Source organism: Oryctolagus cuniculus, chromosome 16 (genome assembly GCF_051225735.1).
Source record: "Oryctolagus cuniculus isolate XC-2025 breed Fujian yellow rabbit chromosome 16, ASM5122573v1, whole genome shotgun sequence".
NCBI classification, from domain to species: Eukaryota; Metazoa; Chordata; class Mammalia; order Lagomorpha; family Leporidae; genus Oryctolagus; species Oryctolagus cuniculus.
This window is the reverse complement of record NC_142882.1, coordinates 16,495,086-16,620,870: the sequence shown is the minus strand read 5'-3', so window position 1 is coordinate 16,620,870 and position 125,785 is coordinate 16,495,086. Positions and strand designations below refer to the sequence as shown.

At 42.7% G+C, this 125,785-nt stretch overlaps 5 protein-coding genes and 1 pseudogene across 14 annotated transcripts; 1 reads left to right on the top strand and 5 right to left on the bottom strand.

The window, feature by feature from the left end:
• Window positions 1–5,853: 5,853 nt before the first annotated feature.
• LOC149121536 (olfactory receptor 7E24-like) lies at window positions 5,854–9,062 on the bottom strand. Its single transcript, XM_089315575.1, has 2 exons — window positions 9,013–9,062; window positions 5,854–6,355 (listed from the first exon to the last, which is right to left on the bottom strand). The coding sequence occupies exons 1-2, from the start codon at window positions 9,060–9,062 to the stop codon at window positions 5,854–5,856; spliced, it is 552 nt and encodes a 183-aa protein (XP_089171701.1).
• A 5,610-nt stretch (window positions 9,063–14,672) lies between these two features.
• On the bottom strand, window positions 14,673–15,620 carry LOC149121535 (olfactory receptor 7E178-like). Its single transcript, XM_089315574.1, has one exon. The coding sequence runs from the start codon at window positions 15,618–15,620 to the stop codon at window positions 14,673–14,675; it is 948 nt and encodes a 315-aa protein (XP_089171700.1).
• Window positions 15,621–19,828: 4,208 nt separating this feature from the next.
• On the bottom strand, window positions 19,829–102,821 carry LOC100350705 (olfactory receptor 7D4). 10 transcript variants are annotated; one of them, XR_016223309.1, is made up of 5 exons: window positions 102,693–102,821; window positions 99,827–99,934; window positions 92,869–93,133; window positions 90,181–90,306; window positions 69,799–70,148 (listed from the first exon to the last, which is right to left on the bottom strand). XR_016223309.1 is itself a non-coding variant. In XM_089316345.1 (3 exons), exon 3 carries the CDS (start codon window positions 95,406–95,408, stop codon window positions 94,467–94,469), a length of 942 nt encoding a protein of 313 aa, XP_089172471.1. In that variant the 5' UTR covers window positions 95,409–95,420; window positions 99,827–99,934; window positions 102,693–102,821; the 3' UTR covers window positions 93,554–94,466. The 10 variants fall into 10 exon arrangements, 2 of the variants coding, with proteins under 2 accessions (XP_089172471.1, XP_089172472.1); XR_016223308.1 differs by lacking the exons at window positions 69,799–70,148; window positions 92,869–93,133 and adding an exon at window positions 19,829–20,293; XR_016223307.1 differs by lacking the exons at window positions 69,799–70,148; window positions 92,869–93,133 and adding an exon at window positions 30,905–31,308.
• LOC127488539 (olfactory receptor 7A5-like) lies at window positions 35,919–36,828 on the bottom strand (annotated as a pseudogene).
• LOC138843031 (olfactory receptor 7D4-like) lies at window positions 83,967–86,510 on the bottom strand. Its single transcript, XM_070059532.2, has one exon. The coding sequence runs from the start codon at window positions 86,214–86,216 to the stop codon at window positions 85,278–85,280; it is 939 nt and encodes a 312-aa protein (XP_069915633.2). The 5' UTR covers window positions 86,217–86,510; the 3' UTR covers window positions 83,967–85,277.
• Window positions 102,822–120,122: 17,301 nt separating the features above from the next.
• Window positions 120,123–121,440, top strand: LOC100351210 (olfactory receptor 7D4-like). The gene has a single exon (XM_008250873.5). It carries the CDS (start codon window positions 120,315–120,317, stop codon window positions 121,251–121,253), a length of 939 nt encoding a protein of 312 aa, XP_008249095.3. The 5' UTR covers window positions 120,123–120,314; the 3' UTR covers window positions 121,254–121,440.
• The last annotated feature ends 4,345 nt before the right edge of the window (window positions 121,441–125,785 follow it).

Genomic DNA, 125,785 nt, shown 5'->3' with positions numbered 1-125,785 from the left:
ATAAACAGGATCTTAGCTCCAAACACATAGTGATGAAATCAACACCTACAAATATAGCATTACTATGTTCTGCATTTTCAATGATTGGAAATAAGGACCTTTTAAGTTAACATTATTCTCCAAAGACAGGTCCCTGTTTTCAGTTCCTAAGCTCTTGCTTTAGTTGCTATTTTATGGGTTGGAGATTTATGGGCATTTTCTATAGGTTTGTTTTTGGCTCAGTAGGCTCAATAGGCTAATCCTCCACCTGCGGCACCGGTACTCCAGGTTCTAGACCTGCACGGGGCACCAGATTCTGTCCTGGTTGCCCCTCTTCCAGGCCAGCTCTCTGCTATGGCCCAAAAGTGCAGTGGAGGATGGCCCAAGTGCTTGGGCCCTGCACCCGCATGGGAGACCAGGAGAAGCACCTGGCTCCTGGCTTCAGATCAGCACAATGTGCCGGCCACAGCGGACCAGCCGTGGTGGCCATTGGAGGGTGAACCAATGACAAAGGAAGACCTTTCTCTCTGTCTCTCTCGCACTGTCCACTCTGCCTGTCAAAAAAAAATAGGTTTGTTTTTCATTTTAATAGATTTATTTATTTACTTTGGAAGGCAGAGTGACAAAGAGAGCAAGAGACAAAGAGCGATCGATCTTTCATCCATTGGTTCAGCCCCAAAATGGCCACAATGGTTGGGGCTGGGCCAAGCCAAAGCCAGGAACCAGGAGCTTCTTCTGTATCCTAGTGTCTGGGCCATAACTGGTGCTTCCCCAGGTGCCTTAGCAAGGAGCTGGCTCAGAAATGGAGCAGATGGGACTCAGTCTCCCATGTGGGATGCTGGTATCACAGGGGGCAGTTTAACCCACTGTGCTAGAATGTCAGCCCCACTTATTGGTATTTTAATCTTTTAAATGAGTCTTCTTCTAAATTGTGTCTTTACTGAATTATTTTTTTTGACAGGCAGAGTTAGTGAGAAAGAGAGAGACAGAGAGAAAGGTCTTCCTTCCATTGGTTCACCCCCAAAATGGCTGCTATGGCCGGTACACTGTGCCAATCTGAAGCCAGGAGCCAGGTGCTTCCTCCTGGTTTCCCATGTGGGTGCAAGGGCCCAAACACTTGGGCCATCCTCCACTGCCTTCCCCGGGCCACAGCAGAGAGCTGGACTGAAAGAAGAGCAACAGGGACAGAACCAGTGCCTCAACCAGGACTAGAACCCAGAGTGCCATCACCACAGGCTGAGGATTAGCTTAGGGAGCTGTGGTGCCGGCCTTGAATTATTTTTATATATTATAAGACTATTAGGTATTACTTATTTATTTAGCACCTTATGATTAGTTACTTAGGAACAGCTGAAAGAAAGCCAAGGAATAATTTTTAAAAGTTCATAGGAAATAGAATTGAAAGAAAGATTCAAAATAGGCATTTCCTTGTACTTTTGAAGGACCCCATACATGTAAACATATCTGCATTTAACCTTGTGATGCAGTAAATAGTTATGTAAACATGATGAGTTACTCTTGAAAGAAGCACTATAAAAGGAAAGCAGAATTCCCACTGATAGTTCAGAATGCTACCCATGAACCAAGCTTTTAAAATTTGGGTCTTTGCACTGACACTTTTCTTGGGGGCTAGTCAGTCTAATTATCGCAAATACCCTGCTAGTCCTGTACATAAGGAAACCATGCTTCCAATAGTCCCTTTTGCAAGCTCTCTGTCTTACAGAACTCACAGTATGGGCTCCTTTGCTGTGGGGCATGAGTAGAGGGTGAGTGTCCATTTCCCATTCCTGCCCAGTGAGCATGGAGGGCTGAGGCTCTCTCCTCAGGACTGTTGGATGAGGTGTAGCCCTGCCACCTCTAACACACATGATTCTGGAAGGAGGACACACAGGTACACAGGTACAGTCTTCACTGTGCTGAGACCAGCAGTCTTTTTATTTATTTGAACCATTTGAAATGCAGAGAGGATGAGACAAAGACAACCAGAGAAAGATAAATCCCATTGCTGGGTCACTGCACAAATGCCCACAACAAATGTTCCCAGTGATTTCTTTTTTCTGATTACCAAGGTAGTACTCATTTCACTCCATAATGCATTTTCTTTAGATTTTTTTAATGAGTGTTGTCAGCTCATTAAGATTGAAAAATATGCATTTGGCCACAGTGATATCAGTGACAGACAGAATAGGAAGCCCAGGTCTTCATTTCCCACGTGATGGCACGACTTAATATACAGGGACAAAATGCCTGTGTCAGGTCTCTAACAAACTGCCTAAGAGACTGTATCACCCTCGGTGTGCACAAAACCTGCCACAGCTGTTTCCAAGTGCATTAGAGATCTCACTGCATGTGTACAACAAGGCCCTTCCTGCCCAGAGGCAGTAAGGCAGAGAGAAAATCCTCAACTCCTAACATCTCTTGTGGAAGAGAAAGAGCAGGTGGAGTGTTCAAAGTTCTGTCTTCTCAGAAAGGCCTGAGGAAGGAGTTGATACCTGGCCTGACTTGAACACTTATGGTAATGGCATTGCTATGTGGGGCACAGAGAATAAGGGAGGGCAGCTAGGAACAACCCCCAGAGGAACTGCAGTGCCACAGGCAGACACCAAGTGGAAGAGAAGATGATGCTCTCTTGAGGACAATGGCAAAGCTCTCTAACTGCAAAACCACACACACAAGCCCTGAGACAAAGCCTCCCCAGAAAGGCTTGAGGGTTCCCCAGAATGTCCAATATGACTACCAGTAGAGGTCTTTCCCTTCATGAAGCCAATCCATAAGGACTGGGAGAGCCTGATTTATCTTTTTTTTTAAAAAATGATTTATTTGATTTAACGAGTGACAGAGAGAGAGGAGACCCAGAGGAAGAGAGAGGTCTTCCATTCACTGGTTCACTCCCCAATTGGCAGCACTTCCCAGAGCTGCGCCGAGCCAATGCCAGGAGCTGGAAGCTTCTTCCAGATCTCCCACAGACATGACTTGGGCCATCTACTGTTTTTCCAAGCCATAGCAGAAAGCTGGATCAGAAGTGGAGCAGCCAGGACTTGAACCAGCACCCATATGGGATGCTGGCACTGCAGGCAGTGGCTTTACCCATTGTGCCACAGAACCAGCCCCTCCTGATTTTTCTAAGACTCCAATCTCAGCAGAGAACACAAGCAATGCATAGAAACAAATAAGGCATGAAGGAACAAATTTTATCTGCAGAAATAAACCACCTGCAGAGAAATGGAGATATTTGATTATCCCACAGCAAGTTCAAAATAACCATCTTAAAAATTGTCAATATATTAACAGGTAACACAGACAAATCATGAAAACTATGTATGAACAAAATGATAATAAAATAAAGAGATGTAAACTATAAAAGAAACAAATACTGGAGATAAAGCATAAAATAACTAAATTGGAATAAAAATACAGTGTTCAAAAGCAGACTGTATCAAGAAGAGAGACTCAGCCATTTTCTTAACCATCCAAATTATTTTTACTGACTGTTGTACCTTTAAACTTTTATATCAGAATAGATTTAAACATATAAAACAAATTATGAGGTAGTATTACAGGGCATGCCCATTTGCCACTCACACCTTTTCCTTTATTAATATCTCATATTAATTTCTTTGTCACATTAGTGAGTCATACCCAGCTTCCCCTGTTTTTAACTCAAAACGTGTTTAGACTTTACAATCACCGCTAGACTCAACTAATCAAAACTTTGTCTTCAGATTGAGTTGTTCTTTTTTTCAACTATTAAGTCAAAAGAACAGAGGGAAAAAGAATGAAAAGAAGTAAAAGAGTCAGATTTAAGGGATACTATAAGAGGACCAACATATGCATTCTGGGAGTTCCACAATAAGTAGAGAGAGAGCATGCAGCAGAGAACCAACATGATGAAATAATGACTAAAATTTAAAACTTCCCAAATTTGAAGAAGGAAGTAGACATAGACATTCAAGAAGCTCAATGATCTCCAATTATAATAAATCCAAAAGACTAACACCAAAACAAATTATAATCAAACTGTGCAAATTCACACAAAGAAGGAAAATCCTGAAACAGAGAAAAGTAGCTCATCACCTACAATGAAGCTCCTAAAAAAATTGTCGGTTTTCATCATACACTTAGGGTGCCTTAGAAATTCTCTTCTCAGTCTTCATACACTTGAAGAAATCAGAATCTCTGGTGGAGAGGCCCAGTCCTGAGTATAGCTAAAGCTCCCTGGTGTTCCCTAAAAATGAGCAGCACTACATATTCTCACAGATAGCGAAGGGTGACACACATATGTGTAAGATACATATGAATTTTGGAAAACATGGAAACTTTAAAAACACAAAAGGAGGGGCAGGCATTGTGGCATAGCAGGTCAAGCCAGTGCTTGCAGTGCCAGCATCCCATATGGGCACCAGTTCAAGTCCCAGCTGCTCCACTTCCAATTCAGCTCTCTGCTGTGGCCTGGGAAAGCAATGGAAGATGGCTCAAATCCTTGGGACACTGCACCCCTCTCCCTCTCCCTCTCCTTCTGTAACTCTTTCAAGTAAATAAATCTTAAAAAAAAAAGAGCATGGTGCTGCCATTCTGTATGGGCGTCACTTCTAGTCCATGTTGCTCCTCTTCCAGTCCAGCTCTCTGCTATAGCCTGGGAAAACAGTGGGGGATGGCCCAAGTGCTTGGGCCCTGCAATCACATGGGAGACCAGGAAGAAGCACCTGGCTCCTGGCTTCGGATCGGTGCATCTCTGACCGTAACGGCCATTTGGGGAGTGAACCAATGGAAGGAAAACCTTTCTCTCTGTCTCTCTCTGTCTCACTGTCTGTAATTCTGACTGTCAAATAAATTTAAAAAAAGAGAGTTGTTCACCTGTCTAGGATGTCTGCATCAGCAACAGTAATCTACAGAAAGCGCCATAGTGTCAAAGGATTAAGACATGCGGTGGTTGGCCAGTTGCATGGCTCACTTGGCTAATCTTCCGTCTGTGGAGCCGGCACCCTGGGTTCTAGTCCCAGTTGCTCCTCTTCAAGTCCAGCTTTCTACTCTAGCCTGGAGGTGCAGTGGAGGATGGCCCAGGTCCTTGGGCCCTGCACCTACATGGGAGACCAGGAGGAAGTGCCTGGCTCCTGGCTTTGGATTACCACAGCCCACCGGCCATAGTGGCCATTTGAGGGGGTGAACCAACAGAAAAGGAAGACCTTTCTCTCTGTCTCTCTCTCTCACTAACTCTGCCTATCCAAAAAAAAAAAAAATACATGCGGTGGTTAACATGAACAAATATTCTATAATGCTCCCCACCAAAAAGACCAAAAGAGGCCAATTTAACACGCAATATATGGAGAGAACAAGAGCCTCAAACACCATGGAATGTGAGAGGTGAGATTTGTAGTTATAGACACTCAGTTTAGCTACTTTTCAACTAGTACCCCAAATGGATGGCACAGAGACTGTGTTGCTGAGGAGCCTCCAGATGGCCCTCTTGATGTCCCTGTTCTTCAGGCTGTAGATAAAGGGGTTGAGCATGGGGGTGACCACACTGTACACCACTGAAGCCCAGGCACCCTCCCCCAGAGAAAGTGAGAAATTTGAACTGAGATAGACCTCAAGGCCTGTTCCATAAAATAAGCAAACAACTGTCAGATGAGAGCCACAGGTAGAGAAGGCTTTGCACTTCCCACCTGGTGATGGGACCCTCAGAATGGAGGAAACTATTTTATAATAAGAGAAGAGGAGTGCTGACATAGGGAGAAAAGCATATACGACACCAACAAAACAAACAAATATGTCATGGGTGATCGTGTCAAGGCAGGTGAGGTTGAGAAGCTGAGAAGGATCACAGATGAAACTGGAAATTTCAACATCCTTGAAGCAGGTAACTTGCAAGACCATTCAACTGTGCAACAGGGAATCCAAAAGACTTCCCACAACTGTCACTGAAACTAAGAAACCACAGTGGTGGGGGTTCATGATGACCTGGTAATGAAGAGGGTGACAGATGGCGACAAACCTGTCATAGGCCATCACTGTCAGAAGCAAATCATCCATGCATCCAAAGGTGATGGAAAAAGACAACTGTGTCAGGCAGCCCACATAGGAGATGACTGTGCTGTGAGTGTAGACGTCCACAATCACCTTGGGAACTGTGGTAGAGGTGAGACCCATGTCAGCCAAGGACAGATTGCAGAGGAAGAAGTACATGGAGGTGTGCAGGTGGGAGCCTAAGGTGACAGCCAGGATGATGAGCAGATTCCCAAGCACTGTGACCAAGTACATGGACAGGAACAGCACAAAAATGAGGGGCTGTAGATCTGGATCCTCCGAGAATCCCAAGATATGGAATTCTGAGACACGTGTAAGATTTTGTGTTTCAATACAATAACCTGCATTTCTTCTGGAAAAGAAAATAGTGTTGGTAAAAGTAAACAGATAACAGTCACCCAGCACTCTGTATATGTTTTCAACTCAACTAGTCACAGTTGTAGTTCACGAGTAACTCTAAGCTTTATACAATAAACGGATTTAAAAGAAAATGTTACATGGTATTATACCGTTTAGAAATTTATAATTTTTATGATGTGTTTTCCCACTGGAAGAAGAAGACTTCTTCCAGTCTTCTCAAGCATGACACACTCAGGCTTCTGAGGGTGCTTTCATGATTGGTTTCCATGTTACTCACCTCCTTCTATGCACATCCACTTTAGAGACACTCAAATGAAAATTTTAGAAGACCATAAACATTAGAAGGACTAAGTCCATGATAACAATCAATTATAACCTATTCTTTGAAATTATTTTTAGTTTTTTTAGTTTTAGTGGATGTAATTTTGTTCACAGATACAATATAATGATATTCACTCTTCATTCCCTCCCTCGCTCACTTTCTTTCCTTTTTGAGATAATATATTTTTAATCTACATTATGTTATACTACTATACTCTTAATGATCAGTGATTACTTTAACATTTACTATCTATGGGTGAAATGGTCATCTTTCTATTCAATAACTATAACACTTGCTTATATTTCTGTTAAGCTAGGGTCTTTTGCTTTTCTGCTTGCTAAATTTTCTTTTGGTGAAGCACCTTTTACTTTCAAAAAGGAAGGATATAAAGTGTCTTTCCTTGTTTAGAAAAACATTCTTGCTAACAGTGTGCTATATACGTTATTTTATTGTAATCAACAGTATAATTTACATGACTTAAACAAAGTATAATACCCTGAAGAGCTAGAACTGCATTATCTAACCACCAAATTAAAGTTGGGTATTCACAATCAGGAAATATTGCTGAGTATCAGTTGCCCTCTAGGGTTTTATCATTCTTAGCTCTTCTGATTGCCCTCCATGGTAGATGGAAGTAGTCACTCAAGCATTGTGTATCTGCTTGTTTTGAGAGGCAGAGACACAGATGGATAGACATTTGAGAGTTTTCCTCCACTGGTTCACTTCCCCAAATGACTACCATGGCTGTGACTTCTCCCATGTGGAAGCTTTGGGAGATGGAATTCAATCCAGGTCTTCCACATGTGTTGGAGGAACCCCAATATTTGATCATCACCACTACTTCCTATCATCTGCAGTAGCAGGAATCTGGAGTGAGGAGCCAGATCCGGGAATCCAACCCAGGCATGCCAGTGTGGGAGGCGGACATCTTAACCACAATGCTATATGCCCACTCCCATTTGTCTTTTAGCATCCTTTAATATATAACTCCTTTCATTTGTTTTGTGGACTTCAAATCTTGATAAAAAGTTTATCTGTGTACATATAATCATGTAATATCAGTGACCACATATGTAACACTGATACACTAGGCACCTGACAACGACATAAAATAATGAACTTTAAGAGCCACCTGAATTTTTCAAATATTTTAATATACACCCCTTATAACCTCAGTTTTTTTTTTTTTTAGAAAAACTGCTATATAAGAGATGGTTGCTTTAAATTTCTTTAAAGCTTTTATTCTGTTTCCTTTCATGGCCTGGTCATTCTGCTTTATGGTTTTTCTGATCATAAACTTTCTTGCCTGTAGTTGAAGTGAGGGAGATCAGGGAAGACCCAGCTTTGAGTTCCCATCATCGTATATAGAATTCAAAGATTGTCATGACACACCTTCCTGATAGTTGGATTACAGTTCTCTAACTTCAGCTGCCTAAAGGCAATGCTAATTCATTCCTTGGTCTTGGAACCCAAGACCCAAACTGCATGCCTCTTTCTCAGATTAAGTGAGTGATTTCAAGAGTTGGGGACAAAGTAGATGGCTGAGTTGAAATCTTGAAATGAGAACAAGATCGAGATTGAGATCAAGAGAGAATATCCCGAGAATGACCCTGTGATCTTTCTGTGATCTTTGCCTTTGAACTCAGCCAGATCAGACTGCTGCCCAAGAAACCCCAAGGTAAGATGACAATGAACTGGGGTCCCTTCCTGGAGTGACAGGAAAGAGAAAGAGATGGCTGCTATATCAGAGGGGAATACTAGACATGCTCCTCATGTCTACAGTCAGACTACTCACCTGTCTCAAACATGACTTCACCCATTTCTACCCCACAGCTTTGCAAGAGTTACACAAAAACTCAGGGCTCCTCATTTCTTTTGTAAGACAAAAATAAATGTGGGCAACAGAACATGATTTTATGTTGATGCAATGAAACAAGCTACTTAGAATCTAGGGTTCAGAGCCTGGCACTTAGGAAGCCCTCAATAAAGCTATGTGATGTTAGGGACATGGCATCCTCCCCCTCCTCCTCACCATCACCTTCATGACATTGCTGAGTGCTCAGGGGACAGTTTAGAGGTATGCGCAGGCTGCTGTCATGAAGGGGCTGCCAGAGGGACTGAGAACTACTGTGGGAGGGAAAAATTCAAAATGAGAAATCTCAGACCCTAATAAGAACCAAGAACATAAACTGGCACAGGCCTCTGAGCTGAAACTGTCTATGGTTTTCCTCCCAGCTGTCTACCCCAGCTGTCCTGCTTGTCCTAATAATGAGAAAACAGTGTTCCTGACAGCCCTATCAACTTCCACTGTTTCCCTTGGCACTTACTGGGCTGTGCTGAGTCTCAGCAGAGGCATGACCAAGGATGATGGCTCCATTGCTGCTCTTCTGCCTGGAATTCAAGGGAGCCTCAGGCTTTCGACTCAGGACAGGGAAGGAGACAGACTCAGTCTGGGGCTTCCTGATGCAGACACTCACGTGGAGAGGAGTGACCATTATATTTCCAGTGCAATGTCATGGTCTGGAGGCTCTGCTCATTGTTTGTGCTGAGAGGACCTCAGGGGCTCAATGCAAAGAGCTCCTAATTAGCCTGTAGGCCCATGTAGCCCAGTCTCTGATGACTTGCTGATGCAAATAGGAGAAAAATAGGAGAAAAGTAAGTGCACCTGGAATGTTCTCCAAGGACCGCTCACCTCTGCTTCTTGCTGCTGAATACCAAGATGCAGGATCTTTACATAAAATTCAGACTTCTGTTCTCCATGTTCACAAATCCCAATGTGATTCTTTGAGTTCATTGCAGCAATATGAAAAGCATGGAGAATTCCATTTTCTATGCCAAGCATCTGAGACTATCTGCATTTTCTCAGTTAGCAAGAGTCTCTAAAGAAACTTCCTATATTCATTTCCTAAGTCCTTGCTTGAGCTGGCATTTAATGTGTTAAAGTTTATGGGCATTTTAATCATTTACCTGGCTTTTCTCAATTGTTTCTAGGATTGAATATATATTACCAAGTTATTGATAATTACACATTTATTTGATACTTTATGCTTAGTGCAGCAGTAAGAAAGGCTGGGAATACTTCAAGAAGTTTGTGGAAATGCAGGATGAAAACAAATTTCAAAGTTTGTTTCCCTCATATTTTTGAAGGATCGCATAAATATATAAATATCTTCATTTAACCTTGTGATACAGAAAATAGACATGAAAACATTCAGACTAAGAAACATTGTAGGGGCCAGTGCTGTGGCATAGCAGGTCAAGTCACAGCCTGCAGCACCAGCATCCCATAGGAGCACCTGTTGAAGTTCTGGCTGCTCCACTTGTGATCCAGCTCTCTGCTAATGCACCTGGAAAAGCAGTAGAGTATGGCCTAAGTGATTGAACCCCTTTGACCATGTGGGAAACCCAGAAGAAGCTCCTAGCCATTTGGAGAATGAACAAGCATATGGAAGATATTCTGTATGTCTCTCCCTCTCCCTCCCCCTCCCTCCCTCTCCCTCCCACCTCCTCCCTCCCCCTTGCCCTCACTCTCTCTTTCACTCCCTCTCTCCCTGTAACTCTGTCTTCAAATAATCTTTTTTTAAAAAAAGAAACATTGGAAAAGGAATGCACAGTTCTTACTGTTAGTTCCTGAATGCTACTCATGAGCCAGGATTTAGAATTCAGGTGTTTGTACTGACACTTTTCTTTTGGGTGACTAGTCAAATTATCCCAACTGCCCTGCCAGTCCTGCCCATGAGGAAACCTTGCTTCCTACAGTACCTCTTGCACCCACTGTGTCCCACAGAACTCACTGGGCTTGGACCCCTGCTGTAGGACATGTCTGAGGAATGAGGGTCCATTGCCTCATCTTGTCTAGTGAGCAATGAGGGCTGAGCTGTCTCCTCAGGACAGTTAGGAAGACAGCAAGGTCTGGGCATCCTAATACAGATGACTCTGGAAAGAGAAGACACAGGCACAGTTTTTCCTAGTCTGGAACCAGTATTCTTATTTAAAAATTCATCCTTTGTATTTGAATGACAAAAAGAGACAAGGACAAAAAGACAAAGGGAGAGAACTTTTGTTGACTGATTCACTCCCAAAAGCCCACAAGACCCAGTGCTGAGTCAGGCAAAGCCAGGAACTGAGGATTCAACCTGGGTCTCCCATGTAGGTGGCAGAGCCAAAAATACTTGAGCCATCATCTGCATCCCCAGGAGAACAGTAACCAGAAGTAAAGACTGGAAGCAGAGCAAAGACTCAAACATAGGCACTCAAAAATAAGATGCCTGCATCGGCCAGCGCCGCGGCTCACTAGGCTAATTCTTTGCCTTGCAGCACCAGCACACCTGGTTCTAGTCCCGGTTGGGACGCCGGATTCTGTCCCAGTTGCCCCTCTTCCAGGCCAGCTCTCTGCTGTGGCCAGGGAGTGCAGTGGAGGATGGCCCAAGTACTTGGTCCCTGCACCCCATGGGAGACCAGGAGAAGTGCCTGGCTCCTGCCATCGGATCAGCACAGTGCGCTGGCTGCAGCGTGCTGGCCGCGGTGGCCATTGGAGGGTGAACCAATGGCAAAGGAAGACCTTTCTCTCTGTCTCTCTCTCACTGTCCACTCTGCCTGTCAAAAAAAAAAAAAAAGATGCCTGCATCCCAAGTGGCATCTTAACTGCCATGCCAAATGCTTGCCCCTTGGACTAGCATTAAAGACTGCATAGGCTGGCCAGTGCTGCAGCTCACTAGGCTAATCCTCCACCTGCGGCACCGGTACTCCAGGTTCTAGTCCCAGTTGCTCATTTTCCATCCAGTTCTCTGCTGTGGCCCTGGAGGGCAATGGAGGATGGCCCAAGTCCTTGGGCCCTGCTCCTGCATGGGAGACCAGGAGGAAGCACCTAGCTCCTGGCTTCAGGTCATCACAGCACACCAGCCATAGCAACCATTTGGGGAGTGAACCAATGGAAGGAAGAACTTTCTCTCTGTATCTCTCTCTCTCACTGTCTACCTCTGCCTGTTAAAAAAAAAAAGACTGCACAGGCTATTTTCTATGAATTTCTTGAACACTTTAGGTACTGAAGAGTGGGTCTCTGACATTGGTGTGTAAGCACTACAAGATTGTGCATATATCAGTCTTCTCCCCAGCATGTTACACAACCCATAAAATGATCTGCTCTCAGCCACATTTTCCTGCAGAACTCTCAGTTGGGTGGGTGTATCTCTGCATTGTGTAGTTATACAGTTTCTACCACACTGCTCCATGGTGTATCATCGGTCATGTAGTCCAAAGAAATAACCATGATTTCTCTTCTACCAGCAGAATCTCCCTATGATGTCACAAACAGCTGTGAGCATTCAACAAATGCTGCCAGTACAGTGGCCTCTGATGTTTGCTCTCCAAGTAAGTGATCACTGTACACCAGAATGTATTTTCCTTAGGTATTTTAATGTGTGTTACCATGTCATTAAGTCTTTAATGCAGTATAGTTTGAAGATAAGTGATATCAAGAAGGTGATGGAATAGGAAACTCTACGGCTCATTTCTCCCATTGAGATTGGATTTACCAACATTTTGGACCAAATTACCTTTGTTAGAACTCTACAAACTAGTTAAGAGATTATATCACCCTAGCTGAGTGCAAAGCCAGGGAGAAGTGTATCAAAATACCTTTGTTGCATTTTCCCACTACAGAGCTCCCTGTCCCAGAAACAGCGTACCAGAATGAAGAGAAAACTTCCTCCTACTGGAAGGGAGTTCTAATCCCTCAGGGAAAGGAAAGAGAAGGTGGAGTGTTCTTCCAAAGTTCTGTCTTCTCAGGGCTGCCTGAGGAACTGGTTCATACCTTTCCAGCGTTGGAGCTGGAATGGTAATGGCATTGAATGGTACTGGCTGAAGAGAACAAAGGAAGGCACCTCCTTACAGCCCTCAGAGGAAATGCAGTACCACAAACAGACACTAGGGGGAGGAAGAGATGCTGAGCTCTGGAGAACAAAGGCTAACCTCTAACTGCACAAATCACACACACAGAAACCCAGGGAAGTTTTGGGTGTCACCCACAATCCCTAGACATTCTGTTGTGAAGATATTTCCATGTTGGAAGCCCATCCATAAGGACTGGGAGATGCTTTTTTCCCCATTGCTCCAATATCCATGGAGAGTAAGAATGCATGGAAACAGGGAAATATCACCTAATAAAATTAGCAAACTGCATCTCCAGAGATAAAGTACTACATCTTTCTAAAGGAATAAAGATATTTGATCATCCCACAGTAAACTCAAAATACTTAAAGATTATCAGTATTGTTAGGAAACTGGTGCAGTTTTATCCATGGCACGATCTATACCCTGATTTACATCCCAAGCTCTAGCTCCCGAAGCCATTGCTGGAAGCCAGGTGGCCACATGGCCCAACCTCTGTTGTCAAGCTGCACCCCCATACTAATGGGATTCACTGCTCCTGCTTCCCTGCCCTCCTTCAGGCAAAGTTTTAAAAGGACCTGTTCTGTCTTCAAAGAAGGAGGTACCTTTCTCTGAAGGAAGGAGAGAACCTCCACTTTGACTATGACCTTGTCTAAACAAGATAAGAGTCGGAGAACTCAGAGGGCTTCCATAGCCTTGGAAACTCATGACTGGAGCATAGGGAGACTACTGATGCCATAGACAGGAGTGTCAATTGGTAAAGTCAACAACAGGAGTCACTGTGCACTTACTCCTCATGTAGGATCTCTGTCCTTAATGTGCTGTGTATTGAGATTTAATGCTATAACGAGTACTCAAACAATATATTTCACTTTGTGTTTTTATGGGGGTGCAAACTGTTGAAATCTTTACTTAATGCACACTAAACTGATTCTCTGTAAAAAAAAAAAAAAAAAGAAATTATCAACTCCCAACTTGACTCTCACTGGGATTAAACATGACAATAGGTCTGATTTCATCATCATTTAAAAAAAATCACCTATTATTTCTCACTTTATGTTTCTGTGTGAGAGCAAACTGTTGAAATCCTTACTTAATGTATACTAAGCTGATCTTCTGTATATTAAGATAATCGAAAATGAATCTTGATGTGAATGGAGGGGGAGAGGGAGTGGGAGGGGGAGGGTGGTGGGTGGGAGGGACGGTATGTGGGGGAAGCCATTGTAATCCATAAATCGTACTTTGGAAATTTATATTCATTAAATAAAAGTTAAAAAAAAATAAAAGGACCTGTTCTTGAACACGTGGCTCTCTTGGCTGCTCTCTCTTGGCTCTCCTCTCCTGCTCTCTGCTCTCCTCTCGTCTCTCTTCTCTCTGCTCTATCTTCTCTCCTCACTAACTCCTCTCCACTATCTCTCTCTCTCTCTCATACTCTCTCTCTCTCATCCTTCTTTCTCCCTTCCCTCCAGTCTACTGAGTTTTCCCCAATAAACCCTTTCCCTTATTCCAGTGTTCAGTGTGTTTTGTGACAGCTAACAAGTATGTTAACAGATAACACAGATAGAAACAAAGCAATCAGGAAAATAATGAATTAGCAAAATGGTAATAAAAATACAGAGACATAAACTCTAAAAGAAAAAAAATGAGCAGAAATATAGAAGTTGAAGAATACAATAACTTTATTAGGATATTCAGTGGAGTGTTCAGCAGCAGAGTATCAAGAAGAATCAGTGGCTTTTTTAACTTTTCAAATAAGTTTTATTGACAGTTGTATATTTTCAACATCTTTTTTCAGAATAGGTTTAAATTTATACAACATAAATTGTGAGGTAGTCATACGAAGAATTCCCCTACACCCAATTCATCATTTCCTGTATTAAAGCTCATTCATTAATAACTTTGTCATAATTATTCATCCACAACCAAATTCTCTTATTTTTATCCAAAAATATCCCTTCATCTCTCCAAGCCTCTGGTAATGTATAAAAAATCTATAATATGCCTCATTAAAAAGACCAAAAGAAACAATAACCAGACACAAAATCTGGAGAGCACTAGCCTCACACATCATGTACAGAGAAAAGTGAGATTTGGAGGTCTAGATGCTTCGTTTTGCTGCAGTTCCCACCAAGAGTCCAGAAGCATGGCACAGGGACTGAGATAAGCCTGTTTTCCTGAGGAGCCTCCACAAGGCCCTCTTGATGCCCCTGTTCCTCAGGCTGTAGATAAAGGGGTTGAGCATGGGGGTGACCACAGTGTACACCACTGAGGCCAAGGCACCCTTTCCAGGAGACACTGAGAAAGCTGAACTGAAATACACCCCAATGGAGCTTCCATAAAATAAGCATTTGACTGACAGGTGAGAGCCACAGGTGGAGAAGGCTCTGTACATCCCACCTGGTGATGGGACGCTCAGAATGGAAGAAATGATTTTATAGTAAGAGAAGAGGATCCCTGAGATAGGGAAAAAACCATATATGATGCCAACAAGATACTTGACTATGTCACTGGTGAAGGAGTCAGAGCAGGCAAAACTGAGTTGAGAAGGGTCACAGAAGAAATTAGAAATTTCAACATCCATGAAGCAGGTAACTTTCAAGACCATCAAACTGTGCAGCAGGGAATCCAAAAGGCTGAACACAAGAGACACTGAAACCCAGAAGCCACAGCGGCAGGGGATCATGATGACCTGGTAATGCAGGGGGTGACAGATGGCAACAAACCGGTCATAGGCCATCATGGTCAGAAGCAAATCATCCATGCATCCACAGATAATCGAGAGAGACATCTGTGTCAGGCATCCCACGTAGGAGATGACTGTGCTGTGAGTGTGGATGTCCACAATCATCTTGGGAACCGTGGTGGAAGTGAAACCCACATCAGCAAAGGAGAGGTTGCAGAGGAAGAAGTACATGGGCATGTGGAGGTGGGCGTCTGAGATGATGACCAGGGTGATGAGCAGGTTCCTAAGCACCATGACCAGGTACATGGACAGGACCAGCACAAAGAGGAAGGGCTGCCCTTCTGGATCCTCTGAGAAGCCCATGAGATAGAATTCTGTGACACGTGTGATATTTTGTGTTTCAATATACCCTAATCCTACTAAAAAAAAAAACAGTGTTGGTAAAAGGAAGCACACAAACAGGCAATCAGCACATGCACATATTTTCAGTTCAACCAGTTACGTGTATAACACATGCTTTTACTCTAATGTTCTTAGAATAATTGAACTAAAGAGAAAAATTTTGGTGCAAGACAATTTTTTAAAAGATTTATTGTTTATTTGGAAGGCAAAGTTATAGAGAGGCAGAGGCAGAGAGAGAGAAAAAAAAAGAGAGAGGTCTTCCATCCACCAGTTCCTCCCCAGATGTCTACAAGGGCCGGAGCTGTCTCGATCCAAAGCCAGGAGCCTAGAGCTTTTTCTGGGTCTCTTGTGTGGGTGCAAGGGCCCAAGCACTTAGGCCATCTTCTACTGCATTCCCAGGCCATAGCAGAGAGCTAGATCAGAAGTGGAACAGCCTGAACTCAAACCAGCTCACATATGGGATTCCAGAACTGCAGGCAGTGGCTTTTACCTGCTACACTGCAGTGCTATCCCCCATAATAAATTCTTGACAGTGGTGAATTCAATCTTATGGCTTTTTCATGATTCATTTTTAAATTTTTTATTTGAAAGACAGATTTTGTGAGCCAAGGGAGGCTCTACTCAATACGAAACAGAGATTTTTGGGGGTGAGGGGTGGCGCTGCAGCTCACTTGGTTAATCCTTTGCCTGTGGAGCCAGCATCCCATATGAGCGCCGGTTTCTAGTCCAGCTGCTCCTCTTCCAGTTCAGCTCTCAGCTGTGGCCCAGGAGGGCAGTGGAGGATGGCCCAAGTGCTTTTGCCCTGCACCCACATGGGAGACCAGGAAGAAGCACCTGGCTCCTGGCTTCGGATCAGTGCAGCGCTGGCCGTGGCAGCCATTTGGGGGGTGAACCAATAGAAGGAAGACCTTTCTCTCTGTCTCTAACTCTACCTGTCAAATAAAAAATTAAATTAAAAGGAAACAGATTTTCTATGCCTCTTCTGTGCCAAGCAAATAATAGGGTCTGAAGAATCAAAAAAAAAAAAAAGGAATGCCATTATTCCCAAAATACACTGCTTATATGTTTGCGAGGGTATATTTGTACTCTAAAAGGTTTTGTAGGAATGGAATTATTAAAAGTATCAATTAATTTTAATAAATTAACTTTGGGATATAAAAATCTTGTCATAATATGTGGAAAATGTATATTATGAAAAAATTGTCATGATTTTTAAAAAATTGGGGCCAAATTCAAATTTTTTATTCCATTTTTCCATGAATGTTTTGAAGTTCTCATACAAGGAAAGCAGTAACAAGTCCTGGCACAGAAATAGGAATGAACAGGGTCAAGCAGCTTATATTTTAGTGAGTGAAATGAAGATCAATCTTAAAATGGTAATAACAATATCTAAAATTTCTTTTGTCCACTTTTGATTCATCTATTGCATATACATCATGTATGAAGCTTGTATAAACCCATTCATTACTTAATGAGGTATCAACACAGATGACAATGCCCGTGTCAAAGATCCTGGAAACATCCTCTATGCATAGGAATAATCAGTGGATTGGACAGGATTCAAAACTGCCTGGACTCTAGATCTGACGCATCTCCATTAACTCCTTATCATCAGAATGTATTAAGCAGAGTTCCCTAAGTTACAACATCAGGTACCTTTGAAGTTGGTTGTCAATCTCTTCACAGATTCTGCAGGAGAAATGGGACCTAACTGCTCATCTTAATGTCTCATAATGACATTAAGTGGCAAGATTAATGAGAACTGGAGGAAATTGAAAGCTGAAGTGAGCTCTCTCAAGAGGGAGATCTTCCCTGAGTTACCCTGTGCCTGTTCATCTGTGATCTTTTTTTAAATTTTGACAGGTAGAGTTATAGACAGTGTAAGTGAGAGACAGAGGGAAAGGGCTTCCTTCCATTGGTTCACTACCCAAATAGCTGCTGCAGCTGGCACTGTGCTGATCCAAAACCAAGAGCCAGGTGCTTCTCCCTGGTCTCCCAATTGGGTGCAGGAGCCCAAGCACTTGGGCCATCCTCCACTGCCCTCCCGGGCCACAGCAGAGAGCTGGACTGGAAGAGGAGCAAACAGGACTAGGACCCAGTGCACATATGGGATGCTGGCCCCACAGGTGGAGGATTAACCAAGTGAGCGATGGCACTGGCCCCATTTGTGATCTTTGCCTTTGAACTCAGCACCCTTCCCTGGCTGCTGCCCACCATGGTCTACAAAGAAACCCCAAAGGAAGAGCACAGCAAACAGGAGGTCTCTCCCTGGAAAGACAGAAAAGGGAAATGACTGCTTGGGTCGTCAAAGGGGAATACAGGCCACGTTCCTTGCATCTGAAATCAGACCATCTGATTTAGAATTGCCCGCTGCTTCTACCTGACAACCTGATGTGAATTCCATGAGAGCCTAGCCCCTCTCCTCCTCTATAAAATAAAAATGTGGGCTATGTGATGAAATGAAACAAGCTACTAAGGATGTAGAGTTCAGACAGTGGCACTTAAGGCCTGTGATGCTTTGGTTACTGATATCCTCATCCTGAAACTCATGTTCATGTTGGGGTGTTCAGGGATAACTTCTACAGACTCATTTGCTGCCATCATGAAGGAGATGCTGGTGGCAAGAACAGTCAGTGTGAGAGAAAAAAAAACAGTCTGAGTCCCTTGAGAACCAAGAACATAAACCTCACAACTTCCTGAGTTGAAACATAGCCTGTCGGTTGCTTCCCGTCTGTCTTTCACAGCAATCACTTCATCCTAATGATGAGGAAACAATGGTCCCGACATTCCCAGATCCTTTCACTGTGACCCTGAGCACTTGCCGGGCTGCGCTGAGTCTCTGAAGCATGACCAAGGGTGATGGCTCCTCTGCTCCTCTTCTGCAGGGAGTGCATGGAGACTTGCATCCTTTACTTGGGACTGGAAAGGGGACAGTCAGGCCGTGCCCTCCTGATGCTGATGCTCTCCGTGGTAGGAATCAGCATGGAGCTACTAGAATTCCCCTGGCAAAGTCAAGGTCTAAAGGTGCTGGCTCATTATTTATACTTGGAAGAACCTGGGGGCTCAGTGCACAGAGCTCCTCATTAGCCATGGCCCATGTCATCCCAGTCTCTGAGGCCTTGCTGATATTAATGGAAGAGGAAAAGTTAAGTGTACCTGGAAACTTTTCAGAGCAAAAGCTTGCCTGTGCTCCTTGCTGCTGATAAGTTACATGATCTTTATGTAAATTTCAGACTTCTATTTTGAATTCCACAACTCAGTGCATGATTGTTATGTCTGTAAATTCATTGTATTAAGGGTGGTATCTAAGGAGAATTCACTCTTCTTTGCCAAGAATCTGATTCTAGGTCCTCATTAGTCTCTATAGACAAGCTTCCTATGTTCATTTCCTAAGCACTTGCTTGGGTTGGTATTTTGTGTCTTGGCAACTTATGGCTTCTTACTAATTTGAATGAGTGTGTCTAAGAGTGTCTCCTATCAAATTACATTGACATAAATTATTGATGTGTCCATGTTTATTTGGTAGCACACCTCAGTACTTTAGAAGTAGCAAAAAAAAAAAATACAAAGGCTATTTCAAAAATTTTTTAGAAAAAAATGTAATCAAGGGGCCAGCACTGTGGCGTAGTGGGTAAAACTGCCACCTGCAGTGCCAGCATCCCAAATGGCACTGGTTCAAGTCCTGGCTGCTCCACTTCCCATCCAGCTCTCTGCTAATGCCTGGGAAAGCAGTGGAAGATGGCCCAAGTGCCTGGGCCCCTGTACCCACATCGGAGACCCAGAGGAAGCTCCTGGCTCCTGGCTTCGGATCAGCACAACTCTGGCCATTGCAGCCATTTGGAGAGTGACCTCTCTCTGCCTCTGCCTCTCTGTAACTCTGCCTTTCATATAAATAAATAAATCTGGGGAAAAAAAGAAAAAATGCAATTAAAAGAAATGTTCATAATACTTAAGGTATACTAAGCTGATCTTCTGTATATTAAGATAATCGAAAATGAATCTTGATGTGAATGGAAGGGGAGAGGGAGTGGGAAAGGGGAGGGTTGTGGGTGGGAGGGACGGTATGGGGGGGGAAGCCATTGTAACCCATGAGTCGTACTTTGGAAATTTATATTCATTAAATAAAAGATAAAAAAATATATACATTTCCATGAAATTTAAAAGATTGCATATGTATAAAATATCTTCTATTGTTCCTGTTGTATGGTAAATAGTTGTGTAAATGCACTGAGTCACTCTGTAAGGAACCAGGGTAAAAAGAAAGCAGAATTTCCACTGGTTCTTGTCACCTGGATTATAAAATTTGGAACTCATCCATCTAGCTATCCAAACTACCCTGCTGGCCCACATATGAGGGAACAATGATCCCAGCAATCCCTCCTGCAGCCTCTGTGTCCCACAAAATTCACTGGGTAGGGCTCTCTTGCTGCAGCCCATGACAGGCAAGTGAGAATGCATTTCCGTTCCATGCCCAGTGAGTAGTGAGGGCTGAGGCTGTCTCCTCAGGACTGTTCAGGACACAGTTGGGCCTTGACCTCCCAAAACAGATGAGTCTGGTAATGGATACACATCTATGATTTTTCCTGGACTGGGACCAGCAGTCCTTTTAAAATTTTTCATTCCGTTTTATTTATCTGCAAGGCAGAGAGAGACAAAGGTAAGATAATGATAAATTATCAGACAATGATAAAACCCATCTTGTAGTCTACTCCCCAGGTTCCCCCAATAGCTAGGGCAGGGCCAGGACTAACCCAAGGCATAGAAGTTAGTATGGGTCTCCCACATAAGTAGAAGGAACCCAAATACTTGAGCCATCATCTGCTGCCTCCCATCAAGTGCATTTGCAGGAAGTGGATTGAAGAAGCAGAGCTGGAACACAAATCTAGTACCTCAGTACAGGATTCAGGCATCGCTGTGCTAAATGCCCACCCCTGGCAGCAGAATTCTGAAAGTCTAAAAGCACAGGCTGATACTGATGCTCATGTGATCTTGAACACTTTAAGTGCTAACATCTGTATGCACCAAGGTTATGCAATGACCCAGCTGCCTTTCAGCTGAACCCCCATCAAATCATCATGCTCTCAGATTATCCTGCAGGACAACTGTCTCTGTTTGTACTGATAAAGTTTCCACCCATACTGCTTCGTGATGTATCACCAGCCAACTAGTCCATAGAGGTGATCCTGGTTTCTCTTTATCCACCAGAATCTCCCAACATCACATTTTGTGGCAAAATTCACAAGTGATTCCAGTAGTGTATGATTTTTGTGCATCATGTAGTGTTCATTTTGCTCCAGAATGTATTTTCTTTAGATTTTTTAATGAGTATCATCAATTCATTAGTGGTTAATAAAATACAAGGTTGGCCATGCTGATATCAGTAAGACAAAGGAATAGGAAGTCAGTCCAAGGTCTTCATTTCACCCACAGAGTCCTGACTTAACAACATCCATGGACTAAATTCTCTGTAAGAGCTCCACAAGCCAGTTAAGGCTTTACATCATGCCCAGAGGAGCACAAAGCCAAAAGGAACTACCTCACAGTGCATGACAGCATTCTTTGTGTTTGTCAGCTAAGGCCCTGCCAGTGCCAGAAACACCATCTCAGGATAAGCAGAAACCCCACAACTCCTAGCATCTGTCTTGGAAGGGAAAGAGAAAATGTGTTGTCCTCTCAGGGGCTACCTGAGGAAATGCATTATACCTTGCCTGACTTGGAGTTCTAATGGAAATGGCAGTGGCCTATGGGTACCAGATTAGGAGCCACTGAGAACTATGGAAAACACCTAGTTATCCTCCCAGAGCAACTTCAGTACCAGAAGCAAGACTCCAGGCAGAGACAATGATGTGCTCTTGACAACAACTATAAACTCACACACAGCCCAGAGAAGATGCCTCCCAGCAAAGGTTTGAGAATCCCCAACAATCTCCATGAAGGTCTTTCCCTGTAGGAATCCAGTCCAGAAAACTTGGGGCAGATGTTTTCCCCAATGATCACATCTAACCAGAGAACAAAAAGAATGCATAGAAACTGGGAAATGTAACCCAAAGGAACAAATTGCTTCACCAGAAATAAGTTACTAAACCCTCTTTAAAGATACGGAGAGGGGCCAGCATCGTGGTGCACTAGGTTAGTCCTCCACGTGTGGTGCTGGCATCCCATATGGGCACCGGTTCTTGTTCCGGTTGCCCCTCTTCGGATCTAGCTCTCGGCTGTGGCCTTGGATAGCAGTAGAAAATGGCCCAAGTGCTTGGGCCCCTGCACCCACATGGGAGACCGGGAAGAAGCACCTGGCTCCTGGAGTCAGATTGGTTCAGCTCCAGCACTTGCAGCCATCAGGGGAGTGAACCAACAGAAGGAAGACCTGTCTCTTTCTCTCTCACTGTCTGTAACTCTACTTGTCAAATAAATAAAATCTTAAAAAAAAAAAAAAAACTAAAGATTGGAGGTATTTGATTTTTAAACAACAAATTCAAAATAATCATCTCAAAGATTGTAAGCTAGCTAAAAGATGACACAAAGAGATCAACTGTGCAACCAGAAAAAAAGGAATAAATGAAAATAAAAGTAAGAAACTATAAAAAAGAAATTGTGGGGATAAAGAATACAATAACTAAGTTGGAACATTCTATACAGTGTTCAACAGCAGGTTCAAGTACAACAAAGAATCAGTGAACTTTTGGACTTTTCAAATAATTTATTTACTAACAGTTATATCATTTTTAACACGTTGTGTCAGAATAGTTTTAAACATACAAAAAATTGTGAGGTAGTAATACATAGAGTTCGCATATACCCCTCATCCTATGTCCCCTATTACATCACATAGTAATGTCTTTGTTACAGTGAACCACACCCATCTTCCCCAATTATTATAAAGACTATTTATTTGAAAGAGTTAACATAAAGAGGAAGAAAGAGAGAGACAGAGACAGAGAGAGAGAGAGATCTTCCATTCACTGGTTGGCTTCCCAAATGGCTACAATGGCTGGAGCTGGGTCAGGCCAAAGCAGGATTCAGGAGCTTCTTTCAGATCTCCCATATGGGCACAGGGGCCCAAGCACATGGGCCCACCTCCACTGCTTTCCCAGGTGCATTAGGAGGGGGCTGGACTGGAAGTGGAGCAGCCAGGGCTGAAACTGGCACCCATGTGGGATGCCAGTGTTGCAGGCAGCAGCTTTACTCGCTGTGCCACAGTGCTGGCCTTTTCCCTTATTTTTTCATCCAAAACACTTAAACTTATTCCATGACTCCCAACCTCCAGTAATCAGTATTTTCATGTTTAGATTCAGATTTTATTTGAAATTATCTAGTCACAGGAATGTCGCTCCCCCATTCGCGGAGGAATGACACAGGACCCTGCGCTGTTCTTTTGTCTGCTCGGCCCTTCCCGGGTTTGCTACTGGTCCTTCCTGGGTTGGCTGCCAGCCCCTCCACCTCCGTGGAGGGGCGGCACCCCCCGCCGCTATCCCCGCTTCCGCAGAGGAGTGGCACACCGCCGGCCGGCTCTCTTGGGGGCTACTCAGATGTTATCTGGATGTTCCTGGTGCATGTTGTTTCTCTCCTCTATAGTCCTCTTCCACCAATCCCAACTCTGCTACCCACATGCCGAGCACGCTGCTCTCCTCCAATCAGGAGCCGGATCAGCTCCTGCAGCTTATCAAACTGATGAGGCAGCTGCGTAGTTGTTTGCTCCTCCCCAGTGCCATATTGTGGGAGAGCAGATGCATAGAATTAGTCCTAGTTCCAGTAACTCAGTGTAGTCTCAGTTGCTCCCCACACAGGAACAAAAGAAAAATAATGAAGAAAAGTGAATAAAACTAGAGGGATGTATGGGATACCATAAGGAGATATGCCCTATATTCCATATGCCTTATGGAAATTACACAATAAGAATAAAGAAATGGAGTATGAGAGAGACCCATTTTTAAGAAACAGTGACTCCTATTTGGAGCTTCCTACATTTCAAGAAGTCCATATACACATTATAAAAGCTCAGTTAACTTCCATTAAAATAAATCCAAAGGACTACCACTAAGCCAAATGATAATCAAAATTTCCATGTTGCAGAAAAAAACAGAGAATCCTGAAAGCAGCAAAGGAGAATTGACTTATCACATACAATGAAGCTCCTAAAACACTGCAGACTTTCCAGATTATCTCTAGGGTACCTTAAAAATTTTCTTGTCAAGGGCTGGAGCTGTGGCAAAGTGGGTTAAGCTGCTGCCTACAGCCCTGGCATCCCATATGGGTGCCAGTTCAAATCCTGGCTGCTCCACTTCTGTTCCAGCTCCCTGCTAATGCACCTGGGAAAGCAAAGGAGGGTCACCAAGTGTGTAGGTCCCTGCCACTCATGGGGGTGACCTAGAAGAAGCTCCTGACCCTGGCTTAGGCCTGGCCATTGCAGCCATTTGGGGAGTGAGCAAGTGGATAAAAGATCTCCCTATCTCTAACCCCCCCACCCCCCGTGTGTGTGTGTAACTCTGCCTTCCAAATAAATTTCACTTCAGTCTTCACAGAAGTTGAAAAATCAGAATCTCTGGTGGCAGGACCCAGGCCTGAGGTTAGGTGAACCCTGGTGGTTCCCTAAAAAAAGGAGCAGTGATAGGGGTCCACACTGAAAACCAGCACAAATAAGTTAGATAGATTCAAAATGTGATGAAACCTACAGAAGAATTACGGAAAAGATGTAAACTTGAAAAATGCAGAAAGGGTTGTTCATTTGACCAGGATTACTGGATCATCGATAAAAAACCACAGAGAGTTCTGCAGAGCTAAAGTAGGATTCAGGCATGCAATGGTTAAGATGTATAAAAAATCTGTAATACTCTCCATTCAAAAGGGCAAAAGAAGCAATATTCAGACACAAAATTTAGGGAGATGAGAGCCTCATACATCATGTAGTTAGAGGTGAGACTTGTACTTCTAGATGCTTAGTTTTGCTTCCTTTTTCAACCTGCAGTCCAAACGCATGGCACAAGGACAGAAATTAGGCTGTGTTGCTGAGGAGCTTCTGTATGGCTCTCTTAAAGTCCCTGTTCCTCAGGCTGTAGATAAAGGGGTTGAGCATGGGGGTGACCAGAGTGTACACCACTGAAGTCCAGGCACCCTCCCCTGGAGAAAGTGAGAAAGTTGAACTGAGATAGACTCCAAGGCCTGTTCCATAAAATAAGCAAACGACTGACACTTGAGAGCCACAGGTAGAGAAGGCTTTGTACTTCCCACCTGCTGAGGGGATTCTCAGAATGGAGGACACAACTTTATAGTAAGAGAGGAGGATCCCTGTGATAGGGAGAAAACCATAGATGATGCCAACAAGATATGTGAATACGTCGTTGGTGAAGGAGTTGGAGGGAGTGAGGCTGAGAAGCTGAGTAGGCTCACAGAAGAAATTAGAAATTTCCACTTTCTTGAAGCAGGAATCCCTTAAGACCATCAAGTTCTGCAGCAGGGAATACAGAAGGCTGGCCCCAAAAGACACCAAAACTAAGAAGCCACAGCGGCCAGGATTCATGATGGCCTGGTAATGCAGGGGGTGACAGATGGCAACAAACCAGTCATAGGCCATCATGGTCAGAAGCAAAGCATCCATGCATCCACAGATAACAGAGAGAGACATCTGTGTCAGGCAGCCCACATAGGAGATGGCTGTGCTGTGAGTGTGGATGTCCACAATCATTTTGGGAACCGTGGTGGAGGTGAAACCCACATCAGCCAAGGACAGGTTGCAGAGGAAAAAGTACATGGGGGAGTGGAGGTGGGAGTCTGAGCTGACAGCAAGGATGATGAGCAGGTTCCCAAGCACTGTGACCAGGTGCATGGACAGGAACAGCCCAAAGAGGCGGGGCTGCAGTTCTGTCATCTCTGAGAAACCCATGAGATGGAATTCAGAGACACATATAACATGTTGTGTTTCAATATAACCTGGCAATCTTTGAAAAGAAAATAGCGTTAGTACAGGAAAAAATGGCTCATGGCCCTTGCATATATTTTCAACTCAACCCATTATGGGTATAGCACATGAGTAACTCTAAGGTTCTTAGAATAAATTGAATTAAAAATTTGGGGGGACAATACAATTTTGACATTCTTAATCTTTTGAGGTGTGTTTTACATGTTTTTCAAGACCACCACCTCTGTTTTACACTTGGAGACATACAACCTCTGTCATCTTCCTCCATAGTGACAGACTCAGTCTTCCTGGAGCTCCTTCTGATTGGTTTCTGTGTTCCTCTTCTCCATCTATGCACACCTGCTTTAGACACTCACCTGAGTTGAGCACTGTCTGTGATCACAACCAAATGCAACCAAGTCTGCTGTCACCTCTTCCTCTCTCAGTCTGCACTGGCAGGAAGCTGAGTCACAGCCCAGAGCCAGGAATCCAACCCAGGTACCCCAGGTGTGAGGAGGACATCTTAATCACTCCTGTTTGTCTCTTTAAAGTCATCAAGTACATCCATCCTCATCATCAGTGGATGGCAGACATTCATAAGTATGCTTTAACTAAATGTACATGACCGTATGAAACCACGGACCACAAATGTTGTATTAGTGTATTCTTACCTATCCAATATGTAGAAATAATGAACTATTTAGAAATACCTTAATTTTTAAAATTTTATTCATGTTTTTATCTATCCCCTTTGCTCTCATGCTCTCATCTACCCTGTATGATCTGCTATGGAAGAGCTCTATCTTTCTTAAATATTGTTTCCATTTGTCCTCTCTTTTCTATAGAGACCTGGTAAGACTGCTGAATAGTTTTTATGATCATAAGTGCCCTTATTTAAGTTGAGATATTTGGTATCAGGGAAGGCCAAGGCCATTGGAGTCCCAAACTTCCTGTGCGTAATTCAAATATTTTCATGTTATACCTTCTTGATTCATTGGTTGCAATTCTCTAATTCTGGCTGCCTCAAGGCAACTCCACTTTATTATATTAATAGTTCATACTGTGATTGAATCAAGAAAAGAATTGTATGACAAAGAATTCTAGAAAAGAATGTAAATGCACTTGAGAAGTTTCCTCATCTGTAAATGTGGAACAATAATTGTTCATGTTATAAGTCTGTGGGAAAGAAGCTTCTGTAAGTATTTTACTACATTCTTATTCATTTTTCATTTTATCTGAATCTGGGCTGCCTCTAATGTGCACATGAGCAGGAATTGGATAAGAAGTGGAGTGGTCAAGACCTGAACCAGGTCCTGTGACACAGGATGCAAGCTTCCCCACTTGAGGCTTCATTCACTGCAGCAAAATACAAGCTTCTTGTGCCAGTACTGATTTAGGGATCCTTAAATAGTTTTCTTTAAAACTTACCTGTGAAGTTTTTGGGGCTCATTGGAGTAGTGTGTTATACCTACTGCTCCTGAAATATACTAGTGTGAATTGATGTGCTGTTTTATTTTCTCTGTGAAGTACATTGATCTTCAAACACTTTGTCTGATCCTCACTTCAGAAGTCAACATTTAATCTATCTGTTAGTATGACCATGATTCCAAAATGTCTGTGCTTCTCTCCATACCACACATAGGAATATTTATAAAAAATATGTGTGTGTGCAATTCTTTGAGTTGCAAAACTTGATGAAATTTCATTCTTACTAATAATCAGCTGCATCTGCTGTTCCAATACAATATCAATCATTATTAACTATTTCCCCTTATGATAGACCATCAAATATTTCCCTGTGTATGTCTAATAGTAATCCTTCCATGAAAACTCACTAAGAAATTTCATCTTGTGAGGGGAATAATAATTCCACTTGGTTCAAGTGGAGAATACATGGCCCTAGGAAGTGAGCAGAAAAATCAGCGTTTTAGTTCTGTGTTAGTCACCTACAACACTCAATAACATGTATAAATCTCTCCACCTCTTTGTAATTGTGTTGTCCACTAGACATAGGAAGAATACACCCATATCTGTGACAGGTTAGCACCGAGGGGAAGTTAGAACTAAAACACATCACTGTTGTGCTTCTTCTAAATACAGATTCTGTCTTTACAGAAATACCAGCTTTGTTGATGGATGCCATCCTCAAAGGTCAGCTGAGGCTGCAATGATGACAACTCTAACAGGAGTCACACCTCGGGCAAAAATGTCTCCCTCCTCCTTTCCCTCTCTGCATTTTCCTTTTATTATAGATCAGACTATCTCCGCCTTAATTTTTCAATACTCATAAACAATGGTCATGCTACAGATTCTATTAACTTAAATTGCATGTGTCCTTCACAGAGACAAAAACACGTAGTATTCTGAGGTTCTATTTCTATTTTACATTCCTGAAAGGGGTGAAGGTAATGACAAGAAAGCACCAAGTGTATTGAAGCCACACAGTTACACCCAATGATTATGAGCCAGGCAAGGCTTTCCTCTATATGTTGCATTTGTGAGGATATACTTACACTGTAAAATGTTTTGTCAGAATGAAAATTAAATTTTGAGTTCAGTTTAATGCAAAAATAGTTTTGGATATAAAATTTTTGATAATATGTGGAAAATGTGTATTATGAAAAACTTGTGCATGGATTTAAAAAACAGGTTTGGGCCAAAATGAATTCAAATATTTCATTCCATTTCTCCATGAATGTTTTGAAGTTCTCAAACAAGGACAAGAGCAACAAATCCTGGTACAGAAATAGGAAGGCACAGTATCAAGCAGGTTATATTTTAGTGAATGATATGATTATCAACCTTAATATAGTAACAAGCATACCTAAAGTTTTTCTCCCTTTTGATTCATCTATTGCATATAGATCACATAGGAAGCTTCCATTCTCAGTTCATTGCTCAATGAAGTATCAGCTCAGATGACAATGCCCCATGTCAAAGATCCTGAAAACATCCTCTACAACACAGGAATAATCAGCAGATTGGACAGTATTCAAAATCAAAATTACATGGTCTGTGGATCTGACGATTAAAGGTCTCCACTGTCTCCCAGTCAGCAGAATGTGTTAAGCAGAGTTCCAGAGGTTAAAACATTAGGTACCTCTGAGATCCATTGTTAATCTCTTTCAGTTTCTACAGTAGAAATAAAACCTCACACCTCATCTTAATGTCTCTTTTTGAGATTAAGTAGGATGATTATAAGAGAAGTAGAGGAAGTTGAAAGCCAAAGTGAAATCACTGGAGAGAAATCTTCCCTGAATGACCCTGTGCCTGCTCCGCCTGTGATCTTTGCCTTTGAATTCAGTCACATGTCATTGGCTGCTGCTTGCCATAGTCTACAAAGAAACCCCAAAGAAAGAGTAAATTGATCCTCTGTAAAAAAAAAAAAAAAAAAAAAAAAAAAAAAAAAAGAAATTATCAATTCCCAACTTGACTCTCACTGGGATTAAACATGACAATAGGTCTGATCTGATTTCATCATCATTTAAAAAAATCATCTATTATTTTTCACTTTATTTTTCTGTGTGGGAGCAAACTGTTGAAATCCTTAATGTATACTAAGCTGATCTTCTGTATATTAAGATAATCAAAAATGAATCTTGATGTGAATGGAAGGGGAGAGGGAGTGGGAAAGGGGAGGTTGTGGGTGGGAGGGACGGTATGGGGGGGAAGCCATTGTAATCCATAAATCGTACTTTGGAAATTTATATTCATTAAATAAAAGTTAAAAAAAAAAGAAAGCCAAAGTGAAATCACTGGAGAGAAATCTTCCCTGAATGACCCTGTGCCTGCTCCGCCTGTGATCTTTGTCTTTGAATTAAGTCACATGTCATTGGCTGCTGCCTGCCATAATCTACAAAGAAACCCTGAAGAAAGAGTAAAATTAACAGGCGGTCTCTTCTTTGAAGGGACAGAAAAGTGAAATGAGTGCTTGAGTCATCAGAGGGGAATATGGGTTACATTCCTTGTCTGAAATCAGCCCACCTGATCCAGAATTGGCTCCTTCTTCTTCTACCTGACAACCCCTGACTCAAGTCAAACAAAAGTGCTGAGATCCTCTCTTCTTCTTTAAAGTGCGTGCAGCACAACTTGGGAGATTATGTAATGACATGAAACAAGTAACTCAGGATGTTGAGTTCAGACACTGGCAGTTATAAAGTTTTCATTAAAGTTTCATGATGCTTTAGTTACTGGCACCCTTCCCATCACCGTCATGAACTTGTTTGAGTGCTCAGGGATAGTTTATACAGACTCATGTGCTACTAAGTGAAGGAGATGCCAGTGGGAAGAAGAATCACTCATTCCATAGAAAAACTCTGAATGAGAGCCTTGAACCCCTCTGAGAACCAAGAACAGAAACTTCACAAATTTCTGAGCTGAAATTTTGCCTGGTTCCTTCCCGTCTATCACAGCAGTCATTTTCATCCTGGTGATGAGAAAGCAATGTTTCTGACATTCCCAGATCCTGTTACTTCTCCCTCAGCACTTAATGAGCTGTGCTGCATCTCGGCTGAAGCATGCTAAGTGGTGACGGCTCCTCTGCTCCTCTTCTGCCTGGAGTGCAGTGGAGATTCACATTTTTCACTAAGGACTGGAAAGGAGACAGACTCAGGCCATGTCCTCTGGATACAGATGCTCACAATGGTACGGATCACTGTATGGAGCTACTGGAATTCCACTGGCAAAGTCAAGGTCTAAATGTGCTGGACAACCTTGGGGAAAGGTGCTGGAAGAAACTTGGAAGACCCTGGGTATCAGTGCACAGAGCTTCTCATTAGCCAGTGGGTCCATGTTGTCCCAGTCTCTGAGGACTTGCTGATATTAATAGAAGTTGATTAGGGAAAAGTAAGTGTACCGGGAGAATGACATAAAGAAGCCCACCTGTTTTCCTTTGCTTCCAAGTTGCAAGATATTTACATAAATTTCAGAATTCTGTCTCTCAATTTCACAAAACAGTGTGTGATTTTTATGTCTACCAATCCTTTGGATTAATCATAAAATCTAGGGAAAATTAGATTTTCCATGCAAAGAATATGATTTCCTGTTTCTCAGCACTAGTCTCATAAGTCTGCTTCCCATTTCACTTGCTAAGCACTCACTTAGGTTGCTGTGTCATCACTTGGTACCTTGGCTTTTTGCTAATTTGAATGAGTATTTATTTTGAAGTCATGTCTCTTATGGAATTACATTGTTGTAGTACAAAACTATTGTTTTTTACATATTTAATTCGTACATTATACTTAAACTTAGTAGGAGCAGCAAAGAGGATACTTCAAAAAGTTATACAAAAGTAGAAATAAAAGAATACTTCATAATATACATTTTCCATGAAATTTAAAAGACCCCCCCCTTGTATGCAAACTTGTCTTCAGTTGTCCTTGTAGTGGGGCACATAGCTGTGGAAATGTGCTGACTCTGGAGAGTACCAGGGTGGAAGGAAAGCAGAATTTCTTCTGGTGGTCCTCAATTCCCCCATGAACCAAGATAATAAAATTCTTGCCTTTGGGCTGACACTTCTCAATTTGGGCCTGGTAAATCTACTTGTCCCCACTACCCTGTTGGTCCTGCATGTGAGGAAATAATTCATCCAACAGTCCCTCTTGTATCCACTGTGTCCCACAGAACCCGCTGGGCTGAACTTCCTTGCTGTGGGGCATTACAGGAGAGTGAGGGTCCATTACACTTTGATGCCTAGTGAGCAGTAAGAGTGGAGGTTGTCTTCGACAACCAGTCATAGGGTTCTCCATCTCGATGACTCTAGAGGAGACGACACAGGGACAATTTACTGTACTAGTGCCAGCATGGTATTTTTTATAATTTTTTCATTTATTTTTATTTGAATGACAGAAACATGCAAAGACAGAGAAACAGACAGAGATATTGCATCATTGATTCACTCCTCATATGCCCACAGACCAAATGCTGCATCAGGATGAAGTCAGGAGCTGGAATTCAACCAGGATCTCCCTTGTAGGTGGTAGGGACCAAATTACTGAGCCATCATCTGCCATCTCTCAGGGTGCACATTAACACGACTCAAATGCAGGCACTCAAATATGGAGCACATGCATCCCCAGTGACATCTTTACTGCTGTGCAGAATGTCTGTCCCTGGAACCAGCATCCGAAAGTCTGAAGGCATGGGCTGATATTTCTTGTTTGTTGGGCACTTCAGGCATAAACAGTACTCTTGATGTTGGTCTGTAAGCACCAAAAGAATATATCCCTCCTCTTCCCAGAATATTATAAAACCATCACACTGTCCACCAAATTTCCCACTCAGACAACTGTCAGATGAGAGATCCATCTCTGTATTGTGTGTATATTTAGATTCCACCATAGTGCTCCATGGTGTATCCATGGTCATGTAATCCAAGGAGTGACTCATTGCCTTTCTACCAGCAGAAACTCTCCAATGATTCTCTATCAGATACAATCATTCTGTGTAGAAGGTCAACAAATGTTGCCAGTTCCTTCAGAGTTTTGCTCATCATTTCACTCCTGACTGTATTTTCATTTGATGTCTAGTGAGTGTTATCAGCTCAGTAAGTCTTTAATGAAATATACTTCGGGCCATAGTGATATCTGTGAAGAAGGTGGAAGAAGAAGACCCAGATCTTCATTTCCCTCACAAACCCATGCCTTCACAAAGTCTATGGACCAAATTGCCTTTGTGAAAACTCCATGAACCAATTAAGAGATTGCACCTCCCCAAGGAGCACAAAGCCAAGGAGAGCTGCATCAATGGATAAGAGCGTATGTTGCATTTACCTACCATGGCCCTCTATACCAGGAACCACGGGGCAGAAGAAGAATGAATTCCCAAGTCCCTGGTTTTCTCTTTGAGATAAGGAGAAGGTGCCATGTTCATCCGCAGTTCTGTCTTGTCAGGAGCTTCCTGAGGAGCTGGTTCATGGCTCTCCTGACTTAAGAAGCTAAAGTGATGGCAATGCAATGTCATATCAGGGGCCCCTAAGAACAGTGGCAGTACATCTTGTTACAGAAACTGCAGGACCACAGAAGATCACCAATGGGAGCAAGAGAGGATGAGTCCTTGAGAACAAAGTCAAACTCCTCTATCTACAAAATCACACACACACACACAAGCGTAGAGAAGATGCTCCCCAGAAAACCTTAGGCTGTCCACCACAATCTCTAGCAGGTGTATTGGTGAATGTCTTTCCCTGTATGACACCAATCCATAAAGACTGGGAGAAGCCTTTTTTTCAATATTCAAATCTCAACAGAGAACATAGGGAATGCATAGAAACAAATAAATATGGCCCATTCAAAGGAAGAAATTAAATGCCCATAAAAACTACTCACTCTGCCTTAAAGAAATGGAGATATTGATGGTCTGATGACAAATTTGTGTATCTTAAAGATGGTCAGTAAGCTAAAAGAGGACACAGATAATGACTGAAAGGATTCAGGAAAGCAACGCATGAGCAGAATGTGAGTAACAATAAAGAGATATAAAAAACAAACAGAGGCACTGGCATTGTGGCATAACAAGTTAAGCCGCCACCTGCAACACTGGAATCCATATAGGGGCCAGTTCAAGTCCTGGATACTCCATTCCCCATTCAGCTCCCTGCTAATGTGCCTGGGAAAGCAACAGAAGGTGGCCCTAGTAGTTGGGTTCCTGCCACCCACATGGGAAACCTGGATGAGGATCCTAGCTCCTGGCTTAGGCCTGGTCCAACACTGGCCATTGTGGCCATTTGGGGAATGAACCAGCAGATGGAAGATGTCTCTCTCACTCTCCTTCTCCTTCTCCTCCTCTCTCTCTCTTGCTCTCCTATCTCTGTAATTCTGCCTTTCAAATAAATCTTTTTTTAAAGCAAATGGAGAATTAGTGATAAATAACACGGTGGGTATGTGGAGTGTTCAGTATAGTGCTCAGGAGCACTCTATGAGAGAGGAAACATCAGTCAGCATAAGGACTGAGCCTCTGGAATTACAAAATCAAAGGAACCAAAGGGAAAGAATGAAGAGAAGTAGAGAGCCCAAGAGGGACTCATAGGAGACTGTCAGCAGAGCAATATATTCATAATGCAAGTTCCACAATAAAAAGAAAAGGAAATAAGCATCCAGTACCCAGCATTATGTCTATATTTTGGATTAGAGCAATTTACAAGTGAGGTTTCTATTTTTGAGATCCATACATTTCAGCAATATTTCTCAGTGGCAACAAACCCAACCTTCTTAGCATTGTTTCATCACTCATTTTCTTTCCTGTATATGGTTAACTTTAGAGACACTCAGCTAAAAAGTGTTAGAAGAGCAGGAATATGTGTGATAAGATCATGATTGCAGTAAAATGTTTAAGACAAAATATAAACAGCATCACTCCACCTTTCATCCTAATCAGAGGAAAATAACTTTCAGGCCTGTTTTATTCAAATACTATGCAAAAAATTCCCAAATATAAAATATTGATCATTTCTATTGATTGCTGGGGGTGCATTATCTGGACTTTATAAAATTCAGGGGCCAGTGCTATGGCATAGCAGGTAAAGCGAAAGCCTGCAGTGCCGGCATCCATATGGGTGCTGTTTCGAGTCCTCGCTGCTCCACTCCTAATCCAGCTCTCTGCTGTGTCTTTGGAAATAGTCGAAGATGGCCCAGGTCCTTGGGCCCCTGCACCTGTGCGGATTACCCGGAAGAAGCACCTGGCTCCTGGCTGCAGATCAGTGCAGCTCCAGCCATTGCAGTCTTCTGGGGAGTTAACCTGCAGATGGAAGACCTAACTCTCTCTCTGTCTCTCTCTCTGCTTCTGACTCTCTAAAATTCTACTTTCCAAATAAATAAATCTTTAAAAATATATTAAATGCAATGTTCATAATGAGAAAGTTTTTTATGCTCCATTCATATTCATAAATTTTCACCTTTTTTCTGATTTTGTGTCTTTATGAAACTAGATGCATACTCAAAAACGTGGGCTACCTTTTAAAATTCTTGTCCAATGTTGATGCTAACCATGGCCTGGCGTACTTTAAATTTTAATAAGTATATCTGGACCAAATACACAAAATCATACATTATCACTGATCCCATAGATGGCATTAGTGCATGGTGCTATCTGAATCATTAAACAATAACTAGCATTTAGGAGGTATTTTCTATTTTTCATTTTTTCTGAAAAATTTTATTTTATTTATTTGAAAGGCAGAGTTACAGAGAGGCAGAGACACGGACAGGGATCATCCATCTTCTGGTTCACTCCCCAAAAGGCCACAACTGCTAGAGCTGGGCCAGGTCAAAGCCAGGAGCCTGGAATTCCATCCAGGTCTCTACAATGATGGCAGGAGCCCAGGCACTTGGGTCATCACCCACTGCCTTCTCAGGTACATTTGCACAGAGCTGGACCAGAAGTGGGCAGCAAGGACAGGAACCTGCTATCACATGAGATGCTAGCATTGAGGTGGTGATTTAACCTGCTGTGCTACAATACTGGCCCCAGCATCACTGTGTTGAATAATGTTTGTGGATGCTAGACAGAAAACTTGGGAACTGAATCTGGGTCCAGATGAGGACTCTGAAGTGACTGGGAGGTCCTCAGAGACATCACTGGCTTGGCCAAGGCTAAGAGCTCCAAGCTTATAACCTGGTGACCTTGCAGAAAGGCCTAATCAAGAAGAAGAAAGAAGTCTCTGGCTGTAGCCAGAGTTCTCCATTACTTCCTGGAGGCTCTGTGGAAATTCCCCTTCATTGAGGCCAGAATCTGTAACCCTGAAGTTTCCTAATTCTCGGGAAGGTCCTTCAGAAGCATTTTCTCCTTAGCCTAAAGCTCTCCTGTGGTCAGATCTCCCGAGGGCCTCTATACTAAAGCAGATGAGAATTTCTTGTTGAATAAACAGAACCATGAGGTGTCATCTAAATGGAATATGTCATCTTATGAGCCTATGCTCATGGGTATATTGGAAGGTGAGAAAGTGGAGGGAGGTGAAGTGGGTCATGGGAAGACTTCAAAGGTCTTTTATTATGTTCATTTTAATTTTAATTAATTTTAACAGATTCAATATGATTTGTAAATGTAAGTCTAAGAACATAATGAAATTCCCCTCCTCTCTCCCTCCCTTTCTCCCTCCTTCCTACCGTCCTTCCTTTTACCTTTGTTTTTTAGTTTTTGAGATGACATATTTTAAATTTACATTACAGTACACTGGCTTACTACTTCATTGAATATGAAGCTTAAGTAAAAAGCAAAAAGAATCTAGTTTAGTAGCAACATAGATAATAGCTTTAAACAACAACTGAATTGAAAAATGACCATTTCACCCATATTCGGGGATTTTTGTCATTTAGTCACTCATAATTTGTTTCAGTAAAATAGAACCAATGACAGTAACACCTAAATATTTCCTGTGTGGTTATAAGATAATTAAGTTCATTTAGACTTTAAGCCATTTCCTCCCAACAGTTTATATACATCACCGAGGCCACCATGCCCTTCCAGGAAGAAGACGAGGCATCAGAAGTGAGATACACCCCAAGGCCTGTCCCGTAGAACAGAAAAACCACAGTTGGATGAGACCCACACGTGAAGAATGCTTTGTATCTTCCACCAGTTGACGGAATTTTCAGAATGGAGGAGACAATTCACTTATAAGAGAAAAGGATCCCTGAGAGGGGAACGAAGCCAAGAAGAGCAGGCACCACGTAGAGCAGGGTGTAATTGATGAACGTGTCAGAGCAGGCAAGTACCAGGACCTGAGCAAGCTCACAGTAAAAGTGTGCAACTACCCACCTGGTGCAGAAGGACAGCCTCAGCATCAACAGGCTCTGGATCAGGGCATATGACAGACTGATGAACCAGGATACAAGAACCAGCAGGCCACAGAAACGGGGATTCATGATGACTGGGTAGTGCAAGGGGTGGCAGATGGCCACAAAGCGATCGTAGGCCATTCAGGTGAGGAGAAGTGTGTCCATGCCCCCAAAAACCATGAAGAAGTACATTTGAGTGATGCAGCCTGTGAAGGTGATGGAATAGTTCTGAGTCTTGATGTTCTGCAGCATCTTTGGGATGGTTGTAGAGATGAAACAGATGTCAGCCAAGGACAGTTTGGAGAGGAAGAAGTACATGGGCATGTGGAGGCGGGCATGGGAGCCGATGGCCAGGATGATGAGCAGGTTTCCAAGCATCATGACCACAAGCATGAGCAGGAACAAACCAAATAGCAGAGGTTGTTGCTTTGAGTCTTGAGAAAAGCCCAGGAGTAAAAATCCTAAAATACTTGTTCGATTTCCTGGTTCCATGTTGTTGACACATCAGCTGAACAATTTAAGAAGAGAAGGAATGTGAAATAGACAATGAGCAGCATCTCAATTCTCTCTGAATTTTCAATTCTTGAGGTGAAGAATTGAGAAAAACAAGCTTACTGTTACAAAACTTAGGAATTCTATAGTCACTTGTTATAGGCAACATTTTGTAATGCTGACCAATCTCTGTCCATTAGCCTCTGGGACACTCATCTATTCCCTTTGGTTTTGTGTGTGTGTTGTTTTATTTGAAAGGCAGAGTTACAGAGAGGCAGAGGCAAGAGAGAGAGGTCATCCAACCACTGGTCCACTCCCCAGATGGCCACAGATGCTGGCGATGTGCTGATCCAAAGCGAGGAGCCAGTAGCTTCTTCTAGGTCTCCCACATGGGTGCAGGGGCTCAAGCACTTAGGTTACCTTCCACTGCTTTCCCAAGTCATATCAGAGAGCCTGATGAGAAGTGGAGCAGTTGGGACTGGAACCGGTACCCGTATGCAATCTGGCATTGCAGGTGGTGGCTTTAGTCACTATGCCACAGCACTGGGCCCTCATCTATTCCCTTTATGTCTGACTTAGAGTCAAGTACTACAAACAGCAACTTTTTTTTAAAACTTTTATTTAATGAATATAAATTTCCAAAGTACAGCTAATGGATTACAATGGCTTCCCCCCCATAACGTCCCTCCCACCCACAACCCTCCCCTTTCCCACTCCCTTTCCCCTTCCATTCACATCAAGATCCATTTTTGATTCTCTTTATATACAGAAGATCAGTTTAGCATACGTTAAGAATTCAAGAGTTTGCTCCCACACAGAAACATAAAGTGAAAAATACTGTTTGAGTACTCGTTATAGCATTAAATCTCAATGTACAGCACATTAAGGAGAGAGATCCTACATGAGGAGTAAGTGCACAGTGACTCCTGTTGTTGACTTAACAAATTCACACTCTTGTTTATGGCATCAGTAATCACCCTAGGCTCTTGTCATGAATTGCCAAGGCTATGGAAGCCTTTTGAGTTCACCGACTCTGATCATATTTAGACAAGGCCATGGTCAAAGTGGAAGTTCTCTCCTCCCTTCAGAGAAAGGTACCTCCTTCTTTGATGACCTGTTCTTTTCACTGGGATCTCACTCACAGAGATATTTCATTTAGGTTTTTTTCCCCCCAGAGTGTCTTAGCTTTCCATGCCTGAAATACTCTCATGGGCTTTTCAACCGGATCTGCATCATCAACAGTCAGAGTGAGGGCTGATCAAGTCACCGTTTCTCATAGTGTTCATTTCACTTTAACAGGTTTCCTTTTTGGTGCTCAGTCAGTTGTCACCTATCAAGGAGAACAAGTGGTATTTTTCCTTTGGGATTGGCTTATTTCACTCAGCATAATGTTTTCCAAATTCCTAACAGGGATCACTTTTCAGTTAAAATTTAAACACCTAAGAATAATTGTGTCTTAATTACAGAGTTCAATCAATGGTACTAGAACAAAAAAAAATACTAAAATGGATAAAGTATTACATTGTACATCAACCGTCAGGACAAGAGCTGATCAAGTCACTGTTTCTCATAGTGTCCATTTCATTTCGACAAGTTTCCCCTTTGGTGCTCAGTTAGTTGTTGCCGATCAGGGAGAACGTATGATATTTGTCCCTTTGGGACTGGCTTAATTCACTCAGCATGATGTTTTCCAAATTACTCTATCTTGTTGCAAATGACCGGGTTTCATTTTTTTTGACTGCTGTATAGTATTCTATAGAGTACATGTCCTATAATTTCTTTATCCAGTCTACCGTTGATGGGCATTTGGGTTGGTTCCAGGTTTTAGCTATTGTGAATTGAGCTGCAATAAAACATTAAGGGGCAGACTGCTTTTTCGTTTGCCAATTTAATTTCCTTTGGGTAAATTCCAAGGAGTGGGATGGCTGGGTCAAACGGTAGGGCTACATTCAGGTTTCTAAGGAATCTCCAGACTGATTTCCATAGTGGCTTGACCAATTTGCATTCCCACCAACAGTGGGTTAGTGTCCCTTTTTCCCCACATCCTCTCCAGCATCTATTGTTGGTAGATTTCTGTATGTGAGCCATTCTAACTGGGGTGAGGTGAAACCTCATTGTGGTTTTGATTTGCATTTCCCTGATTGCTAGTGATCTTGAACATTTTTTCATGTGCCTGTTGGCCATTTGGATTTCCTCTTTTGAAAAATGTCTATAGAGGTCCTTGGCCCATCTCTTAAGTGGGTTGTTTGTTTTGTTTTTTGTGGAGTTTCTTGATCTCTTTGTAGATTCAGGTTATTAATCCTTTATCTGTTGCATAGTTTGCAAATATTTTTTTCCCATTCTGTCGGTTGTCTCTTCACTCTCCTGTTTCTTTTGCAGTACAGAAACTTCTCAATTTGATGCAATCCCAAATGTTAATTTTGGCTTTGACTGCCTGTGCTTCTGGGGTGTTTTCCAAGAAGTCATTGCCGGCACCTATATCTTGCAGGGTTTTTCCAATGCTCTCCAATAATTTGATGGTGTCAGGTCATAGATTTAAGTCTTTAATCCATGTTGAGTGGATTTTTGTGTAAGGTGAAAGGTAGGGGTCTTGCTTCATGCTTCTGCACGTGGAAATCCAGTTTTCCCAGCACCATTTATTGAATAGACTGTCCTTACTCCAGGGATTGGTTTTGGATCCTTGATCAAATATCAGTTGGCTGTAGATATTTGAATTGATTTCTGGAGTTCCTATTCTGTTCCATGGGTCTATCCATCTGTTTCTGTACCAGTACCATGCTGTTTTGATTACAACTGCCCTGTAGTATGTCCTGAAGTCTGGTATTGTGATGCCTCCGGCTTTGTTTTTGTTGTACAAGATTTCTTTAGCTATTCGAGGTCTCCTGTGTCTCCATATGAATTTCAGCATCATTTTTCCAGATCTCAGAAGGTCTTCAGTATCTTGATTGGTATTTTATTGAATCTATAAATTACTTTTGGGAGAATGGACATTTTGATGATATTGATTCTTCCAATCCATGAGCATGGAAGATTTTTCCATTCTTTTGGTATCCTCTTCTATTTCTTTCTTTAAGGTTTTGTAATTTTCATCGTAGAGATCTTGAACGTCCTTGGTTAAGTTTATTCCAAGGTATTTGATTGTTTTTGTAGCTATTGTGAATGAGATTGATCTTAGCAGTTCTTCCTCAGCTGTGGCATTGCCTGTGTATACAAAGGCTGTTCATTTTTGTGCATTGATTTTATAGCCTGCTACTTTGCCAAACTCTTCTATGTGTTCCAACAGTCTCTTAGTAGAGTTCTTTGGGTCCACTAAATAAAGAATCATATCATCTGCCAAGAGGGACAGTTTGAGTTCTTCCTTCCCAATTTGTATCCATTTAATTTCTTTTTCTTGCCTAATAGCTCTGGCTAAATCTTCCAGAACTTTATTGAATAGCAGTGCTGAGAGTGGGCATCCCTGTCTGGTACCCGATCTCAGTGGAAATGCTTCCAACTTTTCCCATTCAATAGGATGTTGGCTGTGGGTTTTTCATAGATTGCTTTGATTGTATTGAGGAATGTTCCTTCCAAACCCAGTTTGCTTAGGGTTGTCATCTTAAAAGGGTGTTGTATTTTATCAAATGCTTTCTCGGCATCTATTGAGACAATCATATGGTTTTTCTTCTGCAGTCTGTTAATGTGGTGTCTCACATTGATTGTCTTGTGCACATTGGCTTTCCACCACCCAATGAATTCCCTCCCACCCACAACCCTCCCCTTTCCTGCTCTCTCTCCCCTTCCATTCCTATCAAGATTCATTTTTAATTTTCTTTATATACAGAAGATCAGTTCAGTATACATTAAGTAAAGATTTCGACAGTTTGCACCCACATAGAAACACAAAGTGAAATATATTGTTTTAGTACTCGTTACAGCATTAAATCACAATGTACAGCACATTAAGGACAGAGATCCTACATGAGCAGTAAGTGCACAGTGACTCCTGTTGTTGACTTTACAAATTGACACTCCTGTTTATGGCATCAGTAATCTCCCTATGCTCCCGTCATGAGTTTCCAAGGCTATGGAAGCCTTTTGAGTTCTCCGACTCTTATCTTATTTAGACAAGGTCATAATCAAACTGGAAGCTCTCTCCTCCCTTCAGAGAAAGGTACCTCCTTCATTGAAGACCTGTTCTTTCCACTGGGATCTCACTCACAGAGATCTTTTGCCAGAGTGTCTTGGCTTTCCATGCCTGAAATACTCTCATGGGCTTTTCAGCCAGATCCGAATGCCTTTAGGGCTGATTCTGAGGCCAGAGTGCTATTTAGGACATCTGCCATTCTATGAGTCTGCTGAGTATCTCGCTTCCCATGTTGGATCACTCTCCCCTTTATTTATTCTATTGGTTAGTATTAGCAGGCACTAGACTTGTTTATGTGATCCCTTTGACTCTTAGTCCTTTCATTATGATCAATTGTGAACTGAAATTGATCACTTGGACTAGTGAGATGGCATTGGTACATGCCACCTTGATGGGATTGAATTGGAATCCCCTGGTATGTTTCTAACTCTACCATTTGGGGCAAGTCAGCTTGAGCATGTCCCAAATTGTACATCTCTTCCCTCTCTTATTCCCACCCTTATTTTTAACAGCGATCACTTATCAGTTAAATTTCAACACTTAAGAATAACTGTGTATTAATTACAGAATTAAACCAGTAGTATTAAGTAGAACAGACCAAAAAATTCTAAGAGGGGAAACGTATTAAGTTGTTCATTAACAGTCAGGGCTATGCTGATCAAGTCACCATTTCTCATAGTGTCCATTTCACTTCAACAAGTTTCCCCTTTGGTGTTCAGTCAGTTGTCACCGATCAGGGAGAACATATATTTGTCCCTTTGGGACTGCCTTATTTCACTCAGCATGATGTGTTCCAGATTCCTCCATGTTGTTACAAATGACCGGATTTCATTGTTTTTACTGTGGTATAGTATTCTAAAGAGTACATATCCCATAATTTCTTTATCCAGTCTACCGTTGATGGGCATTTAGGTTGGTTCCAGGTCTTAGCTATTGTGATTGAGCTGCAATAAACATTAGGGTGCAGACCATTTTTGTTTGCCAATTTAAATACCTTTGGGTAAATTCCAAGGAGTGGGATGGCTGGGTCAAATGGTAGGGTTATCTTCAGGTTTCTGAGGAATCTCCAGACTGATTTCCATAGTGGCTTAACCAATTTGCATTCCCACCAACAGTGGGTTAGTGTCCCTTTTTCCCCACATCCTCTCCAGCATCTGTTGTTGGTAGATTTCTGTATGTGCGCCATTCTAACTGGGGTGAGGTGAAACCTCATTGTGGTTTTGATTTGCATTTCCCTGATTGCTAGTGATCTTGAACATTTTTTCATGCGCCTGTTGGCCATTTGGATTTCCTCTTTTGAAAAATGTCTATTGAGGTCCTTGGCCCATCTCTTAAGTGGGTTGTTTGTTTTGTTTTTTGTGGAGTTTCTTGATCTCTTTGTAGATTCAGGTTATTAATCCTTTATCTGTTGCATAGTTTGCAAATATTTTTTCCCATTCTGTCTGTCTCTTCACTCTCCTGACTGTTTCTTTTGCAGTACAGAAACTTCTCAATTTGATGCAATCCCAATAGTTGATCTTGGCTTTGACTGCCTGTGCTTCCCAGGTCTTTTCCAGAAACTCTTTGCCTGTGCCAATATCTTGAAGGGTTTCTCCAATGTTCTCTAATAATTCGATGGTGTCGGGTCATAGATTTAGGTCTTTAATCCATGTTGAGTGGATTTTTGTGTAAGGTGTAAGGTAGGGGTCTTGCTTCATGCTTCTGCACGTGGAAATCCAGTTTTCCCAGCACCATTTATTGAATAGACTGTCCTTACTCCAGGGATTGGTTTTGGATCCTTGATCAAATATCAGTTGGCTGTAGATGTTCGAATTGATTTCTGGAGTTTCTATTCTGTTCCATGGGTCTATCCATCTGTTTCTGTACCTGTACCATGCTGTTTTGATTACAACTGCCCTGTAGTATGTCCTGAAGTCTGGTATTGTGATGCCTCTGGCTTTGTTTTTGTTGTACAAGATTGCTTTAGCTATTCTAGGTCTCTTGTGCCTCCATATGAATTTCAGCATCATTTTTTCTAGATCAAAGAAGAATGTCTTTGGTATCTTGATTGGGATAGCATTGAATCTATAAATTGCTTTTGGGAGAATGGCATTTTAATAATGTTGATTCTTCCAATCCATGAGGATGGAAGATTTTTCCATTCTTTTGGTATCCTCTTCTATTTCTTTCTTTAAGGTTTTGTAATTTTCATCGTAGAGATCTTGAACGTCCTTGGTTAAGTTTATTCCAAGGTATTTGATTGTTTTTGTAGCTATTGTGAATGGGATTGATCTTAGCAGTTCTTCCTCAGCCGTGGCATTGCCTGTGTATACAAAGGCTGTTCATTTTTGTGCATTGATTTTATATCCTGCTACTTTGCCAAACTCTTCTATGTGTTCCAACAGTCTCTTAGTAGAGTTCTTTGGGTCCACTAAATAAAGAAGCATATTGTCTGCAAAGAGGGATAGTTTGACTTCTTCCTTCTGAATTTGTATTCCTTTAATTTCTTTTTCTTTTCTGATGGCTCAGGCTAAAACGTCCAGAACTATGTTAAATAGCAGTGGTGAGAGTGGCCATCCTTGTCTGGTACCAGATCTCAGTGGAAATGCTTCCAAATATTCCCCATTCAATAGGATGCTGGCCGTGGGTTTTTCATAAATTGCTTTGATTATATTGAGGAATGTTCCTTCTATACCCAATTCGCTTAGAGTTTTCATCATGAAGGGTGTTGAATTTTATCGAATGCCTTCACTGCATCTATTGAGACAATCATATGGTTTTTCTTCTGGAGTCTGTTAATGTGGTGTATCTCATTGATTGATTTGCGCACATTGAACCATCCCTGCATACCAGGGATAAATCCCACTTGGTCTGGGTGGATGATCTTTCTGATGTGTTGTTGTATTCTGTTGGTGAGAATTTTATTGAGGATTTTTGCATCTATGTTCATCAGGGATATTGGTCTGTAATTCTCTTTCAGTGCTGCATCTTTCTCTGGCTTAGGGATTAAGGTGATGCTGGCTTCATAGAAAGAATGTGGGAGGATTCCATCTTTTTCGATTGTTCTGAATAGTTTGAGAAGAAATGGAGTTAGTTCTTCTTTAAATGTCTGGTAGAATTCAGCAGTGAATCCATCTGGTCCTGGGCTTTTCTTTGTTGGGAGGGCCTTTATTACTGTTTCAATTTCTGTCTCAGTTATGGGTCTGTTTAGGTTTTCGATGTCTTCCTGGTTCAATTTAGGTAGGTTGCATGTGTCCAGGAATCTATCCATTTCTGATAGATTTTCCTGTTTGCTGGCATACAAGTCCTTGTAGTAATTTCTGATGATTCTTTTTATTTCTGTGGTGTCTGTTGTTACGTTTCCTTTTTCATCTCTGATTTTATTGATTTGGGTCTTTTCTTTTTTTAGTTAGTTGGTCCAATGGGGTGTCAATTTTGTTTATTTTTTCAAAAAACCAGCTCTTCGCTTGGCTGATTTTTTGTAATTTTTTCTTTTATTCAATCCTGTTAATTTTTCTCTGATTTTAATTATTTCTCTTCTCCTACTAGATTTGGGTCTGGTTTGCTGCAGATTTTCTAGGTCCTTGAGATGTGCTGAAAGCTCATTTATTTGGTACCTTTCCAATTTCTTGATATAGGCACCTATTGCTATAAACTTGCCACTCAATACTGCTTTTGCCATATCCCATAATTTTTGATATGTTGTGTTATTATCCTCATTTACTTCCAGAAAGTTTTTGATTTCTCTTTTGATTTCTTGAATGACCCAGTGTTCATTCAGGAGCATGTTGTTCAGTCTCTATGTGTTTGCATACTTTCTAGGGTTTCCTGAATTGCTAATTTCCAGCTTCATTCCGCTGTGGTCTGAGAAGCTGCATGGTATGATTCTAATTCTTTTAAATTTGCTGAGACTTGCTTTATGACCTAGTATGTGACAATCCTAGAGATGGTTCCATGTACTCCTGAGAAGAATGTGAAGTCTGTAGATGTAGGGTTGAAAGTTCTGTAGATATCTGTTAGATCCATTTGGGCAATAGTGTCAATTAAATCTGCTATTTCCTTGTTGATCTTCTGTCCGGATGATCTGTCTATTTCTGAGAGTGGAGTATTGAATTCTCCCAGTACTATTGTATTGGAATTTAAGTCTCCCTTTAAGTCCCTTAACATATCTTTTAAATAGACCGGTGCCCTGTAATTAGGTGCATATACATTTATAATAGTTACATCTTCCTGTTGAATTGAACCCTAATCATTATATAGTGCCCCTCTTTGTCTCTCTTAACAGTTTTTGTATTAAAGTTTATTTTGTCTGATATTAATATCGCTACACCTGCTTTTTTTGGTTTCTGTTGGCATGGAATATCTTTTTCCAACCTTTCACTTTCAGTCTGCATGCCTCTTTGTTAGAGAGATGTGTTTCTTGTAGGCAGCAAATAGTTGGGTTTTCTTCCTTAATCCATTCACCCAATCAGTGTCTTTTAACTGAAGAGTTAAGTCCATTAACGTTTAATGTGACTATTGATACATAGTGATTTTGCCCTGTCATTTACCTGAAGATATTTTCTAGTATACGCTTTGAGCTTCCTATGCTCTTTTATTGGTAGGTTTTCTTCCTTTACCTTCTTTCATATTGTTAGCCGTGTTTCTGTGTTTCTGAGTGTAGCACATCTTTAAGTACCTTTTGCAGGGCCGGATGAGTGGTGGCAAAGTCTTTCAATTTCTGTTTGCTATGAAAGGTCTTTATTTCACCTTCATTCACAAATGAGAGCTTAGCAGGATATAATATTCTGGGCTGGCAATTCTTCTCTCAGCACCTGTGCTCTGTCTTCTAAGTCCGATATTCTCTCTTCTGTTTCACTGACTGTTTTTTAGACTTTCTAATGTGTTTGTCACTTGATCTATTGAGCTCCATTTCATTTTGATTTCTCTTCACTATAACACTTTCCTGTTCTAGTTTCTGCGTTTCATTTTGATTCTTCCTTAAAATTTCATTTTCACGAGAGAGATTTTCAATCTTGTCCAATAAGGATTTCTGTAGTTCAAGGATTTGCTTTTGAAAACTTCTAAATGTTCTTATAAATTTTTTGAAATCCGTATCTTGCATTTCTTCTATCTCATCATCTTCATAATCTTGGCTTGGGGTGTTTTGTTTATTTGGAGGCGTCATAGTGTCTTCGTTGATCTTGTTCCCTCGATTTTTGTGTTTGTTGCTTGGCATTGTTAATTCTTCTTCCCTCACTGTGAGGTTATTTTTTTTTATACTATGTCTGTGTGAAGTGGACTGTCTGCTGTTGGAAGAGCCTTGGAGGCTTGAGATGGGTGTGGCCTGAGAGCTCTGGTTGGTTCTTCCAGGTTGCGGGTGTGCAAAGGTGACACCCTCAGGTTATGCTTGGTAAATCTCTATTTATTTATTTTATTTTATTTTATTTTTTTATTCAGGAGGCAAGTAATACTGCACGGCTGAGCAGAACTGATGGTATTTAGCTTCTGATCTCTGGCTTCTACCCAAAGAGTCTGAGCAGGCTCAGTTTCTCCTGCGCACTCCCACTGGGTTACCTAGGCTACTGAATTGTAGTGCCTCAGTTCCTTAGCTCTACCCTTTTGTTATGTATATCCAGAGTGGGGCCTGCTCTTTGCTCTTTGTCTCTTGCTCTCCTTTGCAAGGTTGGCAGAGAGAGAAATTCGCCTGTAGCAGTACCCCCCCAACCCTTTTTTTTTTCACTCTCTCCTGTAGTCAGTCTGGTGAACTTTCCCACCTCAAAGCCCTCTTCCCTCTAGATTCTGTTCACCGTTTCCCCGCCAATGTCTCGGGCTACTGAGCTCACCTCCCCTTCCAGCGCTGATGTGTGGACTCGGAGCCGTGGGCATACCTGCTCTCCCCGCTGGTCGTCTGTGTCACATCCACTTCCCTTCCAGCACTGGGGCGCAGACCCTGCGGCTCCTGCGGCTCCCGCGGCTCAGCTTCCGCCAATCCCTCACTTCTATTGTGATGCTCCTCAGCTTGTCCATCTTGCTTGCTCCAACACCACCACCAGCAATGTGTTAATCTACATGATTGGTGTCATCTTTGGTGGGGTCCCAGTCTCAGGGATCCTCTACTCTTATGCTCAGATTCTCTCCTCTATTCTGTACATCCCATCCAAAGATGGGAGGTATAAAGTCTTCTCTACCTGTGGTTCTCATCTGTCTGTAGTTTTCTTATTTTATGGGGCAGGCTTTGGGGTATATCTGAGTGCTGCTGTCTCATCATCCCCCAAGAAGGGTACAGTGGCCTCAGTGATGTACACCATGGTTACACCCATGCTGAATCCCTTCATCTACAGCCTGAGGAACAGGGACATGAAGAGGGCCCTCTGGAGGCTGTTCAGAGGAATCACCTGATCTCACTGCCTATGCAATTTCCATTAGCTCACAGGACTGAGGAAGGCAGCAAAATCAGACACACACAGGAAGAAACTCTGTGCCATACACACCTCTGCATTCTGTGCATTGTTTTTTTCTCTTAGTACAGCTCTCACTTGGATAGTATTCAGGACAACCTACTGTACAGCATTGATGTTCATCATTAGATAATTTTCACTCCTTATCCATGTCCCAAGTGTAATACCACAACATTCTTGGTACTTAATGTTCTTTAATAACTCTTAAAATTTTTTATTTATATTCACTTGTCTAGAGGGAGAGGGAAGAGAGGGAGAGAAAGGGAGAAAAGGAGAGAGGGAGAGTTGATCAGCTAGTTTGGGCCACAAATGCCTATAACAGCCAGGACTGAGTCAGCCTGAAGCCAACAGGCCAGAACTCAGTCTGAATCTCCCAAGTGGGTGGCAGGGATACAAGTACCTCAGCCATCACCTGCTGCCTCTTAAGATGCACATTATCAGGAAGCAGGATCAGAAGCAGAACTGGGACTCAACCCAGCACTCTATATGAACTCATGTGTCCCAGGCAGTAACAAATGCCGCACAAAACACTGGTCCCTCTTTAGTACATTCTTGAGCCAGTAGGGTGATGTTTTATTTTCCAGACCAAACAATGACATTTTGAGATGGACGAGGGTCACCCTAAATAGTTTGAATGAACAGTTATGAACTAGAACTTTACTAGGAAAACTGGGACCCATGAATCTCATGGAGAAGATGGGAAAGCACCCATCAGAGCACAGGGTTCTCCCCAGTATTCCTAGTAATGATGGTTCCATCTGAACTCTCTCCATTATGTCACAGAAGTGATTAAAATGTGTGCAATATATATATATATGCAATATTTAAATGTACAGCTTTTAAGTTATATCACTGCTTTTCCTAAAAAAAAATGAAGAGGGGACAGGCATTTGGTGCAGCAGTTAAGATGGAACTTGAGGAGCTGGCGCTGTGGCACAGCCAGTTAAATTGCATCTGCAGTGTCAGAATCCCATATGGGTGCCAGTTTAAGTCCCAGATTCTCCACCTCCAATCTAGCTCTCTGCTAATTTGCCTGGTTTGAAAGCAGTGGAAGATGTCCCAAGTCCTTGGGCCCCTGTACCCATGTGGCAGATCCAGAAGAGTCTCCTGGATCTTGACTTTGGCCTTGCCCAGCCCTGGCCATTTGGGGAGTAACCAGAAGATGGAAGATCTTTCTCTCCCTCAGTGGGTCTCTCCCTCTCTCAGTAACTCAACCTTTCAAATAAGCCATTTAAAAAAAATGCAATTTGGGACACCCGCATCCATTTCTGGAGGGCCTGGGTTTAAGTCCTGTTTATGCTTCTGATCCAGCTTCCTGCTGCACCCTGGGAGGCAGCAGTGATGATTCAAGTACTTGTGTCTCTGTTCCCCACATGAAAGACCCACAAGGAGATACAGGCTGCTGACTTCAGGCTGCTGAAGTCCTGGCTGTTGCAGACATTTAGGGAGTGATCCCGGTTATGGAAGACACTTCTCTCTGCTTTTCAAATATGAAGAATAAATTTAAAAGAAAATCCAAATTATATAAGTAATGAGCTAAGCATATAACTTAAAAATAAGAAAAATACATTATAATCAAAAATGGAGAAGAAATGAAGGACAAATATTAAGTACAAAGAAATGCAATGTATATTATTATGTGGCAATAAGTAAAAGTTTCACTTCCACAAAGGATCAATAAACCTATAAATCTCTGGCAAGACTTATTAAAAAGAAAATAAATAACATTTTGAAAGAAAGCTAGGATATAACTATAGAGTGGATATATAAAACATTAAGGAGAATATTATAAACATATTAGTAATATTACCTGCAAATACAATGGATCAACTCCTAGAAAACCAGTTAAATTATTCTTGCATTAAGTAGAAAGCATAATTAACCCTTCAATAGCTACATATAGGGGCTAGCATTTTGGCACAGTGGGGTAAGCCACAGCCTGAGACGTGAGATGCCAGCATCATATGTGAGCACCAGTTCAAGTACCGACTACTCAACCTCTGATCCAGCTCTCTGCTAATGCACCTGGGAAGGTAGCAGAGGATGGCCCAAGTAGTTGGGCCCCTTACACCCAACATGGGAGACCCACATGGAGTTCCTGGATCCTGGCTTTGGCTTTGCCCAGTGCTGGCCATTGTGACCAAATGGGGGAGTGCCCAGTCCTGGCCATTGTAGACATCTGGGCAGTGAATGAGCAGATGGAAGATCTCTCTCTTTCTGTCCTTCTTTATAACTCTTTCAAATAAATAAATCTTTTTTAAAAATTCACTCTCATTAAACTTCCTAAAGCTGCATTTATGAAATGTATGCAAATAACTAAAATCATATTTAAAAACTATATATGATGATTATTCCATTACATATGATAGATTTTACAATCCCAGAATAAGATCCAAAATCTCAGAGCATAGACCAGGAGGGTGCAGTTAACAAGATGAGGGAATGGGAGGCCCCAGGTGTCACTGCCTCCTGCAGGAAGTCTGACTAGCAACTATATGTAGACAATGGCACTTTGTGAATACCCCACAATTTGGGAACAAGACTGAGAGACCTGTGTGGATCACAGAACGTGATAAGGACCATGTCTCATTCTCACTGCAATGCCCTCCACCTCCCAAGTTGGCACAGAGACACAGAGAGGATCTCCCTGGGCCCAAACTTTCCACAACAGGAAAAGAGAACTGGAAGCAGACACTGAGCTTCCCTGGATGTTCACCAGGAAGTCCACTGCTGTCCAGCCTTATAAGGAATCCTGGAGATAACAGCAAGAGTGGACCACCTGGAGTCAGGCAGAAACAAAGGAAAAAGGTGGAGCTCACAGTGGCCAGTGCACAAACCTTAATGTGCTCATTCCCAATAGTAGTGGTGCCCACCTACAAACTCCAGCCAATGGCACAGCCCACTGAAAAAGCTGAGTGGTTACTCCTGGAAGTGTGGAGGGAAATTCAACTTGGCCGAGTGCCTATGAGGCCGGCCTTCATGTACAACCCCATATCCCACCCCAGACTCTATGCAAGCATGGAGATAATCCCCATGGAACATTTCTGCAGAACACAGTGGTTGGGTATGCCCAATCTGACAGGTCCAGTCACTCATGCCAATCTCAGAACCCACCCTAATGCCGTGTCTATGCAGGGAGATGCCCATCACTGGGCATTTCTGTAGAACTTAGGGACCTGATCCACCTTACTTAAGAGTGCAGTGAGAGGCCAGCATTGTGGCCCAGGTTAAACAGCTACCTATGATACCTGCTTCCCATATGAGTGCTTATTTGAGTCCTGGCTGCACCGGTTCCAATCCAGCTGCCCACAAATACTCCTGGGAAAACAGTGGAAGATGTCCCAAGTGCTTGGGGCCCTGCACCTGCATGGGAGACCTGGAAGAATCTCCTGGCTTCAGATCAGCTCAGCTCTGACCATTGTGGCTTTTTGGGGAGTGAACCAGTGGATGGAAGATATATCTCTCCCTGTATCATCTATATGTAGCTCTGTCTTTCAAATAAATAAAACTTAAAAAATTAAATAGAAAGCCTCAGTTACACACTCTCCTGGACAAAGAAGGGCACTATATAAGGATTAAGGGATCAATTCAATAGGAAGATGTGATTATTATAAATGTATATGCACCTAATTACAAGGTACTGGGCTATTTAAAAGATATGTTAAGGGATTTAAAGGGAGACTTAGACTCTAATACAATAGTATTGGGAGACTTCAATACTCCACTTTCAGCAATGGACAGATCAACCATACAGAAAATCAACAAGGAAACAGAAGATTTAATTGACACTATAGACCACATGGATCTAACAGATATCTATAGAACTTTTCATCCTATAGTTGCAGAATACACATTCTTCTCAGCAGTGCGTGGAACTTTCTCTAGGATTGACCACATACTAGGCCGTACAGCAAGTATCAGCAAATTTAAAAAAATGAAATTATACCATGCATCTTCTCAGACCACAATGGAATTAAGCTGGAAATCAGCAACACAGGAATCTCTAGAGCATATGCAAACATATGGAGACTGAACAACATGCTCCTGAATGAACAGTGGGTCATAGATGAAACCAAAAGAGAAATCAAAAACTTTCTGGAAGCAAATGAAGATAACAACACAACATATCAAAACTTATGGGATACAGCAAAAGCAGTGTTGAGAGGAAAGTTTATAGCAATCAGTGCCTACATCAAGAAATTGAAAAGGCACCAAATAAATGAGCTTTCAGTGCATCTCAAGGATCTAGAAAAACTACAGTGAACCAAATCCAAAGTAATTTTAATTATATCTTTTCTCCTACTAAAGAAGAAATCAACAAAACTGAATCCAAAAAACATTACAAAAAATCAGCAAAATGAAGAGCTGGTTTTTTTAAAAAAAAAAATTAACAAATTTTACACACCATTGGCTCAACTGACCAAAAAAAAAGAGAGAGAAGACCAAAATCAATAAAATTAGAGACAAAAAATGGAATGTAACAACAGATACTGCAGAAATAGAAAGTCATCAGAAATTACTACAAAGAGCTGTATGCCATACTCTACCCTTCACTGGAGTGTGAACTCCTAAAAGGAAATGCAACCTTATTTAAAAAAAAAAAAAGAGTTTTACGCCAACAAACGGAAATCTATCAGAAATGGATAGATTCCTGGACACATGCAACCTACCTAAATTGAACCAGGAAGACATAGAAAACCTAAACAGACCCATAACTGAGTCAGAAATTGAATCATTAATAAAAGCCCTCCCAACAAAGAAAAGCCCAGGACCAGATGGATTCACTGCTGAATTCTACCAGACATTTAAAGAAGAACTAACTCCAATTCTTCTCAAGCTACTAAAAACAACTGAAAGAGAGGGAATCCTTACAAATTCTTCCTATGAAGCCAGCATCACATTAATTCCTAAATCTGAAAAAGATGCCGCATTGAAAGAGAATTATAGACGAATTTCCCTGATGAACATAGATGCAAAAATCCTCAATAAAATTCTCGCCAATAGAATCCAACAACACATTAGAAAGATCATCCACCCAGACCAAGTGAGAGTTATTCCAAGTATGCAGGGATGGTTTAATGTGTGCAAATCAATCAATGTAATACACCACGTTAACAAACTGCAGAAGAAAAACCATATGATTATCTTAATAGATGCAGAGAAAATATTTGATAAAATACAACACCCTTTCATGATGAAAACCCTAAGCAAATTGGGTATAGAAGGAACATTCCTCAACACAATCAGGGCAATTTATGACAAACCCATGGCCAGCATCATACTAAATGAAGAAAAGTTGGAAGCATTTCCACTGAGATCTGGTACCAGACAGGGATGCCCACTCTCACCATTGCTATTTAATATAATACTGGAGGGGCCAGCAGGTTAAAGGCCTGGCCTGCATTTGGGGGGTGAACCAACAGAAGGAAGATCTTTCTCTCTCTTTCTCTAACTCTGCCTGTAAAAAAAAAAAAGCCCTGGACTTGAGTGCTGGCATTCCTTGTGGGCACCTTTGTATACACAGACAATGCCATGACTGATAAAGAACTTCTAAGAACAATCCCATTCACAATAGCTACAAAAACAATCCAATACCTTGGAATAAACTTAACCAAGGATGTCAGAGATCTCCATGATCAGAACTACAAAACTTTAAAGAAAGAAATAGAAGATGCAAAAAAAAAAAAAAAATACAGAAAAAGCTTCCATGTTCCTGTATTGGAAGAATCAATATCATCAAAATGTCCATTCTCCCAAAAGCAATTTACAGATTCAATGCAATACAAATCAAATACCAAAGACATTCTTCTCAGATCTGGAAAAAAATGTTGAAATTCATGTAGAAGCACAGGAGACCTTGAATAGCTAAAACAATCTTATACAACAACAACACAGCTGGAGGCATCACAATACCAGATTTCAAGACATGCTATAGGGCAATTACAATCAAAACCGCAGGGTACTGGTACAGAAACAGATGGATAGACCAATGGAACAGAATAGAAACACCAGAAATCAATCCAAACATCTACAGCCAACTTATATTTGATCAAGGAACTAAAACCAATTCCTGGAGCAAGGACAGTCTATCAACAAATGGTGCTGGGAAAACTGGATTTCCACATGCAGAAGCATGAAGCAAGACCCCTACCTTACGCCTTACACAAAAATCCACTCAACATGGATTAAAGATCTAAATCTATGACCTACACCATCAAATTATTAGAGCACATTGGAGAAACCCTGCAAGATACGGGGACAGACAAATACTTCTTGGAAAAGACCTCAGAGGCACAGGCAGCCAAAGCCAAAATCAACTGAGATTACATCAAATTGAGAAGTTTCTGTACTGCAAAAGAAACAGTCAGGAAAGTGAAGAGGCAACCAACAGAATGAGAGAAAATATTTGCAAATTATGCAACAGATAAAGGATTAATAACCAGAATCTACAAAGCAGTCAAGAAATTCAACAACACCCAAACAACCAACCCACTTAAGAGATGGGCCAAGGACCTAAATAGACAATTTTCAAAAGAGGAAATCCAAATGGCCAACAGGCACATGAGAAAATGTTCAGGATCACTAGCCATCAGGCAAATGCAAATCAAAACCACAATGAGGTTTTACCTCACCCCGGTTAGAATGGCTTACATACAGAAATCAACTAACAACAGATGCCGGCGAGGATGTAGGGGAAAAGGCACACTAATTCACTGTTGGTCTGAATGCAAACTGGTAAAGCCATTATAGAAGACAGTTTGGAGATACCTCAGAAATCTGAATATGGACCTACCATATGACCCAGCCATCCCACTCCTCAGAATTTATCCAAGGGAAATTAAATAGAAGAGCTATCTGCACCTCAGTGTTTATTGTAGCTCAGCTCACAATAGCTAAGACATGGAATCAATCTAAATGACCACCAGTGGAAGATTGGATAAAGAAATTGTGGGATATGTACTCTATGGAATACTAGAACAGCAGTAAAAAAAAAAAATCTGGTCATTTGCCACAAAATAGAAGAATCTGGAAAACATCATGCTGAGTGAACTAAGCCAGTCCCAAAGGGACAAATATATATTCTCCCTGATCTGTGACAACTGCACACCTAAAAGGAAAGCTGTTGAAGTGAAAGTGACACTATGAGAAGAAATGAATTGATGAGCTCTTGTCCTATCAAGGAACAGCTTACTATTTTATTCTTTTTAGTATTTTCTTTTTCTACTTAATACCATTGGTTGAACTTTTTACTTTACACAGAATTACGCTTAGGTGTTTAAATCCAATTGAAAATTTATCCCTGTTAAATATAACAGTGGGAATAAGAGAGGGAAGAGATGTACTGTTTGGCACATACTCCTGCAGACTTACCTGTTAGAGATCCACTCTCAAAGGAATGAAACTATGTAACCATGCTACTACAACTATAGGACCTGGGAGGGCGGTGTTACTATGACTATGGAGCCTGGGAGATCAGCACATGGGCGGGGTTGACCTTTAAAAAACTGTATATAAGTAGACCCTCAGACACTGTAAAGCAGAGGTTGCTTAGCCTCTCTCCCTGGTCCCTAGCACTTTGTGCTGGTGAGGAATGCTCCTGGTCCATAGCGCTTTTGGCCGGCAGGAGTTGGCTTGAGCGATCTCTTCCCCCTAGTTGCCCAGAATACCAATAAAGTGTGTTTAGCTTGACTTTCCTCAGTCTCCTAGACTCTTCCTTCATGGCAACCTGGCCAGTTCCCAGAGGGGGAGATCCTGACAGCATCCCTAAGGATAAAGCTAAAAACTTGCCATGGGACTCCAAATCCCATTAAGTTGGCAGGTACCAATGACATCTTACTAGTTAAAGTAATAAGTTCATAACTGATCACAGATATAGGCTTAAGGTAAAAGGGATCCCATAAATAAGACCAGTGTCTGCTAATAATAATTGATAAAATTAAAAGGAGATAATGATCCAACATGGGAAGTGAGATACACAGCAGACTCAAAGAGTGACAAATACCCTAAACAGCACTCTGGCATCATAATCAGCCCTTAAGGCATTCAGATTTGGCTAAGAACCCCATGAGTCTATTTCAAGCATGGAAAGCCAAGACATTGTGGCAAAAAAATGACCTTCATGAAAGATCTCTGTGAGATCCTGGTGAAAGGAGGGGCCATCAAATAAGGAGGCTTTCTCTGAAGGGAGGAGAGAACTTCCACTTTGATTCTGGCCTTGTCTAAATAAGGTTGGAGTTTGTGAACTCAAGAGGCTTCCATAGCCTTGGCAGCTCATGACAAGAGCCTCAGGTGATTACTGACATCATGAATAAGAGAGTCAATTGTTATATCAACAGAAGGAATCACTCTACACTTGCTCCCCATGTAGGATCACTGTCCTTAATGTGTTGCATTATGAGAATTAACGGTAAAACTAATCTTCCATCAGTACTTTATACTTTGTGTGTCTGTGTGGGTGCAAACTGTTGAAATCTTTACTTAGTATAGAAGATCTTCTGTATATAAACATAATTAAAATTAATCTTAATGAAGAATGGGATGGGAGAGGGAGTAGGAAATGGGATGGTTTGTGGGTGTGAGGGTGGTTATGGGGGGGAAGAACCTCTATAATCCAAAAATTGTACTTTCAAAATTTATCTTTATTAAATAAAAGTTTTCTATAAAAAATAGACTTCTAGACAAGGAAAAAATGTGATTAGATGACAAAAAATTATCTGTACACTTATGTACACTTATTTCTATATATGTATACTGTATTTTAATTAAATGCTTTTTAAAAAGGAAATAACTCAGGAAAAATTTTAAAATGTTGACTCATGATATTCCCATAGTGCTAAAACCTCTTTCTTCTACTTTGACTACAAAAGAAAAATGAAACTTTAATGATGATAATGTAAATTGTGGCACAAAAAGCTTTTCTCAAGACTTTATTTCAGCAAACAGAATTCACAACTTAGAAGTTGGAGACTCCATTGAAGGAACAATGGACAGGCTTCTACCCAGTGAAGGCCGAGAGTTATACAGAGAAAACATTGTACTGGTCACAAAGTGATCTTGTTTGGTCCATCCCATGGGAAAATGCTTAGTTCTACGCTGGTTGGCTACTGCTGACTGGTTGAACTCTGATTTTCTCTAATACAAGCACTTACAAGAAATTACCCAAGCTTTGTTCTTATTTGCAATTTAACTGAATTAAGGTTTTTTCCAGGCCTAATGGCTCTGTCTGCTCGAGGATTATTTAGTTCTCATCTCCACTGTAAGTTAACGCTGATGAAAAACTCTGGGTTCACCACTTTATTCTAATGAGCAAACCTCAGCAAATCTGATAGTGGAAGAATATGCATTCACGTCACCTGAGGAGAAGCACGAGGAACCACCACCACCACCACAACAAGGCACCATTTAGTTCTATAGAATTTTTTTCCATTTACCAAAATCACAGAGGATGAAGGACAGAACACATTAACCCTTAGGATGCCATCAAACCGCAGTGCACTTTCTGCAAGACAAGCACTGGACTCTGATGTTTGCTTTCCGGTTTGAACATTTTCAAATCAACAGAGTAAGCAAAATCTAAGCAAAAGGTTCCTCCTAGTTATAGCCAATCCGAGTACAAACTCACACCAAATAAGGCCTCCGATCTCCTTCTCCCAGGAGCCGCTCCCACTGTCCAGCTCTGAGTATCTTTAGGCCCTGCAGGCGGCGAGGCAGGGCCGATGCGCGCAGAGCTCTTGCCTACCTGTGAATTCCGCATTTTCCGCACTCCCACCTGCACTTAGCGGTACCAGATGCACCTGCGCCCTCCCCGAGCAGGCGACCCATCTTTCCCCCGACTATCATGTGCCGAACCTGGGCCACTCGCACCCCAAACAGGGACAAACTCAGCCAGCGCTCACCCAACCTGGCGGGACTCCCACGGCGACCCCAGCGGGACAGCATCCCGGGACTCCCACGGCGACCCCAGCGGGACAGCGTGGCCAGGACCGCACACGAGGGGAGCTCTCCGTCCTGAGGAAGACGCAGGTTCACGAGGCTGCGGGAGCCCAGCAGACGGCAGAGGCCCCGCCGAGCACCCTGCCCGCCCGCCCTCGTCTCGGGGCGCCCAGGTGCGGGTCCCGGGAGAACCCAGAAACCGGGCGGCGGCGCCACATCCCCAGCCTGAGGCGGCGCCGCGGCCGCCCTCGGACACCGCCCCTCCTCCAGAGCGCGACGCACGCCTGCGCAGGCCGGAAGACCCGGCGCACGCGGACTCCGGCCGACACTTCCGCTTCCGGCTGCAGGCGGGCAAGAGTGCGAGGCTGGAAGCCAGGGGAGACGGAAGCCGGCGGGGAAATGGCCGGCGTCAGGGAGCACACGGAGAATGGGGGAGACGCCCAGGGAAGGCCCCACAGGGCGCTGCCTCTGCCTCATGGAAATGGCGCCTGTATTTTGCCCACCCTGTGGGTGGGGAACAGACGCGTAGCTGACATTGTAGCGGCCAGATTACGAGAGCGAAGTAAGAAGGGGGCTCTGACCACAGGGCTGCTTGACGTCCTCCGCGCTCCTGCAGGGGCTGGGATGACCATCGACCCAGGAGCAGAAGGGCACGAAATCACTGTTCTCCGGGGCTGTGTGTACTGAACTTTGACATCCAAACAAGGCCCCTTCCATCTCGGGTCTCCCTCCTGACCTGGCTGGGCTGGTCTCTGGGTGTATAGCAGCATGTGCTCGTCTCAGGAGTGAGCCCTGGATGTGGACGTGTGCTGGGCGGCACCGTGGAGCTGCAAAGGACTCGGTAGGTCAGCTACGGCTCCTGCAGACGCTGGTTCCTCTTTTGGCCGCGATCTGCTGCTGCCCCCGATGCTGGCATCGCATCCGGGATGAGCCGGTTCAGGTCCCGGCTGCCCTGCCTCTGCGCTGGCTTCCTGAAAATGCGCCTGAAAAGGCAGCGGGTGATGGCCCAGGTACCTCAGTCCCTGCCCCCGATGTGGGAAACTAGGAAAGACTTCCTGGCTCCTGGCTTTAGCCTGGCCCAGTCCTGGATATTGTGGGAGACCTGAAGGAAGCAGCTCCTGACTCCTGGCTTTGGATTGGCACAGCTCCAGCCACTGCGACCATTTGGGGAATGAACCAGCGCATGGAAGTCTTCTCTCTCTGCCTCTCTCTGTAACTCTGCCTTTCAAGTGGATAAATAAATCTTTAAAAAAAAAAGTCAAATTGGGGGCTGGCTCTGTAGCGTACGTTAAGTCTGTTGGCGCGTTAGTGCCAACAGTGCTGCAGTGCCGGCATCCCATATATGCGCCGGTTCAAGACCCGGCTGCTCCACTTCCAATCCAGCTCTCTGCTATGGCCTGGGAAAGCTTTGGAACATGCCCAAGAGCTTGGGCCCTGTACCCTTATGGGATACCTGGAAGAAGCTCCTGGCTTCGGATGGTGCAGCTCCTGCCATTGTGTCAACTGTGCAGTGAACCAGTGGAACCTTTCTCTCTCTCTCTCTGCCTCTCCTCTCTCTCTGCAACCCTGACTTCCAAATAAATAAATAAATCTTAGAAAAAAAAAAAGGTTAAATCTGAGTCTGCAGTGCCAGCATCCCATATCTGCTTCAGATCCAGCTCTCTGTTAATGGCCTGGGAAAGCAGTGGAAGATGGCCCAAGTTCTTAGTTCCCTGCACCCAGGTGGGAGACCCAGAAGAAACTCCTGACATTGGCCTGGCCCAGTCCTGGCTGTTGTGGGCGTCTGGAGAATGAACTAGCAGATGGAAAAATCTTTATCTTTCTGTGTAGGCCTTTCAAATAAAATCAAAATTCAAAAAATTGCTTAGGAAAGCTGAGAGGAATGTTAAGTCCATCGTGGCCAGTAGACAAAAGAACAATATACTATGAGTTAACCTGGGCTGTGGGAGCCCAAGGGGACTTTGTGTAGTCTAGAGAAAGTACCCAAAGGTTCCTTGGGAGGGACGGATGGCATCATCTTGGCCCGTTGGTGGATCAGCAGTAGGCACTGCCAGGCCAGAGCACACACCATTAAATAGTAAATTGTTTCAGGGGCTGGCACTGTGGTGCAGCGGGTTAATGCTGTGGCCTGAAGTGCCAGCATCCCATATGGGTGCTGGTTTCAGACCCGGCTGCTCCACTTCCAATCCAGCTCTCTGCTGTGGCCTGGGAAAGCAGTTGAAAATGGCCCAAGTCCTTGGGCCCCTGCACCCACGTCGGAGACTGGGAAAAGCTGCTGGCTACTGTCTTTGGATCAGTGCAGCTCTGGCCATTGTGGCCAATTGGGGAGTGAACCAGCGGATGGAGGACCTCTGCCTCTCCTCTCTCTGTAACTTTTTCAAATATATAAATACAATCATTTTTTAAAAAAGAAAATATTGGACTCAAATATTTTTAAAAAATGGTAAATAGTTTCAACAAGACTGACAACTCAAAGCCACAAGCTGCAGCTGTGTTCAGCTCATCTTTGCCTTCCTCACCAGAGTCTACTAAGATGTTTACCTTGACCTATACCAGAGGCCACCCCCAGGGCATAGGAACAGTCTTGGGGACAAGACAGCATTGTAAGCCTTCCCTATAGCCAATAATTGGAAATGTAAATATGCTTCAACTTTAGGACACTTATTTATAATAATTCATCCCATAAATATATCTAGCCAAGTTCAATAGAAACCAAGATGTTTGATAATTTTGAAGGTCATGCAAATTGCAGTGTGTAAATTGGTGTGTGTGGGTGTGAAGGATGCAGATTATCTACAAAATAAGATAATGTTTGATTTTTTCCAATGAGATAACATTCAGTGGAACATGGAAATGTTAAGAAATGACGACTGAAGAACATGCAAAGGATTGTTGCCAAGAACCATTCAAATAAATACATAAGGTGAGAACTATGAAGGAGACATAAAAGCCATGAAGGGAAAGACAAATGTTTGAGTATCACGGTTTGTAGAGGAGCTTTTGGAAGTGGAAGGCCCTCAGGTCTCTGAGGACACAACCTTGGGTGGGTCCTTCATCATCCAATTCAGCAAACCATCTACTGTCATTGTTCTCAAGTTTTAGCTACATGTAAGATTCACCTGGAGGGCTTATTAACTACAAATGGCCAGGCCTGACCCCTAGAGTTTGATTTAATAGATCTGGGATAGAGGCCAAGAAGTTGCATCTCTAACAAGCTCCCAGGAGATAGTGATTCTGCTAATCTGGAGATCCACTGCTCTTGTTTGTACCCAATTTCTGGAGTCTAATCAATATTTCCCTCAATTGTGCCCTACTCTGCTCCACCCACAGCCCTTTTGGAAGCTGCACTTTTTCTGATGTCATCATGGTAATACCTGGTTGTCATGGTTCTTTCCCTTACAGTGAGTTTTCCCTCAGAAAGCACAGGGAATACTCCAGGTGAGGAATTCTTAACCTGTATCTTTAGGAGGCTCAAGGTGATTTCTTTTGGGGATATTGGGAACTTACTTAATTCAGACCTTAGGGACTGCATGCTCAGAGCACCTCATTAAATAATCTGTTGATCACCATTCTATGCTTTAAACAATGACATTCCCTGAGGGTAGAAAGGAAAACTTTGTGCCACCTCTGTCTCCCTGAAGATTGATTGCTGTGGTGAAAGGCAAATTTGTTTCCTCCAATTATTCTTTCCTTACTTGGAATGCTCCAGCATTTGCAGTCCACTGGAGCTTTTAAATGTTTCTATATCTGTGTTCAAAAAGGTCTCACATGTGCTGCCCATTGAGGGTAATTACCTTCCCTCGGTTTCTTCCTGAGAGATGTGTTAATACTACAATGACTCTCAATACGCGCTGGCCCTCAGAATCCCATTGCAACAAAAGTGAAATCAATAAGAAAGTACCTTGCTACTGGAAAATCAAGTAGTTTGAAGAATTGAAACGTCCCCTTATAATTTGGGTGTTCCATCAAAAGTCTCTACAGACCTTGGGGGCAGATATTGTGGTAGAAGTAGAAAGACTCCATATGTGAGTTGGGTTGATGAGAGAGTGAGAAATGTGGCAAAGATCAAGCACAGAGGAAATCTCCAAAAATTTGGAGCCATATTCAAGGGAAGTTTCTGGCCATGACTGAGTTTCCTTTTCACTGAAGGATATGGAAATGCTTTTAATTTCATTGGAAAGTCTTATTATTATATTTTATTATTAATTAAAATTATTAATTATGTAATTAATGTTATGGTAGTTTACTATGTGGAGTTTTACTGTGTGCAGACAATAAAACACAGAGGATAAAGAAGGGATAAGTGATGGTGTGTAAGTTCCTTGAAAAGTCAAGAAGTGAAGGGACCCAAAGCTCAGGAGAAGGGTTTTAGGAGATAATCACTAATAAAATAATTATACCCATCCAACACAACATTAGCCCCCAGTGAAACTGGATAGCCATTTGTATAGAGGGCAATGAAAGCACTGGGCACTTTTACTGAGGAACATGTCTATGAGGGTCGTACAAATGAAAATGGAAGCACCATGGGTACAGTTTAGCCAACCATCATTTCTCTTTTTCTACGAACAATTAATTGGATTTTACTGTCATCAGTGCAGACCGATGAAGACCAAATCAATACATTTGACAACTCACATAATTCTGTAAGCTCCTTTACTTAAACTTTCCAAGATGAGCTGACATTTTGTCTTCCCTAAAATATTGCCTTTCATATTACTCCCATATGTTTGGAAGCTAATAGCATTATCTCTGGAACCTATGGAATTGTTTTACTCCAGCAGCTCTCCACTAGCTGACTTTTGCTCCCTACAAGACAACTGGCAATGTCTGGAGACACTTTGTGCCAGGTCAGTGCAGGTGTCTAGTGAGTAGAGCCCAGGCATGCTGCTAACATCTTTCAACATTCAGGACAACTCCAAAGAAAAATAATTATCTAGCCCAGATTGTCAATATTGTTGGAGATCTTGGTTTAGAGGATTACTGAGGAAAATGCTAAATTATTTTTAAAAATCACAGCTATTTGCTATTGTTTTATATCAATATTGAGAGGCAGGCAAACATGCTTTGTTGGAACAACTGTGTTTCATACTGGACTGCCTGGGTTTAAGTCCTGACTCCTACTTCCCATTAATGTAGACCCTGGGAGTCAAAAAGTGATGGCCCAGGTAACTGAGTCCTGCTATTCATGTGGGAGACCTGAATTGTCTTCACAGATCCTGGCTTTGACCTGGCCTAGCCCTGGCTATTGCAAGCATTTGAGTCAACCAATGGATAAAAGATATTCTTTCTTTCTCTCTCTCTCTCTCAAATACATAAAATTTTAAAAAACAAACACCAGAGCAGATGTTTGACTTAACAGTTAAGATTCCAGTTGGGGCACTACATCCCACATCAGAGCCTGGGTTTAATACCATCTCTATCTTCTGACTCTAGTTTCCTGCTAATGCTGACTCTGGGAAGCAGCAGGTGCTAACTCAAGTATTTGGGTCCATGCAATGCCCAAATTGGGTTCCCAGCTCTTAAATTTGTCCTGTCCAGCCCTTACTGTTGCAGGCATTTAGGGAGTGAACCAATGGCTGGAAGCTTTCTGTCTATATCCCTGACTTTCAAATAAATAAATATTTAAAATAGCATAAACCACAATTTCTTCATTATTTTATGCAATGTCAAATTTTAAAGTAGAAATAACATAAAACTTGCCATTTCAAACCCTTTAAAGTATGAATTTCTGTTTACTTGGGATTAAGTGTATCCACAATGTTGTGCAATCATCACCACCATCTATTTCCCCAACTTTTTCATCTACCCAAACTGAAACTCTGTCTCTACTAGACTCCATTATCAATTACTCACTTCCACCATCCCCTGGCAACCACCATTTTACTTTGTTTTTGTATATTTGACTACTTTAGGTACCTCATAAAAGTTGAATCATGCAGTATTTGTCTTTTGGGGAGTTGGTACATTTCACATAGCATAAGGTCCTCAAGTTTTATCCATATCGTAGCATGTATCAGAAATACCTTCCTTTTTAAGACAGATTCGTATTTCATTGCATGTGTACAACACATTTATCTACTCATCTTTCAATGGACTCTTGAGTTGCTTCCAGCTCTGGGCTATTGTTTATAATACTGTGAACAAGGGTATACAAATATTTATTTGGGCTAGGCCAAAACCAGAGGCTGGGAATTCAGTCCACATTTCTCATGTTGGCACCAAGGACTCAACTACTTGAGCTGTCACTTGCTACTTCACAGGTTGCTTGTTAGAAAGAAGCTGGGAGAGCAGAATAGGGTCTGAAACCCAGGCCCTCTTGTATGAGATGTGGGCATCCCAAGTGGTATCTTAATCACTATGCTGAACATTCACCCCCAAAATATAGAGTTTTTCCTAGAATTACTTAAGGTGAGTTGCTCCTTTTCCTTTTTTTCAACAGAATATACTATACACTGATATTATTATGCTTATCACACTGTATTACAGTCATCTTGCTTTTCTTGTATACCACAACCAATTTGTACGTAGACTAAAGTAAATACCCTGCTCTTCTTCCCTGGTCTCTTGTCAGGAGGGGGCTTGCTGTAGCCCCGTGCCTCCAGGGTTCATGGCCTTCGGGCCATGTATTCTAGGCTTCCTGGCCCAGATGCTCTTCCATGTGGCTGGTTCCTGGTGCTCGTGGCCGGCGTTGTGGCATTAGTGGGTAAAGCCACTGCCTGCAGTTTCAGCATCCCACATAGGCCCCAGTTCGAGTTCCAGCTGCTCCACTTCCCACACAGCTCTCTGCTATGGCCTGGGAAAGTAGTAGAAGATGGCCCAAGTCCTTGGGCTCCTGCACCTGCATAGGAGACCTGGAGGAAGCTCCTGGCCCCTGACTTCGGATTGGTGCAACTCTGTCATTGTGGCCATCTGGGGAGTGAAGCAGCGGATGCAAGATCTCTCCTCTCTCTCTCTGCCTCTCTGTAAATCTTCCTTTCAAATAATAAATAAATAAACCTTAAAAAATTTGTTAAAAAAATACAGTAAATATACATTGGATTAATCTTAATGGAATCAAGGTGAATTGAAATTACACCAAGTAAATTCACTAACAAACTATAATTTCCTTAGCCTCACTAACAAATTGACTTTGAAGTAATTTGAAGTCTACCTGCCTCTAATAATTTGTCCTTCTCCCACCCCCACAGGTCCCTCCCTCACTCCTTTTGTGATACTGTCTTGATAAATCTTGCAGTCTTTATTACCTCTGTTGGTTTGGGGTTTTCACAGATGCAGATGCCTAGCCAAAGATTCATGTGCAAATGCTTTACTGGAAGGAGTGAAGAACCCAGTTGGAAGAGAAGTGAGTGCAGGGAAGATAATACCTCCAATAAAGCCTGCATTTAGGCAGCTACCACAGTGAATGAACAATTTTCAATCATATATTCTGAAAATTGTATCTATGAACCACTGGAATCTGTTCTCTCTATATTAATATCACATTAACATGAGAGATGATGAGAACTGTGTTGTAATTATTATGCATTTTCTGGGAAAAAAATAAGACAAAACGAAAATGGCTTTAAATCTTAAGTTAGAATTCTTAAGAATGACTTAAGAAAACTTGAAAACAGATAGAACTTTAATAATAAATAGAGGACTCTCTGCTCTTCCTTATTTGACAGACAGCTGCACCTTCTGGTGCAGGGATAGTGTGTCCCTGAGACATGATGGTGAAGACTGTAATGCATAGATTAAGCTGTATTGGGTGATTGGTTATCCGGGCTGCCTTCAACTCTGGCAAACTGGGTGTTATTGCCATCAGTGATACCTTCATTGGCTTCAACTACGTGGTCTACATGTTCCAGGATGTTTCCATACACAGCAAGTTCAGTGGCACAATTGATGCTGACAATGGAACGAGTCAATGCTAAGAATGGGAAACTTGTCGTCAATGGGAAATCCAAATCCATCTTCTAGGGGAAGATCCCACCAACATCAAATAGACTGATGCTGGTACAGAATATGTTGTGGAGTCCACTGGTATTTTCCACCACCATGGAGAAGGCTGGGCCAAAAGGATCATCTCTGCTGATGTCTCATGTTTATGATGGATGTGAACCATGAGAAACATCCTCAAGATTGTCAGGCATGCCTCCTACACCATACACTACTTATTCCCCCATGGCTAAGGTCATCCATGACAACTGTGGCATCAGGAAGGGACTAATGACCACAGTCTACAGCATGAATGCCATCTAGAAGACCATGGATGCCCCTCACCCCGGAAACTGGTGTGATGGCTGCAGGGTTGTCCAGATATCATCCCCACATCCACTTGTGCTGCTGAGGCCATGGGCAGATGTCATTGCAGAGCTGAATGGGAAACTCATGGGCATGGTCATCTGAGTGCCCACCTTCAAAAGATCAGTTGTGATACCAGGGGATTCCAATTCAATCCCATCAAGGTGGCATGTACCAATGCCATCTCACTAGTCCAAGTGATCAATTTCTGTTCACAATTGATCATAATGATAGGACTAAGAACCAAAGGGATCACACAAACAAGACTAGTGTCTGCAAATACTAACTGATAGAATAAAAAAGGGAGAGAATGATCCAACATGGGAAGCAGGATACACATCAGACTCATAGAATGGCAGATGTCCTAAACAGAACTCTGGCCTCAGTATCAACCCTTAAGGAATTCAGAACCAGCTGAAAAGCCCATGAGAGTATTTTAGGCATGGAAAGCCAAGACATTCTGGCAAAAAAAAAATGACCTAAATGAAAGGTCTCTGTGAGTGAGATCCCAGTGGAAAGAACGGGTCATCAAAGAAGGAGGTACCTTTCTCTGAAGGGAGGAGAGAACTTCCATTTTGACTATGACCTTGTCTAAATATGATCAGAGTCGGTGAACTCAAAAGGCTTCCATAGCTTTGGCAACTCATGACAAGAGCCTAGGGTGATTACTGATGCCATAAACAAGAGTGTCAATTTGTTAAGTCAACAACAGGAGTCACTGTGCACTTACTCCTCATGTAGGATCTCTGTCCTTAATGTGCTGTACATTGAGATTTAATGCTATAACTAGTACTCAAACAGTATTTTTCACTTTGTATTTCTATGTGGGTGCAAACTGTTGAAACCTTTACTTAATATACACTAAATTGATCTTCTGTATATAAACAGAATTGAAAACGAATCCTGATGTGAATAGAAGGGGAAAGGGAGCGGGAGAGGGGAGGGTTGTGGGTGGGAGTGAAGTTATGGGGGGAGGAAGCCATTGTAATCCATAAGCTGTACTTTGGAAATTTATATTCATTAAATAAAAGTAAAAAAGATCAGTTTTGGGTCTGACATACTATCTGGAGAAAGCTGCCAAATATGATGACATCATGAAGGTAGTAAAGAAGGTCCTGGAGGACCCCCAGAAGAGCATCCTGGGTTACACTGAGGACTTGGTTTTCTCCTGCAACTTTAACAGGCACACCCACTTCTCCACCTTCCATATTGGGGCTGGCATTGCCTTCAGTGACCACACTGTCAAGTTTAATTCCTAGTATAGCATGACGACGAATTTGGCTACAGCACCAGGTTATTGGGTCTTATGGTCTATAGGGGCCCCAAGAAGTAAGATCCACTGGACCACCAGTCCCAGTGAGACCACCAGAGTAAGAGAAAGGCCCACAGCCACTGGAGAGTCCCTGTCCCCTCTCAGTCCCCAACACATTGAGAATCTATCTTCTTCACGGTTTCCATCCCAGAGCCCCTGGAGAAGGGGAGGGTTTTTGGGAGTCAGACCTTGGCATGTATCATCAATAAAGTCCAATTTACCCAGTCAAAAAAATAGTCACAAAGGAATGACTGAGGGAATTGTTGAGGAGAAACAAATACCAAAACAACAGCAAAGTCATGGATGCTTTGGAAATAGAAACAAAGTGTATCTTTCAGTGGACAAAAAAAAGAGTCACAATAATTCAATTCACAACATTGACCCAAGGGAGCTGCAACATCCTCTTAGTTCTAAGATCAAGAACAAGAGGCTACTCTTCTGGGAAGCTGTGCCAGGTCCCCCTTCACATCCTTGTTCCTCAGGCTATAGATGAAGGGGTTCAGCATGGTGGGGGGACTGCAGAGTACATCACTGAGACAGTGGAGCTTCTCAGGGAAGACTGGATCACAGCAGAACTGAGGCAGACCTCAAATGCTAACCCAGAACAAGGAGACCACACAGAGGTAGGACCCACAGGTGGAAAATGCTTTATACTTGCTTGCAATGGAGGATATCTTCATTCTGAGCATAAGAGCAGCCCAATGGTTGGAAACAAACCCATCATGTTAGTTGCCATATGCAGGAAGATGCCATTGATGAAGGTTCATTTCTGGCCATCTTGAGAGGAAGTGTGGATTTTCAGTGTCAACAGAAAAGATCAACTACAGCATGAGTAAAATGTGGACCAGGAAATGGCGAACCAAGACATCAGAACCAAGAAGCCACAGAAGCGGGGTTCATGACAGTATAGTTCAGTAGGTGGCAGATGGTCACAAACTGGTCATATGTCATTGTGGTCACGAGTAAATGCTATGTTCTTTGCACAGTAGGGTGATCAGGGTTAACAATAATGTATGAGGAGTCTTCAGAAAGTTCATGGAAAATGTGCATTATTTTTTAATTTCACTTTCCATTAACTTATGAGTTTCTTCATATTGTATATTTCAAAAGAGCTAGAATAGAGAATTTTGAATGTTTTCACCATGAAGAAATGGTGAATATTTGAGATGGTGAAATGTTAATGAGTCTGATTTTATAATTTCACAATGAATCTGTGTATCAAAACATCACATCATACTGTATACATATGTACAATTTTGTATCCATTACAATTTTTAATGGATTAAAGATCTGAAGAGACATTTCTCAAAATAAGATATAAAAATAGTCCACATGTATATGAAAAATGCTCAGCATAACTAATCATAAGGAAAATGGAAATTGAAACCACAATGAGATATCACCTCACACCTGTTAAAATAGCTATTATCAAAATGACAAAATTGAACAAATATTGTTTAGGATGTAGAAAAAGGGAACTCTCATATACTGCTCGTGGGAATGTAGGTTAGTGCAACTGCTAAAGAAAACAATAAAGGAGGTTCCTCAAAACATTAAAGTAAAACTACCATATTATCCAGCACTGCATCTATTGGGTATACATCCACATGATGCGAAGCTAGTATTTCATGACATATCTACATCACCATTATCATGGCAGCATTATTCCCAAAAGCCAAAATATGGACTCCACCTAAGTGTCCATCATCAGATGAGCAGATTTAGAAAGCATAATAGATATAGGCAATGGAATACTGTACAGCCATAGAAAGGAAGGAAATCCTGTCATTTGCTACAGCATGGATGAATCTGGAGGACATTATGCTCAGTGAAAAGAGCCAGGCATAAAAAGACAAACACTGCATGAACTCTGCAATAGTGATCCCACAGAAACAGAGAATAAAATGTGACTACCATGGGCTGCAGGGTCAGAGATTGAATGGATGTTGGTCAAAGGGCTTAATTTTTCCCTCTTTGATGGCAACTGAGTTGTTACACACTCCTTAGTACATTCCGAATTCCATGGCCACTGTCCTATGGCAGGACAGAAATTTTATGTTAGAGAGGAGGAGGAATAAATTTAAAACATCTATTCTATATCATGATGAGTTTAGTTAATACAATGTATACTTGGGAAAAAATAGAAATACAGCATATAGAAAAGGGGAAATATTTGCAAAACATATATCTGATAAGGATCAAATGTCCAGAATCTATAAGAACTCTTAAAGGTCAGAAACAAAACTACAAACTACAGATTTACAAAAGAGCAAAGACTTGAAAACATTCTTATCCATAGAAAACAAATTGCAAGCAAGTGTGTGAAAAGATGCACTCATAGTCACAGGCAAATACAACCCCAAACACAATCAGATACCACTTCATAACCACTGGGAGGCCACATTTTTTAAAAAATGGAAAACAGGGGTGGGTGCTGCAATGTAGCAGATTAACTCACTGCTCCAGACACCTGCATCCCATGTGGGAGTACATGTTCAAGTCCCAGATCCTCTGCTTCTGATTCAGCTTCCTGCAGATACATCTTGGAAGTACATAAGATGGCCTAAGTACATAGGTCTCTGCCAACTACATAGTGAATTGAATAGAGTTCCTGTCTCCCAGCTTCAACCTGGCCCAGTCCTGGATGTTGCAGGCACTTGAATTAGCAGATTAAATCAATCAATCTCCACCTTTCAATATAAATAAATCTAAAATTTTTTTATTTGTATAAGGTAAACAAAGTTCATGTATTTCATATATACAGATTTGGAAGCATAGTGATTTTCCCATCCTACCCTCCCCCTGTCCCATGTTCCCACTGTCCCTCCTCCTTCCTTATTTTTTAATTTTTACAATGATGTACTTTCAGTTTATTTAATTTTTGATTCAAAAAAATTCTTTTAAATGAAGTCCCCTCTGAAATGTAAAGAATACAACAACTGGGGCTGGCACCGTGGCTCACTTGGTTAATCCTCCACCTGTAGCACCAGCATCCCATATGGGTGCCAGGTTCTGGACTAGAGGTCGCTCTGCTTATGACGTATCTGTTGCTCCTGTTCCAGTCCAGCTCTCTGCTGTGGCCCGGGAAGGCAGTTGAAGATGGCCCAAGTGCTTGGGCAACTGCACCCTCATGGGAGACCAGGAAGAAGCACCTGGCTCCTGGCTTCAGATCGGCGTAGCTCTGGCTGTGGCAGACATCTTGGGGGTGAACCAACGGAAGGAAGACCTTTCTCTCTGTCTCTCTCTCTCACTGTCTAACTCTGTCAAATAATAAAAATATAAAAAAAGAATTCAACAACTACTAAGTAGAAAAACCACTGTCCCTCAAGAGTATAGACAGGGCTGTAAACCATAATCCAATCTCAAAATATCAATTTTGCTCATATACATTACATTTTTGTACGCTGTATATTAGTTACTACAAATAAGGAAAAACATATGTATCTGTCTTTTTGGAAATGCTTTATTTCACTAAGCATAATTGTTTCCAGTTGCATCCATTTTGTTGGAAAAAAAAGGATTTCATTGATTTTGTGGCTGAGTAGTATTTCACAGTGTGTGTGTGTGTGTGTATGTCACATTTTCTTTATCCAGTCAACAGTTGATGAATAGCTGAGTTGATTTCCTGTCTTGGCGATTGTGAATTGAGCTGCAATAAATATGGGGGTCAGATAAATGATTTCATTTCCTTTAGGCAAATTCACAGAAGTGGGCTCTTTCTACTAAATGACACTGCATGGGGCCAGCACCGTGGCAAGAAAGTTAATCGATGCACCAGAAGATGGCGGAATAGGAAGGGAGCACATTGATAGTCCGGGGAGAGACAGTTTAATAAAAGTGGAGATACTGCAGGTTCAAGGAAGAGTAGGGGAAGAAACAGCAGAGGAAACTCTTCCAGAACGCGTGATTCACAGTGGACCCGCGTGGAGAGCGTGGGAGCCCACAGTTTGGGACACCAGCGGCAGACTCAACACACCAGCGCTGGAACGCGAGGTGAGCCGAACCTCAATAGCCCGAGAAACCGGCAGGCAAGCAGAAAGAGGAGACTAGAGGGAACGACCCCTGGTGGGGAAAAGTTCACCAGGCTAACTGGAAGAGAGAGAGAGAGAAAAGAAAAACAAGTGCTGGTACGGACACGGGTTTCTCTCTCTCCGCTCACCTCTCAAAGGCGAGCAAGACAAAGAGCAGGCACCATCTTGGAGATACATCATAAGCAGAGCAACCTCAGGTCTGCACCAGCCCTGAGCCTAGCAGAAAAACCTGACTCTGGGCGGGGTGAATTAACAGGAGATTAGGACCTAGTAAATTTGTGGTGCTACTGAACTGAGACTGTGAAAAAAGAGACGGTGGGGGAGAGAACTCACGGAATTCACGTGAGTACTCACCAGAGACGCTATAATTCCGTAACTTTGGCAACCCAGTGGGAGACTGAAGGAGAATTTGAGCCCACTCTGAGGGCAGAACAGACTCCCTGTGTGGTCCTTGGGAAAGAGCTTCCGATCTCTGTCTCCTGTGGGTATATCGTTTGCCTGCTAACTACCTCCAACTTCGTTCAGCTGTGCAGAATTACTTCCCTTTTGAATCAAAAAAAGAAAGAGAGAGAGAGAGAGAGATCTACCATGCATAGCCTGGGAGTGTCACCTTTGGCACACCAAACAGAGCTCTCAGGCCACAGCCATCTCAAGCCTCTAAGGCTCCATCAAAAACAGACAGTCCACTTAATCTAGAGTCATAGTATAACAAGAAAAAGCACCCCAGTGAAGAAACCAAATATCTCCAATATGCCAAATAACAAACACAAAAATCGAGGTAATAAAAACAAGGAAGTCACCATGACGCCCCCAAATGAAAGACACCCCAATTCAAGATTATGAAGATGACGAGATAGAAGAAATGCAAGAAGCAGATCTCAAAAAATTGATAAGAACATTAAGAAGTTCTCAAAAACAAATTCTTGAACTACAGAAATCCTTAATGGACAAGATAGAAAATCTCTCTCGTGAAAATGAAATATTAAGGAGGAATCAAAATGAAACGCAGAAACTAGTAGAACAGGAAACTGTGATAGTGACGAGAAATCATAATGAAGTGAAGAATTCAATAGATCAAATGAAAAACACAATAGAGAGCCTTACAAACAGAATGGGTGAAGCAGAAGAGAGAATATCGGACTTAGAAGACAGAGAACAGGAAAGGATACAGTCAGACCAAAGAAAAGAGGAAATTAGAAGTCTAAAACATATTGTCTGGAATCTTCAGGATACTATTAAAAAAACCAACATTCGGGTTCTAGGAGTTCCTGAAGGCATGGAGAGGGAGAAAGGATTAGAAGGCCTTTTTAGTGAGATACTAGCAGAAAATTTCCCAGGTTTGGAGAAGGACAGAGACATCCTAGTACAGGAAGCTCACAGAACCCCTAATAAACATGACCCAAAGAGATCCTCACCACAACACGTTGTAATTAAACTCTCCACAGTGAAACATAAAGAAAAGATCCTAAAATGTGCAAGAGAGAAATGTCAGATTACTCTCAGAGGATCTCCAATCAGACTCACAGCTGACTTCTCATCAGAAACTCTACAAGCTAGGAGGGAATGGAGAGATATAGCCCAGGTACTAAGAGAGAAAAACTGCCAGCCCAGAATATTATATCCTGCAAAGCTATCATTTGTGAATGAAGGTGAAATAAAGACTTTTCATAGCAAACAGAAATTGAAAGATGTCAGGGAATGGGACAGCCTGGCCAGCTGTGCCCCTCCCGACATGTACAAGCACAAGAAGTTTAGTGCTGGGCTTTTTCCACCCTGCCCGTTGCTAACTGCAAGATCCTGTTTTGACTTTAAGCATCCTGTTATTGCATGTTTCCCACACTTACTCTTGCTGAACTGGTAACATGTTTTCCGTGAATCATATATAAATAGGTGGACAGTGGGCGGGAGTTATGAATGAACGCTGGTAAAAGGCGGAGTTGTGAATGAACGCCGGTAACAGGTGGGAGCTGTGAATGAACGCCAGTAGTAAGCGGGAGTGGTGAATGAAGGAGTTGTGAATGAATGCCGGTAACAGGGCGGGCGTTCGCGACATGTAACGCGAGTCTGCTGAAAAATAAAGTGGAAGTTGAAAAGCCAATAAACGCGTCTGGTATCTCTGAGGTCTCGCCGGCGTTAACCTATCCGGAAGGTGTACGCCTGCAGAAAGAATTTGTCGCCACTCGCCCAGCCCTGCAAAAGATGCTTAAAGATGTGTTACACACAGAAACACAGAAACACGGTCATCAATATGAAAGAAGGTAAAGGAAGGAAACCTCACAGCAAAAGATCACAGGGAATTCAAAGCACATATAAGAACTTATCTTTGGCAAATGGCAGGGCAAAGTTACCACTTATCGTTAGTCACATTGAACGTGAATGGCCTGAACTGTCCAGTTAAAAGACACTGATTGGCTGATTGGGTTAAGGAACAAAACCCATCTATTTGCTGCTTACAAGAAACACATCTTTCCAACAAAGATCCATACAGACTGAAAGTGAAAGGCTGGAAAAACATATACCATGTAAACAGAAATGAAAAAAGAGCGGGCGTAGCCATCTTAATATCGGACAACATAAACTTTACCACAAAAACTGTTAAGAGAGACAAAGAGGGACACTATATAATGATTAAGGGATCAATACAAGAAGATATAACAATTATCAATGTATATGCACCTAACTACAGGGCACCGGTTTATCTAAAAGATTTGTTAAGGGACTTAAAGGGAGACTTAGACCCCAATACAATAGTACTGGGGGACTTCAATACTCCACTCTCAGAAATAGATCAATAGGACAGAAGATCAACAAGGATACAGTACATTTGAACGACACTATAGGCCAAATGGATCTAACAGATATATACAGAACTTTCAATCCTACACAGAAAGCATTTACATTCTTCTCAGCAGTACATGGAACCTTCTCTAGGATTGACCAGATACCAGGCCATAAAGCAAGTCTCAGCAAATTCAAAAGAATTAGAATCATACCATGCAGCTTCTCAGACCATAAAGGAATGAAGTTGGAAATTAGCAACTCAGGAATCCCTAGAGCATATGCAAACACATGGAGATTGAACAACATGCTCTTAAATGAACAATGGGTCATAGAAGAAATTAAACGAGAAATCAAAAATTTTCTGGAAGTAAATGAGGATAACAGCACAACATACCAAAACTTATGGGATGCAGCAAAAGCAGTGTTAAGAGGAAAGTTTATATCAATAGGTGCAGACAACAAGAAATTGGAAAGGCACCAAATAGATGAGCTTTCAATTCACCTCAAGGATCTAGAAAACCTACAGCAAACCAGACCCAAATCTAGTAGGAGAAGAGAAATAATTAAAATCAGAAGAAATCAACAGGATTGAATCCAAAAAAACATTACAAAAAATCAGTCAAACGAGGAGCTGGTTTTTTGAAAAAATAAACAAAATTGACACCCCATTGGCCCAACTAACTAAAAAAAGAAGAGAAAAGACCCAAATCAATAAAATCAGAGATGAAAAAGGAAACGTAACAACAGACACCACAGAAATAAAAAGAATCATCAGAAATTACTACAAGGACCTGTATGCCAGCAAACAGGGAAACCTATCAGAAATGGATAGATTCCTGGACACATACAACCTACCTAAATTGAACCAGGAAGACATCGAAAACCTAAACAGACCCATAACTAAGACAGAAACTGAAACAGTAATAAAGGCCCTCTCAACAAAGAAAAGCCCAGGACCAGATGGATTCACTGCTGAATTCTACCAGACATTTAAAGAAGAACTGACTCCAATTCTTCTCCAACTATTCAGAACAATCGAAAAAGAGGGAGTCCTCCCAAATTCTTTCTATGAAGCCAGCATCACCTTAATTCCTAAGCCGGAAAAAGATGCAGCATTGAGGGAATTACAGACCAATATCCCTGATGAACATAGATGCAAAAATCCTCAATAAAATTCTCGCCAATAGAGTACAACAGCACATCAGAAAGATCATCCACCCAGACCAAGTGGGATTTATCCCTGGTATGCAGGGATGGTTCAACATTCGCAAATCAATCAATGTGATTCACCACATTAACAGACTGCAGAAGAAAAACCATATGATTATCTCAATAGATGCAGAGAAAGCATTTGATAAAATACAACACCCGTTCATGATGAAAACTCTAAGCAAACTGGGTTTGGAAGGAACATTCCTCAATACAATCAAAGCAGTCTATGAAAAACCCACAGCCAACATCCTATTGAATGGGGAAAAGTTGGAAGCATTTCCACTGAGATCGGGTACCAGACAGGAATGCCTACTCTCACCACTGCTATTCAATATAGTTCTGGAAGTTCTAGCCAGAGCTATTAGGCAAGAAAAAGAAATTAAAGGGATACGAATTGGGAAGGAAGAACTCAAATTATCCCTCTTTGCAGATGATACGATTCTTTATTTAGGGGACCCAAAGAACTCTACTAAGAGACTATTGGAACTCATAGAAGATTTTGGCAAAGTAGCAGGGTATAAAATCAATGCACAAAAATCAACAGCCTTTGTATACACAGACAATGCCATGGCTGAGGAAAACCTTCTAGGATCAATCCCATTCACAATAGCTACAAAAACAATCACATACCTTGGAATAAACTTAACCAAGGACGTTATAGATCTCTACAATGAAAATTACAAAACCTTAAAGAAAGAAATAGAAGAGGATACCAAGAAATGGAAAAATCTTCCATGCTCATGGATTGGACGAATCAATATCATCAAAATGTCCATTCTCCCAAAAGCAATTTTTAGATTCAATGCAATACCAATCAAGACACCGAAGACCTTCTTCTCAGATCTGGAAAAAATGATGCTGAAATTTATATGGAGACACAGGAGACCTCGAATAGCTAAAGAAATCTTGTACAACAAAAACAAAGCCGGAGGCATCACAATACCAGATTTCAGGACATACTACAGGGCAGTTGTAATCTAAACAGCATGGTACTGGTACAGAAACAGATGGATAGACCAATGGAACAGAATTGAAACAGCAAAAATCAATCCAAACATCTACAGCCAACTGATATTTGATCAAGGATCCAAAACCAATCCCTGGAGTAAGGACAGTCTATTCAATAAATGGTGCTGGGAAAACTGGATTTCCACGTGCAGAAGCATGAAGCAAGACCCCTACCTTTCACCTTACACAAAAATCCACTCAACATGGATTAAAGACTTAAATCTATGACCTGACACCATCAAATTATTGGAGAGCATTGGAAAAACCCTACAAGATATAGTTACCGGCAATGACTTCTTGGAAAACACCCCAGAAGCACAGGCAGTCAAAGCCAAAATTAACATTTGGGATTGCATCAAATTGAGAAGTTTCTGTACTGCAAAAGAAACAGTCAGGAAAGTGAAGAGACAACCGACAGAATGGGAAAATATATTTGCAAACTATGCAACTGATAAGGGTTGTAACCAGAATCTACAAAGAAATCAAGAATCTCCATAACATCAAAACAAACAACCCACTTAAGAGATGGGCCAAGGACCTCTATAGACATTTTTCAAAAGAGGAAATCCAAATGGCCAACAGACACATGAAAAAATGTTCGAGATCACTAGCAATCAGGGAAATGCAAATCAAAACCACAATGAGGTTTCACCTCACCCCAGTTAGAATGGCTCACATTCAGAAATCTACCAACAATAGATGCTGGAGAGGATGTGGGGAAAAAGGGACACTAACCCACTGTTGGTGGGAATGCAAACTGGTCAAGCCACTATGGAAGTCAGTCTGGAGATTCCTCAGAAACCTGAATATAACCCTACCATTCAACCCAGCCATCCCACTCCTTGGAATTTACCCAAAGGAAATTAAATTGGCAAACGAAAAAGCAGTCTGCACATTAATGTTTATTGCAGCTCAATTCACAATAGCTAAAACCTGGAACCAACCCAAATGCCCATCAAAGTAGACTGGATAAAGAAATTATGGGACATGTACTCTATAGAATACTATACAGCAGTCAAAAACAACGAAACCCGGACATCTGCAACAAGATGGAGGAGTTTGGAAAACATCATGCTGAGTGAATTAAGCCAGTCCCAAAGGGACAAATATCATATGTTCTCCCTGATCGGCAACAACTAACTGAGCACCAAAGGGGAAACTTGTTAAAGTGAAATGGACACTGTGAGAAACAGTGACTTGATCAGCTCTTGTCCTGACGGTTGATGTACAATGTAATACTTTATCCATTTTAGTATTTTTTTGTTCTAGTATCATTGATTGAACTCTGTAATTAACACACAATTATTCTTAGGTGTTTAAATTTTAACTGAAAAGTGATCCCTGTTAGGAATTTGGAAAACATTATGCCTAGTGAAATAAGCCAATCCCAAAGGAAAAATACCACTTGTTCTCCTTGATAGGTGACAACTAACTGAGCACCAAAAAGGCAACCTGTTAAAGTGAAATGAACACTATGAGAAACGGTGACTTGATCAGCCCTCACCCTGACTGTTTATGAGCAGGTTAATATGTTATCCCTTTTAGTATTTTTTTTGTTTGTTCTACTTAATACTTTTGGTTGAATACTGTAATCAATACACAATTCTTCTTAAGTGCTGAAACTTAACTGAAAAGTGATTGCTGTTAAATGTAAGAGTGGGAATGAGAGGGAAGAGATGTGCAATTTGGGACATGCTCAAGCTGACTTGCCCCAAACGGTAGAGTTAGAAACATACCAGGGGATTCCAATTCAATCCCATCAAGGTGGCATGTACCAATGCCATCTCACTAGTCCAAGTGATCAATTTCTGTTCACAATTGATCATAATGATAGGACTAAGAACCAAAGGGATCACATAAACAAGAATAGTGTCTGCAAATACTAGCTGATAGAATCAAAAAGGGAGAGAGTTGTCCAACATGGGAAGTGAGATACACAGCAGACCCATAGAATGGCAGATGTCCTAACAGCACTCTGGCCTCAGAATCAGCCCTTAAGGCATTTGGATATGGCTGAAGAGCCCATGAGAGTATTTCAGGCATGGAAAGCCAAGACACTCTGGGGGGAAAAAAAAAACCTAAATGAAAGGTCTCTGTGAGTGAGATCCCAGTGGAAAGAACGGGCCATCAAAGAAGGAGGTACCTTTCTCTGAAGGGAGGAGAGAACTTCTACTTTGACCATGGCCTTGTCTAAATATGATCAGAGTCAGTGAACTCAGGGGGCTTCCATAGCGTTGGCAGCTCATGACAAGAGCCTAGGGTGATTACTGATGCCATAAGCAAGAGTGTCGATTTGTTAAGTCAACAATAGGAGTCACTGTGCACTTACTCCTCATGTAGGATCTTTGTCCTTAGTGTGCTGTACATTGAGATTTAATGCTATAACTAGTACTCAAACAGTATTTTTCACTTTATGTTTCTGTGTGGGAGCAAACTGTTGATATCTTTACTTAATGTATGCTAAACTGATCTTCTGTATATAAAGAGAATCGAAAATGAATCTTGATGTGAATGGAAGGGGAGAGGGAGTGGATAAGTGGAGGGTTGCGGGTTGGAGGGACGTTATGGGGTGGAAGCCATTGTAATCCATATTCTGTACTTTGGAAATTTATATTCATTAAATAAAAGTTAAAAAAATTCACAGAAGTGAATGTGTCATTTGGTACATCTATTTTCAGATCTCCAAGGGATCGCTATACTGTCTTCCATAATGGTTTTACTAGTTTACATTCCCACCAGCAGTGTATTAGGGTATCTTTTCCACCACACCTGTAAAATCACTATTACCAAGGATGTAAAGCTATTAGAACCCTGCTACATTGCTTTGAAAAAATAGCTTGGCAATTTCTCAGAAAAAATAAACATATAATTACAACATTATCCAGCACTCTGCCCCTAAATATATTCTCCAAATAATTTAACTCAAATACTCAAAACAAATAAATGTGCATGCATGTCCACAGTGGTATTACTCGCAATAACCAAAAACTGGAAATCATTCAAATGTCCATCAGTGTTTAAATGAATATACTTGAAAATAATTCAGCCATAAGAAGAAATAGAGCAAGTTAACTTTAACCAATAAAACAGCCCAAAGGAAAGAGAAAAGGAGGGAAAGAGGGAATGAGAGTGGGAAGAAGGAAGGAAGGATGCATCAAAAAGAACAAGGCAACATCTCGGAGTTATGCTGGGCAGTACATGACTAATACCCATATGACTGAACCTGCTTTCACAGGGAGGTTCCTGCTACCATGTTGAAAATCACATCACTGTTCCTATGACGAGAAAGATAGCAAAGATAAGAGCGTGGGCTCAGTATCAGCTTGCTGGGTTATTGTCCGATCCAATCTCACTCTTCCTTTGAGAAATGGAATGCAAGAGAGAAAATTTCTCAATGAAACATTTTCATGATTAAAGAAGTCATTCATGTAAAAGCAATGAGCACAGACCTGATACCATAGGCCCTCTGCCTTTGCTGTATGATTTCCATTCCGTTTCTTCCAAGGAAGAACAAGCACATGATAGAATGGAGGGGAAGGGCACAATATTTGAGTACTTTTATTTTTAATTGAGAAGGTAGTTATACATATTTACGGGGTACAATGTGATGGTTAAATATTTATATACACTGTGGAATAATATATGTCTATTACCTTGAACATTCATCATTTCTTTGTGGGAAGAACATTTAAAAGCCTCAAAAGCATAATTTTAAGGCAACCTCAGCATTTTATTTGGAAGTACTTCATATGTCAGATCAGAAATCTCAAGAATGCCTGTAAAAAGAAAAACTGACCAAAGATGGAACTGTAAGGATATCCCCTCCAAATTAGGGCATCGTCAAAGATGGAATCTTGATCTCATAAATACAATGGATCTGTTACCTCTATTGACCACCATACAACATTCCTGTATATGAAGTCATTATGACTTCTTTTTCAGGGAATACTTGCTAGGTATATTCTTCCAAGAAAAGAAAAAAAAATGTGGGCTAAATAACAAGAAACAAGGGGCTGGTGCTGTGGCATAGTGGGTGAAGCTGCTGTCTGTAGTGCTGGCATCCCATATGGGTGCCAGTTCAAGTCCTGGCTGCTCCACTTCCAATCCAGCTCTCTGCTATGGCCTGGGAAAGCAGTAGAAGATGGCCCAAGTCCTTGGGCCCCTGCACCCATGTGGAAGACCTGGAAGAAGCTCCTGGATCCTGGCTCCAGATCAGTGCAGCTCCAGCCATTGAAGCCAACTGGGGAGTGAACCAGCACATAGAAGACACCTCTCTCTCTCTCTCTCTCTCTCTCTCTCTCTCTGCCTCTCCTTCTCTCTCTTCTCTTTTTTTTGACAGGCTTCTTTCAAATGACTAAATAAATCTTTTTTAAAAAAGGAAGAAACGAAAATACTCGATCATTAAAATAAAGCACAAAGCGTGTGTGTGTGCATTCTCTCAAGTGAGCATGTCTTGCATCAAAATCAACACAGTTAATTGGCAAACTATATGATGGATGAATTTGACCAAAAATTACCCAAAATTATAGAAACTGAACCACCCTAAAAAAACAAAAAGCAAACTTAAGATTTTAAATTAAATATTTAAAATTCTCCATGATAGAAAAGTGGGTCACTATCATGAATGTTTAGATAATTAAAATGAATTATAGACAAAAAAATTAGTTTAGGAAAATGAACAAGACATATGCCCCTGAAATAGAAGAACTTGAACTAAGAGAGGAAGGATGGGTCATCGTGTCAGAGCAAGGAAGACAGACACAACCTAGGCTGAGATAGAATGTTCAGCTGCCCTCTCGGGCAGTGAGCTTGGTGTAGGAAGAGAATTGAGAGGCTGCTGAAATGGAGAGTGGAGAAGGCCAGCAGGGACAGATGGTATGAAGCCCAGAGTAGAGCACCCTACACTTTGCCTTGATGGCCCCTCTCACACTGAGATATCAGTGTTCATTTGTGAGTCTGAATTTGCTCTTTTTAGTTTCTAGGGACTTACCTGGTACTGTTACATTGTGGGTGCTGAATAAAGGATGTAAAATAAACAATGAGACCAAGATGTCAACCGTATAAAAGAAATTGTCAAGCTTACTGTGTGCATACCTGTAGACACAGATTTGAGTAGTATTTTAACTAGTTTTTAACAGATTCAATGTGTGCATACCCGTAGACACAGATTTGAGTAGTATTTTAACTAGTTTTTAACAGATTCAATGTGATACGTAGATACAATTCTAAGAACATAATAATATTCCCTTCCTCCCTCCCCCTCTTTTCTCTCCCAACCCTATCCTTCCTTCTCCCTCTTTTTTTTGAGGTAATATATTTTAAATTTACATTATAGTAAAGGGGCTTAATACTTCACTGAAGTTTAACAAATGAAAACAAAACAGACCCTGGTTTAGTGGAAATATAGACAGTGGCTTTAAGTAATAACTGAAAGGAAAAATGACCATTTCACCCATATACAGTAAATTTTAAAGTAATCACAGTTCAAACTATAGAAGTTTAACATTCTTAATCATTGGCTTGACAAAGTTTTAAAACAAGATTTTGTTTTAAAAAAAGATTTATTTATTTATTTGAAAGGCAGCGTTAGAGAGAAGCAGAGGCAGAGAGAAAGGCCAGTGCCACAGCTCACTAGGCTAATCCTCCGCGTGGGTTTTAGTCACAGCTGGGGCACTGGATTCTGTCCCGGTTGCTCCTCTTCCAGTCCAGTTCTCTTCTGTGGCCCGGGAAGGCAGTGGAAGATGGCCTAAGTCCTTGGGCCCTGCAGCCGCATGGGAAATCAGGAGGAAGCACCTGGCTCCTGGCTTCGGATTGGCGCAGTGCGCTGGCCATAGTGGCCACTTGAGGGGGGTGAGCCAATGGAAGGAAGACCTTTCTCTCTGTCTCTCTCTCTCTCTCTCTCTCTCTCTAACTCTGCCTGTTAAAAAAAATAAAGACAGGCAGAGAGAGAGAGGTCTCCATCTGCTGTTTCACTCCCCAAATGGCTGCACTGGCTAGAGCTGTGCTGATCTGGAGCCAGGAGCCAGGAGCCAGGAGCCAGAGCTTCTTTTGGGTCTTCCATATGGGTGCAGGGGTCCAAGGACTTGAACCATCTTCTATTGCTTTCCCAGGCCACAGCAGAAAGCTGAATTGGAAGTGAAGCAGTGGGGACTTGAACTGGTGCCCATATGGGTTTCCAGCATATGGGTTGCCCATACGGGTTGAACTCTAGAAAGTAAAATGGTGACATCAGAGTCTGTAGGGCAGGGAATTGAGCACATTTGATCAAAGGATACAAAATCTATGTTAGGGAGGAGGAATAAATCCAAGACATCTACTGTACATCATGCTGAGTACAGTTAATAATAATACATCATATATTTGAAAGAAACTGAAAGATATACATGATGAGGCAAATATTAGCAAATATGCTCATCTACCTCATAAGGGTAAAGTGTCCAGAATATATAAAGAACCCTTCCAGTCAGAAATAAAAAAATGTACACACACACACACACACACCAAAAATGAGGAAATACTTGAAAAGACATTTCTCCAAAGAAGACAAGACACTTTGCCAGCAAGTACACAGAAATCTGATCAATCACTAGGGAAATCTGAATCAAAATAACAATGAGATAACTCTTCAAACTCACTAGGAAGCCATCATTTTCTTTTTAAAGAGAACAATTTTAAAGTATTGGGAATGATGTTAAGATATTAGAACCTTGATACATTTCTAGGAATGTAAAATGTGCTAACTACCATGAAAAACAGTTTTGTAGTTACTCAAAAAGTCAAACATACAATTAAGGTATAGCCTAGCAAGTGTGATACATAGGTATGTTCCCCCAGTAATGGAAAAGAAGTACTCAAGAAAATGTTCAAACATGTCCACAAAGGTACCCTTCACAATAGCCGAAATATTGAAATAACCCAATTGTCGATCAGAGAGTGAATGGATATACAAGTTGTATACACAAACAGTGGAATACTATTCAGTCAAGAAAAGGAGCAAAGCAAATTAGCACTAACCAACAAAACAGCCACAGAGGAAGATGAAAGGATTCAAATAAGGATGAAAAGAGTGAAGGAAGGAAGGAAGAAGCAAGAAAATAAGAATGAGGCAGCATCCCAGAGTTATCACAGGTAGTACATCAGTATGGATCATGTGAACAAACCAGCTTTGTGGCTAGACTCCAGCTTTTCTTTTCTCTTTCATTTCTTTTTTTTTTCTTTTTTGACAGGCAGAGTTAGACAGTGAAAGAGGGAGAGACAGAGAGAAAGGTCTTCCTTTTTTCCATTGGTTCACCCCCCAGATGGCCGCTACGGCCAACGCGCTGTGCCAATCTGAAGCCAGGATCCAGATGCTTCCTCCTGGTCTCCCATGTGGGTGCAGGGCCCAAAGACCTGGGCCATCCTCCACTGCCTTCCCGGGCCACAGTAGAGAGCTGGACTGGAAGATGAGTGACTGGGACAGAATCCAGCGCCCCAACCGGGACTAGAACCCAGGGTGCTGGTGCCGCAGGTGGAGGATTAGCCTAGTGAGCCGTGGCGCCAGCCAAAAATCCAGCTTTTCATATTGAAAATCACGTCACTATGTTTAGAAAAAGCAGGATGGCTAAGTTAGGGGTATGGGCCTTCTTAGTGTCAAGTTGCTAGATTGTTGTCCATCACTATCTCAGTTTCTTCATCCAAGAAATAGGGTGAAGGAAGAGGATCTCTCACACATCTTCAGGATTAGAAAGCATCATCTATGTAATGCAAGCACAGTTTTGATATGGTCAGCACTTATCTTGCACTGTCATATGATGTTCACTTCAATATTCCAGAGAAAACAAAAACACAAATCAACAAGACAAAAATCAGCATACAAGAGGGCAAATTTTGAAAGCTTTATTATTAACTGACAAACAATAATTTTATATATTTATGGAGTACAAGGTGATTTTTCAATACACATACAAATTGTGAAATTATCCAATCAGAGAAATAAATATAACTATGGCCTCAAATATTAATCCATTTTTTGTTATGAGAAAACTTAAAATTCACAAGATGATAATTGGTCCTTTTAAAATGTTTTTATTAGCATGCAATAATTACAGAATTTTAAAATTTTTTTGAAAGGCAGAGGGACAGAGAAAAAGGGAGAGACAAGGATCTTTCACCTACTGGTTCACTTCCTATATGCCTCAAACAGCCAGGGCTGAGCCAGGCCGAAGACAGAAGCCTAGAATTCCATCCAGATTTCTAACATGGGTAGCAGGAACCCAAACACTTGTGCCATCATCTGCTACCCTACAAGGCACATTAGCAGAGAGTCAGATCATAAGCAGAGTAGCTGGGAGTTAAACTGGCACATCAATGTGGAAAACAGGTTAAGTGACAGCTTAACCTGCTGCACCACAATTTCAACCCCAATACTTAACACATTTTTATTGAGTACAGTGAAGTATTTCAACCACACGGTAAGCTGATAAGGCCAGGAAACTGGCTTTTCCATTTCTTTATCTTTTCTTTGTGTTAGGAGCCTAGATAATCCTCTTTTCTGGTTCTTTATAAGGCACATAATATATTATTGTGAAACAAAGGACCCTAATTTGTTGTGGAATACTAGAACTTATTGCTTCTGACTGAGAATCCAGGTAGGAAAAGGCCAAATGATCTGAGTAGACATTTCTCAGAAGAAGAAATGCAAATGGCCAAGAACACTCAATATCACTAGCCATGAAGGAAATTCAAATCAAAACCACAACAAGAGCATAATTTTGTAAAGCTTTAGTTATTTAAATCACAGAGTTGCAGAGATGGAGAGAGAAATGTTCCACCCACTGGTTAACTCCCAATATGGCTGCAATGTAGAGGGGTGGACCAGGCTGAAGCTAGGAGCCTGGAACTCCATCTGGGTCTGCCACACGGGTGGAAGGGGTCCAAGCATTTGTATAATATTCTGAGTTTTTCCAAGGGCATTGCCAGGAAACCGAATGGGAAGTGAAGCACATGGGACTCAAACTGGCATACAGGTGACAGCTTAACCTAGTACCAAAACACCAGCCCCAATAAGAGGATAACTTTTGAGGAAACCCTGTGAACACTTTAGAGTATAAGTAATGTATAGGACATTTAGAATTAGGAATTTCTGAAAGAGAAACAACCACACATGGAATTTACAGGACCATGTATAAGGAAGAAAAGATGAGATGGGTGTACTGAGGAAACTGAGGAGAAGCAAATGTAAAAATATATACAACCAAAACCATAGATTCTTGAGAAACAGAAGAAATCAAAGGATGTCCTTTGTCGGAGAAAAGAGCCAGGATATGAAATTCACATTTCCCCCACCTGCAATGTCCTGAGCCTTAGTTCATGGATTCATCAAGGACAAGGCACTGCTCTGCCGAGGAGCTGGCCCAGGGCCCCCTTCACATCCTTGTTCCTCAGGCTGTAGATGAAGGGGTTCAGCATCGGGGTGACCACAGTGTATATCACTGAGGCAATGGAGATTCTCAGGGAAGCTTGCGTCACAGCAGAACTGAGATAGACGCCAAAAGCTGATCCATAGAACAAGGAGACCACAGAGAGGTGAGAACTACAGGTAGAAAATGCTCTGTACTTGCTCACAGCAGAGGACATCCTCATTAAGGAGGAGAAAATCTGAGAGTAAGAGAAGAGGATCCCGGCGGCAGGAAACAAGCCCAGCAGGGCAGTTGCCACATACAAGGTGATGTCATTGATGAAGGTATCAGAGCTGGCCACCTTGAGAAGCTGAGCCAGTTCACAGAAGAAGTGGGGGATCTCAGTGCCAGTAGAGAAAGTCAGCCTCATCAGCAGCAGAAGGTGAAGCAGGGAGACCCAGGAAAGGAAGCACCACGACATCAGAACCAGGAAGACACAGAGGCGGGGGTTCATGACTACTGTGTACTGTAGAGGGTGGCAGATGGCCACAAACCGGTCATAGGCCATGATGGTCAGTAGGAAATGATCCATTCCAGCAAAAATCAATAAAAAATACACCTGGATGAGACATTCTATGTAGGTGATGTCCTTGCTGTGTGCCTGGATGTTCACCAGCATCTTTGGGACTGTGGTGGAGACAAAACAGATGTCAACAAAGGACAGGTTGCAGAGGAAGAAGTACATGGGGGTGTGGAGGTGGGAGGCAGAGATGGTGGCCAAGATGATGAGCACATTCCCAAGCACTGTGACCGTGTACATGGACAGAAACAACCCAAAGATCAGTGGCTGCAGCTCAGGATCATCTGAGAGGCCCAGGAGGAGGAACTGTGATTCTCCTGTGTGGTTTTCTACTTCCATAGAGCTGAGGAATCTTGTAGGAAAGGAGGCAAGACAATACTGAATCAACAGCCAACTGGAACCACATCATCAACAAACTGCCCTTGATGGATATCTGTGATCTTCTATTGAGTCCTGCCAATGACTCTTCCAATTTCTAGAGGATTTCCCAGGTGAACATGCATAATTATCCTGACTTCCTTTATTTGCCAGTAATCTCTTCCTTTATCATCTACTTACTAGTTCTACTTCTCCAGCTGGAATCTACGCTCATAAATGAGTTTCTTCTTTGGGATTACTCTACAAAGCCTTTAGAAACACAGTATGTTCTTTTTTTTTGATAATCTCCATCATTCCAACATTCTAATATCTATGCAATGGTAATTAAAGCATGGCTTTCAACTCAAATAACCTTTATCTTGTGCTGATTCTTCCTAGTGATATAGAAGTCCACTCTCAGTGTCTTATGCTTTTCCTTCTAAAAAATGTGGTTATTACTACTATCTCCTTGTGAAGTGTAAAAATGTCTCGGTAAACAGTAAGAATCAATGAGTATTAGATGTCATTATTAACACTTTAAACTCTTCCTGTTTTAAAAAATTATTTTATTTGGAAGGCAGGGTGGGGGGAGAGAGAGAGAGATGTGTCAACCTCCCATGCACTGGCTCACTACCCAGATGGCATGAATGGCAAGGGCTGTGCTAGGCTTGAAAAAGGAGCTTCATCCAGACTCACACAGGTGTGGCAGTGGCCCAAGCACTTGGGCAATATTCCACTACTTTTAAAGGTACATTAGCATGAAGCTGGATTGAAAGTGGAACAACCAGACACAAAAACAGCACCCATATGCGATGCCAGTGTTGCAGATGGCAGCTTTACCGACTATGCCACAATGCCAGCCCCTAAACTCGTCCTTTTGTGATAATAATTTCAGATACATAAGTCTCTCCAGGTATAGTAAGATAGTATATGTAGCAAAATTAATTTAGATGATGCATGTGATTTTGCTATTGGGATTCTTATGACATACAGTGAGCATTTCAAAAATGAGAACTTTTAACATCACAATAAATATTTCTTGTATGGATACATTTGGCACTTGAATTGGGTCAGCCATCAAGAATGGAATTCTGATCATGTTAATACAATAGTTCTACGACCTCTTTTGACTGCTGTACAGCACTTCTATTTCATGAAGATCCCCCTGGCTCCTTCTTAGACAGAATGTCTGCCAGGTTAATTCTTTTAAGAAGAAGAAAAGGCATGGGACAACATCAAGGAGAGAAGGACACAAAAACACACAGTCAATGACATAAAATGTAAGGGATGTATGTCTGTGTACCCATAAATGCATACTCTCAAGTACAAATGCATTACTTTTTTAAAACAATGTATTTCTTTTAAAGATTTATCCATTTATGTGAAAGGCAGAGTTACACAGAGAAAAAAGGAGAGGCAGAGAGAGAGAGAGAGAGAGATAGGTCTTCCATCTGCTGGTTCACTCCCCAACTGGCTAGTACAGCTGGAGCCATGCCAATCTGAAGCCAGGAGCTTCTTCCAGGTCTCCCACGTGGGTGCAGGGGCTCAAGGACCTGAGCCATCCTCTACTGCTTCCCAGGCTAAAGCAGAGATCTGGATTAGAAGTGGAGCATCTGGGTCCTGACTGGCGCCCATATGGGATAACAGTACCACAGGCAGTGGCTTTACCCACTACGTCCCAGCGCAGACCCCCAGACACATTCTACTTAAAGTGTTAATATCCAGAGTCTATAAAGAGCTCAAGAAACTCAACAACAAAAAACAGTCCAGTTAAGAAATGGGCAAAGGATTTCAACAGGCATTTTTCAAAAAAGGATATCCAAATGGCCAACAGATACATGAAAAAATGGTCAGGATCACTAGCCATCAGAGAAATGTAAATAAAAACCATAATGAGGCTTCACCTCTCCCCTGTTAGAATTGCTTTCTACAGAAATCAACAATCAACAAATGCTGGTGAGGATGTGGGGAAAAAGGTAGTCTGGTCCACTGTTGATGGGAATCTAAACTGATAGAACCACTGTGGAAGACAGATGGAGAGACCTCAGAAATCTGAATACAGACCTACCATAGGACCCAGTCAACCCACTCCTGGGAATAAATCCAAGGGAAATAAAATCAGCATATGAAAGAGTTATCTATACCCCCACGTACACTGAAGCTCAATTCACAATAGCTAATATATTGAATCAACCCAAATGTCTGTCAACTGAAAACTGGATAAGGAAATGATGGGATATGTACACTATGGAATACTACACAGCTGTAAAAATGAAATCCTGTCATTTGCAACAAAATGGATGCAACTGGAAAACATTATACTTAAGTGAAAAAGCCACCCCAAAGGACAAATACCATGTGTTCTCCCTGACCTATGGTAACTAAGAGAGCCCCTAAAAGGTGATGTATGGAAGTGAAATTGACACTTTGAGATGCAACGACTTTGAACAGCCCTTGTCTCAACCATTGTGGAACAGTTTCTTTTTTCATACTATGTGTTGCACTCTTTTTTTTTTCATTTATTTATCTGACAGGTAGAGTTACAGACAGTGAGAGAGAGAGAGACAAAGGTCTTCCTTCCATTGGTTCACTCCCCCAATGGCACCGATCCAAAGCCAGGAGCCAGGTGCTTCCTCCTGGTCTCCCATGCGGGTACAGGGGCCCAAGCACTTGGGCCATCCTCCACTGCCCTCTGGGGCCACAGCAGAGAGCTGGACTGGAAGAGGAGCATGCGGACTAGAACCCGGTGCCCAAATGGGATGCTGGTGCTGCAGGCGGAGAATTAACCAAGTGATCCAGGGTGCCAGCCCTGAACTCTTTAATAGTATAGAGTTAATCTCCTGTGTATAAAGTCAATTGATAATAGGTCCTAGTAAAAAATAAGAATGGAACAGGAGAGGGAGGAGGAAGAGCGTGGGGCTGCAGGTGGGAGGTTGGGTAGGGTGGAAAGAATCACTATGTTCCTAAAATTGTATTTATGAAATGCAAGAAGTTTGTATACTTTAAATAAAAGGTTTCTAGGTAAAAAAAAAATTCTGATAACATTTAAAAAAACAAATACATTCTATTAAAATCAGCAGATTAACAGGAAAAAATATATACTGGATGAATTTTGTTTTAAAGATCCAAATTTTAGAGAAATAAAATCATCTAAGAAAGATGACAAGGCAAATTTAGGATATGAAAATAAATCTTTACATTTTGCATGATAGAAAAGCATTCAGTAGCATGGATGCCTAAGAATGTTAACTAAGGACAGACAAAAAATCGAAGTACTAATTTATCCTGGAATGGTGAGTAGGAGAGAGTTCTCTTTCATAGGAATAGTAGAGCTAAGAAAGGAGAGACAGGTTCATAATGAGGGGAAGTGAGAAAAAATGAAACACTCCAGATTGAGGAAAACAATGCACCATTGCCTCATTGGAGAGTAAGCTTGGTATCAGAAGAGACTTGAGGTGCAAGTATAATAGAAAGTGGAGGACCAGGGTTGGGAAGAACACAGAGTATGAGGCCCACAATGGAGTATCCGGTACTTTCGTGATATCCCTCTCCCGCTGATAAATTCATCTCTGGTTCTGAGGCGACTATATGCCTCATTTGTCCCCGTTACATTGCAGAAGATTAACAAGTATGAATGCTGAACATCCAATAAGATTGAGACAAAGAAAAACATCAACTATTTGTGAACAGTTCAAGACAGTGTACCCTAAATCCAGTCATTGAACACTCTTCTAAACATTTAGGGATTGGTAAACTGAGAAAGAGAAATTGGCCTAAAACCAAGTGTCTGAAATAATCACATTGTTTTATTGTATTCTGGACACTGTTATGAAAAAAATAACAGTGATCATAACAGTAACAACAATATAGAAGTATTCAGTAATAGAACAGGTAAATTATCAAAGAAAACTCCAATCACATTAACAACATCAAAGACAATACTCACGTACAACACATGTTCAGTGAGTATTAAATGAAGTGGAATCCACAATTTAGAGGAGGAAGTAGAGAAGCTGTGGACTCTCCAGAAAACATCACGTTCAGGTCATTGGTAACTTATTGGACACAGGTTCTAGATTCCAGAAAGAAAGGAAAGAAAAAAACATAGAACTGGAAAGACCGATTCAAGTAGAAACTAAAATACAACTCAAATGGGCCTATGCTAGTCCCAATATTTGAGTCCCAAGCCCTACTGCCCAATTTTCCTCTTTCACTGCTTACCATATAAGCCCTCACTGGAACACAAGACTCTCTGAAGCTTTCACATCTCCCAAAGTAGCCCTGTCAGGTCCAGCTGGGTTTTCAAATGGTCAGAAATCTGAGAATTACAGATGAGGGACAACAGGGGCACATTTAAAGTTTCTGTCCTCTCAAGGGTTGAATTCTCAGAGCACCTTGTTAAGTAAATTGTTATATTGTCTTCCCAAACTCCAAATGATTAGGCTTGTTGGGATACCACAAAGATAGCAGAAAAAAATGTTTAGAGTGCTTTGTTTCTTTCTAGGAAAATCAGAAGGAGTAGCTGGGTTTATTTCCTAAAAGAAGAAACTCTTTACTTTGATTTGATTGAAACATTGGAATATGTCCACTAGGTAAAGTGTGAATTCCACAAGGAACCAACCACAGTATACATCTCACTGCGATATGCTTTTCTTGAAGGATACTGAAGACTTTATGGCTTATATGATATATATTATATTAAATTCATCATAATTAATAGTGTCAAAGTAGCTAGTAATGTAACTGTAAGTACAGTCAACGTTGATGTTGGCTTTCTATCTGTTTTAAATTTGTTGAACTTAGGAAAAGGATACGTATCATATAGACACCACATACACAAAATACCATCAATGTAATTTTTACATAAGCACATAAATAAGAAAACAACTGAAACCAAATATCATTTAAATGTTAATATTTGGTATTTCCAAGTGATAGGGATATGAATACTTATGATATTACTCTATATACTTTCTTATAGCTTTAAGAAATCTCAGCATAACAAAAAATACTACTCAGAGAAATGATCTTCTGCAGTCTATAAATTCAGTGAAGTTTATTAATATTGCGATTACTTGATATCCATATGCAGAAGAATAAAACTAGGCCCTCATCTCACACAGTACACACATATGTATGCAAACACTCATGTGTGCACACACAAAACATCAACTTGAAATGGATAAATCACTTAAATTTAAGACCTTAAAGTGTTGAGGCCAACATGTGGCACAGTGGGTTGAGCTGGTGTGTGCAAAGCTGGCATTCTGAATAAGCACTTATTCAAGACCCAGGTACTCCACATCAAATCCCTGCCAATAAGCCAGGGAAAACAGCAGAAGATGCCCAAGTACCAGATCTCTACCGTTGAACTGAGGAGAGGAGAGGGGAGGGGAGGGGAGGGGAGGGGAGGGGAGAAGGAAATGGGCCAGGCATAGGAAGACAGATACTGCATGAACTTACCTATATGTGGAACTCAAAAAGTTAAAATCACTGGAAATAAATGATGACATGAGTCTGTGGGTTGGTAAAAGGACACAAAATGCATACTAGGTAGGAGGAATACATCCAAGATATCTATCATATGCCTTGATGAGTGTAGTCAATTACAATGCATGGTATACTTGAAAGACAGAAAGATGTCACACAGAATGGAGAAACTATTTGCAAAACTTACTCATACATTTCAGATTGGGTCAAATATCCAGAATATATCAAGACTTCTTACATGTCAGAAACAAGCATACTACACACACACACAAAGATGAGCAAATACTTGGAAAGTCATTTCTCCAAAGCAGACAGACACACTGCCAACAAGCACAGAAAAAGATGCACAGCCACTAGGGAATTCAAATCAAAAGCACAATGAGTTAACATTTCACACTCCATAGGAGGCTATCATTTTCCTACAAAAGAGAAAAATAAAAGGTATTGGGAAGGATACCATGATATTAGAACCCTGATATATTCCTGAGAATGTAAAATGTGCCAGTTATCAGGAAAAACAGTTTTACGATGTCTCAGCCCAAAAGTCAAACTCCTAGATATTTGCCAAAAATAATCAAAAAGCAATCCTGAAATGTGCATGCGTGTCCACTGAAGCACTACTCACTAAAGTCAAAAGATGGAAATAACCCAAATGTCAATCAAAGGATGAAGGGATATACAACATGTATATAATCCAGTGGAATAGTATTCAGTCAAGGAGATGACCAAAGTGGGTTAGCAGTAACGAATACAACAGCCGAAAAGATGTAGGAAAGGGTATAAACAAGGAAGGAGAGTGAGAAAGGAAAAAATTAAGGACCACAAAGGGTGAAGCAACAATTCAGAGTTAGCATAGGCAGTACGGCACCACTGATCATCTGAGAACAGTTTCTGCAGTTAGATGCTGGCTTTTGTGTTGAACAGCACTGTGACTGTGCTAGAGAAAGTAGGAAGCACAGTTAGGAGTACGGCCATTCCTAGTGCCAGACTGCTGTTTGTTGTCCATCTCTATCTCAGCTTTCTCCTCCAATATATAGGGTGGGTGAGAGACAATATCCCAATAGACTCACACAAGAGGACATACACCAAAAGCACAGCCCTGATATGGTAAAAACTCATCTGTGGGGCCGGCGACATGGCTTACTTGGTTAATCCTCAGCCTGCAGCACAGCCATCCCATATGGGCGCTGGGTTCTAGTCCTGGTTGTTCCTCTTCCAGTCCAGCTCTCTGCTGTAGCCTGGGAAGGCAGTGGAGGATGGCCCAGGTGCTTGGGCCCCTGCACCCACATGAAAGAGCAGGAAGAAGCACCTGGATCCTGGCTCCAGACCGGCCCAGTGCTGGCCGTGGCGGCCATTTGGGGAGTGAACCAACGGAAGGAAGACCTTTGTCTCTCTCTCTCTCTCTCTAACTCTATCTGTCAAATAAAAAAAAAAAAAACTCATCATTGACTATCAGATTATTTTCATTTCATTATTTCAGGGAAAATAAGAGCACAATCAAACTAATGTTATAAAAATTAGCATTTAAGAGAAATGTTTGAAAGTATCTTTTTAGATGAAAAATGATTATATATTAATGAAGTACAATGTGATGTTTTAATATATGTATATATTGCAAAATTATGTAATCAGAGAAATTCACACAACCATTACCTCAAATATTAACTTTTTGCCAAGATAAAATTTAAAATCAAGAGAATGATTTTTTTCCTTAAAACATGCAACACATATTAGCATGCAACACAAAGTTTTAAAGATTTATTTATTTCTTTATTGGAAAGGCAAAATGACACAGAAAGGGAGATACAAAGAGACAGGAATCTGCCATCCACTATTCAATTTCCAAATACCTACAACAGGCAGGAGGGGCCAGGCCAAAGCCAGATCCTACACATCCATCTTGGTCTCCCATATGTATGGCAGGGATCCATGCATTTGAACCATCACCTGCTACCTTCCCAATGCATCATCAGGAAGCTGGATCAGAAGCAGAGGATTTGGGACTTGAATGACACTTCAGTATGGAATATGGCTGCCCCAAGCAGCAGCTTAACCTGTCACTCCACAATACCCACTCCAATGTCTACACTGTTTTATGGAGCACTGAGTACTCATTAACTATATACAGCACAAATTGATAGAAGCAGCTCACTATTGCTTCAATTTCCTTATCTATTCATTGTGTTAGGAGTCAATCAGCTTCTCCCTTCCAGTTCTTTATAAGGCATGTAACACATGACTGTGAAATACAGTCACCCTAGTGTGTGGTGGAATACTAGATATATTGCTTCTAATTGCAGATCCATTAGGAAATGGCCAAAGAATCTGAATAGACACTTCTCAAAAGAAGAAATACCAGTGGCCAACAATGCTCAACATCACTAGCCATGAGGGAAATTCAAATCAAAAACATACTAACAGCATAAGTTGGGAAGAAATCATGTGAGCACTTGTGAAACAAGTGCTGTAAAGGATAGTTAGAAATAACCAGAAATTTCCGGAAGATGAACAACCAAACATGGAACTTAAAAGCATCATGTATAAGGAAAAAAAAATGAGACAGATGTACGGAGGGAGTTGTTGAGAAGAGGAAAATGTAAACACATACACAATCAATACAGATATGCTTTGGGAACAGAAATAAATTTAGTATATACTTGAGGGGAGAAAAAGAGCCAGCATATTGAAATTCACAGCATTTTCTGTAGCGGCTACAACACACTGAGTCCTTAGGTCAGTGATTCACCAAACACAAGGGACTGCTCTGCTGAGGAGCTGGCCCAGGGCCCCCTTCACATCCTTGTTCCTCAGGCTGTAGATGAAGGGGTTCAGCATCGGGGTGACCACAGTGTACATCACCGAAGCAGTTGAACTTCTCATATAAGACTGTGGCATGGCAGGACTGAAGTACACCCCAAGTCCTGTTCCATAGAACAAGGAGACCACAGAGAGGTGAGAACTACAGGTAGAAAATGCTCTGTACTTGCTCACAGCAGAGGACATCCTCATTAAGGAGGAGAAAATCTGAGAGTAAGAGAAGAGGATCCCGGCGGCAGGAAACAAGCCCAGCAGGGCAGTTGCCACATACAAGGTGATGTCATTGATGAAGGTATCAGAGCTGGCCACCTTGAGAAGCTGAGCCAGTTCACAGAAGAAGTGGGGGATCTCAGTGCCAGTAGAGAAAGTCAGCCTCATCAGCAGCAGAAGGTGAAGCAGGGAGACCCAGGAAAGGAAGCACCACGACATCAGAACCAGGAAGACACAGAGGCGGGGGTTCATGACTACTGTGTACTGTAGAGGGTGGCAGATGGCCACAAACCGGTCATAGGCCATGATGGTCAGTAGGAAATGATCCATAGCAATAAATATGATAAAAAAATACACCTGGATGAGACATTCTATGTAGGTGATGTCCTTGCTGTGTGCCTGGATGTTCACCAGCATCTTTGGGACTGTGGTGGAGACAAAACAGATGTCAACAAAGGACAGGTTGCAGAGGAAGAAGTACATGGGGGTGTGGAGGTGGGAGGCAGAGATGGTGGCCAAGATGATGAGCACATTCCCAAGCACTGTGACCGTGTACATGGACAGAAACAACCCAAAGATCAGTGGCTGCAGCTCAGGATCATCTGAGAGGCCCAGGAGGAGGAACTGTGATTCTCCTGTGTGGTTTTCTACTTCCATGGAGCTGTGTACCTTTGGGGAAGGAGGCAACATTAGTATTCAATCAACAGCCACTTGGAACCTCATCACTACACTACCCTAGGGTAGATGTCTGTCATTCTCTATTGAGTTGTGACATGATTCCTATCAATTGTTAGCTCATTTCCCCTATAAAAGTGCACAATTTTTTATAAAACACTTGTTATTTATTTGAGAAGTAGAGTTACAGAAAGCGAGAGTGAGAGACAGAGAGAGGGGTCTTCCATCCACTGGTTCACTCCCCAGATGGCCACACTCGCTGGAAGATGAGCCGATCTGAGTCGCGAAGCCAGGAATTTTTTTTTTTTTTTTGACAGGCAGAGTGGACAGTGTGTGCTGTGGCCGGCACACCACGCTGATCCAAAGCCAGGAGCCAGGTGCTTCTCCTGGTCTCCCATGCGGGTGCAGGGCCTAAGGACTTGGGTCATCCTCCACTGCACTCCCGGGCCACAGCAGAGAGGTGGACTGGAAGAGGGGCAACCGGGACAGAATCTGGCGCCCTGACTGGGACTAGAACCAGGAGTGCCGGCACCACAGGTGGAGGATTAGCCTACTGAGCCACAGCACCGGCCTGGAGCCAGGAATTTCTACTGGCTTTCCCACACAGTTGCAGGGGCTAAAGCACTTGGGCCATCTTCCACTGCCTTCCAGGCCACAAGCAGACAGCTGGATCAGAAGAGGAACAGCTGGGATGCCAGCAATGAAGCCGGAAACATAACCTAGTATGCCACTGCACTGGCCCCCGTCGATGTGCATAATTACCTCAACTTCTTTTATGTGCCAATCCTCTCTCTCCTTTATCACCTGCTTACTAGTTCTACTTCTCCAACTTGAATTTATGCTCATAAATGACTATTTTCTTTAAGGTTATTTCACAAAACATTTGAAAACATTTCATGTTCTTTGCTTGGTAGTTCCCACACCGCCTTCATGGTAATATATGTGCAACAGTAATTAACAGCAACAACAATATAGAAGTATTCAGTGATATCTGTAAATGAGATCTGTGGGGAAAAACAGGTAAATCATCAAAGAAAATGCCGATCACGTTAACAACATCAGAGATAATACTCATGCACAAGACATGCTCAGTGAGTGGTTAAATGAAGAGGAGCCCACAATTTATAGGGGGAAGCAAAGAAGCTGTGGAGACTCTCCAGAAAACATCACATTCAGGGAATGATCATTTGTAACTCTTAGTGGACACAAGTTCTAGGAAAGGAAAGACCATAATAACTAGAAGGGCTGATTTCAGTAGAAACTAAAATACATCCATAATAGGCCTGTGCTAGTCCTGTTATTCTAGACATAAAGCCTACACTCCACTCACTCTCGTTTCTTACCCCAGTAGCCCTCACTGGAAAACAAGACTCTCCAATGGTGACCACTAAAGCTTTCTCATCTCCCAGAGTGTCCCTGTGAAGTGCAGCTGGGCTTTCAGCAAGCGGGGAGCCATTAATTACAGGTGAGAAACAACAGGGGCATGTTTAAAAGTTCTGTCAACTCAAGGGTTGAAATCTCAGAGGTCCTTGTTAAATAAATTGTTCTATTATCTTCCCAATCTTGAAACAGTTAGGCTCTGTTGGCTTAACAAAAAGAGAGTAGAAGGAAAAGTTTTAGATCATTTTCTTTCTAGGAAAATCAGCAAGGGGAGCTGGGTTCGTTTCCCTGGAGAAGAAACATTTTTCTTCCTTTGATTTGATTTAAACACCAGAAGATGTCCATGAGATAAAGTGTGAATTCCACAAGGAACCAACCACAGTAAACACCTCACTGTGGTATGTGTTCCTTGAAGAATACTGAGGATTTTATGAATGTCAAGTTAATATAATTAATAGCATCAAAGTAGATATAATTATGAATGTAAGTAGAGTTCTAGGTCAAAGTTGATGTTGGCTTTATCTCTGTTTTATAGTTGTAGTACTTCAAAAATAAGGATAAATGACATATACAACTATATACATACAATGCCATCAATGTAATTTTTACATAAACGCATAAATAAGAAAAACACTGAAAGCAAATACATTTTAAATGTTAATATTTGGTGTTTCCAAGAAATAGGGGTAGGCATATGTATTATAATACACTACATACTCTCTTATAGCCAGAAGCCTCCTCCAGGTCTCCCATGCAGGTACAGCGGCCCAAGCACCCGGGCCATCCTCCACTGATTTTCTGGGGCCACTGCAGAGAGCTGAACTAAAAGAGGAGCAACCGGGACTGGAACCGGCACCCATATGGGATGCTGGCACTGCAGGCAGAGGATTAACCAAGTGAGCCACAGCACCAGCCCCCAAACACTCTTAAAATTAAACATACATATAGAAATACCCAAATATTAATGGTTGCATATTTTGTGGTATGGGGATTCATCACAATTAACCTTTTCTTATCTTTTTGTGAGACAAATTTCAAAAACAGAATGTTACTTTGAATAAAAAAAATAAGCCAGTCCCCCAAAAATATGTTTTCCCTGATTAGTGGTAATTAACATACAGAGCACAAAAATATACAATGTATATGAATGAACATGACATTTTGATAGTTGATTATTATTTATAGCCCTTATCTATATTCTTGAAGAATAGTGGTTTTTCTACCTACTACTTATTGAATTCAGTATTTAATGGAGGGTTAAGCTTGTGATTATAAACGAAATTGAAAGTATGTCATGGTAAAAATTAAAAATAAGAAAAGAAGCTTTGAGGGTGGGAGTGAGGAGGGCAGCAAGGGTAGGATGTGATACACCATTATGCCCATAAAAACTGCATATAAGAAATATATGGGCCGGCGCCACGGCTCACTAGGCTAATCCTCTGCCTGCGGTGCTGGCACCCCGGGATCTAGTCCCAGTCAGGGCTTAGGATTCTGTCCTGGTTGCTCCTCTTCCAGTCCACCTCTCTGCTGTGGCCCGGGAAGGCAGTAGAAGACGGCCCAGGTCCTTGGGCCCTGAACCCACATGGGAGACCAGGAGAGGCACCTGGCTCCTGGCTTTGGATCAGCGCGGTGTGCTGGCCACAGCGGCCACTGGGGGATGAGCCAAACAGCAAAGGAAGACTTTCTCTCTCTCTCTCTGTCCACTCTGCCTGTCCAAAAAAAATATATATATATGAAATCTGTTCCCTCTATATTTATTTAAACATTTTTTAGTTTCAAAAAAACATAATATATCTTCATGAATAATAAAATAAAATGCTTTGTAAACTTCTAAAATTTAAAGACATTTATATAAAGCAAATTAAAGAGACCAAAGGAAACAAAAATGGAGAATTGATTGTGGGCATTTGGGGGATGAAATAGCAGATAGCACTACACGCCCTCTTGCCCTATACTTTCCAAAAAAAAAAGTTAACAGACAAATGAAATTAGAAGATTGGTTAATTATAATCAAAACAGCCTGGTACTGGTGAAAAATAGACATGTAGACCAACAGAACAGAATAGAAACTCCAGAAATCAATTCACAAATCTACAACCAATTAATCATTGATAAAGGAGCTAAAATCAATCCCTGGAGCAAGAATAGTCACTTCAACAAACAGTGCTGTGGAAATTGGATCTCAGTGAGCAGAAATATGAAATGAGACACCCTTCCATATACTTTACACAAAAATCAACTTATAAAGGATCAAAGACATAAATCTACAAGCAAATACCATCAAACTACTAGAGAAATTAGGGAAATTCTGTAAACATTGGCACAGGCAAAAAAATTCTTGGGAAAGGCCCTAGAAGTACAAGCAATCAAAGCCAAAATAGACAACTGGGATTACATCAAGCAGAGAAGCTTTTACACTGCAAAACAAACATTCAGCAAAGTGAAAAGGCAATCAACAGAATGGGAGAAAATGTTAGCAAACTATGGAACTGATAAAGCATTAATATCCAGAATCTACACAGAGCTCAAGAAACTCAAGAACAACCAAACAAAGAAATGGGGCAAAGAACTTAAACAGGCAAAAAAATTTTTTTTTTTTGACAGGCAGAGTGGACAGTGAGAGAGAGAGACAGAGAGAAAGGTCTTCCTTTTCCGTTGGTTCACCACCACCCCCAGTGGCCGCTGTGGCCAGTGTACCACGCTGCTCCGAAGCCAGGAGCCAGGTGCTTCTCCTGGTCTCCCATGTGGGTGCAGGGCCCAAGCACTTGGGCCATCCTCCACTGAACTCCCTGGCCACAGCAGAGAGGTGGACTGGAAGAGGAGCAACCAGGACAGAATCCTATGCTCCAACTGGGACTAGAACCTGGTGTGCCGGCACTGCAGGAGGAGGATTAGTCTATTGAGTTGCAGTGCCGGTGACAAGCATTTTTCAAAAGAAGAAATTCAAATGGCCAACAGACATATGAAAACATGCTCAGGATCACTAGCAATAAGGGAAATTCAAATGAAAATCATCTTACCCCAATTAGAATGCTCTCATACAGAAATCAACAAACAAATGTTGTGGGTGATTTGGGGAAAAAGGTACCCTGGTCCACTGTTGGTTGGAATATAAATTGGTGCAGCCACTGTGGAAGACAATATGGAGATACCTCAGAAATCTGAATATAGACCTACCATATGACCCAGCCATCCCACTCCTGGAAATATACCCATGGGAAATGAAATAAGCATATGAAAGAGTTATCTGAACCCCAAGTTTATTGCAGCTTAATTCACAATAACTAAGATGTGGAATCAACCCAGATGTCCATCAATAGAAGAATAAAGAAAATTAGCTTCCTCCTGTTCATCCCTCATCCTCTGTTCTACTCGCACAGCCTCCATGGAGGCCTCATTCCTGCCTCTGCAGTTCCTATAGATTCCCACACCGGCCCCGCTCATCACAGACCCTCAGTGCAACTGTCACCCCCGCAGGGAAGCCTTCCCTGACCACTCAAGGTTAAAGCACCCCCATCATCTGTACCACACTCTGTGTTCTTGGCATTTTTCATTACAGAACCACTGGGCTGCATGCCGCCCATCTGTGCCACTCTCATGCCTCCTCCTGGCCTGCAGCTGGGGTCCCTATAAGGCCTCACAGGGTGGAACTGTGCCATCCCCTCACTTTGCATATGAGGAAATCAAGGCTGTGAGACTGAGCTGCGAAGCAGCACGGGCAAGGGCCAGCGCAGGTCAGGAGAGGCGCCAGGTTCAGCCCAGGTCCTTGGAACTGAGTGTCACTCAGCAGACCACTCTGCCTCCCTGGCCACCCTGCCCGGGCACCTCAACCCCAGCACTTTCCGCTGCACGCATCCTCTGCAGAACAGAGGCCGCTCTCGGCCCTCTAAGGCATCCACAAAGCCCCACCGGCGTGACTCCAGGGAGAACGCAGAGGCAGCATGCAGCCCCTGCTGACAGGTTCCCAAGGGACCACAGCCTCCTCATGCAGCATCCAGCACTTGGGCCTGAGACAGGAGGCCACTTGGGCAGGTTCCACTCCACTGAGCACACAGCCAGGAGCCTTCCCAGCCCTCAATACCCAGCTTGGCCGACACCCCTGGCAGGGAGCCTCCTGTAAGCATCCACGCTGCTTGGTGAAAACCTCCCAAACTTAGACACAGACCTGACAGCCGGTGTCAAACACAAGAGTTCCAGAGTAACATGCAGCCACCTGTGCCCTGCCTTCCAGCCGCAGACAAGCATTACCAGGCAGTCGCAAGGGACAGCACCTTCCCAGTCAAACCACCCAGTACTGGGCTCCACCACCCTCCCCGGCCCCAGGACCCAGAGCTCCTGCCTACACCTTTGGACGTCCCTCCTCACCAGCTCACCGCGTGTATCTATGTGGTCACAGGGGCTGGCATTGGGAAGCCGCACGCAGAACAGTCACAGAGGCATGGGAACCAACCCCAAGCGGCCTCGGCCACGCGGGCACTGTGGGGGAGGGAAGTCATCAGGCCACCTGAGCAGGGTCAGGGCTTACAGGAGACGAGGACAGAAACACCCAGCAACAGCAGCAAAGGGAGGAGCAGATCAAGCCGCTGCAAGGAGACCTCAACAGAGACTGATGCGGGGCAGCTGGCCAGACCCACAGGTGGGAGAGAACCAGATAAGGCCAGGATCCAGGCATCCGGGATGGCGACTGTGTCGGGGATAGCACGGGGGGGGGGGGGGGGCAGCATGGGAGATCAGGGTGCCCGCAAATCCCAGGCACATAAGTAAGGAACCTTCCAGTGGAAACACCTGGCTCCCCGCAGAGACAAGGGGGCTCCGCGCCTGGGAGAGCTCGCAGAACTCAAGGCGACCACGACCACAGCATCTCCTACAGGAGCGCTGTATACGGAGCGTCCTCGAGAAATACCCACCCCCAGCAACCCCCACATCATCCCTGACGGACAGAATCCGTCCTGCGCGCTCACACACCCTGGCCTCTCACTCCAGCCTCCCTGGACGCTGGGAGGGCACCCAGCTGCAGCCTCCACGTGGCCAGATATGAGGTTCCCTGGCCCCGCACCCCGAGTCTTCCCTGATGGCTGCTGGCGTTGTCTATGAAATAACATGGATCCGGTGCCACTGTCTCAAAGGAAGAGGTCCTCATTCAGCACTCACCGGAGACGGACAAGAAGCAGAGCCCTCAGCTGGCGCCGCGGCTCACTAGGCTAATCCTCCACCTTGCGGCGCCGGCACACCGGGTTCTAGTCCTGGTCGGGGCGCCGGATTCTGTCCCGGTTGCCCCTCTTCCAGGCCAGCTCTCTGCTGTGGCCAGGGAGTGCAGTGGAGGATGGCCCAAGTGCTTGGGCCCTGCACATGCATGGGAGACCAGGAGAAGCACCTGGCTCCTGGCTTGGGATCAGCGCGGTGCGCCGGCCACAGCGGCCATTGGAGGGTGAACCAACGGCAAAGGAAGACCTTTCTCTCTCTCTCACTGTCCACTCTGCCTGTCAAATAATAATAATAATAATAATAATAATAATAATAATAATAATAATAAAGGCAGAGCCCTATCAATCATGATGACTGACAAGCGCGGCCCAGCTCCTTCCTCAACTCTCCCAGGAACTGAAGCAAACCGATCGGGCTCTCCCTAGGAAGGTGCCAGGCTGCGGGGCTCCCAGGGGTTTAGCTAAGCTGGGGGACCATCTTGTCAATGGCTGAGACACTTTCCCTTACCCAGCGACATTCTGGGCAGCCTGGGGTCACGCCCGCGCCCCCGCAGAAAAGCCTGGGAAGCTGGGGGCAAGCACGAAGCCGGGCGGGTGGGGGGCGGAGCGACAGCGTGGAGACTGGGACTGAAGGACCCGCTGGACAGGTGGGCAGTGCTGGGGCAGCGCGGCCGCTCCTCACCTGACTGTCCATGGCTAGAAGCCCCAGCTCCTGCGTAGCTAGCCACCGGGCCACCACCCTGCCCGAACCACGGGACCGGAAGCTACTGCCAGTCCCCGCCCTCAACTCTGGCCTTTTCCACCCTGACTGACTGCAAGCTGGGCCAATCAGGAGCCAAGAGGCCTCCCCATAGAGGTGGGACTTCTCCCCTGGCAAGGGCCTGCTGGACTTAGGGCGGAAGGAGGAAGCTGGCAGCCAATGGGAAGCCGAGAACGGAGGGGCGGGAGGAGGGAAGGCGAGAGGCACGAGGCAAGCTCCACTGAGGGGAGCGCGAGGTGTGCATCGCATGTGGAGGCTGGGGGTGTTCTGCGCCTTCGCACTCGGCCTGGCGGCGCAGGCTGTGACCGTGTCCACGAGGTGCAGGTTCGACCCCCATGGAGGGAGCACCTATGGCACTTGTTTCCCCACTGTGTGTTGCTGCTGTGTGATGGAGTGAGCCCTGGGCTGGGGCTGGGGCTGGGGATGGTTTTGCAGTCCTGGATCAGTGTGGCAAGGCTGGTCAGTGCCATCTATAAAATGGAGAACAGCATGGGGTGATTCCACACGTGTTCACTGGAGTGGTACAGACTTGAAATCATGCTGTGTTAAATTATCGAGACTGGCTGGCTCGCTCACTCTCTCAAGAAATTGTGGTGGTTTATTTAGTGCAAGGCCAGGTGTGTACGGTAAATAAAGGTTTGGTTTCCTTATTTAAAATGCTTGGAGATCAGAAGTTTTTATGATTTGGGAGTTTTTCAGCCTGTGAAATGTTTGCATATAGATAATGAAATATCTGAGGGCCAGGATCCAAGTCTTTAAACGCAAAAGTACTTATGCTTCACAGACATCTTATACCTGCAGCCTGAAGCTGATTTGTACACTAGTTTTAATAACTTTTTGTCCATGAAACAAAGTTTCATGATGTGGAATTTTCCACTTGTGGGCGTCATTCTGGGGCTCAACGAGTTTTGGATTTTGGAGCCTGTGGAATTTTGTGGGTTTTTTTTTGGGGGGGGGGGTTAGGGATGCTCAACCTGTAAAAATGCACAGCAATACCTGTATTTGAAAATGTCCAGGCAGCCAGTGTTGTGGTGCAGCAAGATTAGCTGCTGCCTGCGGTGCTGGCATCCCATATTGAAGCCTCAGTTCAAGTCCTGGCTGCTCCACTTCTCATCCAGCTCCCTGCTAATGCACCTTGGAAAGCAGCAGAAGGTGACCCAATTGCTTGGGCCCCTGCCACCTACATAGGAGACCCTGCTGAAGTTCCAGGAACCTGGTTTCCACTGGGCCCAGCTCTGATTGTTGTGGGTATCTTGAGAGTGAACCACCAGTAAATATCTCTCTCTCTCTCTCTCTCTCTCTCTCTCTCTCTCTCTCTCTCATACACACACACACACACACACACACACACAAGAGTGGGTCTTAAATATTCTCATCACTCCTAACCTGTGACCCTTTGGGGAACACCTCAAACCATATCCAAGCCACAGCGTTCAGTTTCAGGATCTCAGTCCATTCTCAACGGGAAAGCCATCCTTAATTGGGTACTAAACTGTAGGAAATTTTCAAAATTACTGTCCTGGGTTTCCCACAGCTGAGGTGGAACACTTTGAACATCAAAAAGAAGAATGGGGCTAGGAAAAGCAGTGAAATATGACCCAAGTGTCTGGGCCCTGCCACCCGGAAAAAGCTCTTGGCACCTGACTTCAGCCTGGTCCAGACCTGGCCTTTGTGGCCATCTGAGGAGAGAACCAGCAGATGGAGCACTCTCACTCACTCTCTGTCTCTCTTCTCCCTCCTTCCCTCCCTCTCAGTAACCCTGCCTTTTAAATAAATAAATATTTATTTATTAAAAAAAGAATGGGGAAACAACCCAAGTATCTACCAGCACATGAATGGATAAGCAAAATGTGATTTATCCATGTGGTAGCATACTGGTCAGCCTTAAGAAGAAAGGAAATCCAGACACCTGCTCTAATGTAGATGAACCGTGAGCCCATGATGCTCAGTGAAATAAGCCAAACACACAGGGATAATACTTTAGGATACCCTAGGGTTGTGAGATCTATAGAGATGCTTCCTCTGTGAGACCTGAGCCTGAATCAAGTTGCAACTATTTTAAATTAGGCCTCCATCTTGTAACTTGGGCCTGATCAGGCCCTGAACCCTGAGCCAGAAGCTCCTAAAAGTAAATAAATGAACTCCCCTTATGATAAACTCTCCTAGCAACAGCAGATTAGCAGATAATGGAGAGATACCTAGAGTTCCTGGTGTCTTCTCCAGGCAGTTAAGGTGATTGATAGCTTCCTGAGACCCTGCAGTTCAGCACGTACACCCCAGAGGCTCGGACTCTATGCTTCAGCCAATCAATTTAAAAGGCATCAATCCCAAAGCCATCCAACCACCTTTACTAGGTCCATTTGCGCCACTGGATGCACTAATCAATTCTAAGAGATGTTCTTTGAATTTCCCACGGATTGAGATGATTTGCTAAATGGTATTATAATGTATAGAATGCCTCTACAAACCCTATAAAAACCCTGTTAACTGAAGGGTCGGGGCTCTCAATTCAGACCCGCTGTGTCGGTGTTGATTGAGAGTCCAGGCCCGGACCTGTAATGAAACTCTCATGCTCTTTACAGTGGTATCGGCTCCTTGGTGGTCTTTGGGGACAATTGAATTGAGCATAACATCTCCACACTTCTCTCACCAAGATGCTGCTTAGATGCCTGCTTCCCATATTGGAATGCCGGGATTCAATCCACAGCTCCTGACTCCAGCTTCCTGCTAATGTGCAACCTGGGAGGCAGCAGGTGATTGCTCAAATAATTAGGTCCCTGCCACCCATATGGGGAATGTGGATGGAGTTCCCATCTCTCAATGTTAGTTTAGCCCCATTCTGGCCATTGCAGACATTGGGGAGACCAGTGAATGGGAGTGCTCTCTCTCTCTCTCTCAAAACAAAACCAAAAAACTCCTTTATGGCCATTCATTGGCTCACAGCAGGGACAAGCATTGTTAGGCAATTTTGTCTTTGTGCAAACATCTTCAAGTGCATTTACACAAAGATAGCTATGACATCTTCAGGTGATGCAATCTTTGGGACCACCATCATAGATGCAGCCCATCAGTGACCAAAACATTATTGTGTATGCATAACTGTGTTCCTGTCTTGATCACAAATCTGTCTTCTAGGAAGGGTTCTGCAGACTCAGCTAGAAAATTTGAGGCTGGAAAATTGGCCCCCAACGTGGCCCACTTGTCCAATGACTGGCAAGTTAGTGCTGGCTATCAATTCTTTTTCCATGTGGGCATCTTTATGAGATGGCTTGGGCTTCCTCCCAGCATGGTGGCTGGGTTCTAAGAGTGAGAGCGAGAGTCCCAAGAGAATTAGGCCAAAGCAGCATTGCCCTGTATGAACTAGCCTTGGATGTTACATAGACTTAATTTGTCTTAGACACATTTAGATTCAGGAGGAAGGAACATAAAGCCAGCTCTTGATTGGAGGAGTGTCAAAGTTATAGTACATGAAAAACTTCTGGGGACAGGTGTTCAAGCTAGCCTACAGGAAATAGGCTACAGGAGCAAAGATGCCTACAGGGGTGCTGGTGCTGTGGCGTAGTAGGTAAAGCCACTGCCTGCAGTGCTGGCATCCCATACGGGCACCTGTTTAAGTCCCAGCTGCTCCACTTCTGATCCAGCTCTCTGCTATGCCCTGGGAAAGCAGTGGAAGACGGCCCAAGTCCTTGGGCCCCTGCACCCACATGGGAGACCTGGAAGAAGCTCCAGGCTCGTGGCTTTGGATCAGCCCAGCTCTGGCCATTGCAACCATTTAGGGAGTGAACCAAGCAGATGGAAACATCCCCCACCCCCACCTCTGTAACTCTGCCTTTTAAATAAATAAATAAATAAATCTTTTTTAAAAAAGAGATGCATATGTCCCACTGTTTCACTCCTCAGATGCCTTCCACAGCCAGTATTGGGCCAGGCTACTGCTAGGAGCTGGAAACACAATCCAGTTATCCCATCACCTGATTTCTCCTAGGGTCTGCGTTTACAGGAACCTGGAGTCAGGAGCCACAGCTGGGAATTGAACCCATATCTCTGATGTAAGAAACAGGCATCCTAATTGGCATCTTAACCCAGAAGCCAAATGTATTCTCCTCCCTCTGCCTGAAACTATTTCCCTAGAAGTCATCTATTTGGCTTACCCCTTCTTCTTCAAGTCTTAGTACAAAATGTACCTTTTCAGCCAAACCTATGTGGAGCCCTCTATTTAATCCTATCCTCCACCTTAAGTCCCCAGCTCTCCTCATTCTCTTCTAGTTTCTCCTCTTTCCAGAGTACTTACCGATCCCTAATATATACACAGTTACTTTTTTTTAAAGATTTATTTATTTATTTGAAAGTCAGAGTTACAGAGAGAGCAAGTGAGCGAGAGGTCTTCCATCCAACAGTTCACTCCCCAATTGGCCACAGTGGCTGGAGCTAAGCCAATCCGAAGCCCGGAGCCAGGGGCTTCTTCTGGGTCTCCTATGTGTGTGCCCAAGGACTTGGACCATCTCCTACTGCTTTCCCAGGCCATAGCAGAGAGCTGGATCTGAAGTGGAGTAGCCAGGACTAGAACTGGCACCCATATGGGATGCTGGCACTTTAGGCCAGGGCGTTAACCCACTGCACCACATCACTGGCCCCTACACAGTTACTTATTAAGTTTATGGCCTATCTCCACTTATTACCTCCTAGTATATACAGTTACCTATTAAGTCCATTGTCTATCCCCCACTCCACCCTGGTCATCATAGCAGCTCCAAGGCATTGCGTTTGAGATCTATGAATGTTTTTGTCTCTTTTTCACTCATAGGTCTCCAGCACAATGCCTGGCATGTAGTAGCTACTCTATAAATATTTTGTGCATTAAGTGAAATAATGTTGAATCCTATAGCTAGGTTAGTTCCTTTCTATGTCTCTCCTAGTCCTTCTAATTCTTCAAGAATGACAACATTGCTTGGCATTCATGCATGTTTAACCCCTCCCCCGATACCTTCGAGACTTCCTTGGTGGCCAGAGAACAGCTCCAGGGTGCAGGGCTTCCTAACCATGCCTGAAAATGGGTCTCCCAAAGAACTTTAAATTGCAACTGTGCCCAAGCCCTACTTTCAAAGATTCTGGTTTTATTGCTCTGCAGTGGGACAGGGAATGCCCCTTCCTTCTTAAAATCTCAGCTGACAGCTAGCACTGTCACAAAAATAGACTTGTAGACCAATGAAACAGAATAGAAACCCCAGAAATTAATCCATGCATCTACAACCAACTAATCTTTGACATAGGAGCTAACATTAATTACTGGAGAAAAGACAGTCTCTTCAACAAATGGTGCTGGGAAAATTGGATCTACACATACAGAAGAATGAAACAAGATTCCTACTTACATTTTATACAAAATCAACTCAAAATGGATCAAGGATCTAAATCTATGACCTGATACCATCAAATTACTAGAGAGAACATCAGTAGAATTCTCTAAGACATTGGCATTGGCAAAGATTTCTTGTAAAAGAATTCAGAAACACAGGAAACAAAAGTAAAAATGAACAAATGGGATAACATCAAGCTAAGAAGCTTCTGCATCACAAAGGAAACACTAAACAAAGCGAAGAGGTAACTGACAATTGGAGAAAATATTTGCAAATTATTCAACTGACAAAGGATAATATACAGAATCTATAAAGAGTTCAAGAAACTCAACAAGAACAAAACAAACAAGCAGTTAAGACATGAGCAAAGGACATGAGCAGGTATTTTTTACAAATGGCCAACAGACACATGAACAAATGCTCAGAATCACTGGCCATCAGAGAAATGCAAATAAAAACCACAATGAGGTTTCACCTCATCCCAGTTAGAATGAACATCAGCCAAAACCCAAAAATAATAAATGCTGTTGAGGATGTGGAGAGAAAGGTACACTAACTCATTATTGGAGGGAATGTAAACTAGTACAACCATTATGGAACACAGTATGGAGATTTCTCAGAAATCTGAGAAAAGATCTACAATATTACCTAGCCATCCCACTCTTGGAAATTTACCCAAACAAAATGATATCAGTGTGATGAAAGAGTTATCTGTACCCCCATGTTTATTTCAGCTCAATTCACAATAATTAAGACACTGAATTAACCCAGATCAGCTGACAACTGGATAAAGAAAATGTGGCATATATACGCTATGGAATACTAGTCACCTGTAAAAAGGAATGAAACCTTGTCTTCAGCAACAAAAGGATGCAATTAGAAACCATATGCTTAGTGAAATAAGCCAGTTCCAAAAAGACAAATACCACGTTTTCCCTGATTTGTGGTAACTAATATACAAAGTACAAAAAAAGTAATGTATATGAATGAAATTGACACTTTGAGATTTGATTATTTTTTAAAGATTTATTTATTTGAAAGGCAGTTACAGAGAGGCAGAGGCAGAAAGAGGGGGATCCTCCATCTGCTGGTTCACTCCCCAGATGGCTGCAATGGCTGGAGTACACCGATCTGATGCCAGGAACCAGGAACAACTGCTGGGTCTCCCACACAGGTTCACGGGCCCAAGGACTTGGGCCATCTTCAACTGCTTTCCCAGGCCACAGCAGAGAGCTGGATCAGAAGTGGAGCCACTGGGACTGGAACCAGCGCCCATATGAGATGCCAGCACTGCAGACCAAGGCTTTAACCCACTATGCCACAGTGCCAGCCACAGAGATTTGATTATTATTTACAGCCCTTATCTCTAGCTTGATGAACACTGGTTTTATTCTACTTACTACTTGTTGAATTATTTACTTAATGGAGGGTTAAGCTTGTGGTTATAAAATATACTGAAATATGTCATTGTAAAAATTTAAAGAAGAAATAAGAAAGGAAGGAGGAGGGATGGTAGGATGGGAAGAATCATTATGCTTCTAAATCTGTATATATGAAATACACAAAATTTGTTAAACTTATATAAAAATTAAATCATTTGCAAAACAAAAAAGTTTGTAACTGTTCTCTTCCATTTCTGAAATGCTATTATGTTAACTCTCTACCACCCTCTAGTGATCCAGCTTGTTTGCACCCAAGGGAAAGACTTGAAATCTCCTGCTTCTACATTTCCTCTTGTAGATGACCCATCCAGTCCTTAGCTACAAGGAAGAATTTTAGGGGTATTCCTTGGACTCCTCTTTCTACCTCCGGTTTACTTCCAGCCACACATGTACACACAACCACCCACTCATCCCAACACTGAATGTGACCAAGCTGAAGTAGAGCCCAGTGGCCAAGCAGTAGAGACTGGCCCTGCCCAGATTAACTTCAACTTGAACAGATCTTGAAGATCATAATATGGAGGCATTTGACCTTTGTCCCACAGGCAGTGGGGAATTACGCCTTTTTTTAAATATAAGATTTATTTATTTGAAAGTTACAGAGAGAAAGGAACAGACAGACATTAACAAAGTCTTCCATTTGCTTTTTAGCTCTCTAAATAATCAGAAAAGCCAGTGTTGAGCCAAATGAAGCCAGGACCCACAAACTTCATCCAGGTCTTCTATGTAGGTGACAGGGACTCAAGGTGCTGGGCCATCTTCCACTGCCTTCCTAGGTGCATTAGAGGGGAGCTGGATAGGAAAGTGGAGCACCCAGAGCTAGAATCAACACTCCAATATGAGATGCTGTTATCAAAGGCAGCGGCTTAACCCACTGTATCACAATGCCGGATCCCAGGATTGTTTTGGTGTGAACTAAAACTATACATAAATAAGACATTTCCCCAGAAAAGGGCAGGAAGCTGCATACTTGCAATTTTCCCTCTGTTGACATCATCCCTCCTTTTTCTTTTTGATTACTGCCTTTGGCTCCAACTTTTCCAGTCATTTGGGGAGTGAACCAGCAGATGGACGCTCGCTCGCTCGCTCGCTCTCTCTCCCTCTCCCTCTCTTTGTTAACTCTACCTTTCAAATAAACAAATAAATCTTTTTAAAAAAAGAAAAACAAAGGTACTCCTATTTGTACAAAGGAGTCTCTGTTGTATGCTTTTGCCAACTTTCACTCACATGATGTGTGTCCTAGAAATAAGCAGACAGACCACCAACTTCTCACGTTCTCTTTTCAGATTTGCAACTGAGAAATTCCTATCCTTCCTTTTGTGCACCTTTATTGCTTACAGGACATTCAAATCCTACTCTTCATTCTACAAGTTAATCTTGTAGCTATTAGAGAAAGCCATGTTCCATTGGATGTTCTTGATAATACAAATGAACAGTGTATTTCCACTCTCAGGATTTCCTGAAAGAAAAAAAAAATCTCTTGGATGCTGAACAAGACTTGACCAAAGGCATTTCTTAGTCTTTAGACTTGTCAGCCAATTAGGAATGGAGAAGGACATTCCTGAAGGGAAGGTAGCTAAAGCAGAGGCTGTGGCAGTAAAGGAGAAGAACAGGTATAGGAAGGGAAAGGCCCAGGAGGGGCTGGAGGAAGTGGCAGGGGCAGATCCCACACAGTACTCCAGCTCTGCTCCCAGTGGTAAATGTGGCAGAACTCACCTCTCCCCGGTCCCTCAAGAGGGGAAGTCTCCAGGAACAGACGATCAAAACAGCATTTACTTAATGAGACATAAAGGAATTTAGCCTCTCCAAGTAATTCCCTGAGCTTTTTGTCCCTGGCTCCCACATCTCAGGCCAAGAGGAAATGCCTTTGGGCCATATGTGGCATCCATCGGGCCCTGGGCCCTTGTTAGGCTCTGTGTTCCTGCTCCCTCTGGGCACACCATGCTGTGTCTGCTAGACCTCCGCTGGGACAAGCAGAGATCATGCAGAATAGAGCCCAAATCTCAAAACTGTACTGAGCTCTTCTGGTACATACACAAGGGGGGAGAGAAAGAAAGAGAGAGAGAGAGAGAGAGAGATCCCTTCAAAATCAAGTCAGAGTCCCTTGTTCTGGAAGGGGCTTGGTGAGAACACTCACCTTATATTCTTATCTCTATCTGCAGACCTATCTCCTTCCACTCTGCCTCTTCTCTTGGGCTACAGCTTCATAAATTTCCCTCCACCTACTTAACATTTTTCCCCCATTACCTTTTCTCCCCTTCCAATTTTCTACAAGAAACAGTGGAAGCTCATAAGAGAGTGGTCATCACTGCCTGAGGATGTTAACGACGGTTCCAGGACAAAGCGTGGAAGGAGGGACAGGACCTTTCCAGGTAAATAAGGGATAAAGAGCACTCAGGTCTGGAGTGCAAGAAAGCACCAAGGTCCACTGCTAAAAATACTGCCTAGGATGCTCCTAGAATTGTAAAATATTGAGTAGCTGATGCCAAAATGTGATTCTCCAAGAGATGAAAAGCATGGCTCTTGCACGGATAGACAGTGAGCATGCATGCACTGATCAAAAAATTCATTTAAAAAAATTCAATTTCATAACAAAACCACTTCCAAGATGACTCATTGTTCCTTAAATCCATAAGTAGACTCATTTAACTGTGCGGGAGGAGTCTACCATGATGCTATCTGTCACAAGGTCCTCACCAGAGTTGAGCTGGTGCTTGCACCATGACCTTGAACCTCTTGGAACTGTGAGCTAAATGAACCATTTCCCTTTATTTATCCCCCAGCTCAGGTACTTTGTTATAGGAACAGAAAATGGACTAACACAGTACCCTATAGACCTTAGTTAACAGTAGTGTGTCAATATTCATTCATCAATTTTAACAAATGTACCAGACCAACATAAGATCTTAAAATCAGGGGAAGTGAGGGGAGGATGGAGAGAGATTATGGGAACTCTGCTTTCTGTTCCATTATTCTATAATCCTCCAGCTACTCTAAACATTAAGGACTATAAAAATGGCATGTAATTTTTGCTTTGTTTTCATTTTTATTGATTACTACAGAACCTGAGCAGTTTTTTGTATTTTAATCCACTGTATTTAGTCTGTTTTCATTTTTTCTTAGTGTTTTCAAGAACTTTTAATGGGAGTGTACTTCAGAAAGTTCATGGACAACTGGAATTAAATAGTAACTTTGAGTGCAAAAATGTTTTGATATCCCTGCATACTTTTTTCATTAAAACTTATTTTCATGAGCTATTTGGAGACTCTTTGTATGCATAGATTACAAATTTTTCTTCCACTAAAATAGATTTATCTTTTAATTTTATTTCCATGAACTTTTTGAGGTAACCTTTCATGCTATTACTGAAATTTGATATTCTCTTATTATAAAGTCCCCATCCTCAGATTTTTTTTTTTTTTTGACAGGCAGATTTAGACAGTGAGAGAGAGAGAGAGAGAGAAAGGTCTTCCTTTTCTTTTGGTTCACCCCCCAGTGGCCACTGCGGCCGGCTCGCTGCAGCCAGCGCACTGTGCTGATCCAATGGCAGGAGCCAGGTGCTTCTCCTGGTCTCCCATGCGGGTGCAGAGCCCAAGGACCTGGGCCATCCTCCACTGCCTTCCCGGGCCACAGCAGAGAGCTGGACTGGAAGAGGAGCGACCGAGACAGAATCCGGCAGCCCGACCATGACTAGAACCTGGTGTGCTGGCGCCACAGGCGGAGGATTAGCCTAGTGAGCCACGGCGCCAGCCCCCATCCTCAGATTTTAATTTGCCTTCCAATGGTATTTGTTATTTTTTATAAACAAATTATTTATTTTATGAAATTTAAACTACTGATTTAGCTCACTGTGGTTCCCTTCACTGCTCTTTAGGAAGTTTGCACATTTGAAGAGGTCATAAAAATATGTTATCAGGCTGGCGCCGCGGCTCACTAGGCTAATCCTCCGCCTAGCGGCGCCGGCACACCGGGTTCTAGTCCCGGTCGGGGCGCCGGATTCTGTCCCGGTTGTCCCTCTTCCAAGCCAGCCCTCTGCTGTGGCCAGGGAGTGCAGTGGAGGATGGCCCAGGTGCTTGGGCCCTGCACCCCATGGGAGACCAGGAAAAGCACCTGGCTCCTGGCTCCTGCCATCGGATCAGCGGCGGCCATTGGAGGGTGAACCAATGGCAAAGGAAGACCTTTCTCTCTGTCTCTCTCTCTCACTGTCCACTCTGCCTGTCAAAAAAAAAAAAAAATGTTATCAGGGCTGGCGCTGAGGCACGGCAGGTGGAGCCACCACCTGCAGTTCCGGCATCCCATATGGGCACTGGTTTGAGTCCCAGTTACTCCACTTCCAATCCAGCTCTCTATGAAGGCCTGGGAGGGCAGTGGAGGATGGCACCCATGTGAGAGACCCAGAGTAGACTCTTGGCTCCTGGCTTCAGTTTGGTGCAGCTCCGGCCATTATAGCCTTCTGGGGAGTGAACCAGAGGATGGAAGATATCGCTCTCTCTCTCTGCCTTTGCCTATCTGTGGCTCTGCCTTTCAAATAAATATTTTTAAAACATAATAAAAATAAAAATCTAAACATATTATCTAGTGTTCTTAAAGATGTATTTTCTTTTAAATTTTATTTATTTATTTGAAAGTCAGAGTTACACAGAGAGAAGGAGAGGTAGAGAGGGAGGGAGGAAAGGGGAGGGGGAGGGGGAGAGAGAGAGAGAGGTCTCCCATCCACTGGTTCATTCCCCAGTTGGCCACAATAGCCAGAGCTGCGCCAATCCGAAGCCAGGAGCCAGGAGCTTCCTCTGGGTCTTCCCATGGGAGTGCAGGGGCCCAAGGACTTGGGCTAACTTGTACTGCTTTCCCAGGCCATAGCAGAGAGCTGGATCAGAAGTGGAGCAGCTGGGACTCGAACCGGAACCCACATGGAATGCCGGCACTGCAGACGATAGCTTTACCTGCTACGCCACAGTTCCAGCCCCTTTAATAGTGTCTGATTGCAGTTTTTTTCCAATTATTTATTTAAAAGACATAGTTACAGAGATAAAGAAGGTGAGACAGGGAGAGAGATCTTGCATCTGCTGGTTCACTCTCCAAATGGTCACAATGGCTGGGACTGGGCCAGGCCAAAGCCAGGAGCCAGGAGCTTCACCCAGGACTCCCACATAGGTGCAGGGGCCCAAGCACTTGGGCCAGTCTTCCGCTGATTTCCCAGGTGCAGCAGCAGGTAGCTGGATTGGAATTGGAGTATCCATGACTCAAACCAGTGCCTATATAGGATGCCAGCATCATAGGGAGCAGCTTTACTCACTATGCCACAATGCCAGGCCCGTGATTACAGTTCCGACATTCTCCATTACTTGTACCTTTTGTTTAAGTTGCCACCTTCTTAGAACCACTAATTTATGACTCTGGAGTTAAATTTTCATTGATTTCTTTTCATGTTTTTATTTAAAAGGCAGAGAGACAAAGAGACAGAGACAAAGAGATCTCCAATAGCCAAGGCAGGGCCCGGCTAAAGCCAGGAGCCTGGAATTCAATGTGGGTCTCCCATGTGTGTGGCAGAGATCCAAGTACTTGAGCCATCACCACTGCCTCCCAGCAAGTGCATCTGTAGGAAGCTGAAATCAGCAGGGAGTGGGCCTGGGACTTGAACCCAGGCTCTCTGACAGAGGATGCAGACTTCTAAACCACTGGACCAAATGCACATTCGACTAAGCACCACTTCTTACAACCTTCATGTTTTCCAGGCTGAGGTATAATTGTATTGCATACTAAAGTCTCAGTTAGTGTTGGTGTCTATGTCCTTGCTTAGTTTGTTCCACTGACTTATTTCTATTTATGTCTATCACACTGTTTCAGAGACTGCTGATCCTCACCATCAATCTGCGAATGCACATAAATTTTCTTTCCTTTTTTTAAAAAAAGATTTGTTTATTTATTTGAAGGCAGTTACAGAAAGGCAGAGAAAGAGAGAGAGAGAGAGAGACAAAGACAAACTCTTCCACCCACTGGTTTACTCCCCTGATACCTGCAATGGCCAGAGCTGTGCAGATCCGAAGCCAGGAGTTTCTCTCCCATGCCGGTACAGGGCCCCAAGCACTTGGGCCATCGTCTACTGATTTCCCAGGCCATAGCAGAGAGCTGGGTCGGAAGTGAAGCAGCCAGGACTTGAACTGGCAGCTTTATCTGCTACGCCACAGTGCCAGTCCCTTTTTATTTTACTTTTTTAAGATTCCTTTTGTGGGGCCAGTGCTGTAGCATAGCAGATAAAACCACCATCTTCAGTGCCAGCATCTCATATGGGTGCTGGTTCAAGTCCCGGCTGCTCCACTTCCAATCCATTTCTCTTCTATGGCCTGGGAAGGCAGTAGAAGACGGCTCAAGCACTTGGGCCCCTGCACCTCCATGGGAGACCCAGAAGAAGCTCTTGGCTCCTGGCTTCACCCCGGCCCAGCCCTGGCTATTGTGGCAATTTCATTCATTTTGGGAGTGAACCAGTGGATGAAAGATCTCTTTCCGTCACTCCTTCTTTCTTTCCACCTGTAACTCTGCATTTCAAACAAATAAATAAAAAGATTTTTTCATTTCTTTGGAAGACAGAGTTACAGAGAGAGGGGGAGTGACAGAGAGAGAGAGAAGGGAAGAGATATCCACCTTCCATCAGCTAGTCTACTCCAGAAATGGCCACAATGAACACGGCTGGGCCAGGCTAAATCCATGAGCCTGGAATTCCATTGGCGTCTCCCATGTGGGTGGCAAAGGCCCAAGTACTTGTGCCATCTTCCTCTGCTTTTCAGGCACATTAGCGGGGAGCTGGACGAGAGGAAGAGCAGCCAGGATTTGAACAGGCACTCATGTGGGATGCTGGCATCAAAGGTGGCAGCTTAACCCTCTGTGCCACAATGCTGGCTCCTCTTAGATTTTCAACAAAGCTAATATTCCTTAAGCTTTCTCAGTTAATATTCCTAAGGCATTTGAGAACTCCATTCCTCAGGTGGATCATCAATCTTAAAAGGAATAATTATCCCAGAGGAGTCAAAGGCAGCAATATCCCTTGGTATTCATGTTCCAATAAAACAGAACCCATATCTCTTACTTTCCTATTCTTTTCCCCAAAATATTATTTTCAATATTCATTTTTGTTTGAGGTGTTTATACTTATTTATGGGTTATATTATAATTTGATACACATGTGCTGTAATGTTCAAATCAGGGTAGCATTTCCATCTCCCCAAATATTATTGATTTTGTGTTGTGAACTTTCAAACTGTTTTCCTCTAGTTGTTTTTGAAATGTACAAAAACTTCTTGTAGACTACAGTTAACCAGTGTGCAACAGAACATTAGAACTAATTCTTTTTATCTGCATTTTGATATTCATTGCCCAACCTTTCTCTATGCCTTCTCCCCATCCCCTCCCTATTGTTAGTTTCAAACCAGTACCTCACATTTAGTAGGCACTCAAATAGTTAAGGATAAATAAAAGGTGATGAAGCACAGACAGTCATTTAGATAACTTCAAATCTTTAAAGACTATTAGGGCGAACAGAAATGATCTTCAGAGGGAGGAGGTAAGACCATGTAAGTTATAAAGAAGCAAATTTCATCTCAAAGAAGAAAACTTTCTCTTACAAAGGATGTGTATAAAACGGAAGATCTTAAACCTCTGAGTTTAAAACTTCCTCCTCTGTCAGAGACTTAATAGTCAAACAGAAAAGGAAGTCTTGGGGGTTGGGGTTTGGCATAGCTACTAAGCCGCTGCTTGGGACACCAACATCCCTTATTGGAGTGCCTGGTTCAAGCCCCAGCCCCTCCACCTCTGATCTGACTTTCTGTTAATGTGCCTCTTTGGAGGCAGCAGAGGTCAAGTGGTTGAGTCCCTGGAACAGCCTTGGGAGGCCTAGATTGGGATCTGGGCTCTTGCTTTCAGCCTGGCCCATCCCTGGCTGTTGTGGTCATTTGGAGAGTGAACCAGTAAAATTGACATCTCTGCCACCAAGACTCCAACCGGCACTCTGATTATGGGATGCTGGGGTTGCAGGATGTGGCACAACCTACTGCAAAACACTAGCCCTGGAACTTTCCATTTAAAGACAAGATATTCCACTACAGCCAACTTATATTTGATCAAGGATCTAAAACTAATTCCTGGAGCAAGGACAGTCTATTCAATAAATGGTGCTGGGAAAATTGGATTTCCATGTGCAGAAGCATGAAGCAAGACCCCTACCTTACACCTTACACAAAAATCCACTCAACGTGGATTAAAGACCTAAATCTACGTCCTGACACCATTAAGTTATTAGAGAACATTGGAGAAACCCTTCAAGATATTGGCACAGGCAAAGAATTTCTGGAAAAGACCCGGGAGGCACAGGCAGTCAAAGCCAAAATCAACTATTGGGATTGCATCAAATTGAGAAGTTTCTGTACTGCAAAAGAAACAGTCAGGAGAGTGAAGAGACAACCGACAGAATGGGAAAAATATTTGCAAACTATGCAACAGATAAAGGGTTAATAACCAGAATCTACAAAGAGATCAAGAAACTCCACAAAAACAAAACCAACAACCCACTTAAGAGATGGGCCAAGGACTTCAATAGACATTTTTCAAAAGAGGAAATCCAAATGGCCAACAGGCACATGAAAAAATGTTCAAGGTCACTAGCAATCAGGGAAATGCAAATCAAAACCACAATGAGGTTTCACCTCACCCCGGTTAGAATGGCTCACATTCAGAAATCTACCAACAACAGATGCTGGTGAGGATGTGGGGAAAAAGGGACACTAACCCACTGTTGGTGGGAATGCAAACTGGTCAAGCCACTATGGAAATCAGTCTGGAGATTCCTCAGAAACCTGAAGATAACCCTACCGTTCGACCCAGCCATCCCACTCCTTGGAATTTACCCAAAGGAGTTTAAATTGATAAACAAAAAAGCGGTCTGCACCCTAATGTTTACTGCAGCACAATTCACAATAGCCAAGACCTGGAACCAACCTAAATGCCCATCAATGGTAGACTGGATAAAGAAATTATGGGACATGTATTCTTTAGAATACTATACCGCAGTAAGAAACAACGAAATCCAGTCATTTGCAACAAAATGGAGGAATCTGGAACACATCATGCTGAGTGAAGTAAGCCAGTCCCAAAGGGACAAATACCATATGTTCTCCCTGATCGGTGACAACTGACTGAACACCAAAAAGGAAACCTCCTGAAGTGAAATGGACACTATGAGAAATGGTGACTTGATCAGCATAGCCCTGACTGCTAATGGACAACTTAATACATTATCCCTCATAGTATTTTTTTTGTCTGTTCTACTTAATATGATTGGTTTAATTCTGTAATTATCACACAGTTATTCTTAAGTGTTGAAAATTAACTGAAATGTGATCCCTGTTAAACATAAGAGTGGGAATAAGAGAGGGAAGAGATGTATAATTTGGGGCATACTCGGGCTGACTTGCCCCAACTGGTAGAGTTGGAAACATACCAGGGGATTCCAATTCAATCCCATCAAGGTGGCATGTGCCAATGCCATCTCACTATTCCAAGTGATCAATTTCAGTTCACAATTGATCATAATGAAAGGACTAAGAGTCAAAGGGAGCACATAAACAAGTCTAGTATCTGCTAACACTAACCGATAGAATAAATAAAGGGGAGAGTGATCCAACATGGGAAGTGAGATACTCAGCAGACTCATAGAATGGCGGATGTCCTAAATAGCACTCTGGCCTCAGAATCAGCCCCAAAGGCACTCGGATCTGGCTGAAAAGCCCATGAGAGTATTTCAGGCATGGAAAGCCAAGACACTCTGGCAAAAAGATCTCTGTGAGTGAGATCCCAGTGGAAAGAACAGGTCTTCAAAGAGGGAGGTGCCTTTCTCTGAAGGGAGGAGAGAACCTCCACTTTGACTATGACCGTGTCTAAACAAGATAAGAGTCGGAGAACTCAAGGGGCTTCCATAGCCTTGGAAACTCATGACTGGTGCATAGGGAGATTACTGATGCCATAAACAGGAGTGTCAATTGGTAAAGTCAACAACAGGAGTCACTGTGCACTTACTCCTCATGTAGGATCTCTGTCCTTAATGTGCTGTACACTGAGGCTTAATGCTATAACGAGTACTCAAACAGTATATTTCACTTTGTGTTTCTATGGGGGTGCAAACGATTGAAATCTTTACTTAATGTACACTAAACTGATCTTCTGTAAAAAAAAAAAAATTATCAATTCCCAACTTGACTCTCACTGGGATTAAACATGACAATAGGTCTGATCTGATTTCATCATCATTTAAAAAAAATCATCTATTATTTTTCACTTTATGTTTCTGTGTGGGAGCAAACTGTTGAAATCCTTACTTAAGGTATACTAAGCTGATCTTCTGTACATTAAGATAATTGAAAATGAATCTTGATGTGAATGGAAAGGGAGAGGGAGTGGGAAAGGGGAGGGTTGTGGGTGGGAGGGACGGTATGGGGGGGAAGCCATTGTAACCCATGAGTCGTACTTTGGAAATTTATATTCATTAAATAAAAGATAAAAAAAAAGACAATATATTCCAGGTAGGAGTGGTAGAGACAGGAAAGGGAGGGGTAGCATGGAGAGATCTTGGTCAGCAAAGGAAAACTACTCTTGGACAAAACACAAAGCTTCATGAGTGAGTTGGAAATGTATGGCATATTCCCACTTTTTTGCTGTTAAACGTTGTCCTTGCTTCTTTTTAGGAATTTTCCAGAAAGTATATGCAACCAGGGAACCAAACAGCTATTACAGAGTTCATCCTCCTGGGACTTTCAGGAGATAGGCACCTGCAGCCCCTCCTGTTTGGGCTGTTCCTGTACATGTATGTGGTCTGTGTTACAGGGAACCTGCTCATTGTCCTGGCCATCAGCTCCGATGCCCACCTCCACACTCCCATGTACTTCTTCCTCTCCAACTTGTCCTTTGTTGATGTCTGTTTCACCTCTACCACGGTGCCCAAGATGTTAGTGAACACCCAGATGCAGAGCAAAGCCATCACGTATGCAGGCTGCCTTACCCAGATGTATTTTTTCATGATTTTCTCTTCCCTGGATAGTATGCTGCTGACAGTGATGGCCTATGACCGGTTTGTGGCCATCTGTCACCCGCTGCACTACATGGTTATCATGAACCCGCGTTTCTGTGGCCTCTTGCTGCTGCTTTCTTGGTTTATCTGCCTCGCCCATTCTTCGCTGCAGAGTTTGATGGTACTGAGGGTATCCTTCTGCAAGGAAACAGAAATCCCCCACTTCTTCTGTGAACTTGCTCAGATTCTCAGGCTCGCCTGCTCCAACACCTTTGCCAACAACATTGTGCTGCATTGTATAACTGGCCTGTTAGGTGTTATTCCCCTGACTGGGATCCTTTTTTCTTATTCTAGAATTATCTCCACCATAATGGGCATTTCATCTGATAGAGGGAAGTACAAGGCCTTTTCCACCTGTGGTTCTCACCTCTCAGTGGTCTTCTTGTTCTATGGTGCAGGACTTGGGGTCTACCTCACTTCTGGAACAGTGCATCCCTCCAGAAAGGGCTCAATAGCCTCTGTGATGTACACTGTGGTCAGCCCCACGCTGAACCCCTTCATCTACAGCTTGAGAAACAAGGACATGAAGGGGGCTCTGAGGAAGCTTCTTCAGCACAGGGCTTATTCTCAGTGAGATAACAGGTCAGACAGCAGAGATCTGGAGTACTGCTAACTGGTTTGTGTCTGGACCAGTTACATTCCTATGTAATCTGAAGACACAGAAAAAATAAATATTACTCATGATGTACCAGATGAAAATATTCTGGATCTGGAGACAAACCTGAAGCAGCACATCAAGTGGCTGACCAGCTACTGTGGAAAATGAATGATGGCCATCCAATAACTAGACTTCTCAAGAAAATATCTTCCTCAAGTATCAGTGCAGGAGAGAGCAAATTAGAGAGTCCTACAAGGGAGGAAAGAAGAACAACAGCAAATGTTTACTCATGACTGCCTCATCTTTATTCCTCAATTTATGTTTGCTTTAGCACCACCGTGCCTGTTGGCCCATGTCCTCCCATGGTCTCAGTCGGGAAACTCATTATCTGAACTGTCTCATACTGACCTACTTCTCTTCCCAAACACTTTTACTTATTGAATCTTTTCTTTGGTGGCTAACTTTGACCTAGATAGACCAAAAACCTTAATGATAAACTTCCTTAGGAAACTCATTGGGTCTACTCTAAAGGAAAGAAAATTCTGTTCTTTGCGGATCCACAGAATTCTTAGATCTGAAATAAAAGCCTAAAGCGATCTGCTTGCTATCACTCTTGCCTGGCCTGCATGTACCCAAGCCTTTGATTAGCTCCTTCTCACAATTGGGGCTTCAAATCCCAATCATCAGCTCTTCAGAGAAGCCTGACCTCCACCCACCTTCACAGTTCAGTTCCCATAGTTCCCATATTTTAAGGAGCAATAAAGCATAGTTGCTGAGAAGCTTGAGGGTTCGATTCTTTTTGATCCTTTACTAATGGTGCCCTCTTGGGCAAGTTACTTTTCTGTGCTGCTGTCTCCTAGAGCATCATTGATCATTATGGCAATTGATCATAACTGATCATTTTGGTAGGGAACAAATCAACAGATGGAAGATATTTCTAATTCTGGTTTATAAATACATACACACATACATAAATATTTAAAAAAGAGAGAGAGCAAGCAAGTTTGTATGGAGGTGGCCTTGGGTCCTGAGTAGAAGAAACTCCAAAGCACATTTATGCAATAAATGGGTGAACATTTTTAGTGATCTCAAAATTCCATAGGATAGGAACCTTGATATCTGCCTACTTTGCAGAAGAACCTAAATACTGGCTACACTGTTCTATGCTCGGTGTGCCAGGCCCTTACCCTGGGCAGTGTACATGTGTGGTATCAGTTAATCCTCACAATCACTGGACAAGGCAGGTATCACTTTTGTCTGCATTTTGCAATAATGGGAAACAGCAGCACAGAATGAGTCACTGTATTACCTGAAAAATGACCTCTGCTGGACCTCTGTCTTTCCTACCAATTCTGCCTCCTAGTGGATGGCTTTGGGGAAAGGATATATATCTTTCCTGCTGCTGGGCTCCTTTCTCCTTGGAATCCTGTATTCATCAGGTCTGAGGGGGGAGGTACCTCCCAGCAGACTTGTAGTCTGAAAGACTAAGGAATATGCTTGTCCAAGGTTGGCCAACACTCCATGGCCTTGACTCAGTGATAAAAAGAAGCCCCCTAACCCCTCGTCCCATCTACAAATACAACCCCCAGCAGGACCACTGCCAAATGTCACCATAAATCCTATTCTACCTCTGAGGACAGCCCGAGAAGACAAATATACAGGATGGCAAAAGCCATCCTTCTCCAATGCTGGGTCATACTTTTCCACTGGAAAGAGAAGACCTATACCAGTGAACCGGGCAGGCTCTCAAGTAGAACCTGGATGGACAATGTTTCCACTTGCCCCTTGAGACCTCAACATGCTAAACCACCAAGTCAGTGACTAGAGCTTGCAGGATTTAACCCTGCCCAGTAATGAAGAGGGACCAAGAGAATTAGCTAGATTTATGGGGGTTTTTTGAGGTCCTTCAAACAAGAGGAACTCCACAAAGAATTTTAACCTCATAAAATAGGAGCTTTGGTCCCTTGGGGTGATTCTGTGATTGGTCTTTCAGATCTCTACCCAGTTTTTTTTCTACACATGCACATTTCCGCCCCCAATCTCTTAACACACCTATGTGACTATTTCCGCTGAAAGTACATGGCTGCAGTTCCACATCCCACACTAGAGGGCGATATAAAATGCTGTGAGCTGCTCTAGGGAGTTTATGTTGGTGGTGTGTGATAAAGGATTGGAGAGAACAGGAAAAGAAAACTAGTGGCTGGAAGCAGGTTTTGATTCTTCCTAGGAAGACACGATTTGCTATACATTCCCACTCAAAGGTAGATCATTGGTTGTCTGGGGAAGGAAGAGAGAATACAATGACACATGAGGACAACTTCTGGGTTTCCACTACCAGGACTGTTGTGATGTTTTTCTGATGTACACACAGGGCAAAGCTTTTCAAATTGTCTTCTGTAAATATGTGTGGTTTTTTGGGACCGGCATTGTGGTGTGGCAGGTAAAAGCCACCGCTGTGTTGCCAGCATCCCATTGGGTACCGGTTCAAACCTTGGCTGCTCCACTTCCAATTCAACTCCCTGTCAATGCACCTGGGAAAGTAGCAGAGGATGCCCCAAGTACTTGGGCCTCTACACCCATCTGGGTGACTGGAAGAAGCTCCTGGCTCCTGGCTCCTGGCTCCTGGCTTCAGTCTGGTCCAATCTCAGCCTTTGTGGCCATGTGGGGAGTGAACCAGCAGATGGAAGATCTGTCTCTCCCTCTTTCTGTAACTTTGCCTTTAAATACAAATAAATCCTTAGAAAATAAATATGTGTGATTTCCTATGTTAATGACATCTCAATAAAGTTGTTCCCTCACTTGGACTCTTGGCTTGGATGCTGGCTTTGTAGAAGACTGCAAAATACTGATAGCCACTATATCTTCCCTTCCTGTACCCATGCTGCTCCCACTCTGGTGTGACTTGTAATTGCACTAGCCGGTGAGGTAGAGGAAGATTGGACACAACAATTGGACACAAACATGGGCTTGAAAATTGCTTCCTTGTGTAGCAGGGCATGTGCTCTGCTAGAACCTTCTAATAATAGAGGAACAGGCCCTGACCAGACTGGTGGAGGATGAGCTACTGTGGCAAGTTAATCCACTGAGGAGGACCCAAGGATGGGACATTGATCTTCAGGCAGAGGCCACATAGAAGAAGTGATGCAAGCTAAGCGTAGAAGGCTTATTGGGGGTCTTCAAGAACAGAATCAAATAAGCATCCCATCCTGAAAGGTCATATAGCTGAAGGGGTAAGATGGGATAGATTGCATAACACACACATGTCAATGTGTGTTTGGACACACATTGAGTGGACAGCAAGCAACTTCCCACCACCCCAACGTGTCAACCACTTGCAGAGCACAACTCAAATTGTCAACCAACAAATCTTCAATTCAAATAAGTAATGTTTGGTTTAAATCAGTTTGGGAGGTTTATTATATGGCAAAAGCAAATGGAAACAGGCCCCCTCCTTCCATTCCCCAATAGGGTACTGGTATCTTGCTAAACAACAAATCTCATAAACTAATAATGGAATTCCTTTTATTTCCAACCACAACTGGTATACTAATACATTGGCATGTGTGTGTTATGCAATCTATCCCATCTTACCCCTTCAGCTATATGACCTTTCAGGATGGGATGCTTATTTGATTCTGTTCTTGAAGACCCCCAATAAGCCTTCTACGCTTAGCTTGCATCACTTCTTCTATGTGGTCTCTGCCTGAAGTTCAATGTCCCATCCTTGGGTCCTCCTCAGTGGATTAACTTGCCACAGTAGCTTTCTTTGTTTCTCTAATTCCAGACTTCCACTACTTGAAACACAGTATCATGCTTTAATAATCTTTCTTTTCAAACTTAAGTGCAAAATACTTCAGTGATATTCACTGCGTTTATATACTAGGTTTTCTAGAGGAGAAAAATTCCTCAGCAGATTAGAGGTTACCCCAGTGTTACAGAAGGAACAGTCCCCGCAGAACTGCAAAAACACAGTGAGACAGAAGACTGCATTAGGGGCCAGCATTGTGGTGCAGTGCATTAAGTTAAGACACGTGATGCTGGCATCACATATCTGAATGCCAGTTTGAGTCCCAAGTGCTCCACTTCCAATCCGGCTCCCTGCTAATGCACCTGGGAAGGTAGTGGAGGATGGCCCAAGTACTCGGGTCCCTGCCAACCGTGTGGGAGACCCAGATGGAGCTCCTGGCTCATGACCTCAACCTTTCCCAGGCCTGGCTGTTGTGGCTATTTGGAAAGTGAACCAATGGACAGAAGATCTATCACTCAACCTTTCAAATAAATAAATAAACCAAAGGATGAGGAGGGGAAGAAAAGAGAAGGAGGAAGAGGAGGAAGAGTTAGATTCAGAGAGAATGTTTAGTGAGGGACTCTGTCCTTGAACTGGCAGGAAAGTGCTGTGAGATCCAACAGCCTGGGCCACTTAAGTATGATGGGAATTCACTATTTTCTTTTGCCTTGGTAACCTGTGTGATAGAGGATGAAGAGGGAGCAGGGTGTGCTGGAATTCC

What these genes read in the sequence shown, in the direction of transcription:
- LOC100351210 (XM_008250873.5), top strand. Translation starts at nt 120,315, where the DNA reads ATGCAACCAGGGAACCAAACAGCTATTACAGAGTTCATCCTCCTGGGA.
- LOC149121535 (XM_089315574.1), bottom strand. Translation starts at nt 15,620, where the DNA reads ATGGGCTTCTCAGAGGATCCAGAAGGGCAGCCCTTCCTCTTTGTGCTG.
- LOC100350705 (XM_089316345.1), bottom strand. Translation starts at nt 95,408, where the DNA reads ATGGAAGTAGAAAACCACACAGGAGAATCACAGTTCCTCCTCCTGGGC.
- LOC138843031 (XM_070059532.2), bottom strand. Translation starts at nt 86,216, where the DNA reads ATGGAAGTAGAAAACCACACAGGAGAATCACAGTTCCTCCTCCTGGGC.
- LOC149121536 (XM_089315575.1), bottom strand. Translation starts at nt 9,062, where the DNA reads ATGGAGCCATCATCCTTGGTCATGCCTCTGCTGAGACTCAGCACAGCC. An exon ending in CTGAGACTCAGCACAGCCCA is followed by an intron (nt 6,356 to 9,012) that starts GTAAGTGCCAAG and finishes TTTCTTTTCCAG; the next exon opens with AAGAAATGCAGGTTATTGTA.